Below are 144,179 nucleotides of genomic sequence, written 5' to 3' on the forward strand. Positions count from 1 at the left end.
AAGATAAATAATTAAAATATTAAGTGTTCTCCCTAGAGCAATTAAATTACAGTGGCCACAGTTAATTGTTTTATTTTGATATTACTATAGACATCCATTAAAATAAAAATTCCTATCGTTAGGCCTATAAGCTTACAAATTAGCGATTGTCCTAGGGAAAATTCCTAGGGAAAACAAGGAATAACCAGCATACAAATAAATCACAATTAATATTTCCAACAGCATCGATATAAAACGTACCGAGTATTATGTATGCAATTACATAGAGCGAAAAGATTCAATTTCTTGAGCAAAAAGCCCCATTTGTATCCACTGGATAGCATATCTCAAATGAACGTCTTTCCCCTAAGAATAAACCCCCTGTCGAACACTGTGTTTGCCTGAAATTTAACATAATATCATCTCCTACGTATCAGTAACTACAAATAAATATAAAAATTATAATTACCAATAGTTATAAGCGGCCATGGTCAAGCGTAGTTGACACAGTCGTTCAAATAACTGATAACCGCTACAATTTCAAACTCGTATGATGTCTTTGATGCCAGCCAATCACAGGGCAGAGATTGTGAGGTCACGCTGAATGACCCCAATCTTAGCATACGACTGTGATTGGATTGTTCGCGGCCGCCGAACTGGCAAATCTTATGCCGTTTTATCACATTTCCCTTCAAGTTTATGTTTTTCCGTGCCCAAATCCGTGTTTAGGTGATACCCATGCTTTAATCGGTAACATTTAGGTAAGTTTCTCTGGCGATTTCAGCATAAAAATGCCGTTTGATTAGTACAGTGTCGAGCAAGGCCCCGGTGAAGTTTCACACCTTTTCTTTATGTACATTTACAGGGGGCTTCGCAATCACTGGTTGATTTGAGCACCTGTGGTCAGTATCGACGCAGCATGGCCATGAGTCGATATCACAAAGTATGAGTTGTCTGCAGCGCTCACGTGAATAAAAAAACATTGACATAAAATTTGCATAACATTGCACAATTGGCATAAATTAACTACAACGTTCGATTTTGCGGTGACATCCATTTTACAACCCCCCCACATGTTTTCCGTCACCTTTGATTCTGAAAAGGGGGTTTTAGAATCGGAGGAATATGGTAGTGCTGAAAACCCTGAGTAGTGAAGAAAATGAACTGACAACAAAATATCTAAGTTTAAACAATTACAAAATCATTACCATCTGGGTTAATGTTATTATTCGTATTTAAGTACTGTTACAGAATGAACACAATCTTCCATGGTTAGTTGTGATAAGTTTTGAGAATGGTGTAATGAATGGTTGGTTTGCTTTTGTTGTTTTCAACTGTCTATACTGCTGACGTGATGGCAGTGATAACGCCGTCTTCAATGGTGGCAGTGACTGTCTCTGGCATTGCAATATCTGCAATATCCAGGATGTGGGGGTATACTTCGTTGTCGTCTGTTATATGATGTCACTGTGAATGTGGAAACAGAGCAAGTGGTTAGATTGTATTGTTGGGTAGTGTTGGTGTTGATTATGTCTGGATACGTGGGATGTTTGTGTATGGGGGGGAGTGAGGGGGTTGTGGGGGTAGTTTGGGTGGAGTTATGGTGTGTGGTTGTTGCATGTGTTGGTTGGTATGATGATGTGTAGTGTTTTTGTGGTTGAAAGTGGTGTGGGAGTGGAGTGATTGTTTTGATTGTAGTGTTTGTAGTTTGTGTGTGGCTGGGGGTTGTAATGATTGTGGGTATCGCATTGGTGGGTGCGACATGTTGTGTGCGGTTTGTGGTGAGTGGTTTACGTGTGTGTTGCTATTTTGGTGGTGGTTGCAGTTGGTATGTGCGCGTTCAGTGTTGGGAATTGCGGCTGACTCGCAGCGTGTTTGCAAGGTTATATCTGATTGGTCGATTGTCACTATTCACAGCCACTTAGGGAGTCTATTTGTATTGTTTTCATTATATTGGTAAGATTCAGCCACCCAATTGGATAACAGCTTCGAAATCGCTGCGAGTCGGCCCGGGAATTGTGATGTTGTAGTTGTCCACAGAGCTGGGGGGTTGTCCATAGTGCTTGGGGACAAGTGATTGGGAGGCATGCAATGTGTGTCCTAAGTGAAGTCCAGGTGTTGGCATTTTTGTGAAGGGTACACAGCTAAAAGTCTGCAGCCATGTAACATAACAGGCAGGTAACACTTATGCTGCATGAAGGTTTCATGTCTGTTATGACATTCGTGCTCCACCTTGGTTGCAGCTTTGTAGTAGCAATGTAACATACTAGAAACACTGCTGTGCCAGTTATTGTTGCATTGTTGTTCTGACATGGATGTTACCTGACTTTTCAATCAGTCATGTAACACTGCTTCTGGAACAGTGCTGTTACAGCACTGTTCCAACAGTCATATTACACTACTGGTGGAACAGTGCTGTTACAGCGCTGCTCTAACAGTCATGTTACACTACTGGTGGAACATTGCTGTTACAACACTGTTCTAGTGACACTGATGCTTGAAATTTGCTGTTACAGCACTGTTCTAACAGTCTTGTCTCACTACTAGAACAGTGCTGTTACAGCACTGTCCTACGAGTCATGTTACACTGTTGGAATAGTGTTGTTGTATGACTGTTCTGCTAGTCATGTTACACTGTTTTTGATACATGACTATTACAGAACTGTTTCACATGCCAGACTGTGCTGCTATTCAATATATTTTACATTTTTTCCCAGGAATAGCTACTTACCCGTTGTTTTAGATATAATTGATGATAATTGAATTTTGAAATTCACTTATTTGGTGAATGTGCAATGATCATATCTGTAGACCTCATAAGATGAAATTAATTTTATTTATTCATTTATTATTATTTACAATCAATCTATAAAAATCAGCATAGTTGTTAATGCTTGCTATTTCTGAATTAAACAAAAACTTTTAAAATCAACAATCGGAACACAACAAAATTTGCAATTAAGTTATTCTAAGTTTTCATAATATTCTCGTCTTCCGCAATGACATCATCAATGTTCAGTTTTTTCCCAGTGTAATGATACCACTGGACATACATTGTCCAGAAGCCACTTCTCTCTGGTGCCTCATCTCTGTTGTATTTTCTCTACATAAAAGAAAAAAAAATATTAAATACCCGATAATACACTAGTTAGCATGTGAATGGTTCAGTTGAAGTAATGTGGTACATTACAAATATGAATAAAGTAATATATCTCTGTATAATACAATGGCTTTGTCAAAGATCCTATTGTGTAAATATCACAAAGTCGCCATTTCAATGTATACAAGGGTATATGAATGTTCGTCTTCTTTTACATTCATGATAAACTCCACTTCAAGTATAAAAATTGTTGCTTTAAGGATGCCATTTTTACATACTATTCAAGACAACGGTACAGTTTTTAATTTTTTTTTCAAGTCCATTTGTTATATTTTTGCTTAATTTTATGTAAGGATTATAGTCTGGTAATAAAATAGTTTTTAATTTTTTTTTCAAGTCCATTTGTTATATTTTTGCTTAATTTTATGTAAGGATTATAGTCTGGTAATAAAATATTAGGGTTAAATTTCTAACATAGTGAAAACGCGCGAAAATCCTTTTTACTGTGAATCGAGTGATAAGATGTCCTAAACTATTTCTTACAAAATATGCAATGTGTCACAACATCAATCTGTGTGAGAAAACGAGAATCTACAACATTGAAACTCATAAATAATTGGGACTAAATTGCCCTGAGGAACAATATAAAAACAAAGGAGGTTAATTCTAATTACACGTTCATTCACTTGTGCTCTACGCCCTCAATGTAACTATAGTGAATTCTTTTGTTTTCACATGGCAGCAGCCACAGTTGAGGATGGTTACAGCCATGTATTCATAACAGCACTGAAGTCATCTATATACGAAATGTTCAAATGATTTTCAGCATCGTCAATAGTCTTGAATCTTCCTTGCAGAGTTTTACTCACACATGATTACTACATTCATTCCCTAAAACATTAAAAAAATTTAAAAGAAAAATTATATGTATGTCATGCAAGATAATGGAGCATTCATTCTGTTAAAAAATATTTTACTCATTTTTGTTCCAACTCCCCCACAAAAACACATTTCTACTTGTAAGGTACACATAAAATAAGGTACACATTTGCATAATTAATCATTTTAGAAAAAATGGATATAAAAAAACAGGGGCTCTTGATGTCTCCACCACGATGTCTCACCACCTTTTGTGCCACGTCATCAATGTAGGCGGGGGTGTTGTACTGCTGGTTGGGTCGTGGCATCAGACATGGCAAATCTGTCTCCAGGAGGATCCGGTCCAGGGGGACTTCTCTCAGGGCCTTCACCTGCTTGTCGTCAAAGTCTGCCGCCATTGCCGAGAAGCTGAAGTAACAATGGTGGAATGCCTGGCACCATTTTCTAAGGGTGTGTGGCTCCCCTATGAAATTGTGAATGTGGATGTGCTGGGATGAATCGCAAAGCTTCTTGATGGTCATTAGGGCCAGGGCATGCGTATTGCAGGCGTACTTGTCCCCTACCGCGTCTCTGATATGGAGGATCACTGGTTTGGCAGGGTCTGCCATTTCCAAGAGGTCTGTGAAGACTTCTTCCTGTTTGGCCCACTTGTCGCTGCCAACGGTTCTATCGAGACCAATTTCCCTTACAGCTGGGATGTGTGGACGGATGCAACCAGGCGTCTGATCTTCTGTAGCACCTGGTCGTCTACTCCAGCGGCTACTTTGAGGTGAAGGTCAATGGCGATCTTCCACCTTGCTCCCGGATAAGGTCATCAGCAAAGCTTTCTGGGTCGCAGTACACCTCCACTCCCCCTACCACTCTGACTGGTATTTGTGGTCTGATGCTAGGATTAGCAGAAACTAACTGAGATGATGTGGTCACTCGACTGCCTTTCCGAAGATGTCAAATGGTCCGATTGAGGTGGAAATGATAGTCCATTGCTTTTGGAAGTGAAGGTTCCTGGATAGGGTCCACTTCCCATCTGTACGTGCCTTGCCGTGAGCATCGCTGGGCTCTCTGGTACTCTTGCGGCAGCTGCTGCTGCTGCTGGGTGAGGTCATTCCTGAGCTCCCTCACCTGTCCAGTGCCAAAACTGATATGGTCATGCAGCAGAGCGGACATGACCCTCCAATGAACCATATATGACTTGCCAGAGTGTTTGGTTTGGGTCCAGGTCATGCAGCAGAGCGGACATGACCCTCCAATGAACCATATATGACTTGCAGAGTGTTGGGTGGCTGATGCGGAGCTTCTCTGTGACTGTCCAGCCCAGGCGATGACATAAGCCCTCTGTGGTTTTCCGGCAGGTGTCTGTGATTTTAGCACCATTAGAGTGCCACAATGGGCAAGAGTGCCATAATGGGCATGCTAGGCCAAACCAGCCTTCTGGTTAGAAATCCCAGACGGTCGACAATGACATATTGTAGTCGATGTGTCCTTGGTCGAGGCATCGGGGTAGGTGTTTCCTAAGGCAATTCTCCTTGATCCCAATGGATTTTTAGTGGCATCCGGGAAAGGGCAGGGGGATGGCCGACCAGCGTAGAAGCTCCCTGCTTGCTTCAGTGAGCTAGGACGAGGCGCCTTTTCCCTGCTTGCAGTGCCAGTGTTGTGATAGCCGGGGTTTTACTCATCGTTAGCAATACTCTGTAAACTCTCCTAGACAGGAATGGTCCTGCTGTCCGGACAGCGCATTGCTTCTTTGGTGAGCAGATCAATGTAGCTTGGTAGAAAGGTCGTACGAGTTCTGATGCGGCGTGGCGTGGTCCGTGACGATGATGCTGCTGGGGGTTGGCCGTATCCCTTAGTGACCAACAGGCACCGTTGGGGACGCTGCCATTCACACACTGCACTGGTGATGTCATGTCTACCTTGATGTGTCCAATTATATCCACTGCTGTACCTGCATCAGAATCAGATGATACAAATGTCAGTAAATAGCTTCACGTTTCTTACATAATTGTGTAACCATCTGCAGTATGCATTTATCAACAATAGATACTCAGACAAACTGTGTAGTGTAATAAAGGGAAAGTGGCTTCACACATCACTCATCTCGTCTTGTATGTGCTTTGGTGTGTTTAGTGTCTGAAATGTTTTGGCTGTTAGTGTGAAAATTAACAAACGAATCGTTAATTTTAAAATAAGCCATGGCGAGTGTAATAAAGGGAAAGTGGCTTCACACATCACTCATCTCGTCTTGTATGTGCTTTGGTGTGTTTAGTGTCTGAAATGTTTTGGCTGTTAGTGTGAAAATTAACAAACGAATCGTTAATTTTAAAATAAGCCATGGCGAGACGTGGGCGTAGTCAGATGTGTCTTTGACAACCTTGACTCTTTTTTTATCCCCACGTTTCGAAACCAGAGCGGTCTCTTCCTCAGTCGCCTAAGATATATGTGTATCTTTTTTGTTTTATGTCACGTCCATATTGTTGATGTCCGGTTCTTCTAGCATTATGCAGCCAGAATATTTATGTTTGGATCGTCATGTGTTCGTTCGTTCATTGACTTGTTCCTAATACAAAAATGCCGTGGACTTTGGCCTGTATCAGTATATTGCTAATGTTTGGATTTCTTTTGTATGCGATGATCAGATGTTGTGGAAATATTTCATTCAGGCTTAGTGTTTTGTCCTTGTCTATGTGTTGTTCCCAGTTTTCGCAGATTGCTGCTTTTTATAGCTTGTGTTCTTATATATATTGTTGCTATAGTTTTCGTAGTGAAGACTAGTGTTTTCTTTGTTTCTTCGTTTGTTCGCTTGTGTTCTAGTTGCGTAATTCGTGCAGCGAACTATGCTTGCGATGTGACTGGACATTTCCTGTTGTTTTAGCCACGTTAGATTAATCTTGCCTAAAGTGTATTGACCTTTGAAACAAAGTCATTTGTGAGTTGCAAGTTCTGATGTATCTTAGTGTTTCGCCTTTGATCAGGCTTTTAAAGCGTAGATTTCAGGTGGCCTGATGTTTTATGTAAGAATTCAAATCTTGATTTGTGTTCTCAGTTGTATGTGGAGTCCATCGAGACTTGTATTTGAATTTGTCTTTTTTGGTCAATTTGTGTCGCATAATGTATTGGATTTTCCTTCTTCTAATGTTTGCGTCTTGTATGAGATGAACTCTGTGAGGACGATTTGGTGTTGGGATGAATTTCAACCCTTACCCAGTGCATTGATTTTTGCTGTTGTTAACTTGTGTAATGATAGATTTTGATGAATCTAAGATTCGTGTTGTCATTTATGTTTATGCTATGTTCGGCATTTGTACGGAATTCCATTGTGTTTGAGATAATATGGTGTCTCCTCTTGTACCGTCTTTTTCTGGCAATTTTGTTGTTTTTCCTGTTTCTTTTTTTGGTGACACAGTATTGTGTAAATTTGTATTTTGCATTTGTGACCCCATTCTGTTCGTCCCTCTGGACGTTTGTGTTTTGGGTTGTGTATAGCCTTTCGTTTGGCCAATAAATAATATCGGCTCTGGAGGCATTTGGCTGTCTTTCGTGTTGTGGGATCTTGACAACTGTCAATCTCTGTTTATTGTTTGGCGATGAATGTCTTTCTTGTTTGGCTGTGCTGTGCTTGATGCAGCGGAATGTAGTCAAAGCACAAGGTGACAAATAATTTGTCACAGTGGTGCTCCGATGTTGTCACTTTTTGATGAGAACAGCACTAGGTAGTGGCCTGGTAAGTATGCTTTAAGGCGTACTTGTAGGCTCCTTGGTGTAGTTTATGTGTCGCAGAAGCGTTTTAATGCTTCGCTTTGTTTAGTTGTCGCCTCCTGTAACGAGTAGAGTGAAGCGAGCCGTATTGCAAGACTTCCTGATCTTACCTACTATGACAGGTTGCACTATGCTGGTAAATTTGTATTTTGCATTTGTGTGACGGGTTGTGAATCGGATGGCTGACAGACTGTTGACACATATATTAGCAGTTGGCAGGAATGATGACATAGCTTCAAATCAAATCTGATCAACTGTGCGTCCGTCATGTAGAGGACCGTTTCAGGTTTGACTCTGTCAGCTAAAAAAGGTTCTGCCAACGCTGACAAGATTTAACCTTTCAAGAATAGCTTCCATGTCTAATGAAAGTTGATTTTCAATGGCTGCATTTCTATCCAAGAAAAGGTGCCCTCTAGTGGTTGAAAAGTGCAAGCTAATAATAATAATAACGAATGGTCGTAAAGGTATTAACGTAAAGCCTTAACACCATAACCTTAACACCTTAAATCTCAATGTTTGCAAATAAAATAATACTATAGACACATAAAATCATAGTGTTTGAACGTAAAATAATAGTAAATTGACCTTAAATAATACTTGAAGCACAAAATATCTTAATGTTTGCAAATTAAATAATACTATAGACATGTAATATCATAGTGTTTGAACGTAAAAAATAATAGTGAATTGACTTAAGGTGGTTGGAAAGGCTAGAGCGTCAGTTATAAATTTCAACAAAACTATTAAAATATAAAAGTAGTCAACATTCTCTGTGGAATAAAAAAAACTAGACATTTGGGCACAAAGGCATTGCAGAGTTATAGCCTGTTAAAACTTCTGAAAAACTGACCAAATAAGAAGAAGCTGGGGAGTCCTTAGTGTATTAACTATGGTAGAGGTCCCCTAGCTTTTAATAATAAATGTTTGAAAAGGGAAAGTCATTATTTGCTGTTTTTCAGGAAAGTTTGACAAGGCGGTGCTGGCATTCAGAGTGAGTGACTGCTATTGTAAATGCATTTTTAGATTCTTTGAGTGTCAAAGAGATGTCAAAAGTGAGATTAACCAAAAAAACTGCTCTATGACTTCAAAAGAGGGGTGCAAATATGGCTTGTTTTCAACATTTTTGACAGAATAACAGTTTTCCTACATAATTGTATACCAATTTAATCCAACTTTGAAATGAGATATGGACATGGAATTTTTACAGCCTATTAACAAGGTTACAGATAAGATTTGTACGGCACAATTTTCCTGTATTTGAAGTACTTTTTGAAAAATCACATTTTGAAATTTCAAAGAATTTTTAATAATTTTTTGATATATAAACCCATGTAAAATTATAAAAACAAATTTTATTTACAAATCCTGCCGTACAAATCTTACAATAAATAGTGTCAACATATTTATAACTAATTTGGTAATAATAATACTATCCAATTATTATTAAATTCAAATATGTTAAAAAATATGAAAAATTAAATTTTAATATTTACTGTGTCATATTTCAAAATCATGGCTGCAAATATACAATTTTTATATTCTTTGGAGAAAATATTAACTAAGGGAGTTATCCTGAAAATTTGAACTAAATATCTTGATTCTAACACTTGAAATTTGACATTAACTCTGAGAAAAGAATTGGTGCAAAAATAGCCTTTCCAACCACCTTAAAATAATACTTGAAGCACATATCTTAATACTTGCAAATAGAATGCTACTGTAGACACATATTATAGTGTTTGAACATGAAATAAATAGTAAATAAACTTAAAATAAAATAAAAGCTGACTAAGATCTCAGTGTCCACCTGATAACTGTATGTGGGTAATTGTTATTTTTGTAGTTGAGTGGAATTGGGGCTGTGAGTTCGGATGCTATTGCTCTCCTGTATTTGCTTGCAATTGGATGTGTTGTCGTAAGTGAAAATTTGCCAAGAAGTGTTTTGATGCTTTCGGGAAGAGTGTCAGCATTTCAGTGGTTGTTGTTGTTGTCACCATTACATCTATGATGTAGCCTGTTTTATTCATAGGTGTTTTTCTTGTTCTTCAGAAGCGGCATCTGTTTAAAGAGATATACATGCAGTCTTGTAAGATAAAGATGAAGGTTGACATGTATACTAGTGACATATGTATACTAGTGGCATATACACATGGTTCATGTCACTAAATTTGTGAGCTGAGCTGATCTGCAAATGTTCCTGTTAAGTGTGCACAGGTCACATTCATTGTTACTAAGTCCAGACTAGTCTGGTCACAAATAATGTCTGGTGTGGACTCAACTCACACAATTTATAAAGTCTTTTACCTGCCAGCTCCAGTTCATACTTTTGTTCTCTAAACGTCTGGTTTTCTAATTTCAGTCTCTGGATCTCCTCCTGAGCTGCAATAAGGGATGTTTGCTCACAATCCAGCACATCCACATCCATTGATTGTCTGAATATTGTTGATAGTTGGTTCTTCATATGATTGTGTTGGTTCTCATATGATTGCATATGGGGGGGGGGGGGGGGGGGGGTTGGTGGTTGGTGTACTATAGCTGGTAAAATACTGATAGGTTGCTGACTCCACTTTTATGGGTGGGGAGGAGTTTGCAATCTTGGTGATGATGCATATGACCAAGTGTATACTAAAGATGTGATGTTGTGGCTGGTTGTCAATGCACGGTCCCTCGTGGTCCATTATTTGAGTCAAAGTCAGATTTATAGCGTTATAAACATTGATGAATATACGTAGAAGATCCGTTTGTCTGCTTTGTTCCTAAGCGTAAAGAAATGGTGGAACATGAACACCTTGTAGTTGAACTTTGTGAACATATTTTTAACTAGCTCACAGACTTTTTGCATGCAAAATCAGCTTTGGTAAGCAATGCGAATTACTGGTGAAAATAGCATTGTAATGAAAATAAATGTACAGTGCGATCATTTTCATGAACTGTGTATGAGATACTGGATCTAAAATGTGGCAGACATTGCTAATGAAAGCATCGAATTAGTAAGTTATTGTCACTGCTCGGTAATCCTTCCTGGTGGATGAAGCCAAGCCGCTGTCAAGTGTCGGGAGTATCCTGATATAATTGACAAAAGAGTGGATACTTACTGGGCTGAAACCTTGTGCCATGTCAGCTACCTGTGCTATGGTTGTAGTTGTTTTATCATGGCAAACGACAACTGTTTGACAACTTGGAAACCAGAACGTCTTGAGACTTGTATGTCCGAGACCGATGGATTCGCTCTGCTGGGGACAAAGTCGATGTTCGGCAGTTTGATTGGACTTTTTGACTTGACAAGCGATATGAAAACTTCCTGCTTCACCGGAGAGAAGCACATAATGTTTTGATATTTGGCATTCTTAGGTGAAGTCTTCACTGGCGAAACGTTGACTGTGAATCTTCAACATCATTGGAAGAGCGTGGAACACTGCTATGTGGATCCACTGTGATTGCGAGGAATATGTTGTACAGAGTGATGGCAGGCGTACAAGGTGGAAGGTGTTGACACTGCCACGAGATTTGGCAGGGAAGCGGCACAGAGGGAAAGTGGAAGTTGGAAAGCGTGACACAATTTTTTGACTTCAGAAAAACTTACTGAAGGGTTTTCGAGATACCTCGATCCACACCATACGCCGCGCCATATTAGATTATACTTTGGACCCTGTGTTGAATTGCTGAACAGACTGCATTGATATGTGGTACAGATGTTTAGACCAAGTTGACCCCCTTTTATGGGCGACAGAGGATAGCAGGAGAACTGCATGTTGAGGAAGCCAAAGTAGCAGCCTGTACTTAAAAGAGAGAAGAATTGCTCGATTGATGGAGACAGTCCCATGAATTTCACCAGTACCTTGATCACACACCCAGCAGCTACAGTACCCACATCTATTGTGAAGACTTTCGTCCAGAGCGGGGTGATGGCTGGCTGACTTGAGTTTCTTTGCTGAACGTTTCTTTTCTGACTGCTCAACGCACTCTAGAGCACTTCCACCGGAAGTGGCTCCAGAGCCGGAAAGGGTGGCAGATGTTGATGGCACTTGCTCTGACCTCTCACATAGTGAGAGGTCATCACCTCTCCATGGCATAGCTGTTACGGTCAGAGTGAGGGTTAACTGCGTCCCTGCTCTCAAGAGTGCTGCCTGGGTGCGTAACAGCAACATTAGGCGTAGAACAAGCAGGTAAATTTTCGTCCAGAGCAAGGTGATGGCTGGCTGACTTGAGTTTCTTTGCTGAACGTTTCTTTTCTGACTGCTCAACGCACTCTAGAGCACTTCCACCGGAAGTGGCTTTAGAGCCGGAAAGGGTGGCAGATGTTGATGGCATGGCTCTGACCTCTCACATAGTGAGAGGTCATCACCCTCTCCATGGCGTCTGGTACGGTCAAAGTGAGGGTTAACTGCGTCCCTGCTCTCAAGAGTGCTGCTGCCTGGGTGTGTAACAGCATCATTAGGCGCAGAACAAGCAGGTGAACTTTCGTCAACAGCAGGGTGATGGCTGGCTGACTTGAGTTTCTTCGCTGAAGGTTTCTTTTCTGACCGCTCAACGCACTCTAGAGCACTTCCACCGGAAGTGGCTCCAGAGCCGGAAAGGGTGGCAGATGTTGATGGCACTGGCTCTGACCTCTCACATAGTGAGAGGTCATCACCCTCTCCGTGGCATCTGTTACGGTCAGAGTGAGGGTTAACTGCATCCTGCTCTCAAGAGTGCTGCCGGGGTGCGTAACAGCAACATTAGGTGTAGAACAAGCAGGTGTTATTTGAATAACTGCTTCCATCAAATTCATCAATGGCCCTCTTCATGTCTATGGATGGAGCAACTGATGTGAAGTTTTATTAGCTCCGCTGTCAGCGACGCAGACGTCGTCCGTCGTCATCCGGCAACAATTGCCTTCTCTGAAACTGTCCAATTGCTTTGAAAGTTTATACGTAGTTCACTTAGGGTGACCTCACTTAAGTTTGTTCAAATCGTGGTGAAATTTGCATATTTGTATTTTTGGGGCATTTTTTGGTGTTTTTGGTAAAAAAAATCTTCGTCTCTGAAACCGCTTGTCCGATTGCTTTGAAATTTGATATGCAGTTTACTTAGGGTGACTTCAGTCAGATTTGTTCAAATGGTGGTGAAATTTGCATATTTGTATTTTTAAGGCAATTTTTGTCATTTTTGGTAAAAAAATCTTTAAAACTCTTCTTCAAAACTACCAGTCAGATAGCTTTGATATTTGGTACATATGTCCCTAGTGATGATCTATTTCAGATTTGTTCAAATTGTGCAGAAATATGCAAATTTGCATTTTAAGGCAATTTTTGCCATTTTGGTCAAAAAATATATTTCTCAAAAAGTACTGGTCTGATAGCTTTGAAATTTGGTATACAGGTTTCTATAGATGAACTAAGTAATATGTATTGATTTTCTGATGAAATCTGTAATTTGTATTTCCAAAACTACTCATCTGATAGCTTTGAAATTTGGTATACAGGTTTCTATAGATGAACTAAATGATATTTATTGAAATAATGATGAAATCTGGAATTTTGAATTTTTGGGGCGATTTTCACTAAACACTAAATAGTCCAGGATGGGAGCTACAGTGTCATTGATGCTATTGTTTTTGGGGCAATTGTTGCCATTTTTGGTCAGAAAATTTTATTCTCAAAAAACTACTCATCAGATAGCTTTGGTTGACATGTTCTTAGGGATGATCCGATGTGATATATTCAAAGTATGATGAAATCTTCAATTGTGTATTTTTGCAGCTTGTTTTAGCCACTTTTTTCTGGCCACTGCATTGAGCTATCAAAGATTTCCACCTTCTTTATCAACATGTGTCAAAAATAGTTATTCTCTACATAAACACAGCGGAGCTATATCGGCCGCTAGGTCGCTTGTATTTACAGAAGCCGTTCGGACCCCCGGCAACAACAGTCAAACCAATGGAAAATTACATACGAGTGTAGCGGCGACAACTGTTACACAAATTGGACAGTACAACTGGCAACAACAAAATAATTTTGACCAGCACCGACAACTCCAGAGCTGACAACTGTAGAATTTCACCCGACACCTACAACTTAAAAGCCAACACCTACAACTACCTGGCCCGGCAGTGGCAGCGCTGTTCATTTGGAAGTGCCTGCACACTTTGATTGTACTCGATGCCGCTGGCGACAACTCTAGTCAATTCAAGCGGCGCCTACAACAGTTGTTTGTTTGTTCATTAGTGGACGCATGTGCACTAATTTGTACCAAATGCTGCTGTCGACAACTCTGGGCACTGGTTGCAGCGACGGCGAGAGTGCTGCTCATTGGTAGGCGCATGTGCATTTACATTATACCGATACCACTGGCGACAACAAAGATGAACATGAAACGCTGTTCCTTACGAAAAATTTTTACGGTCCCTGAGCCGTAAGTACCAAATGCTGCGGCAACAACCTGAGTCTACAAGAAGGTGATAGTGGTTGCCTGCCCAAGGGATATGGTGTACCGCCCATGTACACCGCCATATTAATTAAAGTCGGGGTCAAAGATGTGTACTCGTTGCTGTATGAAACGTCAACGATTTCATTTTAATGTGAGAATACTTCAAAAAGCAGTATAAATGGCGGCCAAATATATACGGATGCGTGTGGAGCTGACACTATGGAGAATATAAGATGGTCGCTTTTACTGCCACGTAGCGTCGTTATGACGTTCACCGATGTAACCTTTGACCTAACACGAGACTCAGAGTGTAGAACTTGCAAGCTCGCTTGTGTAAATTCTATGGACAATGCCAACATTAGGTGAGTGCTTTGAGAAAGGAATATTCATTTCCGATGTTTTATAGTTTACACGTGAGCAGTGCGTTGAGATGTAGTAGAAATTTGCAGTTTAGAATGTCTATCTAGCAATGTAAATTCCAAACGTCAAACGTGATGCTGCCGGTCCACGTCCATCCTTCTGCAGGTCAAGCATGAGGGTCCATGTCCTGGCTAACAATAGTATGAATATGTTTTACTTTCGGTTTCATCATCTTGAGGGACATTTAAAATCTATTGTCCAATCTCCAAACTTTGAAGCCATCAAAATTTCTGAATAAGTGCTTAATTCTTTTTCAGCAGATTATTTCTAGGAGTGGACCATTTGATATCATTGGGGGGGGGGCTTAGCTTCACCATTTTTCCCCCTACATTGCTATAAATTATTGATTGCAGGGTTCTCCACAGGGGGTTTCTGAGGGGCGGCCCGCCCCCGTTTTTGGTGGCCGCCCCTCTAGCTAATGTGCAGCCCCTGCAATTGGAAACGCCGCCCCTTTGTTTTTGATGGAAATGAAGCTCGTAGTTGTCAATTGTTAGCGAGCAACTTTAGTACTTGCCGTAATTAAAATGTACAATACAAATGGTAGGTCGTTCAACTTCATAATCTTGACGGTGACACTTAGTCATGGCAAATGGAAATCGTTTCACTTTTTTTTTAAAGCGGAGTTTGTCAAAGTTCTGATCTAATCAAACACGTGTATCCAAAAAATCATGCTAATGTCCTGTTCTGGTACGCGTGAGCTTGGGGACTCCGCAAAGTCTACAGTAGTGCAATTTCAAAGGATTTGAACTTCGAAGGTGTTAATATAGACGCAATTTGCTGGTGCACAACAAAGTTTTTCTACACAAAACTCTCACAGCGAACTGCTATGCATGATCATCATAAATTAATACTGGGTCTCGCTTTGACTCTAGCAGTCCCTCCTAAATGGAATCTTCCAGTCTTAGCCAATCAGCAATCTTGTACTATACGGAAATATTTGTTTATGCTCATAATGCTAAGGCTTCGTTGCTGAGTGTACTTGCGCTATGAAATATACCTTTCTATTGGACAAAGGTACTCTCCCTGTAAGCTGTACAGAGATGTCAAAAATGGCGGCTGTTTCAAGTTAGCTGCCATCGCGGCTATCGATAGCGGTCCAATCTGTGCATATTGTTAGCACTAGAAGTTCACCTTTCACCGACTAGGTAGGAGACGGTGTGGTTTGAACTGCTAATGCTTGCAAAACTGAAATCGCGGTAGGCTTAAATTCTGAATAACCATGCATCGGGCGGGAGATATGGTTTCCGTGTCCGAAAGTTGTGCACAGCTCCGTATGAGCTTACTACATTTGCAATATAGTTCACCGGTACCACAATTCAACTCTTACTCGGTATAAGCTCCATGATACAGCGACCAGAATTGTATAAAGATGGTTTTAGCTCTACATTTAGCCCTTTCCATTACTCTTTCCAACTGTTTGCAAATCGGCCAACGCTGGGATACATGCCTGGGATACATGTGTCTACCCATGGACTGTTTATGGATGTCCATGGTCTACCGTACGTCCATGCTCAGACTTTGGAGTTCGGAAGGTTAATTCGCCTTTGAACATAAACAGTCAAGCGGAAGACTCATTTCTTTTAATGTTTCAAAGTGACATTTGTTAAAACTATAATCACTTGAAACGTAGGGTCAGCAAGTTGAGAGAAAGATAATAATTATGTCTTTGTTCAATTGTTTGAGAATACATTAAAAAATAGAGACGATTGTTTTCAAGTAATTATCATATACTTTAGGTATATGATAATTTTAAGTTTTCCGAAAAAAATGATACATTTAGAAGGCTCTGTCCAATTTTTATGTTCTTAAGTAAATTTTCAAGAATGATACGAAATATTATGCTAATTATATGTAAATGACATGCTAATTGTATGCAAATCAGCCGCCCTTATAAAATCACAAACCGCGGAGAACCCTGATTGATTGTACTCAGCAAAGGCTAGCAACGTTTTTTATTCCTACTTTGACCTACCCCATATCTCACTTTTTACATCACATTAGTTTGTTTTTTTTTAAATGTTTAGAGTTCAAAATGACACGAATGTACTGTGTTGCAAATGATATCACAAAAAAGGATCAATAACAAGTGTTAGCAAATGAGTGAATGAGAATTGACAAAGTGTTCAGGAGGAGAAGAGTTGTTCAAGTATGAGCGGAAAGGCATACTTGAGTGGGGTGTTCTGTTATGCAGTAGGATAAATAAATAAATTAAATAAATAATTTATATAGCGCCTAGTATCCATCAGCAATGTTCATTAGAAACCAAAATCTTCTAAAGTCCCCTCGATAAAAAATTGTCCATTCCAAATCCTAAACTTAAAGGGCCGCTTCATTCATTCAGTCTAATTTTATTGCCTGTAATATGAACTTGACCACTGTATATCCTTGTTAGGAGCCAAATTAGAAGTCTCAAAAGTGAGCTACACAGTATACTAAAAGTCAGTGTTCTTTATTACAGAAGAGGAAGAATTAATCTAGACATACACATGGCTTGATATATCATTTAATGGTAAAGAATCACGGATTTCCTTTACGGTAGGTATAGGCAATCCACAATTGGTGTGAGTTGGAGTAGGGTCACTCACTATTTATTATGCACTAGCTTTTCATTAAAAATTTTTGCTTATTTGAAATTATCATACATGCTGTGCCTGTATTGCCATTCTTCTATTGTTCAGACGGTACTGATATGAGCCCATATTTTAACTAGTGAAAATACGAATTATATTTTCACTGTAACCGAACTACTTACAGCGACGCGTACGCGTGACCTTCGCTGTATGCATGACCTCCGTTGATATATATAAAACAGCTGAGTGAATAAGACAAATGACAATCCGAAACGTCATTATGATTATGGTCAAAATTCTGTTGTTTGCAGTCACTTCATGGGCATTGCACTTAGGCACAAGTACAGTTGTACCAAAAACATACAAACAAACGTATTGAAAATTTGTATCATTTGCCGACACCTGTCAATTCACGGCCGGTCCCATGGCGGTGCACGGTGCAGTGTTTTCGTGTCGTCTAAGCTGCTGCTGAAGATTACACCATGGATGTATGATTACACGTAATGATATCGGTTGACAGAGCATCATGATAGAATCGCTTTACGACAAGTTTCCTATTGATGAGCTTAAAGTATCTGGGCGGTGAATTACATCGTTTACAGTCGTAAATGAGCCACGAAAATCCAACCGCACTGAAAATACTCGCGACAGACAAGGTTGAAGGTGCACATGATATTTCCGATTTGTACCTGTCAGTGCACAGGTCATGATCGTGTCTGGTGGCACCGATGCGGTGCGGGTTTCAGATACAATGTACCATCTAAGGAAAGTCAAACTTTCGCTTAGGTTGTTAAAGGAAGTTTAGTTCTATTTAGGCAAGCCAGGAACGAAAATATACGAGCAGACGACGGAAATACCTTTGAAATGTTTTATTCGTACAGCAACAAAATCACGAACGAGTTACGACACTACAGCTTACAGTGTACTCACTTCATGTTTTCACTAATCCACTTACTGAGATTGTAAATTCGGCATCTTTGACGTCCGGGGACATGTATAAGTCTTCGAGATAAACTGACTGGTACGCGTATTATATCCACTGTATGTGCATTCATAGATGTCGCAGAGCTGCTTGCTCTCTATACTCTCAGCTGTTCATAGTTCATACCAATAGAGTTTGAGCGTGGCGCGAGTATTTGACCCGATTTTGGCGGCCTCATAACTTTCACGCAGGGATGAGGTTATGTATCAAAACACGAAAACACACCCATTTTACAAACTCCCGCCTATGTTTTACATCCACCGTCATTTTAAACTAAAAATAAATCTTCTTAAAATTGTGAAAACCTGTGTCGACATCGTAATATCTAAATTGTTTGCTTTAAAAGTGCTCCATAAACCCTCCTTTGAAGTGGAATGGCCCAATAGCGGAATAATATCAAGAAGTGATACGGTTGTCATCACTCCTTAGCAACCAACTTTTTATAAGTACAGCCTGGAGGAAGCAAGGTCGATTTCAAGTTGATTTCATTGCTAAATTCGGAGCGTCTGTAGGAAAACAGTCATAACGAAAGCATGCATGTATGATAAAGGGGTTATTACACGAAGTTAGGGCGATATCGCGTCCTATTCGAGTGATGTGTCCGTATTTTGACTCGTTGCTGCACAACTCGTCAAAATACGGACACATCACTCAAATACGACGCGGTATCGCCCAAACTTCGTGTAATAACCTCTAAATACTGCACTGAGATTGGAATGTGCAATTTCTGTTAAATGTCTAATACACAAGAAAGTATTAAGATAGGGTCGTGTTATTTTGTTTGTTACTGTACCATCCTCTGATAACAGTTCATCTTCACTGTATACAGACTGAGGTTATTTTGACTGTGCATGTGCATTCAAAAACAGAGAATATTGAACAAATCCGTACATGTACAGGACGCGTCAAAATTATAAGCACACCAAAGATTTTGCCTGGCTTTTTCAATGCATTTAATTTTGAACAATACAAATGATTTTCAGAAAGAAAACTCACACAATAAAACAAAAGTTGTGCACAAAGAATCTTGAAACCTGTATGCAACTCCGCAACGTTCAATAATATTGGCTTACAAATTCAGATTTCAGTATCTGTGTACTCATGATTACTTTGCTACAAGAAAGGGCATTAATGATTGTTTTCCTGATTTTCTTTTAAAGTATAGTTTTTCATATAACGGAAAATTCTTGCAAGGCTTGGTCTTTACAGAAAGGGTCCAAAGGCTTTGTCTCCATTGGATGATATACTTGTAGCCTTACACTGGTATGTCAAAATTTATACAGACTGTTTCTTACAGATCATTACAGATCATTCATCCTAGCAGACAATTTGTGTGTATACCTTTCTTGCTTGTTTGCCATCTGTGTTGATAGGTAAAAATACCCTTACCTGTTCCTGATGTATCTCTTGAGGACTTATGAATCCATTTTCCTGTCTTAATTACTTCTATGGAGTAAAGACAAACGGCTTTTGATATTTCATGCAGTATAACTCTACTTTTTATGACAAAATAAAATGTTAGGCTCTATTATGCCTTTGTTCGATTACTTTTTTTAGTTTATCCATTTTATTTCTTGATAATGTGGAGAAATGCAAATTATCAAAGCGACATTTTTACTTGCATGATAGGTTATAGTACAGACATATATGCATGATCACTTTGTTCATATTTCTGTTGGTTATATCATTGGTTTCAGGCAGAGATGAATACAGGTCTCACCTCCTTTCTCTTCTTTTTCTTGCTTATTTGATTCTTGTTTTCCTTGAATTTAAAGTCAATATCTAATTACAATATTATAAAAGTGGGTCAACATAATCATTCTTATTCAAGACATTCCCTGTATAATTTTCATTCATAGTTGGATATCACAAAATGAGCAAATGGTTAATAATAATCACATGAATTAGATTTTTCCTGTTATTCACAAGATATAAAGCATTATAAATAATAATTAGCATACCTGAGAGGGACTTTCAGTAATGCTGTGGTCAGGCCCTTTATTAGCAGCAGCAATCCTTGGGGATGGCAGAGAATAATGTCATTCTCAGACCTGTTTGTTGCTACCTCTACTTTTACTACCGTAGGTGGGGTTTTAGCAGGTACAATGTTAACTAACATCCACATCAGCTGTTGAGGGGAGGCAGCTCTTGTATCATTAATATCAACTGCAACTATGTTCTGGAGATTCTTTTGAACATTTGAACTACTGGTCTGCATGCTCACTTGATGAACTAGAAGAACCCGGCTTACTAACCCTTACAAAAATTTAACCCTTGCGGCGAACACTTCTGGTAAAGTCTGCATAATTGCCTGGTAAGTTTACCACAAACTTGTACTTACGCATAGGTTGAGATTTTTGCATGATGATGAATTTTGCGGCCCACATATTGTGGCATGCTTAATTACCACGACACTCATGCATGTCCTGGTATATTTGCCACAAAATTTAGGCCTTGCAGAATTTTTTTCGGTATACTTGCCACAAACAGGATTTACTGTATACATACCGATATTGAAGCCGACCCTATGGGTAGCCCCACCCCCAGTAGCATACCCCTACCCTTCACACTTTGCCATAACCATTCACACTCTACCTACTCATTCTTGTGCTCATGTAAGTTTTCAGAATGTAACCACAGGTTCAAACACTCACACAAACGAAAATCTTACCAGGTTTTTCATTGAATTCCTACCTTACATTTATTGCAGATGGAAATGCAAACAAATGACACAAAACAAAAGAAATCAGAAGTTCATCAACAGTTCTTTCACTAGATATCTCCTTTAGTCCTTGACATCCTCATAACAGAGTGTTGGCATATCCAACCATAATATTGGGAACAGTTACTTTTGATCCTGTTGATTATTCAGTCTCTTGGTTTACTTTCTGTAGACTACAGAAAGGGCTAAAACAAATAAAAAGAAAAACAAGCAAAGAAACCTGTGAGTGTCTTTTACAAGATATTGTGCTGTACAAGGTAAAATCAGGTGTGGCCAAAACCTAGTATACATTGGAACATCGCTCCCCTCTAAGTCAGGCGCTTAATCTCCCTTCAAGCTTTATCAACCACGACATTCCCCTCCCTCTACGTCTTTTCCGTTACCAATTGTAAAAAATTTATTCCTCACCCACCCGCTTATTAGTTTTTAAATTTGCCCACCCGCTGAAAAACCGCGCACGATCACCTTTGGCGGCACTTGCAAAATTCATCTGGACTATTCAATCACGTCTCTGACGATCTCTGTAATTGTTGAATAGTCAATAAAGTGTATGAAAGGATATCACTGTAGACTCAGTTATACTCACATTGTTTGGTTATTATTTCTCGCATTGGTAGGTCCCGTTGTGTCCATGACGGAATGACTGTACAGTAATAAATAAAACCTAGCACTTTGTACATCCAATTTCAGAATCCATGCATGAAGACTCACGATGCACTAAATATTATGTGAATAGCAATTTCAAGTAATCACTTGTTCTTTCTAGATTTTTCTTTACACATTTGTGAATACACCACCGCTAAGTTGAGGGAAAGAGAGGAGGGTTTATTGCAAAAAGAAGAACGGAAACACTGACAAAGTATAGAATTAAAGCACAAAATGAAACGGCAATATATAAAGCAGTAAAGGGCGTAGAACTAGTGCCCTTAAATCTCAAACTAAGTACTATCAAAACTTACAATACAAAACAGTCAAAATAGAAGTAGCAAACTAACCTACAATAAAATATGAGCAAAATATATGGGAGAGGGTCCCTTCAGTCAAGCAACCGAGCAAAGGTCATTGGTGACCATGGGGTCAAGGTCTGAATGACCTTGATGATGAATCCATCCTGAGAGGCCGAAATGTGGTAAAGGAGTGGAATTCCCGAGAAATGGGGGTCAGGATGGCCCCCCTTACCAAACCTGCAGATCTGCATTTAGCTGCTCCAGCTCTGTGCAGCTCAACTTCAGATCTGTTTTGGTTGTCTTGAGCTGTAGTTTGTTGGCAGCAGACAAAACTGATAATTTGAGCTGTCTACTAAGTCAATGCAGACAACCGTCAGCTCTGTGCAGACCAAATTCAGCTTTCCCTAAGAACTTTGTTTACATTTGTATAAATGGATCATTCTGAAGACTGCTTGCAACTCAAAGAAGGATGCCATGACAAATTGTAATGTATATCACTGTTGGCCAACAATACATGCATAGCAGTCACGACCAATGTGATGTGCATGCCATCACAGTTTTGGTGTGATACGGTGCTTGCTGATCTGATTTATATGCACTGTACAATCCTACCATATATGCAGATATCCGAGATTCAATTTTAGACATTTACTTTCTGTTTGACATATCTGTGCATAATGGAGACATGCTCAAGTATCATGGAGTGTCTACAAATTTATTCAGATTTGGAAAGTGACGTACAAAACACTGACCTTGAACATGTGAAAACTGCATACCGGTTCAAATGCACTTTCCAGCACTCGCACTTTCCAGCACTACATGTACGTCAAAAATTGATCTCTGTCTTTCAGATTAAGAAAGTGACCTACATAACATTGTCCTTGAACATCAGAAAAATGCATACAAATGCACTTTCCGGCACTTGAAAATTTAGTCTCTCTCTTTCAAATTTGGAAAGTGACCTACATAACACTGACCTTGAACATCTGAAAACTGCATACAAATGCACTTTGCAGCAATGCTACGTACACTTATGCAATCTACTTCATCAGAAATACTAACAACTGACACATGGAAACCAGATGCACTTGTGACATCATCTTTGACGAGTGATACCTCTTTGTTCACTGGCAATTTGTTCACAATTGCCAAATTTTGGACACAACAGTTACAAGTTGCAGCATTTAACAAAAACAGTATGGTTTCAATTGGAAATAAAACTCAATCCAGACATACTCAAAATGACAGTTATTATTGTAAATAACTGTATAAGAGTTACGTTTATGTGATCTTTTGTATACTACAGAGTGATAAATGGTTGAACCTATCCCCGGCGAAATGTCAACCGTGATGTACCATGATCAACAGGGTATTTGATGGTTTTTGATGTTTGACCATGAACTACCATGGTCGGCTATGATATGAGACCACAGTAAGCAGTCAAATACCTTGGTCTATCACAGTTGACCACGGTCTATCATCGCTGATCTGTTCATGATTGTCGGCAACCATGGTCAACCATGCTATTTGATGACTGATTATATTTCTGACCATCGTTACCAATGATAAACTATGGTTGACCATCGTCCTAGAATGACCAATTTTCTTGATGACCATGACCACAGTTGACAATTTCAAGAAGTTAATTGCAATTGTTGGTGACCTACAGCTGACTAATTGTGATGATTATCTGATGGTTGATCACAAGCATTGTTGATGACCACAGTTAAATCAAAACTTACAATATAAGCATTACATCTTTGTGACAAATTTGATAAACACTCTAGTTGATCATTTTTAATCTGCACCAAGTTTGCTCTAGTTTGGTAAACACTAATGGGATTATCGCAATGATAATGGTGAAATTTGCACCCTGAACATGTAGATATATGTGAAATATATATCTTGTTTGGTACTAACCAGACTTTTTACTGTCCCAAGTGGCACTGTATAATGTACAGTATATTACAATGAAAGAAAGCTTAGAAACCCCAGTGTTCGTACAAAATGATACATGAATTTTTTTAGTTTTAAATTTTTATTTTGGTTAAATTGTAATATTGCAAAATTCTCTTCAACAAGTCATAAAGAATATTTTCAGGCAGAATTTAACACAGTCGTCCAATGATGAAAACAACAGGATACCAAACATCATAGTCACTCAATACATAAACAAAAATCTACATGGTAAGTTATATGTGGTATGTACTGTAAATACCACATAATCCTTAAGAAAAAGAAAAAGTCAAAGGATTAATGATTTGAGAAATGCTATTTTTTGAAAAAAAAATTAGATAGGTCAAATAGTGTGTGGAATGCGCAAATTTATCAAACCATGCAACAATTTTACCTTGGAATATGAAATAAATGTACTGAAAAACATCAATGCGTGAAGATTATTTCTCTGGACATTGTTTTTAAATGATAAGTTTCAAAAAAGCCCTGACGAATTTCAGGAAAAGAAACTACAATTTTTTTGTTTGGTTTACAAGTCATACCACTGAATAGCTGCAATGTAGCCCATGGGCCCTGTTCAAGGTTTTTCTGTGTTGCCGTGTAGCACCGTGCACTAAATATATAAGGCCATTACCTCAGTCATGTGTCGATCAGAAAGTGAGTCCTACGTTGATACATGCAAACACATTTAGAAAGGTAATTGGCTTAAAATCTGACTACTCACGATCGTTACTTGCATAATCATACATGTCGGAAGGCCATAGAGGTACACTGACTGATTTATAGTGTATAAAAGTTGGCGTAAAAGTAATTTACTCTCCCATTCTCGCAAAACTAATGTTTGAAAGGCAGTGGGCTGCAGCCAGGAGGTCACAGGTCAAACAGATCATCATGTATTCAAACTTTGACCTCACAACATCACATGTTGTAAAACAAGACTTTCGATTGGCCAATTTTGCCAAGGCTGCCATTTTGAATTCAAGCGAGAAATATGTGAGTCTGGAGTATCATTCACTCCATTAAGCCATGGTTTTTGGGAGAAATCGTCGATTACTTCTCTCAGTGGACAATGAAGGGAACACAAGAGGTTTAGGAGAACAACTGTAATGTTTGAAGGACGTTGCCTGCGTTAGACACTTAGAGTTTATGTAAATTAAACTTCAATGAGTGGATGTCCGTTATTTACAGTGTAATGGCCGTGGACATGTTGAATTTTCCAGCCTTTTAGTGAGGTTTCAACTGAGATTTGCTACTTCGACACTTTCCACACTGGAGGGGACTATTTCAAACCAACCACTGTTCTTTGAGAAGTTGAGAACATAAGGCGACAAGAAGTGATCTTTGTTCATTTCGATCATTATGGATTAGTACTTATGATAGCAACTCTACTGCATGCAGTGCATAGGAATAACATAGTATAAATCGGACATGATACAGTTTTATTCTCGTCTCAGTTGCCGATCATTCGATGTCTTAATGATGGAAGAAATGATTTCGGACTTGATAAATACAACTACTCTCTCCAAGTAGTGCCGGGGGTGGCTTGGTTTGTACTGTGATTCATTTCTTTTGCAAGTTTTATTGTTCATTATCGCTCTTATCATGAAGGACACCACAGACTCAGCCTTAATCCTGATTTTTACATGTAGCAATTGAACATTGTTTTACCATGATGCCTTGTTTATTTTGGCTGAAACTCAACATCTAATGATAAAACATTAAATCAAAGTTCTCATGTTTTCCATGTACACTTCATTTTAAGGAAAGGCATTTTGAAATATATAAAGTGAATTTTATTTGTCAACAAAGTACATGTAACAAAAATTACAAAGTTTTTGAATAAGTTTTTCATGGTTAAATTTCTTTATATATATGTGAATTTAACATAACATTCTTTAACTGATCAGTTTCTATTTGATACACATTTTAAATATTTAAATATTTATTTAAATATGCCTGTTGCATCGTGGGCAAGATGGCAGCCACCATGACAGCCTGAGCAGAGAGCTCTGGTGAGTACATATTTTGATAGATTTAATCGCTGAAAAACATTATTTTGAAAAAATAAAAACATCAGAGTATCCAGCAGTGTTTCAAGTATCTATTCACATAGTTCATTACATAACAGGCACTCAAACTACAAAGATTACTTCGCCACAAAAACCAAGTGGGGCAAATCATTGCAGCTGTGTAAACTTCCACACTGTGTGCTGTACTGTGTATCAGTGACGAAGGCGATGCATCTGGGTGTGTCAGTATTTCCATGGCTCTCAGTCAGGTGTGTCCTCCATACATTTAAAAACACTGCTTTACATGTAAGATAAAGGTCTTGAAGTGGAAAATATCAATTTTATTAGCTCACATTTGGTTATACCAATGTGAGTTTATCGTATAGGCTGAAGTCGATGGCGTCTGTATGTATGTGTGTATGTATGTATGTATGTATGTACGTACAGTATGTCCGTCAACATCAAAAACACACAAACCGCTGCACGTTTCAGCTTGGTATTTGGTTTGCGGATGCATCCTGGGCTATAGATGGGATTTTATTCAAATGAAGTCTGCATTGCCAAAATTATGCAAATGAGCTTACAAAATGTGAAAATGGTTAAGAATAAATAACTCAAGAACCGCTTTTTTGATTGCTTTGAAAATTTGTGTGCAAGTACCTTAGGTGAACCTTATACAGTTTTATGAATATTGTGAAGATATCCTTAATTTTGTATTTTTGCTGAATTTTTTTGTGATTTTTCTCATTTCCAGTAAAAATTCTTCTTCTCTGAAACCGCCAACCCAATCGCTCTCAAATTTGGGTTGTCTCTTTGCGAGGGTGTTACTCTTCTAATTTGTTGAAATTATGACAAAATTGGGAAAATTACTATTTTTGAGCAATTTTGTCATTTTTGGTCAAAAAATCTTAAACAGTATTTCCTTTTTAAAACCCCTGGACAGACAGCTTTCATATTTGGCACACAGACATACAGAAATGACAATAGTTAGATATGTGGAAATTGTCCTGAAATTATAAAAATACCGTCAAGGACACTATGTGCTCACATTCGGTCCATTCAAGAAATATTTAAACCAGAAAAACAAGAATGACAAAAGCAAATAAGGTCTCCAACTTAGGTACTGGAGGTCATCTTTAGGAACATGCATATCAACTTCTATAGCAATGGGAGAAGCAGATCCTAAATACATAAGCAAATGTCAACAACAAAAAACAGAGAAGGCTTGATAAAAAAAGAAAAGGTGGGAGTGGGCAAAATGCACAAGGGATCTGGTAAAAAAGTAATGCTGCATCATCGATCTTCTAGACCCTACCCCCTCCTGAATATCAAATGTTCCACCCCTTGGTATTACATAAGACCAAATGACAGGAAGTACATTTACAATCTTGGAGATTTTTAATTAATGCCCTGAGTGTTATCATTCTAATGTAAACAGCACTTAAGGTAGTTACAGATAGTGAAATGCCTTCCACTGTGGGCGGTGATTACAACATCTGGAATTATCCTGGATCCAAATTTCTCATCAGTTCTTGTATGTCTTACATAGAAAAGTTGCAAAAATTGGTCCAAAATGAAAAAAATCACCTCAGCTTTGTTTTCTGGATCAAATTTTCCTACAAATTGATACCAAATATGACAAAATTATGTTCACAGCCTTCAAAATTGTCTCACAACATATCCTGGGTTGGTGTAGGTCATTTAAGGTCACAAACTGAGAAAAGTACCTAAAATATACAAATTTTGGGGTTTCCCAACACTTTGAGCAGAAAATTAATCTAATAACATCTTTCGGGACTTTATACCAAATTACAAAGCTATCAAACAAGGGACTTTATACCAAATTACAAAGCTATCAAACAAGTAATTTTGAGATAAAGTTTTCTTGACCAAAAATGACAATATTGTCTTAAAAATACAATTTTTTATATTTCAGGACAATTTCCACATATCTAACTATTGTCATCTCTGTACGTCTGTGTACCAGATATGAAAGCTGTCTGTCCAGTGGTTTTAGAAAGGAAATAATAAGATTTTTTGACCAAAAAAGACAAATTGCACAAAAATAGTAATTTTCCCAATTTTGTCATAATTTCAACAAATTAGAAGAGTAACACCTTGCAAAGAGACAACCCAAATTTGAGAGCGATTTGGCTGGCGGTTTCAGAGAAGAAGAATTTTTACTGAAAATGAGAAAAATCACAAAAAAATTCAGCAAAAATACCAAAATTAAGGATATCTGCACAATATTTATAAAACTGTATTACGTTCACCTAAGGTACTTGCACACAAATTTTCAAAGCAATCAAAAAAGCAGTTCTTGAGTTATTAATTCTTAACCATTTTCACATTTTGTAAGCTCATTTGCATAATTTTGGCAATGCAGACTTCATTTGAACAAAATCCCATCTATAGCCCAGGATGCATCCACACGCCAAATACCAAGCTGAAACGTGCAGCGGTTTGTGTGTTTTTGATGTTGACGGACATACTGTACGTATAACATACATACATACATACATACATACATACACACATACATACAGACGCCATCGACTTCAGCCTATACGATAAACTCACATTGGTAAAACCAAATGTGAGCTAAAAATTGTATTTTTAAGACAATATTGTCATTTTTGGTCAAGAAAACTTTATCTCAACATTACTTGTTTGATAGCTTTGTAATTTGGTATAAAGTCCCTTGTTTGATAGCTTTGTAATTTGGTATAAAGTCCCGAAAGATGTTATTAGATAAATTTTCTGCTCAAAGTGTTGGGAAACCCCAAAATTTGTATATTTTAGGTAATTTTCTCAGTTTGTGACCTTAAATGACCTACACCAACCCAGGATATGTTGTGAGACAATTTTGGAGGCTGTGAACATAATTTGATCTTCATTTTGGACCAATTTTTGCAACTTTTCTATGTAAGACATACAAGAACTGATGAGAAATTTGGATCCAGGATAATTCCAGATGTTGTAATCACTGCCCACAGTTGAAGGCATTTCACTATCTGTAACTACCTTAAGTGCTGTTTACATTAGAATGATAACACTCATGACATTAATTAAAAAATCTCCAACTTCCTGTCATTTGGTCTTATGTAATACCAAAGGGTGGAACATTTGATATTCAGGAGGGGGTAGGGTCTAGAAGATTGCTGATGTAGCATTACTTTTTTACCAGATCCCTCGTGCATTTTTTGCCCACTCCCACCTTTTCTTTTTATCAAGCCTTGTCTGTTTTTTGTTGTTGACATTTGCTTATGTATTTAGGATCTGCTTGTCCCATTGCTATAGAAGTTGATATGCATGTTCCTAAAGATGACCTCCAGTACCTAAGTTGGATACCTTATTTGCTTTTGTCATTCTTGTTTTTCCTGGTTTAAATATTTCTTGAATGGACCAATTCAAACCGAATGTGAGCACATAGTGTCCTTGACGGTATTTTTATTTTCAATGTGTCCATCATCTTTGGTTAGTTGAATCATGGATCAAGAATAAAAGTGAGTTAGAAAATGAACAATTATTTTAAATAAAATTTTAGAATGTCAAGGCCTGAGAATGGCAGGGGTATTCTTAGTTGTTGGCAGGTAAGTACTGTGATTATTTAAGCTCCAGAGAAGTGGTGTAATAGTGACTTTAGTTGCAAGCTCAAGTCAGACTGTCCCCTGAAGGTCATTCAAATTCTACATGAAGCATGTCCTTACGGCTTAACTAACTGATCGATGCTGAACCTTTCTGCAAAATGTCAAAACTGGTAATATTGCCATGGTGGCGGTGAAAATGAAAACACGTTTTCTTCTTCATTCACAGCAGCTATTGACATTTTGCTCAGAATTGATGGAGCTGGACATAGGGATGGTAATGACGATGCCACTGAAAATGTCTCGATGGAAAGTGATGAAGATAGAGATGTTGATGAGAACGGCAATAAAAATATCGTGCAGGAAATTGATCGATGAAGGTGAAGAGGATGTGAATTCCACTAAAAATACATCTGATGATTGTGACAGGCAAAAGACTGATGAGGCTGAGCTGAAAGGATATGTATGTGAAATTGATAATTGTGGCAAGCATTACAAGAGCAAAACAGCACTCCGACGTCACTCTGTCAACCATACAGAACTGTATACGTACAAATGTAACATTTGTTCAAAAGGTTTTTGTGAAAGACGTAAACTGGAAGAGCACAATGTTTTGCACACAAATGAATACGAGAGTGTAGACTATGTGGCTTCAAGGCAAAAATTTACCAAAGCATATGAATGTAATGTGTGTTCAAAGACCTTAAACTGCAGGTACAGCCTACAGAAACACTGCAAGAATAATGAACAGAAGTTCCATTGAGAAGTTCCAGTGTGAATTCTGCTCTAAGTCTTTTGGGATTACAGACAGGTATAAATCACACTTGAAAGTTCATGACATCACAAAACCTTTCAAGTGTGAATTGTGTGAATATACATCCTCCAGAAAAAGTGATCTTAAGAGACATGCACAATCAAAACACAATGATTCTGTGTACATTTGTTCCACTTGTGGTAAAATTTTCAAGAGCAAGTTAGGTTTAGCCTCACATGAGAAAAAGCAAAAATGCATGTGTACGGGTATGCGCAAGAGTGTTTGGAAGTAAGATCATACCGCTATATTTCCTTGATTTGTACAATCAGTATATATTATATAGATTACAGAACAGCCATTTCCACACATTACATCCTACCTTAGTTTGCATACTAAAAAGGACATTGCTTTGGCTGAATTTTCATTCATGTGCTTTTGAAGTTATCCGAGACTCATTTTACTGTAAAACCCAGTCTTATTATCACAACTGGAAGTTGTGATATAGAGGTGGTTTCAACCGGTGTTTGATGTCGTCCATTTCCGTAAACGACAAAAAGTCAAAAACTGCTGAACAGACTGCGTTGATATTTGATACCGATACATAGACTGGTTCCAAGGTTCCAATTCCGAAAAATGGAGCCAAACGGAGCGCCGGTTAGATAGTTTTGGGAAATTTCTAACCCCCCTTTTTATCTAATTGATTTTAGGGGTCTTTCATATATGTAGTTTTGGAATGTACACCAATCCTGCATTGTGGACTGTTTTATGAGTTGTTGAACAGAAATGAGGTTTTGATGAATGTTAGAAATATGCAGGATGGCTGATTCGAAGTATAAGAGATTTCTATGGTTTTTTGGGCATCAAAAGCATTAAAAAAAACCATATTTCATAGTTTAGATTCTCACTTTTGAGATGACCCAAGGCATTTGTTAAGTAAACAATCCTTGAGTCAATATACAGACTTTGACATTCCAGAGATTAAGTATCCACAACCTCACATGTTACAGTCTTTCACTACAATGGTATGGCCCAAACCCATTGTTATCAATGGAGAGTGTGGACCTGTCTACAGAAAATTGGGGTGAACAGGTTAGACAAAGACGTTACAAGTTGTAGGTTAGTTATCAAGGTAGCACCAGCATAGAGTCCTGAGCATCTGTCAATGTGTTCTCACGGCAAATTACAGGGAAAAAAATTATTTGAGAAGTTTCTCTCCTTTAAATAGAAGTATATTACAATTTAAACCTGTCATGGATAGATTGCTCTCAAATGATCTTAAACACAGTTATTGCCCATTAGCAACAAATCTATAGCAAGATTTATGTAAAGTTCATGAACTTACACAAGGTATTAGACAAAAGATGACCATGACTTTGCTACTTTTCAACATTTATTTCAATCAGATTTCCCCAGCTTAGTGTATAATTTTGTAATCTTAATTACTGTCAACTTAGCTTTACTAACTTATTCATACCTCATTATTCTTACACTACTGTAGTTATACCTTATAAACACAAAATTTCAAGAGATGCATATATGATTGTCACTTAACAAACAATTTACAAATATGTCTTCTGCTTTTTCTCCATATACATATACATGTCTCTTTTCTCATAAAAATGAGCTTAAAATCGCAATGTGAAAATAGTCTTTCAGCTATATGTTGCTCATTGACTTCGTGGTCTGTCTAATTCACAGTGAGTGTGGTTGTTGATAAATGCTGTATGTTGGCACACAGTCCATGTAGCCGACAATGAGATGCAAATGATATGCGGTTAAGGTCTCCTCAACTAACTTTCAGCTGGTTGTTCACTTTCTACTATTTTTATAGTATTTTATACACAGGCACAGACTTATTCTACCTGCAACTTAAAACTGATAGTGATTTTGTAGCTGATTCTTGACTATTTTTCATAGTTTTTGGTAGCCGGTAACAGACACTTCGTGTTCGTGTCGGCTACATGGACGATCTGCCGATAATACTAGGCGGTCATTATGTCCAAGCGCCATTGGCGGTATTTTTTAACATAATGACCATAGGTCATTATCACATCTGGAAGTTGTGATATAGGGTTAGCTTCAACCGGTGGTGGACAGTGTCCATTTTCCGTAAACAACAAAAAGTCAAAAACCGCTGAACAGACTGCATTGATATTTGGTAGAAATATTCAGACTAATTCCAAGGTTCCGATTCCGAAAAATGGAGCCAAACGGAGCAGCGGTTAGATAGTTTTGGGAAATTTCTAACCCCCCTTTAACTAATTGATTTTAGGGGTCTTTCATATATGTAGTTTGGAATGTACACCAATCCTGCATTGTGGACTATTTAATGAGTTGTGGAATAGAAATGAGGTTTGATGAATGTTACAAATATGCAGGATGGCTGATTCAAGTATCAGAGATTTTCATGCACTTTTGGTAATAAAATTGATAAAAAACAACATATTTAATGTTTTAGATTTCTCACATTTGTTATGACCCTTAACATTACAGACTTGATGACATAACTAGCTGCTGGACCTGTTTACTGGCGCATTGATTTAAAGACAAAGATCGTTTTATTTTGTAATAAGGACGTGTGATTTCGTAAAACATAGTCTATTAGCCTGGAAATGTGATTTTTGCGAATATTGCTTACCCCACTGACAAACAGTGTGGTTTGAAAATGGCTGGAATTCGCTACTTCGGGACTTTGTTTTCTGTGTGCATTTACAGACAAACTCCAAACCCACAGCACCTACCCATTCAGTATTTCATGTACAGGTGTACCCAGAGATAGAGTAGTTTCACAATGTGCCAGTTGTGATCAAGTGCCATTGGCTCTATTTTTGAATTTATCAAAAAACAAGATTTAAAATCTGTATTGCATAGCCTTCATGAATTCTTTATTTACTTATTCACCCATCAGTCTCATCCAGCAAAAACTTTCAAAACATTTGTCAAAGCCACCTTGCAGTAGCAACACTTAAAATATTTGATTTGTATGCTGGTATGCACATGATTTTATTTACAGATGTTATTTATGTACAGAATTGTTATGAAACTATGATGGTGTCACCAAGATAGGGCTGGTTATCGGAACAGCACAATTTTTTGTTAGAGCTTATAAAAATGAAAATTAAACATCTCTACAATCTTGGACTTTGGTATGCCCGAGAAGGCAAAATAAACTTGAATTCAACACCCGAGGTCTCAGCGAGGCTGATGGGAATGTGTATATGTTGCATGGAAAATTTTGAGAAATTGATGTATCCCTTGGCCCCAATTGATGAAAACCCCGGTGCAGTGGTTGCATATGAAAGTTTGGAAAATGAAACCCCGCAGTCCTCAAAATGGGGTGTTAGTACAATGGACCGGTAAGTACGGTCCTCAAAGAACCCGAAAGGAGAAAAAGCGCTTAGTGAAAGTCGAGAAAGCAAGTTAATCCTCGTCCCCTGAGTTTGTAAGGGTTGCCATTGAGCAGTACGGTACGCCTCCTTAACTCAAGAAATCATGAATTGATGTATGCTGGGGTGGCGGTATAGTTAAATAAGTTTGGTATTACGCTGACGTCATACTTATCACAGTAGCAAGTTGGATGTGTATGTTATTCGTATTTACTCAAAGTACTATGTAACCTGTGTTTGGTATTCAACGATATGTCTTGTAATATATTTCCATCTTGTTCTCTTTCCTTTTTTTACAGACTATGCTATGTATATTTTTCTTAATTTTCCAATTTCAATAAGTAAGCACCAGAAAGTGTTTTCCCGCGGGGTGGAACTAAAATACTCTGCATAGTAGTTGCTACTTTTCTCTGATTCTAATAACTTTTCTGTTCAGTAATTTCCATTTTTGTCCCAATGCGGGACGCATTGCTTTTAAGTGGGAAGTGTTACAAGGCAAGAATTACATAGTCACTATATTCATATTTATTTACTCTTATGCATCGAATGACTACGGAATCTTATTAGTCATTGTTATAGGTCAATCACCTTGCACCCAATGTACTTCAATATGAGCAGAGTTTAAGGAGTATCAGTGATTCAGCAAAACTTTTATCTTGTTGAGATATATTGCTTTAAATAGAAAGTTTATCTTAAGGAACAATCAAGGACTGTTACAAAACCGGCTTTAATTTAGTGCGAACCAATCACTTGATGTAAACTTGAGACCTTAACATTGTATGAATTTCAAAATATATTTCAATCTGTGCCCAATGGAAAAAATTCATTACGATTAGATTGTAATATCCCTCTTTTAAGGGAGAATTATATGAGAAAGAGCAGAAAACGATCCTGCTGGGCACGTTACTGTATGGTGAAATCTAGCCAATAAACCCTCCACATACCAGTCTAACTCCTTGTGAGCCTCTGCTTTGTTGATCGTCCAGTACCTCACCGCACAAGTTCCCCGAGTAGACGATACGTCAGTATCACACACTTGTGCAGTCTGGGGCAATCTTAGGTGTTTGTAATTTGCTTTTGTACTAAGTAAAACTGTTCGTACACCCCTCTGGCATTGTAAACTTTGAGAAATTGATGTGTGTAATGGTGCTATCTGAGAGGTTTATTAATTTATTTTGCACTCGGTAAAATTGATTGGAAATATCATTGAATACTGTATTTTATGACATTTTTGCATGATCAGTGTTTGAGTCACAATATTCAACTAACAAACAATGACAATACATTTTTGTACAAGCGACCTAGCGGCCGATATAGCTCCGCTGTGTTTATGTACAGAATAACTATTTTTGACACATGTTGATGAAGAAGGTGGAAATCTTGATAACTCAATGCAGTGGCCAGAAAAAAGTGGCTAAAATAAGCTGCAAAAATACAAAATTGAAGATTTCATCATACTTTGAATATATCACATTCGATCATCCCTAAGAACATGTCAACCAAAGCTATCTGATGAGTAGTTTTTTGAGAATAAAATATTCTGACCAAAAATGGCAACAATTGCCCCCAAAAATAAAAATTGCAGATTTCATCATAATTTCAAAATATCACACTTAGTTCATATATAGAAACCTGTATACCAAATTTCAAAGCTGTTAGACCAGTACTTTTTGAGAAACGCATTTTTGACCAAAAATGAGAAAAATTGCCCTAAAATTCAAAATTGCATATGTCATCATTATTTCAATAAATATCATTTACTTCATCTATGGAAACCTGTATACCAAATTCAAAGCTATCAGATAAGTAGTTTTGGAAATACACATTTTTGACCAAAAATGGCAAAAATTGCCCCAAAAATACAAAATTACAGATTTCATCAGAAATTCAATATGTATTACTAAGCTTATCTGTAGAAACCTGTATACCAAATTTCAAAGCTATCAGACCAATACTTTTTGAGGAAACACATTTTTGGACCAAAAATGGCAAAAATTGCCCCAAAATTACAAAATTGCAGATTCATCATTGTTTCCATAAATATCATTTAGTTCATCTGTAGGAGCCTGTATACCGAATTTCAAAGCTATCAGGTGAGTAGTTTTGAAAATACACATTTTTTGACCAAAAATGGCAAAAATTGCCCCCAAATACAAAATTACACATTTCATCAGAAATTCAATATGTATTACTTAGTTCATCTATAGAAACCTGTATACCAAATTTCAAAACTGTCAGACCAGCACTTTTTGAGAAATACATTTTTTGACCAAAAATGGCAAAAATTGCCTTAAAAATGCAAATTTGCATATTTCTGCACAATTTGAACAAATCTGAAATAGATCATCCCTAGGGACATATGTACCAAATATAAAAGCTATCTGACTGGTAGTTTTGAAGAAGAAAATTTTTAAGATTTTTTTACCAGAAATGACAAAAATTGCCTTAAAAATACAAATATGCAAAATTTCACCACCATTTTAACAAATCTGATTTAAGTCACCCTAAGCAAACTGCATATCAAATTTCAAAGCAATCGGACGAGCGGTTTCAGAGAAGATTTTTTTACCAAAAACACCAAAAAATGCCCCAAAAATACAAATATGCAAATTTCACCATGATTTGAACAAACTGAAGTGAGGTCACCCAAGTGAACTGCATATAAAATTTCAAAGCAATAGGACTTGTGGTTTCAGAGGAGAAGGCAATTGTTGACGGACGCCGGACGCCGACGCCGGACGACGACAATCAACCTATTTGATAAGCTCCGCGTCGCTGACAGCGGAGTAAAAAAAGTTCTCAGTTTGCCATAGTTTGAAAACCAAAGAATATGCAGGAATGGACATTATGTGACCATCTTGTGTCATTTCTCCAGCTGCCAGCTTCCAATTAAAAGCCTTAAGTCTATTAAAATATAGGTTTTCTGTGATAATAAATGATAAATTCACAATTGCAATAGTTCAGTTTTGTTATATATCCTGTGTAAAATTTGAGTAATTGTGTGCAATGGTGCAATCTGGTGCAATCTGAACCCCTCAGATTCCTCCGAACCCCAGGCTGTAAATAATGACGGCTCACTAATCCAGGAGAAATTTCATTGCGTCGATTCATCGACGTAGGTTCATCACTAAAATCAAGAATCTGGACCTGGGGACGCGACATAACATGGTATGTTTTGTCTGGTGTGTACAAAAGAATGTCGGCCCATCAAAATGACGTTGCGTCACTCGACTCGCACAGAGAACAGACAAAATTCTGATGACACACGAACAGCAGATATTTAAAGCAAAGTTTAATTTATTGCCCAAACTGTAAAAGTGACAGTTTAATTGAACGTCAGCTTGCTTTAATTGAAACAGCAAAACATCTCTCCATAACGTTGCAACTGATAGGGTCTCCTTTCCCAGTTCGATTGTGAAGTGGCAACAAATCTTGAACAGAATCGTTTGCAAACATTTGGTCAACGTTGACGATTTTGCGCTTCAGCCGGTTCAACCAGTTGTGCATATGTCCTGCAAAAGAAAACATAAACGTCGTAATAATAGTTCAATTGTAGCATTGTAGCTGAGTTTGATGTCTTGTAGATGCTAAGCAATGTTTGCTGATTCCAGAATGGTCCTATCTGGACTTCGTCAGAGGGGACTAAAAGTACAACTCTTGTCCGAATTGCATTTTTTGAGTGAATTTGTTTTGCTTTTTTTGCTTTTTGATATGTTTTTGCCACACCGGGTGTACTTAAAATGTATTAAAAGAATTGCAGTTGTATTGAGCGATGTTTGTTGTTGCCACTGGTCGACTTCTAGTCTGGTGACTAGTACAGTGTCATCCACTGGGTGATGCGGTGTTCTGTGACTTTTTCATTTCAGAGTTTGATGGATATCGTTTGGTCATAGTGGTCGGCTAGTGTTATTTGTTGGCGTTTGTAGTGCTCCTCCTGTTTAACATCCGAGATCTGTTGGGGAAGAGGAAGATATTGGGTTGTTTATATGTGGTTGGTCAAAGTGCTTGTGGTGTTGTGATTGGGTGGCAGTGATTTTGTGATAAGGATGGTAACATTGATGGGTTGGAATCCATGTGCCCTCTTGTGTTGTGACAGTGGTGGAATTTTTAGAGTGAATGTCAAAAGTTGGGAGTCAGTATGTATTATTTTCTAATGAACTGAAAGAGTTGTTGCATGATAGTGAGTATTTGTGAGACATGCGTGGGGTTTACACAGATGTATGTAAGCCACTTCTGAACTGGCTCAGGTGGTCTCACACTGGCCTTAAAAAATCATGTGTGATTGGTGTAGAACTGCTTTATATTTATGGTGGTATTGCCAGCTAACCAATAGTTGGACTTAACTAAAGGAAGTGTCAGGCCACACACACACTTAATCGCTGGCTTGGTTTGACCAGGGATCCAGCTTATTGTAAATGCTGTGTTCTCAATACACCAATGAACTTCTTCGTATTTATGGAAGCGATAAGTAAGGCGGTTGAAAAATGGCAACTAACAATTTCCATGCATAGTGGAAAATGGGTGTGGCCAGTTTTTCAAATAGGTTGATTTTCCGTCGTCGTCTGTCAACAATTGTCTCTCCGCAAGTCCAATTGCTTTTAATTTTATATGCTGCTCACTTGGGGTGACCTCACTGAAGTTTGTTCAAATTGTGGTGAAATTTGCCTATGTTTTTTGGGGGGGCATTTTTTGCTGTTTTTGGTAAAATAATCTTGTTCTCTGAAACTGCTTGTCCCATTGCTTTGAAATTTAATATGCAGTTTACTTAGGGTGACTTCAGTTAGATTTGTTCAAATCGTAGTGAAATTTGCATATTTGTATTTTTAAGGCAATATTTGTCATTTTTGTTAAAAAAATCTTTAAAAATCTTCTAGCTTTGATGTTTGGTACATATGTCCCTAGGGATGATCTATTTCAGATTTGTTCAAATTGTGCAGAAATATGCAAATTTGCATTTTTAAGGCAAGTTTTCTCTAAAAGTACTGGTCTGATAGTTTTGACATTTGGTATACAGGTTCCTATAGACGAACTTAGTAAGATATATTGAATTTCTGATGATATCTGTAATTTTGTATTTGTGGAGCAATTTTTGCCATTTTTGGTAAAAAAATGAGTATTCCAAAACTACTCATCTGATAGCTTTGAAATTTGGTATATAGGTTTCTATAGATGAACTCAATAATATTTATTGAAATTATGATGAAATCTGCAATTTTGAATTTTTGGGTCAATTTTTTCCATTTTTGGTTAAAAAATGTGTTTCTCAAAAAGTACTGGTCTAACAGCTTTGAAATTTCGTATACAGGTTTCTATAGATGAACTAAATTTGATCTTTTGAAATTAAGATGAAATCTGCAATTTTTAGCTCACATTTGGTTTTACCAATGTGAGTTTATCGTATAGGCTGAAGTCGATGGCGTCTGTATGTACATGTACAGTCTGAACGCTAGGGGTGCAATTTGCATATGCAAATGCCATTTCCTTTCGAACGGCACTCAGCAACTCAGTCTACACTGTGACCGTTGGCTGGCTAACACAGTTTTTCAGTCGCTCCCAAATCCTCATTTTTTCGCCGATAATTATCATTGGAGACCAACTTCATCTCTTCAATTGGATTTTCTGAGAAGGTAAGTGACTTTTCGGGGCTCTGTTTGAAAAATTAAAGTGAATTTTGCGATTTCAGCGATTTTTCATAGTACGATGTTATATGTCGAGCGCGGACTTGTGTTGCTGTACCAACTACGGTAGCATGAAATTAAGGCCCAAAATCAAGCATAGTTCGTGGAATTATACTATAAATTAGCTTTTTACTGCAGAATTTTGTCTGTTCATGCCAGGAATTTGATGTTGGGCGGCAAAGTTCGCCGCTGTGTTTTGCCGCTAAAATCCAATATGGCGCCAAATCAACATTAGTGTACTGTACGTTTACACGTACACTGTGTACTCGCATACGCTCATAGTGAAATAAATCCCCAAAATGTGCGTATTTTTAGGTCAAATGTTACTTTTTTTAGGGAAACTATCATCAAGTGACACTTTTAGGTGTAATACGTAAAATTTGTGTCACAGTTGTTTTTAATTATTTTCCTCTTTTTTTTCAGGGTCATCACAGTCCGAGGATGGCTTCTCGAAGCTTCCAGCCGGGGCTTCCCATAGAAAAACTTGTGCATGTGACCTCATGGTTGTTCACTTTTAACTTTTTTGACGTAATTTTCGTGTCTGATTTGTCTCAGTTTGTTGCAGTCAAGTCTCTGAGGCTTAAGTATTGATCAAACTTCAGGTTTATTTAGAATAAAGCTGTTGTCTTTGCAGTATATTGAATTCAGAACTTATTAATTTCTTTTTAATTTAACCAACACAAAACCAACCGACACGTTCCAATATTTATTGAGAAATTCGTGTCACCCGAGCGGCACTTTCACAGGCTTCATTAACCCCTTGACTACCAAGGCCAATGTATTCCTATATACCAGGCCCCTTATGTAAATATTGATAAAATCTTGGGTGTGGTCATTGCATGAACACTGCTTATAGTAAACATTAAGTAAGTACCAATAAACCATATATTTTCTGAATCAGCATGAAATTTCCCACTTTTTCATACATAAGTTTTGTATTTCCAGGTCACGTGACTGATCACATGACACGTCATGTGACCAGAGTTGGCAAAGAATATGAATATTTGAAGCATCAGTACGTGTTTTGAATCCATAAAATGATGCAAATTTGAATGCAGTTGCAATTTTCATGGCATTGTCTTTACATATATGTAATAATAACTACCCTTTACTTCATTTATAGATGTACCTATTTAAGATTTTTCTCACAAAAGGCAGAGTAAATGAACCATAAACATCAGCATCTGACATGATTCTGTATTTGAAAATCAACACATTTTATATTTGTAAACACCTGCTTTATTGTCTTCCTTGCAGGAACATGCATCTAAAATGGTTATGATTTATCAAAAAATAATTCACAATATTTAAAAATACATTTTAGGGAACAACATATCACATGACCAAACACATGACCAGTCATGTGACCAGTCATATTGATAATATGGCTGCTATAAAATTTCACTGGCTTATAGTAAACAATTGTATTTCCTCTAGTTTCATTTACGAATATTGCTGTTAATAGAACATATTTACATATAAATCATTTGTTTTCAATAAATAAACATTAATTTCATTAAAAAAAAACCCCATAAACATCTTCGCGATCGTCCGTACTTCTGAAACTGTAAACAATCAGCACGACACTTCACTGATCAGCCTGACCTTTCAGGGTCGAGGTCATGGGTCACGACATTTGCTTCCGGACTTTGGCCATACTCGGACGTACGGGGGCGCAATCACATTCAGGCCAGTTCGGAATACATCAATCTTAGTTGCGCTGCGTGCCGGCGCCGAAACTACGGGATTTTTAGCGACAAAAACGAAGCAAATACGCCTATTTAACTGTGCCGGATATTTCCGGCACTCTAGGTATATGGTAATTCAATATGGCGCCGGAAATATCCGGCGCCATAGGTAGTCAAGGGGTTAAAGGTGAACTTCCCCGATATGCTTGCACATGCAACAACGACATGGACTTCATTCAAAGGTCAACTTTCTCACACGCAAACTTCAACAACGAGATTATAGAAAAAAAAGATATATCTCGTATAAAGAAAGATGTTAATCTCACCAACCGTCAACGATACCTCACCGATAAAGATAAGGGGAATGACATAAGAACAAAACTGGTTTACACAATGACCTTCAGTCCATTCATCAAAACCAGTCAAATCAAACAATGTCTAACAAAAAATTGGAAAATAATAGAAGCCGATCAAACACTGGCCAAAGTTTTTCCAGAAAAACCTATCATAGCATACAAAAGGAATAAAAACTTAAGAGACATCCTCGTTCAGGCACAAATCAAGCACGAGGATAAAATAAACACGAACGGTCTGACCAACAAACCACTCAAAGTTCAGACCACAACATATCCATACTAGCATCTCTAGTTGATGAACAATCGCTACTATCAAATTAACATGTGGGATAAATAGCTCCAACACATAACCGGTTCTTTCCCGGGGACCCAGATCACATGACCAGGGTCAAAGCACTATCGATTCACCGGTGTCTCGCCATATTTCACATTGATCGAATCAATATACCGCATCACTATCAAAGGTAGAAAACGATGTGTAAAGTTGCTCTCATTTTCCTATATATAGAAACAGACTTCAAGATACATAAAACAATTTATAAATTCTAAAATTCTGAGAAAAAAATATACTAAAGAACTGTAGTTGTAGTTAACATAAATTATTCTCGTTTGTAGAGGCCATCTAATCTGTGGTGAATGTATAATGCCCACTGTATCAAGTACTAGAAAACGGCATTCATAGGTGAAATTTTTAGACGAAGTTTCGCCAAGGGTCTATTGAAAAGTGTACCATTTCCAGTAAAATAGCTCTGTGAAGTTAAAAATTGGTATACACAATCAATTGTTACTGAAAAAGACACTGCTGAAATTTGATTGGTGTTCAAGACCCGGAAGACCATTTACTAGCCCCGTTTCTCCTTCATAGACAGACCCAAATCGTGTTATGCAACAGAAACTACTCCGTATACACATCGCCAATCTTTTGAAGGTAGGTTATTTTTACATGACAAACTGTTTATATCAGAAACAAATTCCTAAAAAACACATATTACCTATAACATTCACTCAGGTCCGCGGTATAGCGTGAATATAGGCATGTTTAGGCGACCCATGCTTGTGTGACCCCCGCGTACTACTGCGACCTTTGTTTTGAAATGAAAACGAGGCTATTTTTCTGAGGGCGCTGTTCAAATTACACCCCCAGCATTCAGACTGTGTATGTGTGTATGTATGTATGTATGTACAGTACTGCTGCACGTTTCAGCTTGGTATTTGGGTGTGGGATGCATCCTGGGCTATAGATGGGATTTTGTTCAAATGAAGTCTGCATTGCCGAAATTATGCAAATGAGCTTACAAAATGTGAAAATGGTTGAGAATTAATAACTCAAGAACCGCTATTTTGATTGCTTTGAACATTTGTGTGCAAGTACCTTAGATTAACCTTATACAGTTTTATGAATATTGTGAAGATATCCTTAATTTTGTATTTTTGCTGAATTTTTTGTGATTTTTCTCCAAATTTTTAGCTACTATAGACTATAGTCTATAGAAGCTATTGGGATGGGTATCCGTCCGCCGTCAGTCTGTATGTATGTATGTATGTATGTATGGTATGTATGGCCGTTTGTGAGGCGTCCGTCCACTCAAATATCTTGAGAACCGCAGTACTTACTGATTTGATATTTGTTGTGTAGATGAAAAATATGATTTTGAGAAACTATTTTTTTTAATTTTTTGATATTGTTGAAAATAGGCAAATTAATGCCAAAAAGGTGTTTTTGGTAAAAAATCTTCTTCATAACCGCTGGTCAGACAGCTTTGTTATTTGGTATACAGGTCCCTAGGGATAACCCAACTTAGATTTGTTCAAATTGTGATAAAATATGCAAATGTGTATTTTTAAGGAATTTTTTTGTCATTTTTGGTCAAAGTTTGACTTACATTGTATGTAATTCTTGTACTGTACAAACTCTATCAATTCACCCAGAAAAAATAATTAATATGATTTTAAATAATTGAATTAATTAGGAAATCATCAAAGCCAAAATAATTTTAGTGTGGAATTAACAGAAAGTTCAACTTTTTTTGACAGTTCATAGTGAATTGAGGATTAGAACATGTAAAGGCAACTTTCCTGAATCCCAACGTTGATATATTCTGAACCACCATTTATGTTATCTAAAAGAAATTGCTCATAATAGTTTGTCATGATAGGGTGGTCAAATAAATAGAGATAGAGAAAGTTCTAATTTCCATTTATGGTTGACTTGGTAAGGATAAAATAAGATTACTTTTTGAGGAAAAAAATAGAGTGGTCAATTAAAAGAGTGGTCAAAGTGATAGGGTTTTTATGGTAAAGCTGGGCTGTAAGATTCCTCATGTGCTATTTATAGCAATTATGCAATCTGTGTAAACAGTGCAATGAAAGTGTAACATGATTCCTTATAATGCTTTTGATGACCTTGAACTTCTTAAGTTTCAAACATTTGTCTCTTCAGTGTGCTTTCTCTTAGAGCATACAGTCTCAACTTATTCAACAGAACTTACTTACAATGTTAATTTGAAAGTTAAAATTTGCTTGGTTAATAGGATGAAAATCCTGATGTTAAAAGATAACCAGCTCAAGATTCTGACAGATATGCTGTTTTTTTATGACGTAAATCTTGATTTAAGCAAGTCTTGTTTACTTTAATTAGAATGTAATTAACTCTCGTTTATTTGCTATTATAGACTAATATAGTCTGATGAAATATGTAAATCTGTATTTTTACAGAATTTTTTTCCATTTTTGGTCAGGCCATCCTGAAATGAGCTATCAAAGATATCCACCTTCTTCATCAATACATGTGTCACAAAAGGTTATTCTCTACATAACACAGCAGAGCTCTGTCAACTGTTGAGTCGCTTGTTTTTTCAAAACCGCTGGTCAGACAGCTTTAATATTTGGTTTACATGTCTCTAGGATGACCTTCGTGAGATAATTTCATAGAGTCAGGAAATACTTAATTTTGTATCCATGTCTATAGTAGCTTCAGGGACTTTGGCCCTATGTTCAGTAAAATTCTTCTTCTCTGAAACCGGCGGCCCAATCGCTCTCAAATTTGGGTTGTCTCTTTGCAAGGGTGTTACTCTTCTAATTTGTTAAAATTATGACAAAATTGGGAAAATTACTATTTTTGTGCAATTTTGTCGGTTTTGGTCAAAATATCTTAGACAGTGTTTCCTTTTTAAAACCCCTGGACAGACAGCTTTCATATTTGGTACACAGACGTACAGAGATGACAATAGTTAGATATGTGGAAATTGTCCTGAAATATAAAAAATTGTATTTTTAAGACAATATTGTCATTTTTGGTCAAGAAAACTTTATCTCAACATTACTTGTTTGATAGCTTTGTAATTTGGTATAAAGTCCCTTGTTTGATAGCTTTGTAATTTGGTATAAAGTCCCGAAAGATGTTATTAGATAAATTTTCTGCTCAAAGTGTTGGGAAACCCCAAAATTTGTATATTTTAGGTACTTTTCTCAGTTTTGACCTTAAATGACCTATACTAACCCAGGATATGTTGTGAGACAATTTTGAAGGCTGTGAACATAATTTTGTCATATTTGATACCAATTTGTAGGAAAATTTGATCCAGAAAACAAAGCTGAGGTGTTTTTTTTTCATTTTGGACCAATTTTTGCAACTTTCCTATGTAAGACATACAAACACTGATGAGAAATTTGGATCCAGGATAATTCCAGATGTTGTAATCACCACCCACAGTGGAAGGCATTTCACTATCTGTAACTAACTTAAGTGCTGTTTACATTTGAATAAAAGCACTCATAGCATTAATTAAAACATCCCCAAAGTTGTAAATATACTGCCAGCTGGTTTTATGTAAACATGGTCAACCAAGGGGTGGAACATTTGATATTCAGGACGGGGTAGGGGATAGAAGATTGATGAGGTAGCATTCCTTTTTAAAAGATCCCTTTTAAATTTTTTCCTACTCTTTTTTCCCCACTCTCCCACCTTTTCTTTTTGTCAAGCTTCTCTGGCTAATTTTTGTTGACATTTGCTTATGTATGTAGGATCTGCTTGTCCCATTGCTATAGAATTGATATGCATGTTCCTAAAGATTACCTCCCCCTTACCTAAGTTGCAGACCTTACTTGCTTTTGTCATTCTTGTTTTTCTGGTTGATCTTTGGTACCATACTGGTATGTACCAGTTCTGATAAAATGTGAGCGACACCGTATAATTGTGGTATTTTTTTGAAACTCTCAGAAAAATCACATTTTGATTCTTCATCGGATATTTTGTCAATAGATTTTTTGATCAGATCCATTAACTGCGCCTTTGTTTTATTCTCAATTGATTCACCCTTCATGCGATCTTCAGCAGAGACATAAATGGGGGTCAACCTATGACGAATACTGGCTTTTGCAGCACCACCTAGTACTACCTCTTCAAGAACCAGTTTTCTGTTGCCTTCACAAGTTGCCGTAAGATCTTTTAGCGCATCATCAAGCTGATTACCACTCAGACTGACATGTTGTTTTTCCTCTGTTGGTGTCGTAAGGTACCTATAAAAACATGAGATTTAGGCATCATCAGAAAAGTTTGATACCGATAAGGTTGATATGTACACAAAGTGATGGCCTGCATGCATTAGGGGATGTTTCCATCTAAAAAACAATGCATACTCAATGCACATTTACCCCTTGAAATAGGGGTTTCAGGGGTATGGAGCTCCTAATTAAAGTTATTTGCCATCTCGTAAGCTGTTTGCAATATGTGATTAGAGATAGCGATTAAGTGGGTGTACAGGGAAGATATCTCTGCCTTACACACTTCACTCATATAGATAATCGTTCGCCTTGAACTTTTTTGAACATTGTACCCTAATTTTCACAGAATAGGACCTATAAATATACTACAAGCCATATGTTAGTTCAAATTAATAAAGGTACGAACAAATTCCGATGTCCTGAAATGATAATACTGTTGTCAAGGTTTACACAAGAGATGAGTTTGTGCCGCTTCACTGTACAATACACTTGGCATAAAAGTAGTACCGGCCAAGCTATTGGTATCTGAAGTTGTTGACTAAGCGTTATGTAATGTCTGATTATATCTGATATAACTACTTTAGATTGCATATTATCAGTGCAGAAAGAGCCCAAAAAAGTGCACAGTTTTGCAGGCATCCCGTCATGGATGCAGGCAATTTACACATGATGGTGGATACAATTCTCTTGAATACATTGATTAATTGTCATGACTTACAACAGTTTGATACCAAAAAAGTAGCTTATTCTCAAATTTGTGTAGAGTATAAAGTAATGTACACAACAGCTTGCTGAAGTATGGAAATATATGTGCAGGTGTTTTCTAAATAGAAATTTACATGATGCAGAAAAATACCCTGGGAACACAATTTTCAGTACTTGCCTGCTAGTGACACTCTAAACATATCACTTCTGAAGTTCCATTGTGAAACAGACTTACTCTTCTTTTCGAAGTTTAATGCGCCAAGCAGCAACTTCTTCCTGTTTTTTTAATCTGGAGGGATTACTTGAACTTGATTTTTCTTCTACTTTAAGTATTTCTTCTATTTTCTTTCTAAGCTGTAAGATAAAAAAAAAATGTGTGTTAATCAACAAAAGTCCTGTATCTAATCATAGTGTACAAATCATGAATAATCAATTTATACTAGTATTACAATTAATCCAGCTCCCAGCATCATGTTAAGCGTGAAAACTACTCTATATATGCATGGACAAAAATAAACATAGGGCCAAAGTCCCTGAAGCTACTATAGACATGGATACAAAATTAAGTATTTAATGACTGTATGAAATTATCTCACTAAGGTCATCCTAGGGACATGTACACCAAATATTAAAGCTGTCTGACCAGCAGTTTTGAAAAAACAAGCGACTCAACAGTTGACAGAGCTCTGCTGTGTTATGTAGAGAATAACCTTTTGTGACACATGTATTGATGAAGAAGTGGATATCTTTGATAGCTCATTTCAGGATGGCCTGACCAAAAATGGAAAAAATTCCGTAAAAATACAGATTTGCATATTTCATCAGACTATATTAGTCTATAATAGCAAATAAACGAGAGTTAATTACATTCTAATTAAAGTAAACAAGACTTGCTTAAATCAAGATTTATGTCATAAAAAACCAGCATATCTGTCAAGTTATAAAGAATCTTGAGCTGGTTATCTTTTAATATATTATTTTCATCCTATTAACCAAGCAAATTTTAACTTTCAAATTAACATTGTAAGTAAGTTCTGTTGAATAAGTTGAGACTGTATGCTCTAAGAGAAAGCACACTGAAGAGACAAATGTTTGAAACTTAAGAAGTTCAAGGTCATCAAAAGCATTATAAGGAATCATGTTACACTTTCATTGCACTGTTTACACAGATTGCATAAGTGCTATAAATAGCACATGAGGAATCTTACAGCCCAGCTTTACCATAAAAACCCCATCACTTTGACCACTCTTTTAATTGACCACTCTGTTTTTTTCCTCAAAAAGTAATCTTATTTTATCCTTACCAAGTCAACCATAAATGGAAATTAGAACTTTCTCTATCTCTATTTATTTGACCACCCTATCATGACAAACTATTATGAGCAATTTCTTTAGATAACATAAATGGTGGTTCAGAATATATCAAAGTTGGGATTCAAGAAAAGTTGCCTTTACATGTTTTCATCCTCCAAGATGGTAAGCATGGTAAGCAAACTGGCTTTGATGATTTCCTAATTAATTCAATTATTTAAAATCATATTAATTATTTTTTTCTGGGTGAATTGATAGGGTTTATACAGTACAAGAATTCCATACAATGTAAGTCAAACTTTGACCAAAAATGACAAAAAAATTCCTTAAAAATACACATTTGCATATTTCATCACAATTTGAACAAATCTACGTTGGGTTACCCCTAGGGACCTGTATACCAAATAACAAAGCTGTCTGACCAGCGGTTATGAAGAAGAAGATTTTTTACCAAAAACACCTTTTTTGGCATAAATTTCCCTTTTTCAACAATATCACAAAATTAAAAAAAAAACTTATTTCTCATAATCATATTTTTTTTTCTACACAAAAAATATCAAATCAGTAAGTACTATGGTTCTCAAGATATTTGAGTGGTTGGACGCCTCACAAACAGACAGACATACATACATACATACATTGTACAGACTGATAACGGACGCCGGACGGATTCCAATCCCAATAGCTTCTATAGACTATAGTCTATAGTAGCTAAAAATGGTGAAAAATGACCACTTATGACAAACAAGGAAATCAAATGACCTCTGTAAGGTTGTCCAAATTTCTGAAGGTTCTTATCCATTCATCTGCAAACATAGCTCCTGCAGACCATCTCTTTAAGGCTTTGTTGACCTCCTCAAGACGTGCATCCATATCTTCTCTAGTGGTCAAATTGCCAGACACTGATACACTCTCCAAAAAAGACAATAATTCTGGTGGCATCATCATTCTGTAAGCTCTGGAAATAATAGTACACAAGCTTACACAAAAGTCATAGCAAACATGAAGTTCTCCTTTTGAAATGAAGTAAAATTATGGCCACATACATTAAAATATGACTTCTGGGGCAATTTGAGAAGTTATGACCTGAAAGCATTGTCAGTAAATAATGGCAGCTTCTGGTGTAAAAGGTAGGTAATTCATTTGTAGTGACCGCATATTTTACAGTGTTACATAACTAGTGAATAATTAATAATATTGCTGTGTTGATCTTCAATACAGTATGAATTCAGGTTTTGTAGCACTCTGAGATCAACTAATTGAAACTACAGCATGAGCTTTCGGGAACATGCAGTCTCCTTCATCAGATACACACTAGGTCCGTATAACATATAAAAGCACGTATGTATGTATGTATGTATGTATGTATGTATGTATGTATGTATGTATGTATGTACACGTATGTATGTATGTAATGTGCATCTGATGAAGGAGACTGCATGTCCCCGAAAACTCATGCTGTAGTTTCAATTAGTTGATCTCACAGTGCTACAAAACCTGAATTTATAACTAGTGAAAGTACATGTAATGTGTATGTTATATTTAAAAGCTATATTTCAAATACTGAACAAAAATATAGAGGTAAGTAAACATACCGATCAAAAAGGTCTATGAGTTGATACTTGGAATCCCTTGACTTACTCCACATAGGAGAAAACACCAGGGAGGCTGCAGTTATAAGATCTGCTCTGTTAAGACGTACACCCATCCTGTATACAAGTATAGCACCAGCATACCTATAGGTTTGCTCAAACATATAGGTGTAGTTAGAATTTGTAGCTCCCGCAGCAAAGTCAATGAAGTTATTTACAGAAGTTGACTGTTTCTTTGCTAGGCAACAACGTACATAGGGCAAGAGTAATTCTCTGATGTTCCCCTGAACAGCTACATTTAGTAACTGCCATGCAATGTGGTGATCTGCACCACTCTTGGCATACTGCTGTGCTCTTTCTGTTGTGAAACCCATTTCAAAGGCCAAATCTGACATGAAGACATCCCAGTTGAGAGCAAAGAAATTCCTCACCATGTTCATTTCTATATGGAGTTTGCCTGGGCTAAGAATAACCCAACCAAATGTTAGTTCTGGCTTGGGAAGTGGACAGAATGGATGATGTTTCAGAAAATGCCTTTCATACTGTTGCATGCCCCACACTTTTTCAGTACACAGGCCACAGTAGAATGATTCTGCAATCAATGTCCTTGCAATCATATAAGGAAGCCCATCCATAGTTACTTTCAGCCAGCGACGTTTCCCATCAATGTCAGAGTCACTTGATCCAGCAGTGTAAACATTACCTGCTTCACCAATCTTGTGCAAAACCTCAGTCACTGTTTTGTGAGAGTTTGGATTAACAAATATCGGTTCACTGCATGATATTTTGACTGGTTTTCCTGAATGTCCTGACTCTAGGTGACTGTACATGGAGGCAACATCATCATCTGCTTCAACCACCCTTGCTTCCTCTCCACTTTCAGATATTGTTACAATGAATGCTTTCATTTTGGCATTTTCCTTTGGTGTTCTGACGAGCATTGTCCCAAGAGACTCCTTTCCTACAATCAATGATATTGTAAAGAGATGTCACAAACCATAAATTATGTGCTTGCAAAGACTTTTTTAACCAAATAGATGACAAGGTTACCACACTGCTTGCATACATGTTCAACATCTTATAAATTATTTTAACAACCACTCATACCTGTAAGTCTTTCTGTAGACTCCTTGAAATTAGCTCTGCATCTTTCATTTGGACATATTCTTGCCGTCTTCTTCATGGATGTGTCGCATACTGGACATATCTTTGTGTGCTTTGCTTTTCTGATTTCCTCAACACGCTTGTCTATATCATCCACTACCTTGTCTGGCTCCACAAACTGCTGCATTACAACTTCTTCAAGAGCACTTTGGGTCATTCGTTTTAGCTGCAATGGTAAAGGCATTTTATTCATATATTTGCACTACAAACACTACCATGAAATTTTCCCGAGGAGTTGACTTGAGCACAACTCAACATAAATGTTACAAACAAGAAAATATCCCTGTGAAGTAGTATACATGTACTTACTTCTTTCCTAACTAGCTGAAATGCATGTAACAGTCTGGTTCGATCTAAGATCTTAATAGAAAGCATCTTCTTTGTATCTTCACTGTTGTGGGCTTCCAAATATTTCATCCAGCTTCTACAGGGAAACAATACTAGTGTGAGTAAAGAAACATTTGGCTTTTGACTTTTTTCTGTACAGAATCACATATTGCCATCAAACATTAACTGTAACAATAATACATGGTTAGACCCAATCAAGCAATTCTTGCTACTTTCAGTGCTTTTGCTGCCTAGGTGAGTGATAAAAATCTAACACAATGATAACAATGTCATATCCTACTTTTAAACTAGAGCATTTAAAATTGCTTTTGTTCAATTTGTTTGATTAGTGAATTATTGTACAGGATCGGTCAATGATGTGTTTACCACTTCAAGGGCTATGCCACCATGTGTTATGGCATTTAGTCAACCAGACTCATTCATTATCTGTAAAATAGGTTTCAAAATAAAATAAAATGCTTATCTTATAATCCTGGTAGAACACATGTGCAGCACTGGAGACCACAGTGGAATTACAATGCAAATCTTACCTGGGTGCCAAACTTGGTTTCAGTTGAAGTCCACCACTTCCCATCACTGTGTAACACACACTGGTGAGGATAGACACCCTTGGTTTTCCTCCAGTTTTGACCTCATATTGCTTCTGTACTATTTGATCATTGTCAAATGCGATGGATAGATCACCAGCAGGTAGCTTAATTGGGTCACTACACATTGAACCAAGCCAATTCCTAAAGGTAGACCAGCTACCACTTGGACTGACCTTACTTATTACAGTTAGAACCATAGCACTTCCAGTGGCAGCATACAACAATAATGCCACCAGAAATGAGAATGGTGCAATGAGACCAGGGCACACAATCCTATACAACTGCTCAATAATCATCATCTTTGCTGCCATGGTAACCGCTACACCAGCACCAGTTTCAAGTCCTTCTAACACATTTCTGATCATCGGGTTTCTCAACTTGTAGTACACTTCTGGATCAAAATGTACACAGTTTGAAAGGTCTCTGTAGGTCTGATCAAATGAGTGGAAATCTTTTGCAATATTCTTGGCTTCAAGCTGAAATATGTTTTTAGTGATCTTCTGCTTTATTTCGGATTCAAGGTGGCTTGTGTCACATGTGTCTGTGTGTACAGTTACTGATGGTGGAGTCTGAGTCCCTATGCTTGTATGCAAAACAGAACATCTGTCACACTGACATGCTGGTTCATCAGTATTACTCAATTCGGCATAACTGTGGTCTTGGGCTGAAGTCTCAGTGAAGCACAGTTCACATGTGTCATTATGAGGAGTGTAAGTTTTCATGACTTTATCAGTTTTGTATCTTTTGTTGTTTTCCATACACGATTTATGGTAATCTAATAATCTCCTGCATGTGTGACAGACATAAATAGGATGCACTTCTTCTGCGTCCTTTCTGATATCCACATTCCATGTATTCTCAATGACAGATGTGTAATCACAGACGGGGCGGGCCCTTGCAAAATCTGTTATTTCTGAGGTACATATCCTGCACAAAGTTGACAACATGAAGATGTGGTTGGTAGCTTCTTCATCTAAATCTGGTTTCAAGGAAACGAATTCAGACAGTCAGATCACACAGATAATTTCAATCACAAAATAATACTTTAATGTTATATATAAATATATATATGTACTACAAATGACATAAATACTTGAGTTAAATAATACATGTATCAAGAAAACTAACAAAAATAAATGCTTTATAGAATAACCTTTGTTGCTTTGTACTGTTCAAAGTTTCAGAACATTTGTCTTTTCTTTCTGGAATGTAATGTTGCGACACATACTTGTATACAGATGTACTCAAAATGACGAAAATTGAACTGTAGTACTGGTTTCCACTTCTTGCTACACAGAAAATACACTTAAACCTGACTGTGATAAGGTAAACTACCCTAATTTAAAATAGTAAAATAATAACACTAGCTAAAAGAACACAAACTGATCCTAAACTAAGTTCCAGTAAATGTCATAAATGTCAGCAAATCTTGTCAGTGGCCAAGAAATCTACTCTAAACGGTGTGCCATACCAGCCATATCCTTCAATGTTTCATCAAGTGAATTGATAACGGCTTCCGTGCTACTGGGTGCAGTATACACATGGTAAATGCAGGATACAATGGCCCCACCACCAGGCTGATCCTTCCCCTTGGTCTTCTTGGTAAATCGCTGATGCTGAGGAGGTGCTCTACTTGGACCAACATATTCACCGGTGTACTGACTGCTTGAAAAGTGAAAAAATACAGCGACATAATAGCGACATAATGTTACATGAATATCAAAGTCATATCTTCTGCAACAATAAGAATTTATGTTAGACATTTAAATTCAGGCAACCTTTCCTTAATTTTTCAAAACATATATATTTAGTAAGGCAATAACCAAATACACCTAGGAAAATAAAGTTCATTATTTTTAAATGACACCATAGAAATATGTTCAATACCGCCTCCTTTTTGTATAGATAAGGTTTCATATTAGGAGGGAATGAAACACATACCACTGAATTTTAGTTATTAACTCCTTTTCCAGTAGTTCCTTAAATTTTCCACACAGGTTGGCAGGTACTCTTCCAACTTGTTTTCCTGCGTTGTCCTTTACCAACTGTACAGGACCTCTTCTGTTACCTTCTCTTGCAATCAAGGAGTGTTTTTCAGCAGGAATTGTATCCAAGGGAGGAAACCACACTCCTACAGCTGAAGCATCATATTGGTTATTCTCTTCCAACTTCACTTCTAACCAGACGTCAGGGTGTGGTTTGATGCGGAAAACATGATATCTAGGTTGAAAACAATGTGAAATTTTACTCAAGAGAGGAGTAGTGTTTATATGTATTAGTATTGGTACTGGGATGTCATTGTGTTTTTCATAATTGTTCATTTCAAGTATTTTAAACTGACATCTAGTAGATAACAAAATATTTGTTTACAAACATCACAGGCCTTGCCCCTCGTAAGAAACATTTTTGGAAAACAAATCGGATATTGCCATTGGTCAAAATCAACATGAAGCGTGTTAATATTTTAGCATTGTCCGTAACTTACCCTCTGATGCTACTTTCAATTCTTACGTCACCCTGTCTTGGAACGTCAGATTCTGTCAAATAAAGAAAAATAGAGTAATAAACCCAAACGGTTCTGTTAAAATCATTGTCTGCTCGCACGGGTTATTGGATACGTATTCCGGCCCCGTACTGCCATATGAAACAAAGGGTCATGATGACCACGTTATGCAATGATGAAACAGGGCAGTGGGTCAAGAAAATCTGCAATGAACATGATGAAATCGATAAAATTCGGATTTAACGGCACCAATATCAAAATGAGCAATCACACTCGCAGCCGATTGTCTCGTGTACGCTCCACATATAAGATATCAACACAACATGACACATTACAAGGCTTTCACGTATTTTCACCCTCGCTCCATCTCGACGTGCCGTACATCACAGAAAAGCTGAGTTTTTATTGCGTCTGATTATGTAATTTCCCGTTTTTAGCGCGAACACGTCCCAAGAAAACCAAGGATGAACAAATGGTCTCTCTACTAGGGGTTCACATGTAAAAATGGGCCGCCATTTTCCATCTATAGCCTGTGATTTACGATCGATTGTCACTAGCATAAATTAAACTTACCTCTCTCAGCAGTCGCCATTGTGTTGACTGACCTTTCCACTCATAGACGATGCACGAACATATCCGAATGATTGGGTTGTAGGCATTTAAACCAGACCGAAAAGTCCCGAACCAAAATCTTTTGGCCATACTGTCGCATTGACAATTAATATTCATGAGGCGATGCCCTCGGTTATGAGCATGCGCAATATGTGTTTTTTGCTCTCTTATTTTAGAGAGAACACGAACTGATACACACAGATGCCATTTTGCCACCTTATAAGAATACCTCCCATTTGCATATATACATATGCATATATGGGAGCTAAAAATCAATGTCCGAGGTGGTTTTAGGCCCCCCAAAAAATTGTTTGTTTCTGGTCATTGACACTTGACAAAAATGACGAAATTTTTTTTTTTTAGGGTCCTTTTATTATGTATTTGAAAACTTTAAAGTTCACACAATACAGAGATCAACAGTTAATGTTTTCACTGCCTGGAAAGTAGTCCTCTTTCACATTTTTCAAATTGTTAGCACAATAGTTAAAACAGATAATGTATTCCTCTGTCTGAAAAGTAGTTCTTTCTGACAACTTTCAAGTTCGCACAATAGTTCAACAGTTTTATGTTCGAAAAGTACTTCCTCTTCCTTTTTATAATTTTTTGAAGAGTCTCAAAACAGGTAGTACATGTTGGATATATTTCTTCAGCTTTTTTCCCTGATACTTTATCTGGACTGGCACAGCGGCAGCACATTGCTGGAAAAATCGCTGAAGAATAAGTATGGAATTTCCACAGGATGATTGCACTGCAGGTCAGCTCGAATAAACACCCTGGCAAAGATGTGGTTTTCCTGTCCTTCAGGAATAAAGGCACCCTGGGTTGAACCATAGGCTCGCCATTCCTCCTTATTGATCCAACTCTACAAAAAATTGAGAAATATAATGAGTTTCAATAGACAAAGAAAAATATCGACAAATTTTCCTAGCTGCTAAAATAATTAATATACATCACAGTACAGACTCATGTTCAGCCCTATCCATTCTTGCATCAATCAAAGCACAAAATTATTTTGTCAATAAAAAAGCATTACTATCACAATGCACAGGAAAAAAACACAATTTACTACATTTGTAAATACACACATTTAAATATTGAGCCCTACCTGCTCCAGAATGTTGAAAAGTAGCTGTGCTAGGTTCCTGAGTTCATCCCCTTCCAAGCTTTTCATCACATGTCTATGAGAGGCTGGTATGTAATTGTATCCTTGAAACATATCATACTAAGAGGGAATATAAACACTGCTGCACACTGTTTCACATGATGAGGGTCAATTAACCACAGTGCATCACACTTTACTTTAACAAACTGGTCCCAAGGCTTTTAGTTACTGCTGACATCCCGTCTGAGATTGTTCTCTATTAGCCAATTGACCATATCGTTATGAAGTTTAAATCTAGCATTTTGTCTGTCCAATTGCCTCAGCAACAGCCAAACTTTCGAGCTGACCCCATAGCACTTTAAATGCGTTCTGTACTGGCGTCTTGGTTACATCATCAGTCTTATCAAAACTGTCTCTCAGATTGAATGTCATGTACACTTTCCAAATTCTGACACGTCTCCAACTTGCGCTGTCATTGGAGCCAACTGGGACTGACCTCATATATCCTGGCAACTTTCGCTTCCACTGAACAGTCACGATGCTCGTCGGTCAAAACAAATCCCTTATGAAAATTTTCTGTAGAAATTCTATTGAAATTGATGACAAAATTCAATTAAAGTGATACAGAATTTCTACAGAAATTCTACTGAACCTTTATGGAAATTAACGGAGTTTAATGGAGTTTTGGCCCCCTTTTTCTGTAGAAATTCAACAGAATTTCTGTATCATTTATGTAGAATTTACAGAATTTCGATACACGTTCTACAGAATATCTGTAGCACTATATTGAATTTATACCACATTCTACAGAATTTTTATGTAGAATTTCTGTAGAACTATATTTAATTTCTGCACTCTTTTACAGAAGTTTGTTTGTCTTATACGAGTTCAATCTCTTAGAAAGTATGACAACAATATGTGTTAAACTTTTATTAAGGAAGGAGTACCACCTTATGATATTGCCATAGATACCAATGCAATGAATTACTGCAAAACTCACAAAAAATCAGGCACCAAGTAAATTATAAACATGTAGTTTATTTCTAAAAGAATTATGATTAACAATCGTTCGAAACTTGATGAAACATACAGGGACTACAAAATATAAAGCAACCTACACATATGAATGCAAGGCCTACCTCTCCAGTCTAGCAGTTTTGAGTTGTCAACTCAGCCAAGTGCATAATTAAAGTGTTGTGTATCTTAACTCACGTAATTTTCAGTTGATGCTGCAATGTGGATCCTTACAGTTGTGACATATTAGTGAGCTCCCTTCTCCATAACACTGTTAGAATCTGCTAATGGACCTTGGATCCTAATGTTCCATGCAATTTGGAGTTGAACTTTAGTACTTTTCATAAGAGCCATGTGCACTGTGGACTGCCTCAAGTTCAAATGAATAATGCGTGGCTACACTATTATGTAATCAGCCCATTGTAAAGGCAGGAAACTATTTGCATAACAAAGCAAAGGCACAGGTCAGCTCACTTGACCTAGGATCTAACAAAGAGAGTCAGGTTGGTCTGTGTACAGTCATGAAATGTACAATGGCAAAAGGAATGGTACAATTGAAACTGTATACATTTTCCTGGCACGTGTGTGTAAATGAAAATAACTTTTCAGAATTAAAGGGTACACGAGAATGTGCTTAGAACTCTCCATAGGTATATGTCACTACCTTTTCCATATTGAAACCAGCTATATATATGTCACTGAGTTCTTATCAAAGCTCATGCCAACATGCAAAAACATGAACTTAAGTCTGAAACAGTGTAAACTGTGGGAAAAAAAAAACAGAAAAAAAATTTCCACAAAAGCTATGGAACTGAAAAATTCCATAAAAAATATGTTTATTTCTGCAGATTTTCTACAGAAATTATCAGCAAACTTTCTATAGAATATCAGAGTTCAATAGAATATCTACAGACTATTTTCGTAAGGGATAGGTCGCCAGAATTTACGATACCACGAGACAGATCCTCGAACAGTTTTATGCAGCGTCAATGATACAGAAACATCGACACACGGTCCCTCTGGACCATGGTTGACGAGACCAAAGGGCTTCAGGATCTTTAACCCCTGGGTTATAACATATCAATGCCTTGAATAGGAATTGACATGCTATGTAAACGGAGGTCGTCCAATCTTGTTTCTGGAACGCACCTCCGTTATAGGATGTCTTATGGGAGAAACTACCCAAACCCCCTGCTCGGTACCTGCTAATTAAACCTGCCTGAAGTGCAATGGGGTTTGGGAAAAGTACATGTTTTGGAACAAAAAAGGCCTAAAATGTGGTTATCATTTGACCTCGGAGCACGCCACCACACGGCGAATGAGAACTGCTTCAAGAGACTTGAAGATTCAAAAAAAAAGTCTCGACGCGCACACTTTGAAGTGACGCGCGCGCTGACCAGAAACAAACCAAATTTTTTTTTTGCCTTAATATACCTTCATATTTCCAAATAATGTTCGGAGTAATAGAATGTGCAAAACAGTATTATTTTTCAGATTTCCAAATAATGTCCGGAGTAATAGAATGTGCAAAACGGTATTATTTTTCAGCATAGGACATCATATGTACTGAAATATGTCCCCCTGTAGGGCTTCCTTGGGGCTGTCAATTAGGCACAAGACCAGTAATTTATTTCCGATAGGCACAGTAGCGTTGAGCTCAATTTTCCTATTTTAAAATATTCAGCGGCAAGAATCCTCTTAATAGGTGATAGGTCAGTGTCAGCTTGACTGCTGATGAATTTTTCATGTGGGCAAGTCCACAGAAATTTTGAGATAGCGATGAAAATAGCGCCCTCAGTGGTGTTTTTGACAAAATTCAGGCTTATTGTTATGATTTCTATGGGCCCTAGAACTCCTCATATTACCAATCAAATGCTTCAGCCATTATTCACAACAGTCTGCATTTTCATTCAGGCAGAACAATATCTTTACAAAAATACTTGACATCAAAGTTCAAACTAAACAAACATCCATGCAGGTACCGGTATCAAAACTTCATGATCTGCACTATTTTTCTTCCGAACTATCTTCGTGGGTAACGAACCCAGAAGTGAATTAGTGGTCTTGTGCCAATATGATGACATTTATAAGGAGAACCTAGAGCAGCCTGATGGGTCACTGACTGCAGCAGCACAAGAAAACGAACCTGTTTCTACGGAGAAGCCAAATATCAAAGACAATACACCATTGTACCCAGGGGCACCCATAACAGTAGGTGTTAGCATACTCCTGTTATTATCATTTTCAATGCTCCATGGGTTAACCGCGTCTGCCCTTGCCGATTTGTTAACACTTATTGAACTGCATTGCATTGTACCAAATTTGTGCTGCCAGAGTCTGAAATTATCCAAGCGGTTCTTTAGAAACCTAAAATCACCAATCGAACATCTCTACTATTGCATGAAAAGATATATAGGAAATATAGTAACAGAACGGTGTGACTTTTGTTCAACGGATACAACAAAATCAAATTCAACCAGCTATTTTACTGTCCTACCAGTTGTTTGTCAACTGCAGATTATCCTGCAAAGTAGCTGTGGTGCTGTACGTGGCATCTATCAATCGTGCTCAGATGAAGGGTTATCGCCAAGGAACCACTGCGAGTCACCCCATAGACTTTTTCGGTGGTTTAGTATGACACCAATCGGTGCAGTGATTTAGCTCGCAAAACAATGGAATATATTAGTCTTTTAATAAATGAACCTGTGTTATATGTATTATTGTCTATTTGAAGTCATATTTATACAGAACTCATTCCTGGGTTTGGTACTTAAATTTCAGTGGTTGTGTGGTGCCTTAGAGTGTCCAAAGGCTGATTAAGTAATACCCTACCGACAAAAGTTTCTTTCCATGTACTCGCAAGTTTTTAAGGTGTGAAATGCATGTAACGTGTAATGGTACACGCAATTGCCGTAGTGTCACACGCAGTACTTTTAACACGCACGTGTTTTATTGCCGAGGGAGATATACCCACCGCCCAGTTGTGGTGCGCCACCAACGGTGGGAAACTAGGCTCGTAAACGTCAGTCCCTGTGTTCATTTGGTGCATGCAGTGTGGTTCTACATTTTGTGAACACTGAATTAAATACGGTATGCTTGTTTACATAAAAGTCGTAAAATACTCATCTTTGTCTGTTATTTTGTCTCAAAATTACACAGAACTCTTCCTGTAGCTTGAATTCTTACAATGTCCCATCGATCGTCCGCAGTTTATATTCCGACCTTGTAATACAACGACAGTAAGGTATCAGAGTTTACATATTCTTTCCTGGTGGGACTCAAAGTGAACACTGAATTAAATACTGTATGATTGTTTACATAAAACCTTGTTAAATACTTATCTTTTGTCTGTTATTTTGTCTCAAAATTACACAGAAACTCTTCCTGTAGCTTGAATTCTTACAATGTCCCATCGATCGTCCGCAGTTTATATTCCGACCTTCTAATACAACAACAGTTAGGTATCAAACATTTCATATTTTTTCTCGTGTTACTCAAAGTGAACAGAGAATTAATTGTCAACATAAAAATCTCGTTGAATACTCTTGTTTTGTCCGTTATTTTGTCTCCAAATTACACGGCTATCTCCTACCGTAGCTTGAATTCTTACAATGTCCCATCGTCGGCAGTTAAAAATCCGACCTTGTAAAACATCCACAGTACGGTATCAACAATTACACTTTGTTTCCTCGCGGGACTCGAAATGAACACTGAATTAAATACTGTATGTTTGTTTACATAATAACCTCATTAAATACTCATCTTTTGTTTGTCATTTTGTCTCAAAATTACACAGATATCTCTACCGTAGATTGAATTCTTACAATGCCCGATCGTCGGCAGTTTATATTCCGACCATGTAATACAAGGACAGTAAGTTATCAAAGTTTTCATATTCTTTCCTCGCGGGACTCAAAGTGAACACTGCATTAAATACTGTATGATTGTTTACATAAAAATCTTGTTAAAAACTTGTTTTGTCCGTTATTTTGTCTCAAAATTACACAGACATCTCCTCCCGTAGTTTGAATTTTTATATTGTCCGATCAGGTTTCTTCAGCCAAGGCAACAGATTTTGTTTTGTGTAATTATTTTTCTATATTTCAAAATATTTTTTTACATCAATAAACAAGTGACAATCATCTGAACTTGTATAATATAATACTTGGAATTTGGACACTGATGCAAATCCTCATATTTACATGACAGGAAGTGGATTTTGGCAGCAGTAAATGTTGGAAGACACTGCGTCTACACGGACAGGAGTCTTCGAGACTAGACATTGTGTGCGACATTTTAAGTGCAGTGATGGACATTGACGCCGATGAATGAAGACCATCTTGTACAGCGATGAATATCCATTGGTCGGACATTATATGATCCAATATGGCCGTCTTGTCATGGTTTTTTCATGTTGACAGCCATAACTCTGGCAATTCACAAGTCTCAACCGATTTTATTCAAAGCTCCCTTACCAAATTCTCGCCACAAAAGGTATAGCTTAGGTATCTCTTTGGTATACCCGAGGTATACCAAACCACTTCTGGTATACTCCTGGTATACCAGATGAGTACCTATTTTCAAGGTTGATTTTTGATACAGTGTACCAAAGCTGTACCTCAGTAATCAGGTATATATCAGGTATACCTAACATGTACCAGTTCATTTTAGGTAGGAAACAGGTAGTACCTATTATGTACCTTATCTACTGTGCAAAGTAAAGTTCAACTCTGGTACACTATTGGTATACCAGAAATGTACCAATCTGTGACTTAGTATTTTTTTAGCTCCCATAGCCATATGTATATATGGCAATGGAAGCTATTCTTATAGGCTAGGGAAATGTCTGTATGTCTGTATGTCTGTATGTCTGTGTGTCTGTATGTCTGTATGTCTGTCCGTCAACATCAAAAACTCCAAAACCGCTGTACATTTCATCTTGATATTTGGTGTGTACATGGATGATGGGCTGTAGATGAGATTTTGTTCAAATGAAGTTGTCATTGCCAAAAATATGCAAATTAAGTGAAAAATGTAAAAACAGTCAAAATTGAAAAAACTCAATAACCACTGAGCAGATTACATGAAAAATTAGCATGTAAGTACTTTGGCTGACATGAAATGATTGTGCACATCTTGGGTCAGTATCTTGGACTTGCTATTTTTCATGAATTTTTTTGTAATTTTTCTCCCATTTTTGGTCAAAAAATCTCCTGCTCCGAAACCACAAGTCCGATTGATTTGAAACTTGGTATGGAAGTGCATAGGAGTGACCTTTCCCAAATTTGGGCAAATCGAGGTGACATTTGCATATTTTTAGTTTACACGTCCATAGACTCCCATGTATAAGGCAGATCTCCATAGACTCCCATGTATAAGGCCACGAAAAATAAAAATTTAGTTTCTCATCGTATTCATATTGCAAAAAGGATGCAGTGACACAATTTTTAGTCCCCACGGATGAAGTCCAGTGAGCTTATAGATTGGGTCATGTCCGTCTGTTCGTCCATCCGTGAGTCCATCCGTTCACGCAGATATCTCGGATATTTTGACAAAATGTCATGAGACCTTGATGACCTTTGATCTCAAATATACATATTTGTCCATAACTCAGTAACCACAAGTGCTACCACCCTTCATATATGGTTGATGGGACAGCTTATGACGCCACATATTGTACCTCATTAATTATGCACATATCTAATTTTGAGCGAGCCAATAGAGCTAGAGGTCTGATTTTTGGTATATAGGGATAACTTAGCAAAACAATTTTTTTGATAAAATGTCACGTGACCTCGGTGACCTTTGACCTCAAATATACATATTTGTCCATAACTCAGTAACCACAAGTGCTACACCCTTCATGTATGGTATGATGGGACAGCTTATGACGCCACATATTGTACCTCATTAATTATGCGCATATCTAATTTTGAGCGAGCCAATAGAGCTAGAGGTCTGATTTTTGGTATATGGGGATAACTTAGCAAAACAATTTTTTTGACAAAATGTCACGTGACCTCGGTGACCTTTGACCTCAATATACATATTTGTCCATAACTCAGTAACCACAAGTGCTACAGCCTTCATGTATGGTATGATGGGACACCTTATGACGCCACATATTGTACCTCATTAATTATGTGCATATCTAATTTTGAGCGAGCCAATAGAGCTAGAGGTCTGATTTTTGGTATAAAGGGATAACTTATCGATACAATTTTTTTGACAAAATGTCACGTGACCTCGGTGACCTTTGACCTCAAATATACATATTTGTCCATAACTCAGTAACCACAAGTGCTACAGCCTTCGTGTATGGTATGATGGGACAGCTTATGACGCCACATATTGTACCTCATTAATTATGTGCATATCTAATTTTGAGCGAGCCAATAGAGCTAGAGGTCTGATTTTTGGTATATAGGGATAACTTAGCAATACAATTTTTTTGACAAAATGTCACGTGACCTCGGTGACCTTTGACCTCAAATATACATATTTGTCCATAACTCAGGAACCACAAGTGCTACACCCTTCATGTATGGTATGATGGGACAGCTTATGACACCACATATTGTACCTCATTAATTATGCACATATCTAATTTTGAGCGAGCCAATAGAGCTTAGAGGTCTGATTTTTGGTATATAGGGATAACTTAGCAAAACAATTTTTTTGACAAAATGTCACGTAACCTCGGTGACCTTTGACCTCAAATATACATATTTTTCCATAACTCGGTAACCACAAGTGCTACACCCTTCATGTATGGTATGATGGGACACCTTATGACACCACATACTGTACCTCAATAATTATGCGCATATATCATTCTGAACGAGCCAATAGAGCTGGATGTCTGATTTTTGGTATATAGGGATAACTATAGGAGAGAAATTTTTTGACGAAATGCCATGTGACCTCGATGACCTTTTACCTAAAATATATGTTTATGTCAATAAATAAGTAACCACAAGTGCTATGTCCTTTGTATTTAGTAGGATGGGAGACCTTATGACAACACACGCTTTACCTCATTAATTATGTACACATCTGATTCTGGGCAAGCAAATAGAGCTAGAGATCTGATTTTTTGGCATATAGGGATTAATTAGCAATATATATTTTTTTTTTCAAAATGTCATGTGACCTCGATGACCTTTGACCTTGATTATACATATGCATATTTCAGTAACCACAAGTTCTATACCCTCCAATTTTGATAGGATATTAGACCTTAAGATGTCACATCTTGTACCTCATTTATAATGCGCATATGTATTTCTTGGCTGGCCAATACTGCTAGAGGTCTGATCTTTTTTCCCGATTTAGAACCATAACTTAGACATGCCTCATGTGTTTCAAATTGGGAACAACGACATAGACCTATGTGCCCATAGATCTCAACATATACACTCCAGTGATACTTCTTAATGACCACATTTTCCTGCCCCATCAAGACTAATACTCCTATTACAAGTGGGGACTATGTCATTGTAAATGACTTGTTGAGTTAATGGTTGTATCACAGTATTCGATATATCTAATTCTGTATTTTTTCCATTTTATATTCTGAATAATTACATTAAACATATTTCACTGTACATTTCATTTAAGTATTTTCACTTCATGCACTTTATCCCTTTCACACATGTTCAAATATCTGACCAGAGAACAACACTAAATAGTCCAGGATGGGAGCTACAGTGTCATTGACTATATTTTTGTAATCTTTGATACTGAGAATAGGTACTTTTCTGGTATACCAGAATCATACCAATTATTTCGACTGTATTTTGATGTGAATCAAGTGTATATTGTCTTGCTAAATACTGCTATACCATTAGTTCGAGTTTAATTGGCTCATTTCTGATAGCAACAGGTGTAACACACGCATTCATAAATGGCTTGAGTTCCAATGGTAGTTCATTCCTGGCAAAAATGTGTAGCTTTTGCACAAGTGATCTATATGTTATCTTGCATGGATCTTTAGAGCTTATCACAATATGTATGTTGTCTGCATTGACTTGCAAAATTAAAGGCCAATGAGCCGCAATTTTTTTCATTATTTAAGGAACAAGTCATTGACAATGACATAGTCCCTACTTGTAAAAGGAGTATTAGTTTGATGGGGCAGGGAAATGTGGTCATTAAGAAGTATCACTGGAGTGTATATGTTGAGATCTATGGGCACATAGGTCTATGTCGTTGTTCCCAATGTGAAACACATGAGGCATATATGTTGAGATCTATGGGCACATAGGTCTATGTCGTTGTTCCCAATTTGAAACACATGAGGCATGTCTACGTTATGGTTCTAAATCCGGAAAAAAGATCAGACCTCTAGCTGTATTGGCCAGCCAAGAAATACATATGCGCACAATAAATGAGGTACAAGATGTGACATCTTAAGGTCAATATCCTATCAAAATTAAAGGGTATATAACTTGTGGTTACTGAGTTATGCATATATATGTATAATCAAGGTCAAAGGTCATCGAGGTCAAGTGACATTTTGAAAAAAAGTTGTATTGCTAATTATTCCCTATATGCCAAAAATCAGACCTCTAGCTCTATTCGCTTGCCCAGAATTAGATATGTGCAAAATCAAAAAAATTTAAATTAGATATGCACATAATTAATGAGGTACAGTATGTGGCGTCATAAGGTCTCCCATCATACTAAATATGAAGGTTGTACCACTTGTGGTTACTGAGTTATGGACAAATATGTATATTTTAGGTCAAAGGTCATCGAGGTCACGTGACATGTTGTCAAAAAAATTGTATTGCTAAGTTATCCCTATATACCAAAAATCAGACCTCTAGCTCTGTAGGCTCGCTCAAAATTAGACATGCGCATAATCAATGAGGTACAATATGTGGCGTCATAAGGTGTCCCATCATACCATACATGAAGGGTGTACCACTTGTGGTTACTGAGTTATGGACAAATATGTATATTTGAGGTCAAAGGTCACCGAGGTCATGTGACATTTTGTCATGGACACACGAATGGACGAACGAACAGACATGACCCAATCTATAAGCCTCCTGAACTTCATATGTGGGGACTAAAAACTCTGTCACTGCATCCTTTTTGCAATATGAATACGATGAGAAACTAAATTTTTATTTTTCTTGGCCTTATACATGGGAGTCTATGGAGTTGCCCTATACATGGGAGTCTATGGAGTTGCCCTATACATGGGAGTCTATGGAGGTGTAAACTAAAAAGTCCTTTAACACGGCCAAATTTGATCACATTGTGAAACAAATCGACGTGCACCTGTATGGGGTAGGGTACTATCCTTGTGCAAAGTTTGAAAGAAATTGACCGGGGCATATCTGCGGGAACGGACGGACAGACCGACCGACATGACCCAATCTATAAGTCCCCCCCCGGACTTCGTCCGTAGGGACTAAAACAGGTTACACAGAAAATACTGCCATTTACGGACAAAGACCTAGTGATTGACATATTGCCCTCACATACGGCTCATTCAATTCATCACTCACTGAGCCCTCATTCAAACAGGGCCATATGTGTCCAGGTGGCAATGATGCATTTCCTGTCCGGGATGTAGACACTAAAACTCTCTGCCTGTATCAGACAGTTTTCCATTGTCAAATAAACAACGACGTGATAATCACTCATGGAACGAATTACACCCTGCAGCCCATTCACTATATCATGGCTCAAATTCCGAAGGAGTATCACGGGCGATCCGACTTTCAAATGCAGCATTTTCTGCACTTACATGTTCCGTAAGTAGGCCGGATCACCTAAAACAATAAATAATAAAAACATAACAGAATTGTTACTCATCACACAAGTTATGAATCGAACAAGTTTACCGAAGAAAAGTGTTATTTTCCAATTTCCTTGTTTGTGATAGCAAAAACATGTAATCTTGCAAAATACATCATCCAAGCTTCAAATTTATTTCCAAACACATCCACTGAAGCGCTTCTCACTAGTTTTCCAAATCAACAGTAGTCAGACTGTTTCAGAACATCATATTCATTAAATTGTTTGTTCGTTATTGGCAGGGGCTTTAACAATCTGCTACAATCCCTTAGAGGGACCGAACTGGAAGGGGCAGCACGTACGGACTTCATCAAAGTGACAAAGTAACACAACAACAGCACTGACCACTAATATATTATGAATGAACATACCTTCATCTTTTGAAGCATAATTTTCATATTTCCTTCCATTTCGAATAGTCGGTCGGAGTTGTACATTTCAACTTATAAATTCGTTGCAAAGATATGTGTGCTTTTGCAGCCCTTGTCTGCTACCGGTAAAGGCCTAGAGAGACCTTTGAGGAACGATCTGTATCATCGCTTATGTTCCTCTGGCGGTTTGTTTAACAGCTTTTATTAATACAGGATCGCTTTGTCTACATACTTTTGTCTAAGTTTATATGGTGTAAGTTATCTACCAATCGTGACATAAAGCAAAGTGCCATTTTCGAGATATAGAGGATTTGCTACTGGCAGCAACTGGAGAAAATCTCCACAAGCAATAATTTGGACTCCGCCGTAGTAATCTTCCTTCTTCCGTATCTTTCAACACACCTCTTCCATCTGTTCGAACACCTTCTTGCTTATCTGTCGAGTGAGATAAATGATAGTATGTCAAATGAAATAAATGAAAGTATGCAAACTTTTTTGACGCCGCGGCATTTATAACAAATCGGCGCGAAAAAATTAACACCATATGAGAAAAACTGTACTGTATCACTGATGAGTTATGTACTAAACTAAATGGAGACTCAAGTAAATAAACACTCCGACATAGACAACTACATTACTAGTTCAGAGAATTTGACAAATGGGTTGATTTTTGCATGTGTAGTACTAGTAGGAAGGTGTACACGTACGTTCAATCGATACACAAGTGAACGATTTTTCTCACATGATAACGAAACATATGAGTAGCGACAGTGCAGACGTTGGGCATCGTCGTAATCTTTGAGCCTTTTTACATTAACAGCTACGTATACCAAAGATACTAGTTTTTTTGCGTGCATGCAGCATTGTGGAGCGGAAATAAGGCTCTTGCTTGAAGGAATTACTAGGATTAGTTAGGGGATGACAAGTCACATTTCAGTTTAAATTCTAGTATTTCTTTTGTTTATACTCAATTTGGGCTATCAGTCTTGAAATTCAATCGTACAGTATAGCTTGCGATAAAGTGGAACACATCAACTTAAATGTTCAATTTCAGTAATCACTTCAACAGAGACATATATAAATTTTTCGTTAAAAAATACAGTATACCGGTATATACCTCGGACATTGGGAAAGATAACTCAAGCTCATCGTGTCGCTGTGTTTTACTTTGAAAATTCCAATCGTTGTGGGAAGCACGCATCTTCGATGGGTCTCTATTTTTCTAAGACCTCCCACTTTAGCCATGTTTCAGACTCTCTGTTCCACCATGTATATTTTGCAAAGATTTTAGTGACGAAATAGGGAATCTGTTTTCAACAAGAGGGACGCCCAAGAGAGCGACAACTTCCGCAAGACCCTGTTCATTCCTCATTCAAGCAACCCCACTGCTGTCAGGCGTTGTATGCATAACCACGGTCCCTCTATCAGATAGAAAACTTACATTGTCAATCATTTCTTAGCCGTGAGCTTGACCAAGGGATGGATTCGAGACTAATCGTCTGTAGTCAGACACAGTGATTCTGGGACTTTCTCCGGGATTACTCTCGAAATACTGTCGTTGAGTAAACTTGTGTGTTAATTTACATAATCGCGTGTTTTCTTAGTCATTGAATAAATCAACTTGTACCACATTTGTTATTGACTATCTATGACTCATCCTCTACTCCTGGTTACTACCTGGACAATACATGTAGGAACACGTATTTTCAACTGTTTAACTGTGAGCAGTCAACAGTTTCTGCTCAAATTTAAAGTTTTCACCTCCAATGAATTCAGTGCCTAGTAGAGGAAGGCAGACAAACGTTACAGAAACTGTCAACAGCTCACAAGAAAATGGTTGAAAATACATGTGCTTAATGTTAGCAGCAGTTTATCAGTCTTACAGTAGATAGTCAATGATAAAGATTATACAAATGTATTTATTAAAAGACTAAATATAATTCATTTTTTGCGATCAAAATCAGTGTCACCATTCAGTGTTGTACTAAAGTACGAAAAAGTCTGCGGGGTGACTCGCAGTGGTTCTGTGGTGATGACCCTTCATCTGAGCATGATTGATAGATGCCACAGCACCACTGCGACATCACAGCTACATGTAAGCAGCAATGTCGATTTTCAACAATTTAACTGTATCACATTGTTGGTATTGTTGGTCATTTATGCAACCACACTAGAAATATATTATTTGAAACTGGCAAGGACTGGAGGATTACGATGCCATATTGTACGTTTGCATATATTCTCAGCACCTTGGACGTTGTTTGAAATTGAGAGGAAAAGTGTATCATCGTTCGTCGTAATTATGATTGAAACTACAATCATAAACAATCACAATAAACTAACCGCAACAAGAAACATTTAACTTTTGTCATGTAATGTTCATTCGATCTCGATTTTACTAGTGTCGTATGAAAACACTTCATTGTGGCCGCGGCTCCTATCGAGCTGTCGACGAAGTGGCACAAGCTTCTGAAAACCATGTTTGCCGTACGTTACTACAGTAAACATTCTCGCTTTAGTACAGCCTACCGCAGAAGTTCAACAGCAACACAATACTATTACTTTGCCGATGCTAAGAATTAAACCCGTCACCTGACAGGATGATGTGTTGATTTTGATACATCATATTCTTAATATATATTGGATTCTTGTTCGGTGATAAATTTGTTGATTTTGAGCAATGACTCAACTGTTTATGGCTCGTGACGAGATAGCACAGTACAGTGGCAGTAGCAAACGTAGGGAGCAGATGACAGTGAACGCTTTCGTTTTCCCCAGTTGAAAAAAAAAGACAAACTTTCACAATCATCGCTACCGAAAGCCTTGACGTTTTCGCTATTTATTACCTTTACCGCTTTTTTCAGTAAACTTCCACTCAATTTTCATCTGCACGAGAATGCTTACAGTTTGCAGTATTGTTTTTTTAGAAACATACAAAATTCGTCTAAGTTTTAAGAAACAATTAATTTCTCTACGCGAGGACTATTCAAGCTCGTTGTATCCTTGCATTAAATTTACCGATTTTCTGTAATACAGTTATTTATCTGATTAAGGGAAATCTTTGCGACAGCTTCAGGTAAAAAGTTGAATTAGACGACAACATTTCATTTATTTCAGCAAATCATAGCACGTACGTCTTGTACAGGTTAACTCTACGGAATTTTCTGATATCAAAGATGTTTGCTAATTTACAATGATACCCATACTTACGAGATTTCCTGTCTAAATTCCCGCAAATCACCAAGAAAATCTAAAAATTAATACACATACTTAAGACTACGTGTAGAAGTGTCGTTTGATGACGTTCCGAACGTCTGTGCCATATGTACATGACGTCTTGTATGACGTGACAAAGATCTATGTGTACTGATGGAACGTAATTACGTGTAACCAAACTTCTATTTAAATCGCAGTCCGAACGTTCAGTATTGCTGTCATGCTGTTGATTTGCATCGCGGTCCCGACCTTCTGTATTGCAGTTCATTTTAATCATGGTCTCAACGTTGCGTGTTGCTGTCGATTTGCATCACGGTCCAGAATCAAGCAATTTCTAGTGTTAAAATGAAGTCTCAATTGGATACAAGGTTTATGTGTTGATAGTTTATTCTTGAGCATGCAACCGACATTGGAGATTATAGCATTATAGAAAGCATTGTTTTCGTAAAAATGTGTGGCTAATAAAATTTGTCTGTGGGTAATAAAAATCTGAAACTATTTTTATGTGCGTCAAAATCGCATAAGGATTTTCGTCTATGGTTTTCAAGGTGCGACTTTGCAGCGAGAATGCAATACTACCTTCGCGTTCATCAAGAACAAAATGAACACAAAATACACAGAAAGAAAAGACAACAAAAAGACATTAATGTGAAATAAAACTTGTATGATTTTTCAACATGAAACATGTACATGGAAAGATTTTCCTACGATCAAAAAACATTAAAATGTTCTGTGTCTTAAAAAATGTTTCGCGTACAGTGGAGGTTTATTAATTAGTGTGCACTTCCGGTATTTTTCATGGAGATAGGAGAGGTGCGAGTGGGTTTGTCAGAAATGTCATCATAATACAAAATTGATTTCGCATAAGAACTTTTGTTTTAAGGGGGACGGGGTTTCAGGTAAAATGAAGGAATTATGTTTCTTGTGCGTCAGCTTTATCGACAACCCCTTAGCCAGTAGATATCAATCAAATAAAGTCAAAATGTAGCTTCACAATCACAAGGTGAGGGAAGTGTCCACTTTGTGTCAGAGCAATAGAAAGACTTACATGATACGCGTGTAAATCCGTCTTGACTTTTGTTGATGACCTTTGCTATTGAGCTATACCGGTAGTAGTTAGACATGATTTTTATTTAGCAGAGATAAAGTGTCATTAACAGTGACATCAGAAATAACAAGATTTCTTTTGTTCTTTTTGTTTGTGTGAAGTTCATCCAGTAATAAGCCCATTGAGTCTGAATCAGACCCTGAGCCCATGGACATTTCTGAATCGGAAGACGAATCTCTGAAATGGTCGGATGATCAAAATGAGTCACCAGCAATCAAAACCAGCAGTGGTGCTGCTTCATATGCAAACCAAGATCGTTCAAAGTCCTCAGCCAAAGAACAAGCTAAGATTAAGGTACATATATTCATTTAAATCCCCTTTCACCACCATGGTTTGTCCCAAATCCATTGTTTTCTATGGTAAATTGGACCTGTATACAGGGAACTGGGGGTGAAAGGGTTAAATCCACTTTTCTCATCACATTGATCTTTGTGACCCTATCATTATATTACATATGCACCTGCAAATGATGAAACAAGTGACTCATTTCACAAGCAAATTCTTGGCTTTAAACAGGAAAAGAAAGCTATTCATTAGTGAGTATCTGTTGTTTTGACTACAAAGTCTGGTCACTACAGGCTTTGATTTCATGAATTTTTGGTCTAGTCCTAAGCAAACCGTTCAAATCATGTATGTAGCAATAAGTATAAAATGGAATAAAATCAATTGGACTAAACTTAACAATTACGGTAGACTTCTTTTTTAAGTAACATAAACTGATAATGGCCTTGCGATACAATGGATAATCAATCCACTTAAAGTCAAAATGAATATAATTTCAGAAAGTGACCAAGCACTATGTTAGTGATACCGGTAGTACAGAACGCCCAACTGAAGGCATGAAGAGGCCAAAGCAACATTGCATACCATGTTCTGGGTGTAGAGTATTTGAGAAGAAGGTCATACAACTTAAAGAGGAGAATGTTTCATTGAAAAGTGAAATTTCATCTCTTAAAGTTGAACTAGCCAAGAAGACCATGACAGGTAAACCTTTTGTTTTTGTTTTTGTATTTTTAAGTTATAATTGAAGTATATTACATGAAGTTTGATCACTTGGTATTGCATTTGAGTGATGTGGTAATATTTAGAGGAGTTGCATAATAATAGTCAAGACGTTACCACATAACAAGAATACAATATCATATCAATCAAATTTTGTGTAATTACGCATTTCTCATGCATGCATTTCATAAATCAAACATACATTGCTGTAGTACTTAGGGTCAAATGGTTTGGTTACTACCCACAGGGTGTTAGTATAATTCTATGAAGGAGTTGCTATTTATATTTATGGAAATGTTCTCATTGCGTATTGCTTTGCCACGTTGTAAAGAATATCCCAAGGGTCAAGTGAACTACACAGTGTCAAGAGCCTAAAGAGTAAAAAGACCAGAAAAACTTGGTGTTGCTGCATGAAAATCCATGATAGATGTGTAAGATGTACAAGCGTTTTTACAAAACACAGCAAGGTATACACAAAAACATTATTGCCATACAATTCCCCCTTCATTACATATCGTGTGTTATACTGCACCAATGTCTTTATACTTAAAAAACAATATACTTGACTGCACCTTGGATCTGCATATACAACATGGTTGGAATTTTGCCAAGCTATTGTCCTTGATTCCTTTACATGCAGGGCTCGAAATTAGCGGTAGTCCCGCGTCCACAGACTACCAACTTTTCCCTGGGGCTACCAAAACCCATGAAATGGTAGTCCACACGGACTACCAAAGCCTGGGATGTGAAATTACTTAGTGCGATATGTTGATCGCTGTGAGATGACGACAGACGCTCATACAGTCAACTCAGCTACACACAGAAAAACCAGTCTGTAACTTTGTTATGCAAATCTAAAGGCGACAGTGCAGTCGAATTGGTTGCAACAAACTTTCAATAAAATATCATTATCTGAACTGATGTACTTGGATGACAGGCTCGGGAAATGATGGCCAATGAAAATTCATTTTCGTAGTTTTTTAATCACAATGTATCAATCACAATTAAACACAAATTTATAAACCGCGTCCGTAGTACTAAACCCAACACTCGACTTGACCGACTTCATGTGTCAACATGAGTATTATGAATTATTCCGACGAAAAGTGCCAGGCGATGAAACATCGTCAAATGGGGACACCCACTCTGTCAAAGACTCTACTAAACCTGTACGAGTAAAGAAATTTCAACGGTCGTTGATGGTCGGCAGGGAAGGTTGGCTAGAATATCGGGCAGAGAAAGATGCTATGTTCTGCAAGATATGTCGGGGTGGTACGTCGGCATTTTCAAGTGAAATAGGCTGCAGTAACCTGCGGATTGAGGCACTTCGGAAACACGAAACTAGTGCTCATCATCGAAGGGCAGTCGAAAAAAAGTCATTGAAGAAAGTCAAAATCCTCGCCCACTTGTAACGTGCGTATTGGACATTGATCGTTTACAGTATGAGCGGCTTGAAGTTTTGTTCCGCACAGCCTATGTCCGCTAAAAATGAAAAATCTTTTACTGATTTCGAAGACCTGTGCACACTCAAGGAAAGCAACAAAATCAAAATAGGTAGCACCTACAGAAATGATAAGCAGGCAGCGACCTTTATACATTTCATCGGCGAGGTAGTGCGTGACCAAGTTCACGATTGCATCAAAGAAAGCGGACTGTATTCTGTATTGATAGACTCATCAACTGATGCCATCGATAGAGGTTTCCGTGTAGAAATGGGTATGCGCGAAAATCAGTGGAAAAAGAAGCTCGTTTGAATGGCGTCAGACGGTGCTGCCGTCATGGTCGGCGCACGACGTGGTGTTATGACCAACGTGCGAAGAGACGTGCCTCATCTGATAAGTGTGCATTGCACAGCTCATCGTCTCGAATTCTGCCTGAAGGTGGCCCTGAAACAGTCCCCAGTCTATTCCCAAATTGAAGACTTTTTAGTTAACATCTTCAAATTTTACAACAATTCGCCACGTTACCTTGCTGCCCTGAGGGAAGCTGCCGTTGAACTTGGCATCGTGGTATTTAAACCAACTAACGTTTTAGGAACTCGTTGGGTGGACCACCACTAACGCGCATTGGAAGCAATTGACCGTGACTGGAGAGCAATTGTTGCCCACTTGCAGGACATCTCAACGCTCGGTTCGGATCATACTGAAGACTCCAAAATGAAAGGACGAGGGTTTTAGGAGAAAATCACGCAAATCGATTTCATGCGTAACCTGTATATCCAACTTGACATTTATCGCGTACTGAGCCGCATGTCTCTCCTGTTTCAACATAACGACACATCCGTTGAAAGTGTCAAGTTTGGACTACAACAGACAGTAGATAACTTGGAGTTGCTAACAAGAGAACCCGGCCCATCAGAAAGATTCATCAAGGAAACACTTGAACGAGGAGTGATATTTCATGGCGTAGACTTGCATCGACCAGCCAGACGTCGCGGTGAACAAATCTACGGAGAAGACATGAAAACTGAGCTCATCAACTCATGTTTACACGAAATAAATATTCGTTTCCGCTCCTTTGCCGAGGATCCAATAATGGTCGCACCAAATGTTTTGGATTCCGCTAACTGGCCGTAAAACCCCAAAGAGCTACGAAACTATGGTCGGGATGAAATATTTATCATATCTCAGCACTTCCCTGATTTGTTGCGACGTCACACCGAGTTCCAACCCGAGGAAGTTTTAGCCGAATGGACAGGCCTGAAAACGGTCGTTAGTGCTGTGTTGACAACAATCCCAGCACTGCATTTTCTGGATATTTGGCAACGTCTTCTGCTGCAAAACCCCGTGCAGTTTAGTAACGTACTATGGCTGGTAAAAATCACATTACTGATACCGATCCACACCATTGAATGTGAAAGAGGATTTTCCCTCATGGCCCGCGTAAAATCAGATTGGCGTGCAGCCCTAAACACCGCCACGCTCAGTGATTTCATGTGAATTGTCCTACATGGTGATGCGTTAGATGAATTCAACCCAAGCAATGCAATTCAGCGTTGGTTTAACAACGGTGAGCGAAGACGTCGGCCTGATATTTTACCATACGGACCAAGGCAGCGAGGGAGTGATTGCGATCCCGAACTAAATGATAACACTGACTGAAGCAATAACGTACTGTTTCCACGCGTTCCCTTTCCCTTTTTCACTTCGTGAGATCAGATCAGAACTTTTTTGTGTGTAATTACCAGTCTTAAATGTTATGAAGGAAATTTTCGTGATTGCGATCCCGAACTAAATGATAACACTGACTGAAGCAATAACGTACTGTTTCCACGCGTTCCCTTTCCCTTTTTCACTTCGTGAGATCAGATCAGAACTTTTTTGTGTGTAATTACCAGTCTTAAATGTTGTGAACGAAATTATCAAACTCCAACATTCAACTGCACCGACAGCCACATTTGTCATGTTACTGAATCAAGCAATAAAAACCCATTCAATACTAAGTGATATTTTTCTTTTTATTATTTCCAAAATTGATTACAATCTGCAAAGAAAAAGCTGTCGGGCCATCCACAAATCACACTTTCCGAAGTTTACGAGATGATCCCATGATAGTGCATGATAGTGTACTATGGTGGAGAAATATAGCAAAAATTGCCACGAAAGTATTAGGAATATGACTGTACCAAGCTGTCGTCCTGAAATTCATAGCCAATCTATTTTCAGCCATGTAGGCCTATGTCTACACGTGCTGAGTGAAAAGTTGTTGTCATGGCGAACATCAAAATTTGCATAGAAGCTCTGTGTGAATAGGTCGTCAAACTTTTAGGCGTAATTGTTGTCCACTACACAGGTATTGATGTAAACTGACTGTAAAATCAACTTCATCGATAGAATCATGAAAAAATAAATCTTTCATTGCCTAGATATAAATAAAAATATCCTTTACAAAAAAACTCTTCATTCATGCATGGACTACCAGACCTTGTCACTGGGCTACCAACTTCAGAAAATGGTAGCCCAATGGGACTACCAGGGAAAAAAGTTAATTTCGAGCCCTGTACATGGTGTAGGTTCATTTTAAACAAAACCATTGCAATAATGTGGAAATTTACTGGTACTGTGGTTTGAAGGAACATCTGCACTCATTCATTATTCCCAAATCATCAATGCTTCAGAAAAACATAGGACCATTGTCCCTGAAGCTACTATAGACATGGATACAAAATTAAGTATTTCCTGACTGTATGAAATTATCTCACTAAGGGACGGACCATTAGATCTTGGGAGGGGGGGGTGGTCAAAAATAGAAAAAAAAAATTTCAGAGCAGAAAGTTAGGAAAAAAAAATCTTCAAAGTAGTTTGCAAAATAAAAAAAAATAAATAAGAAGAGAAAGGCGTAAAAAAAATCTGCAAAAGTCTTTAAAATTTTGAATTTTTTTTAGATTTTACCGACAGTAAGCAACTTTCTGTATTTTTAATACATCCTCCCGGCACATTTTTAATTTTAATTTATATACTTAGAGTGACTGTATCCCTTATACTTGAAGTTGTGATTATCTTATCTTTTCAGGACTTTTGTATTCTGATCACTTGAACATTATGAAATTATAGAGCCTGTTTTCTACTTGTTTCCTGCGTACAAACCAAGCAGGTACACTAGGTAAAACATTGAAACTATGGTATGGTTGTCAAGACAGAAAGTTGTATTTGCCTTTTAAGATCAATGTAAACAGATGCAGGCCACATCAGTTTCATTTTTTTCACAGCATTTTATTACAATGATGAATGCAAGAATGGGTGAACTAGTGGAAACACGTCAATAATGATAAAACAACATATCAAGTCATTATGTATTATTTTGCTTTTAAAAAGGCATTTTCAATTCTTTTTCTCAAAAAACCGCCTCAAATAACAACAGCAACACATGTTTTAACATTCAACAATACACTACGTAGAATGCCATCTATCCAACAAATCCCAACACAAAAACACATAAAAGGGTTGAACTTTGAAAGTTTCTCGATAGCAAATACTGAATAAATCTGCATGGTTAATCGTTTTTGTGTAGCAAATTTCAAAGAAATTGGACAAGCCCTTTGAGAGATACAGATTTTTTGACGATGAATGGCATAAATTGCCCAAAAAGACAAATATTGGAATTTCAACACATCTATACACATCCAATCAATTTGGACATGCTGCTACAGAGAAATAGATGTGTTGATCAAAAAAGGGCGACAATTGCTCTAAAAACACAAATATGCAAATTTCACTATATTATTTAGCTTATTTTAGCTTCTCAGCTTGTCAAAATCAATTGTAAATCATGAGATATGCATGATGTTTGGTGGGGTGAATGTAGGCATTTCACCACGCAGTAGGAAGGGAAGCCAGGAAACCAAAATAGTCAATTTTCAAAACTATACGAAGCCACTGAGGAGCAAGATGACCATGTTTCAGAGGAAGATGTGTAATCCGAAAAACATAGGGCCAAAGTCCCTGAAGCTACTATAGACATGGATACAAAATTAAGCATTTCCTGACTGTATGAAATTATCTCACTAAGGTCATCCTAGGGACATGTAAACCAAATATTAAAGCTGTCTGACCAGCGGTTTTGAAAAAACAAGGGACTCAACAGTTGACAGAGCTCTGCTGTGTTATGTAGAGAATAACCTTTTGTGACACATGTATTGATGAAGAAGGTGGATATCTTTGATAGCTAATTTCAGGATGGCCTGACCAAAAATGGAAAAAAATTCCGTAAAAATACAGATTTGCATATTTCATCAGACTATATTAGTCTATAATAGCAAATAAACGAGAGTTAATTACATTCTAATTAAAGTAAACAAGACTTGCTCAAATCAAGATTTACGTCATAAAAAACAGCATATCTGTCAGGTTATAAAGAATCTTGAGCTGGTTATCTTTTAATATCAGTAGTTTCATCCTATTAACCAAGCACATTTTAACTTTCAAATTAACATTGTAAGTAAGTTCTGTTGAATAAGTTGAGACTGTAGGTAATCAGAGAAAGCACACAGAAGAGACAAATGTTTGAAACTTAAGAAGTTCAAGGTCATCAAAAGCATTATAAGGAATCATGTTACACTTTCATTGCACTGTTTACACAGATTGCATAATTGCTATAAATAGCACATGAGGAATCTTACAGCCCAGCTTTACCATAAAAACCCTATCACTTTGACCACTCTTTTAATTGACCACTCTATTTTTTTCCTCCAAAAGTAATCTTATTTTATCCTTACCAAGTCAACCATAAATGGAAATTAGAACTTTCTCTATCTATTTATTTGACCACCCTATCATGACAAACTATTATGAGCAATTTCTTTTCAATAACATAAATGGTGGTTCAGAATATATCAAAGTTGGGATTCAGGAAAGTTGCCTTTACACGTTTTAATCCTCAATTCACTATGAACTGTCAAAAAAGTTGAACTTTCTGATAATTCCACACTAAAATTATTTTGGCTTTGATGATTTCCTAATTAATTCAATTATTTAAAATCATATTAATTATTTTTTTCTGGGTGAATTGATAGGGTTTATACAGTACAAGAATTACATACAATGTAAGTCAAACTTTGACCAAAAATGACAAAAAAATTCCTTAAAAATACACATTTGCATATTTCATCACAATTTGAACAAATCTAAGTTGGGTTATCCCTAGGGACCTGTATACCAAATAACAAAGCTGTCTGACCAGCGGTTATGAAGAAGAAGAGTTTTTACCAAAAACACCTTTTTTGGCATTAATTTGCCTATTTTCAACAGTATCAAAAAATTAAAAAAAATAGTTTCTCAAAATCATATTTTTCATCTACACAACAAATATCAAATCAGTAAGTACTGCGGTTCTCAAGATATTTGAGTGGACGGACGCCTCACAAACGGACATACATACATACAGACTGACGCCGGACGGATACCCATCCCAATAGCTTCTATAGACTATAGTCTATAGTAGCTAAAAACAGTATGGTACACCAATACCATAAAAAAACATTTACATTTTCTATATTTATGCACAGTGTTAGAGGACGACGATTTAGACGAATTAGAGAAAGATAGCTGGCCCAGAATGGGTAAAGTTGAGAGAAGGATTGCCCGCATTTTTAGAGTAAGTATTTTGGGTCACTTTTCTTTCTACCGGCAAAGCATCTTGATAATGTTGCTGGTAAGTCTGAAAAAAATAAAGAATTACAAACTCAAATTCTTGTAGTATAAAAAAATTCATTTTAATACAAATAGTTTATGTTTCTAATATGGATTTCACTAAAATAAAATCCATATTTAATGCAAAACTAGACATAACACAAAAATTAGATCCAGCGTGTCAGCTTCAACAAAAACTTAATGAAGATTCAATTTTATTGTCAAAAGTGTAAACCAAATATTTTAGATTTGCCCAGTGTACTTAAGGTATGTTTCTATTCCGCTAGTAGGAAGACAACCCAATGTGTCCTGACATCTAGCTGGACTCTAGCTGTGATATCGCAGCGATACTTGTTGCGTATATCAAACACGCTCGGGTCATCGCCACAGTCCCGCTGCGAGCCAAACTATAGGCTTCTTTGACAGTTTACTACGACACCGACTGGTGTCATAGATTTAGAGCTTGTATTGGGACTGAGTGGTAGCGGTTCATTTCCAGCTGTAAAAAGTCTTGAATTGTTGTCCTCTCATATGTGCTGCTTCCAAGTTGGTGTGGTGCTTAGTGTTTTTGTTGGTGGTATCGTTGAAGTCACGGACGTCCAAGTTCAACTTCAGATTGGTTTTCATGTCTATTAATAAAAGTTATATGTATGATGAAAAGTATTTCGCCCCAAAATGCGTTCGAAGAAGAGTGAAGCGTGAATCGTGCCAAATTGTACTTGTCAGAAAGTAATTGTCAGATTTGTGTGCAGTGAAGTTTTGGCCCGATAATGTTATTGATGCTGCCCTGTTATCAAACGGAGCAACTGTCGTGAGAGTATGTATTGCATCGTCAATGTGTCTGGTAATGTCACAGACGGCATGATGTGGAAAGTGAGAAACTATACTATTGTAATAAATATACAGGATTGCAGTAGAGTAATGCACTGCAGAATGACTCAGAAATATATCGCTGTGTTTAAGAATATCAATAACGTTGTCATCCTTTAATGAAGGGTTCCGGGGGATAGGCTAGTGATATGTTTTGTATCGTGTGTATTCTGGTGAAAGTTGTGACGTTCTTGTAACCTTGTCTGTAACCTTGTTAATAGGCTGTAAAAATTCCATGTCCATAGCTCATTTCATAGGTTGGATTCAATTGGCATAAAATTATGTAGGAAAACTGTTAATCTGTCAAAAATGTTGAAAACAAGCCATATTTGCACCCCTCATTTGAAGTCACAGAGCAGTTGTTTTGGTTAATCTCATTTTTGACACCTCTTTGACACTCAAAGAATCTAAAAATGCATTACAATTAAATAGCAGTCACTCACTCTGAATGCATGTCAAATTTTCCTGAAAAACAGCAAACAATGACTTTCCCTTTTCAAACATTTATTAAAAACTTCAGCTTCAAATATTTAATACACATTATTCCTCACAGACACTTAGCGTTTTTTTTAGCATTATTATTATGATTTCACTTTCTAACTAAATAAGTTTCTAGCATGTACAAATTTATGTTTGTGTACACGCTTACTGAAGTATAAACCACCCACTAGGACTGAATGCGCAATTTTGAACAAGACAAAGACTACACAGTGATTTAATATATGTCCACTTATTAAATTACAGTGCCATGTGGAAAAGCAAAAACAAGGGACACTGTGCATATCTTTGAATTCACTGATATTTTCACATTAACTACAGTAACCAACCCAATGTAATGTTTTCAACTATGACATTTAATTTTCTGTTTCCTTTGTATTACCTATTTTTGAAAATGGCCAGAAATCATAATGACCATTAAAATTTGAATTTACTTGACCATTGTATCACAAAGGGATAGTCTCCCAATGCAGTGAAACCCATCTCCCTTCTAAGGGTAGAAGGGTAGAGTTCAAAGACAATAGAAAGGTATTTTGAGGTCAAGAGTTCCAGCCAGTGGGGCTTTATGAACACACAGCTTCCTGTGTTGATTTCTAAAACAACAATTGCCATGCACATTGTCAGTTTAATATTTTGGAGTTATTCATTTCACTTGGTCACCATTTTTATTTCTCATTTATGAAATTTTATACTCTCCTAATTTACAGGTGTTACCTCTGCAATGAAAAATTCAAGCCGTATTGCAAACCTGGTTGCAATATCACGCTAAAGATCAACGACAATGACAATATTGAACAGTATCGTCTTTACTCCAAGCTTGCCCTGCAGTTACTCAGCCAGTAATCAATTGATGTACATATACTAACACTGACGTACAACTATATGAAAAAATGCTAGAAAAGTTAGAGGAACCCCAGTCATTACAATTCCAAGCAAATCACAAAATCATCATCACTGCTCTCTTGTTCAAATAATTTGACACACATCTGTCCATTCTCTTGAGTTTACCGATGTCAGATTGGCAGCTGTCGCTACGGTGGTCGGTGCAGTTGGAGCGGTCTGACCTTGTTCGGCAGCGAGGAGGTCAGGAGTGGACGACGCCCCTCGCGTCCCTGATCATGCACTGGTCACTGGACGAACGTACGGCGTAACGTACTGCATTACGCGCGGCGTAGACTTCTTGGTTCGTTTTCAAGGAGGCATTGTCGGCGCTTTGGTCCGGTAGATACGGCAGTGAAAGGAGGCAGGGAGTGTTGTAATAGCTTGGCAGACGGCCTGATGGCCTAGAATGAATGAACTTTGACCAGAAGCTTGCAGAAAGGCTTAGGTCATGTGCCGTGTGCAAGAAAGATTGGTAGCCATCTGTCAGTCTGGATTTTGTTCCACTAATAACTTAAGAATCGTTGAGTCTAATGTCATCTAATTTGATATGTAGCATTATCATGATAAAGATCTACATCTGCTTAGATTTTGGTGGGTGTGGCTAATTAATCAAAAGTGCAGATGAAGACAACCTAAGTGTACAATTATACACAGTGTACCCTCACGCTATCATTTATACTCGGGTTAAATCACAATGATGCTATAAATCATGGTGATGGAGAGTGTATCCTTTGGTTGAACAAATACTTTTATCTGTATTACAAAGTCTCAAATTGCCCGAAATATGCATATGCAACATTAGAGTTGCTAGCTCAAGTACAGTGCTTATTACTGTCGCCACGGTTAGCCCATAGGTTGACATGGAACAGATCTGTAAACTGGTAGGGAAAAATAGATACCAACCATCCTATGGATTTAGACATAGAACATGATAACAAAGTGTTCAAAGATGATGTCACAAGTTACCGTGGGGAAATAACAGAGCGCACAATCAACAGAGTCAGCAGAAGTATCAATACAACAGAAGCGATATTGAATCATTATGACAAGGTAGCTACAATCAGAAAAGCCAGTGGAAAACACACGACACAAGATACAACTGATGATGTTTACACATTAGTTGCACAATTTACCGATGCCAGATTGTTTCAGTCGACAACAGGGAGATATCATTCAGCTTTCCCACGTCATCTAATTTGATATGTAGCATTATCCACTCAGTAAATTAGATATGGTAGCGTTTAAAACATGGTTGAGCAAATCTCTGATATTTTTTTCCAATAAGCACTACTACAAAACAGTGTGACAGTACACTACAAATCGTTCTGTGAAGACCAATATTCACCTTACCTGATGGGAGCATGTGGTTATAGGGATATGACCCTGTGTAGTAAAGGTACCCATACACAGTACATTGTTGTCATATACCATAGGATTGTGTGTAAAAATGCTAATAACCATTTGCAGAATATTGTAATTTTCTTGAAAATTTTCAGAAATTACTTAGAACGATGTACTGATTCAAACTAATTCATATAAACACTAGGTGAGTGTGCTTGATTTTCGATGAGATCTCAAAATATTCCTACCATAATTATCCATATGAGCTCAATTGCTGACTTGGCATTTTTTCCTGTGATGTTTTCAGAAAAGCCCCTAAAATTATCAGTACTGTTTCAACAATAGCCAATTTTTTCATTTGCCGCACAATTATTTCACAGAAAAATAAAAAACAAAACAACCCTTCTTTAGACAAGCGACCTAGCGGCCGATATAGCTCTGCTGTGTTTATGTACAGAATAACTATTTTTGACACATGTTGATGAAGAAGGTGGAAATCTTTGATAACTCAATGCAGTGGCCAGAAAAAAGTGGCTAAAATAAGCTGCAAAAATACAAAATTGAAGATTTCATCATACTTTGAATATATCACATCCGATCATCCCTAAGAACATGTCAACCAAAGCTATCTGATGAGTAGTTTTTGAGAATAAAATATTCTGACCAAAAATGGCAACAATTGCCCCCAAAAATAAAAATTGCAGATTTCATCATAATTTCAAAATATCACACTTAGTTCATAAATAGAAACCTGTATACCAAATTTCAAAGCTGTTAGACCAGTACTTTTTGAGAAACGCATTTTTTGACCAAAAATGGGAAAAATTGACCCAAAAATTCAAAATTGCAGATGTCATCATAATTTCAATAAATATCATTTAGTTCATCTATGGAAACCTGTATACAAAATTTCAAAGCTATCAGATAAGTAGTTTTGGAAATACACATTTTTTGAACCAAAAATGGCAAAAATTGCCAAAAAATACAAAATTACAGATTTCATCAGAAATTCAACATATATTACTAAGCTTATCTGTAGAAACCTGTATACCAAATTTCAAAGCTATCAGACCAGTACTTTATGAGAAAAACATTTTTTGACCAAAAATGGCAAAAATTGCCAAAAAAAATTGCAGATTTCATCATAATTTCAATAAATAACATTTAGTTCATCTGTAGAAACCTGTATACCAAATTTCAAAGCTATCAGATGAGTAGTTTTGGAAATACACATTTTTTGACCAAAAATGGCAAAAATTGCCCCAAAAATACAAAATTACAGATTTCATCAGAAATTCAATATATATTACTTAGTTCATCTATAGAAACCTGTATACCAAATTTCAAAACTATCAGACCAGTACTTTTTGAGAAATACATTTTTTGACCAAAAATGGCAAAAATTGCCTTAAAAATGCAAATTTGCATATTTCTGCACAATTTGAACAAATCTGAAATAGATCATCCCAAGGGACATATGTACCAAATATAAAAGCTATCTGACCAATAGTATTGAAGAAGAAGATTTTTAAAGATTTTTTGACCAAAAATGACAAAAATTGCCTTAAAAATACAAATTTCACCACCATTTGAACAAATCTGATTTAAGTCACCCTAAGCAAACTGCACATAAAATTTCAAAGCAATCGACGAGCCGTTTCAGAGAAGAAAATTTTTTTACCAAAAACACCAAAAAATGCCCCAAAAATACAAATATGCAAATTTCACCATGATTTGAACAAACTTAAGTGAGGTCACCCCAAGTGAACTGCATATAAAATTTTAAAGCAATTGGACTTGTGGTTTCAGAGGAGAAGGCAATTGTTGACGGACGACGACGACGGACGACAACGGAAAATCAACCTATTTGATAAGCTCCGCATCGCTGACAGCGGAGCTAAAAAAGTGCACTGAAATTCAACTATTCAAGCCCTCAGTTTTGTTTTACCAGCTGAACGTTTGTCATGGCTTCATTAAATGTACACAGCCATGGGTAGACTGTTGATAGTCCCTCGTGCCTTCTTTTGACCAGAGTCACATTGTTACATAACAATCCAATGCAGATAATCGCCAAAGGCGCGAAGCCGAGGGCCCAGTACTTTTATATCTAGACCTCAAAAACTTCAAAGAGAACATCCCTTTTTCTACTCATATTTCTACTTCGTTTCCATAGGGCAACATTATATTTACAAGCCTGACACCTGACCAGTGTTCCCTCTAAGGTTTTGAGAGGGTGGTCCGTAGGGGGGGTGCCCCCCCTTCCGGCCGAAGCCGGAAGAAAAAATCTATATTTGTGTGGTTTGATTTAAACCCTGTTTAGTGGCTCTTAGAGAAAGGAAAGGACATTTTTCACAACCTTCAGTTTATGACTGATATCACTATAAAGAGTATCTATAACTTTTTTATTATATTTTCAATATGTTTGTTCTGTGTATGAACTATAACTAATTTCAAAACCATGTTGAAATGCACAATATTCAGTTTGCCAACATTATTTTAAACACAGTTGAAAAATGATTAAATTACATGTATTAACAATAATAGAACAAAGATAGAGCTGTCCTTTTAATATCATTTTATTTTCGATTTTCTGCTACAGAGGCAGACAAACACAATAACAGTGCACTCTCATATGCAGGCTAATTAACAGTCCACATCTGACTCTGAGTCACTGGAATGTGGATTATCAAAAATCAGTCTTCTCCTTTTGGCTTGTAGCCAGTTGTTGTACACTTTAGTAGCATCGAGTGATTGGAGCCCTGTATAGCAAAGTTTCACACGGAGAAGCATGTCTAGGTGTTGAGCAGAAAGTCTATTTCTTTGCTTAGTTTTAATCAAGTTAGTTTGGCTGAACCCTCTCTCCACCTCAGCACTGCTGGCAGCCATAACAAGACACATTTCAGCTAGGATAGCCATATTAGGATACTGCTGTCTCTTTACTGGATCCACTGTTAAATCCAAACAAAACTGTAAGGTAAGAAAATGATAAGAGAGAGAGAGAGCAATTAATTACTCTTACATGGACAAATATGAAGAGGACTAATACCAATTTATTTTAGTGATCACTTACTTCTTCTTGAGAGCAGTTCAGATAGGATTCCTTCAGGCAGTATTTCAGGTCATCCCACTCATCAGAAATGGTTTCCAAATCTTCTGCTGGTAGGAGTGTTCTATACCTCCGATACAGTTCCTCTATCTGGTCCACTCCATACAGGACTGACCTCTCTTCAGGAAACAGTGCAGGAACAAATATGTCAAAGTTGTTAACAAATGCAGTATCAGGAAATCTATGCTGCAAATTAATGTTCAGTTCACTGACATTAAAGATAAAACAGGAAGAGAAAGAAGATATAATTTTGAAGTCAAATCAATGCACGATACATATTTCACTGGTAGAAAAATATACAATACATACCAAATGTTTCACATCAGACGTGAACAATTTCTGACTTTCTTCCTTGTTGCCATGTAGTTCTGTCATATCAGGAAGCCTGGACAAAAGTTACTGCATAGAGGGGCCCCAGGTGATGGCATCATCAGCAGCAGTTAGGTAGCGTTCCCTTAAACTATCAATGGTACGCTTCACACTTCTTCCAGCATCAGATGGCCTGATATTTCGTTCCTGAAGAGCCTTGTTGAGGCTGTTAAGTTTGCCTAACAAGTCTCTAAGAAAGAAAAGTGTCAAGCAAAACCTAGAGAGAAATAGTGAATAGTACAAGTTGTAATCAAAGCAACACTTACTATGCAAATGTATGCAGTGATGTACCCGGTAGATTAGTGATGTGGGTATTTTCAACAATTTTCCATAAAAGTTTTTGGCTATTCAAAAAGGTAAGCCGCATTCTTGGTTTGAATACACTGTACTTTACATGTTTACAAGATGACAAGCAGTATTTTACTTGTAGGTAGTTATAGCCGAAAGGATTCCCATTGCAGTTGGGTCTTTCCCAGATTTGGATTCACCAGAAAAATACCAACCAGGACATCATAGGATCTGACAATAGCAGTAACAGCCTCGCCAAGACTCAACCCATCTTATATCATGCACCCTCTTCATCCGAATCTCTTTCTGGTCCAATACACAGAAAATGTCTTTCAGGTTTTCTTGCCTGGTACTGGATCTAAAAAATGTTTAATAAAGTCATTATTAATATTATACCATGGTACAACAAAAAGGTGCCCATGCACTTTAAAAAATTCATATAAATTGGAAATGAAACTGGAAAATGTGTAAGAAAACCAACAAAAGATAATATTACCATACACTTAAAACACATGTCATGGAGATTGGAAGAAGAACACAAACAAAATAAAAAATACTGCTGTTAAAAATCATAGCCATGCTTTAATGTAGTCACTAACCTACTGAAGTGGTTATAGATAGCTTTTACTATCCCTTCAACCTTACTCATATATGACACTTTAGCAAAAGCCTGCTTTGTAGCCAGTGCTTCCCTGTGGGTGACACAGTGTTGCTCAAGAAGAAATGGAGAATCCACCTAAGAAGCGAGTGAAAGCACAGGAAGGTTGCATTTGATATTAAAGTAGATGTGACAACAGTGACAAGTAGATTACAGTTGATAATGAGATTGCATGAGATAAGCAGATTGCAGGTAAAGACTTTGTAGCTGATAGATTTCAGGTAGTAAGGGGTAAGTGGGAAAGCAGGAAAGCACAGTGTAAAACATTTGCAGTAAATTAGAAAATTAGCAGATAGATTATTTGTAGCTGTACTTTTCATACCTTTAGCCTTGCCTGTACACCGTTATACTTGCCCAGCATCACCTCAGCTCCATCACTTGTCCACATTATCATCCTTTCAAGTCTTACATTATTATCATTGAAGTACTGTTTGATGATATTATACAATGAGAGAGCAGTGCATGAGACAACATCAAGGTTTTTCAGGAATTTTACTTTCACTGTGTCCTGAAAAAAAAATAATATTTGTTAATTTCATTCAGAATAATGTGCTCAGTTATTAGGGAAAAAGAGAACAAAAGTATAGGACAACTTTTGACAGGAAAAGAAAAGAGTTGCCCCTTTTTACTGGAAATGTTTACAGGAAAATTGGTCTGATATGTTACCTGATATCTGTACTTCACATACAGCATAAGATTTTTGGTGGTTGAGATGTTCCTTCACATCACTCAATGAACCAAACTCCAAGGCATAGTTCTTTCCCCTGTGGTTTTGATCAATTTCTATGCCTTGTATCTTTAGTAATCTGTGTGAAAATATCAATCAAACAATGCTTAGAATCCTTGGTAAATACATAATTTGACACTTATTTACTACAGTTGACTGCCATCAAAAGAACTCACCTGTGTAATTTCTTTGCCTTGAAAACACTGATATTTTCTTGACATAAGAATGACACGTTTTTGATGAGGGGGATAACTTTAGCCCCACCAACTCTTTGTGCATTTCTGACACTGGCTCCTGCTTCATTGATAAGTGTTGGTTGTCGAGTAGCAGCAATGTGTGTAGCTCTCGTATTATGTCGCTGGAGATACTCTTTTTTCCATCCTTTGTCTGGACATTTTTTCCCGACAGCAAAATTATCTTTGGCACTTGCCCTTCTACAGATTCTACAACGAAACAGATCAATCAGAAATGAATGACATTCCCAAAATAAGATGAAGAGAGTAAAAAACACAAACAGCAATACAATAAAACAGCCACTCAAACGCTAGTTACTCTATGCAACAAAAAAACAAAATCTTTGGGTGCGAAAATTGATATGCAGCATGCAACCGAAATTCATCACAAGCCAGCGGCCTCTCGAGCTGATAGACTACATGTACATGTATGCCCAACTCACAGTGACTTCACTTATTATGTATGTCCGATAGCTGCTTGGGCAGATCGTCCATGTGGCTGCTTGACTGAATTCTAGCCGATGATGTGCCACTATATGCTACGAAAGGTGCAAATCAAATACTACGGAACGATCTCAAACGCGCAAATTTTGCAAGAATACATCTCACAAATCTTTAGAAAATGCCGTGAATATTTCGATACTCACTCGCAAGTTACCGTGTTGCTGACGTCGTCGTAAGTGAAATGTCAAAAAACGTCCCCTAACAGCTCTTCGTTTAGCAGTAGGTTCGGGACCCAAAACTTCGGGATCACTCACATTATCTCCAGTATCTCCCACGACACTTTGAACTTCTTGATCGTTTGAAGGCCTCTTTAGATACGCCAGTATTCCTGATTGCCTCACAGGTGCAGCCATGTCCGTCCATATGCTAATATTTATCGAATGAGTGACGTAGTCACAACGTACACTGAACGTTGGTAACAATTGCGCCGCCAACGAGCGCTGAGCTCAAAACCAGGAAGTACAGTCGGCGCTGATATCGCACATTTCGCCTGAGTTATCGTTACCAAAACTATTATACAGATCGAAATGACTGAAACTGATGAAACTGAAGTTGCGCAAATAATCAAATTTCACTGCGAAAGCAGTCGGAGGCACTGCGCAAATAGCGCGCAAATAAGCCTTAGCGGGAACACTGCACCTGACAATATTTTTGACTTAGGTAGTCTCCACCTTAAGTAATAAGAGTTTGCCAAACCCTTTTTTTCTTTTTTCATATTAAGAAGAATGTAAGTTATATGCTGTACAATGTAATGTACCCAATCTGATTAAAATCCAGCTGTAGTAATGTGCTCGGGATATTTTCGCCCAATACCGTTGTGGTCGTTTACTTTGGCATGGCCTAGCCTCACTACATCTTAACCTGTGTCATAGCAAATCTCGTTGAACTCACGCACTCACGGCTATCCAATCAGAGCGTCTGTTACGTTAGTGTTACTGGAGAAAAGCAAAACAAACGAACGAGAGCAATATGGCGTCGTGTGGTATCGCGCTCGAGTCTGAGTCGAAGCACTTGATGGCCACATTGAGCTGATCAATAGAGAGGTGAAGAGACTGAGTTTGGGAAATCAAAACAAACAATCATGTATAAATCAAGCAGCGTTATACAAAGTACAGATGTCCTTGGTTAGTCATCTCCATAAGGCCAATACTTTATTAAAAGAATTCGGGCATTCATCGAACTCCACGCAGAGAGACAGACTTGAGAAAGGTTTTGTCAGAAATGAGTGAGAGGAAAGTGTTGGAATACATTCCTGGTAGGAAAATGAAATATTGTAAAGTGAGGCCTGTTGCAGACAATTAAGTGCATTGAAGGATATGATGGTTAGACACCAACTAGACTTGTTTGCATGGATGTAGGTTATGTCTAGACTTTTCGGTACAGATACTGTATTCATCACATTGTAAGACCCCATTAACATTTAAGACCCCAAGAATTATTTGATTTGGTTGTAAATCAGAATATTAATTTATAAGACCACTTAATATACACCTACATGCTGTTCTGGAATGATCTGATTTATTGCGAAGAAAATTACATTGGGGCAGGTCATGGACATGTCAGACTTTGTCAAATCTTCTTTGCCACTACAATAAAACAATACAAGTTTAGCAATGTTACGCCCCTTTAACGTGAGTCAACTTTTCTATCTGACACAAAAGTTACAGCTGTGTTGGGTTGCCTGTAATGGAACAATTCTTCTTGAATAATTCACATTAAATTTGTACTAAGGTTCCATGACAAGATTAACCATTTTAATGTAACATTAATGCTCTGTTGCTTAATAGGCTATGTGGAGGTAGACACTAAGCAAAGAATTTACTGACTTTGGCCTATAATCAGTAATTTACTGCCTGATTTCACTGAAGGCTAAAATAAAGAGAATTAATCTGCAGGAAATCAAGTTACTGAAACAAACCAGATATGAACTGAAAATGCTCACGTGTTTCATTATATATTGCAGTTATATGTAAATTTGAACCTCTGCCACATGTTTGCAACTTCATTGAAAATAATATGATCAGTATAATGACGATATTCACTGCCGATTCATTTTAAAGTTCATGAAGTATACAAATATGTAATTAGCTGAAATAAAAATATTAAAGTTCTTAAATTCTGTCATTGTATCACCATTTTATATAGCAAGTGTAATTACCTTTGGCCAAGCTATATATGCCGAACTGTGAAAGCTCATTAGATATGCAAATTATAATTAGCTGACATGAAAATGTGAAATGACTTTCGATATTGTTTTAACCAGGTATAATCATCAATGTACATAGCATGTTTTACCAACTTTGATCAAGTAAATCCAAGTATATATCCGTAATTAGAAAAGATCATTAAATATGTAAATTAGAAATTGGCTGAAGTAAAAATGTTGATGACTTTCAATAATGTTGTATCATAGGATCTTCAATATATGTAGCAAGTTTTGTCAACTTTGTCAAGTCAATTGGGATACACATCCCTAATTAGGAAAGTTCATTAAATATGCAAACTACGAATTAACTGAAAAGAAAATGCTTAAAGCCGCACTTTTCAATCCCAGGTTCTCGCATTAGTGGAGTTCTCCTCCCAGTCAAACACCTGGCCAGTATTATGTTTGATTTCTATAACATTAATTACACAAACTGATCTCAACCTTTTGTCACATTTTGCTAATCCTGCAAACAGAGTTTATGCAAGCCTTTGATTGACGGTCGGTTCAAATCGCCAACGGTCATTGATTCCCCACCACAAACGCTGGAATTTCCTAAAAATTGTCTTCCAGTCGAGTTAGACTTTGAATATAACCACAGAGTTCGATCGGCAGCAAAATGACCGCTTAGCAGTCTGTCTGTGTTTTTGCGGCCAGGGAAAACTAAAAAGTGGCATTTTCTGGAGCGTGTGCCCCCATGTTGCCTGTTTGGTGTCCACTTACACAATGAGTGCCGCCATACCTTGGCCTCCTTTTAAAGGGAGGCTCCGCCTTTAATGACTTTCAATAATATTGTATTATTATACACCTACTGCCGTAACCTATGGGAGTTTGACCGTCCAATAACTTTCCGTATTTTGTATAGTACGCAGAGTCCCGAATACGGGAGACGCGCGACGCGCCTGTTTGACCTTTGACCTAGCGATTATCGGATGTAAACAAACTATTTTACGGTGAGTTATAGACATAATAACAACTTCCACCAAAATGTATTCGTAGTATAAGGTTTGAAACACGCTAAACACAAAACTGAGTCTAAATGCAATTGATTTTTATTTTAAAAAACTAATAAAATTGAAAACATTCAGCGAAGTTTGCTTGTACTGCACTGAAAATTAATTGGCTTCGTGCCAACGCAAGGGACCGTACGGCGCGGAGCAATAATCGCGCGCGTTCCACTCATATCGCGCATGCCGCATCCCTCAAATTACCATATAATTAGTTTATACGGACGATTAATGAAGGGAGGTGTATAATAATAGGGTTATACACAAAATACGGCCCTGTATGGACTCGGGCTCAGTGAGTGACGTATTGGACTCGCCTTCGGCTCGTCCAATACGTCACTCACTGAGCCCTCGTCCATACAGGGCCGTATTTGTGAATAACCCTATATTATAGTGTCATTAATGTACATAGCAAGTTACATCAATTTTGAACAAGTCAGTTCAGATATCTATCCCTAATTATGAAAATTCATTTAATATGCAAATTAGAATTGGCTGAAGTAAAAATGTCTTTTGACTTTCAATAATGATATATGAAAGTATCTTTGATGTACAGAGCAAGTTTCAACATCTACAATCAAGTTCATTCAGATATATATCCCTAATTAGGAAAGTTCATTCAATATGCAAATTCGGAATTGGCTGCAGTAAAAACGCTTATGACTTTCAAGAATGTTGAATCATAGTAGCTTCAATACATGTAGCACTTTTCATCAACTTTAGTCCAGTCAATTGAAATATATATATCCCTTATTAGCAGAGTTCATTAATCAATCAATATGCAAATTAGGAATTGGGTGAAGTTAAAATGCTTGATGACTTTCAAGAATGTTAAATTATAGTATCTTCAATATACATACCAAGTTTGGTCAATTTTTATCGAGTCAAATCAGGTATACATCCCTAATTAGGAAAGTTCATTAAATATGCAAACTAGCAGCTATCTTTCATGTCACCCCTTAATGGTTCCCACTACTGATATATTTTGGTGTGATCAACATTTGTAGCAAATCTCGTCAAATTGTGTGCAAAGTTTTTAATGTATATCCGTTTTTTTTTCTAAAATCATTAATTATTCAATGAGCAAAAAGTATGCAAGCCACACCCACCAAAAACTAATCAGTTCTTGCCGTTTGCTAATTGAATCTATTTACCAGATTTGATTCTGATCTGATTGGCCGTTTTTGAAATATCGGACCAACAGACAGACAGACAGACAGACAGACATCGCTGCGACATACAAAAAAGCTTTATTGACATCTGCTTGTAAAATGAAAGCTTAGTTTGTATACAATGAATAAAGTTTTGTGTATAAAATATGCGAAGTTCATGGTCATTGGCTCTACCCCACAGACTTTGATGTTATGTGACGAGACAGCAATGTGATTAAAATCTGCTGTAGTGATGTGCTCGGTATTTTCGCCCTTACCGTTGTGGTCGGGATAAGGGCGAAAATACTGAAGACATCACAACAGCTGACTCTAATCAGATTGACGAGTCAGTAGCTGCTACTGTAATGAGAGACAGTAGCTGCTACTGTAATTTTTTCAAATGTTTTGTTCTCTATCAACAGTCAGTACGTCGTCTCATTGAAACCTTTTGTGTAAGGTTTCAATATTAGCATTATTAACACTGCTGATCATCCTTTACATGGTCAAAATGAGTTTAGCCATTAGAGCTAGAGGAGCAAGAATTATCAATTACAGCATCAGATTCTAATGAGGAACTGGAACTTAAAATGTCACAGTCTGTATAAGTAAGAGTAGTGGTACAAGGTGTTTCTCTACAAAATTTGCCTGTTGCACACTCTGACCACTTGAACATTTGCACTCACACACATCACAACAACTCTGGTGGTGCTCAATCCTTCTGCATATTGAGATGCTCAGAATATGTTTTCTCAGTTTTGGACAAATATCTGTCAGCATCCACTGTAAACTGCATGTGAAGGATTTCCATGATCCCTGCCCACCCTGCCTGGTTCTTGAATATAGCTTTCTAGGTCAAAACATGGTCCATAATGTATAACGTAGATCTGCAAGTTTGATTCAGTGTCTTTTGTCATTTCCTGCAAATGCAATTCTTGCACCACTGAGTCTGTCTCACTATGGTTGATGCCTATATAGTCAAAGGTGACAGGATACTCTACTTAAAATAGTGATATAGTTTTGCTGTCAGATCTATCGATGAACAGTAAATAATTGTCCTTGGAAGTCCTCTTTTTCTTCTCTTAATTTATAGAACATCCACTATAGGGTAGATGGGATGTCTGTGGGAATTTTTAACACAGAATATCTGATGTTGTCCTTGTTTGGACAGACGTTGATTACTTGGCAGTCATGTTGGCAAAGAATGTCTTTTATCTGAGACTGGACCTCCTTTGAAGCTGTGGCTGTCAATGCCAGTACTTTCACATCTGGAAAATATGAACGAAGCTCTCCAACATGCGCAGAGTATTCCCTAAATTCCCCCTCCTGGGCTTTCCGTCTTCCTTTATTACTCAGGTTTGGTTTTTCACCCCTGTTGAAAGGACAGAGACTTGAAATAGTCAAAAACTCCAAACAATTCAATGATTCAAGTAACTTTTACATCTGTCCCCAGAAAATAATTCATCCCTAAAAGAGATCATGATGATCGTAATTACATTTATAGGCGCAATCAAAATGCTCTCCAAGGGAGGATTCATAGGGGTGGGCCACCCCTGTATTTTTGGAGAAATCTATTCACATGTTAATAGACCAACAAAAGAATACATTATCACAGCGAAAGAATATGTAAATACTGTATTGTTATAACCGTTTCTAGTAATTTCTGAGGTGTAGGACACTGCATATTTTTCAAATGGGCAAGTAAATTTTTTGGCAAAAAAAGGACTTTGTGCCTGTGATGAAAAATGAAAGATTTGCACAAAATTTAAAGGTGAATTATTTTACATGACATGTATGAATCATTACTCACCATTTATGAATTGTGTGCACTTCTATCAATTACTAATAACGATATCACATCTGAATGGTTTGCTTTCAGCATATCAAGGGTGTGGTGTTTTGACTTAAGATAGTCTTCTGGTGAACCAAATACGTATGTCGCAAGCTCTCCTCCATAATCCACTGCATCTTGCAACATTGCCAACTTAAATCCAAATGTTGACAATGTGGATATCTGGGGAAGATGGTTAAATTCATTTATGAAGATACACTTAAGTCATACTTTAAAAGGAACTTTAACAAACATGCAACTGTATTTGAGATTTATGATTTTTATCATGGGGACTGAACTGAAGCTATGTATCTCTAACTACATTTTTTTTTGCAATTTGCTGTGCAAAATTAAAAGATACATTCTGTGTAACTAATAACATTAGAATCTTAAGCATATTATTTATAGGGTTATTGCAGTACAAGGAAAGTACTCTCTAACACATTGTCATCATAATGAGGCTGGAAAACCAACGTCAGCAGATTACAGACTCTTGAAAACAAGCTTATGTTTAAAAGTGAGAAATGAAATCATAATAGTGGACATGTCAACCTTAAAAAAAAACCAAGATGTTGAACTTCTCAACTCCTCTCAGTATGAATCATTTCTCCTGAAAAGCAATGGCTGTGATAAGTATATTGATTGACACAGATGTGATGAAATAATAAAAGGTGCTGATTGTGGGGGTGTTCCAGCAATTCTATCACTGTGTTTCTGCTTATCCCGACCTGTAACCGTATACAGGGAGAGTGATGGTCAGTACTTTGAGCAAATATGGGGCTGATTTACTACTGAGGCGAAGAACTCTCTGAGGAAGTTCCTTATCAACTCATGAAGTTTCAAAGGAATTTAAACACACTGATGAATTCATGAGATATCACATTCACATGAAGTTTAAAAGAGGTACTTCCATACATGTATCGTAGCTCTTGTATCAGTGTTTCTCATATGCAGAAAAGTGTAAATGTCTCAATTTTTACCTGGATGTCAGTTGATTTTTTACATTAGAGTACTGTTATGACTTGTTCACAATATTATGAAACATAATGTTGGTTTTCATGGCACAAATGGAACATTATGTACAGCAATTAAATTAAAAAAAAAATGATCAAAAGTTTCTACAAGGAGTCAAATGCAATTATAGTGAACAACCTTGATACTCATTTGATTTTGAAATATGTCATATTTGACAATGTATTTCTCCTCTTCTTAGATACTTCTGGGAAGTTAAATATCAGTGATTTTGGTATTAGCAAACATCTCAACTTTGGGAGAACAACACTAACAACAGCAATTGCAGGGACTTGTGCATGGATGGCTCCTGAAACATGCTAATCACATATTAAATTAACAACTTGCTGATTCAAATGCTCACAGACTGGACCTCAAATAATAGTAGTAAATATTGAATGCTTTTGATATATTCTAAGTATAGTGTCACATTAAAACTTTTTAAATGCATCACATGTACCTGAAAAAATTAGTTTGGTTTATGTTTCTGAATTCATCCGTCTTGTACACTTACAAAAGTTAATCCTGCTAATTATCTGTAATAATAACTAAGAGCAGCTAAGATAACTCACCTATTAGAAGATTCTCTGGCTTTATATCTCGGTGTATGATTCCCATCTTATGAAGTTCATGGAGACCAGTCAAGAAGTCCTTACATAAAGACAGCAACCGGCTGGTGTCTAGGTCAGTGACTGGCAAATCACTTGAAATCTTGTAATTAAATAGTTCAGCCAGATTACCTTCACAAAGTGGGGTAATTAAGTAGGTGAAATCGTCATCCTCCTCTTCTCCTATCTGAGGCAGGATATTACCATAGGTAGGTTTGGGTACAGTTTTGTTAGATAGAAATCTGAATAACTTCAATTCATCATCTTGTAAAACATGACTTTCAATGCGTTTTATGGCCACTGCATGTTCTTTCTTATGCAGTCCGATGAAGACTTTCCCTCTTTCACTTGCGATTAAACCAGTTTTACTATTAGCATATTTAATCGTATTAATAACTTTTAAATTTGATGTATTTTGAAGCATTCTTATTTTTTCACTCCATCTTCCACCCTGAAATAAAGTAGAAAGAGCAAACACAATTATATTGATAACCGTGTATGCATGCATGCAATAGAGTTTAATAAACTTCAGTACACTTGTAAATTTAGGATATTGTCATTGAGTGTGCAAGACTGAGAAACCAGGATGGGTATATTGGACACTTTCACATGAAAGTTCAAAATTGCCAAAATAATATATTTTCCAAAAGCCTTGAAAATACTGATATCACATGTACCTGAAAAAATTAGTTTGGTTTATGTTTCTGAATTCATCCGTCTTGTACACTTACAAAAGTTAATCCTGCTAAATTACCTGTAATAATACCTAAGAGCAGATAAGATAACTCACCTATTAGAAGATTCTCTGGCTTTATATCTCGGTGTATGATTCCCATCTTATGAAGTTCATGGAGACCAGTCAAGAAGTCCTTACATAAAGACAGCAACCGGCTTGTGTCTAGGTCAGTGACTGGCAAATCACTTGAAATCTTGTGATTAACAAGTTCAGCCAGATTACCTTCACAAAGTGGGGTAATTAAGTAGGTGAAATCATCATCCTCCTCTTCTCCTATCTGAGGCAGGATATTACCATAGGTAGGTTTGGGTTCAGTTTTTTCAGATAGAAATCTGAATACCTTCAATTCATCATCTTGTAAAACATGACTTTCAATGCGTTTTATGGCCACTGCATGTTCTTTCTTATGCAGTCCGATGAAGACTTTCTCCCTTCCACTTGCGATTAAACCAGTTTTACTATTAGCATATTAATAGTATTAACAACTTTTAAAATTTGATGTATTTTGAAGCATTCTCATTTTTTCACTCCATCTTCCACCCTGAAATAAAGTAGAAAGAGCAAACACAATTATATTGATAACCGTGTATGCATGCATGCAATAGAGTTTAATAAACTTCAGTACACTTGTAAATTTAGGATATTGTCATTGAGTGTGCAAGACTGAGAAACCAGGATGGGTATATTGGACACTTTCAAATAAAGTACCTCTACTGTAAATCAAATACAAAAGTTCAAAACTGCCAAAATTATATATTTTCCAAAAGCCTTGAAAATACCGATATGGGGAAAACAATCATATCTTTGCATATGATCAAATATCAGACAGTTTGACAGGCAATCAATGACAGAGATCTGCAAATCAGTTTTCCCATCCTCTGCGAACACAGTGGACCTTGCCATCCTACCCCTGTATGATAAACACCTACTGTAGCATTTTAGAAACATAGGGCCAAAGTCCCTGAAGCTACTATAGACATGGATACAAAATTAAGTATTTCCTGACTGTATGAAATGATCTCACTAAGGTCATCCTAGGGACATGTAAACCAAATATTAAAGCGGTCTGACCAGCGGTTTTGAAAAAAACAAGCAACCCAACAGTTGACAGAGCTCTGCTGTGTTATGTAGAGAATAACCTTTTGTGACACATGTATTGATGAAGAAGGTGGATATCTTTGATAGCTCATTTCAGGATGGCCTGACCAAAAAGGGAAAAAAATTCCGTAAAAATACAGATTTGCATATTTCATGAGACTATATTAGTCTATAATAGCAAATAACGAGAGTTAATTACATTCTAATTAAAGTAAACAAGACTTGCTTAAATCAAGATTTACGTCATAAAAAAACAGCGTATCTGTCAGGTTATAAAGAATCTTGAGCAGGTTATCTTTTAATATCAGTATTTTCATCCTATTAACCAAGCATATTTTAACTTTCAAATTAACATTGTAAGTAAGTTCTGTTGAATAAGTTGAGACAGTACGTACTCAGAGAAAGCACACTGAAGAGACAAATGTTTGTAACTTAAGAAGTTCAAGGTCATCAAAAGCATTATAAGGAATCATGTTACACTTTCATTGCACTGTTTACACAGATTGCATAATTGCTATAAATAGCACGAGGAATCTTACAGCTCAGCTTTACCATAAAAACCCTATCACTTTGACCAGTCTTTTAATTGACCACTCTATTTTTTTCCTCAAAAAGTAATCTTATTTATCCTTACCAAGTCAACCATAAATGGAAATTAGAACTTTCTCTATCTCTATTTATTTGACCACCCTATCATGACAAACTATTATGAGCAATTTCTTTTAGATAACATAAATGGTGGTTCAGAATATATCAAAGTTGGGATTCAGGAAAGTTGCCTTTATATGTTTTAATCCTCCAAGATGGTAAGCATTTCACTATGAACTGTCAAAAAAGTTAAACTTTCTGATAATTCCACACTAAAATTATTTTGGCTTTGATGATTTCCTAATTAATTCAATTATTTAAAATCATATTAATTATTATTTTCTGGGTGAATTGATAGGGTTTATACAGTACAAGAATTACATACAATGTAAGTCAAATTTTGACCAAAAATGACAAAAAAATTCCTTAAAAATACACATTTGCATATTTCATCACAATTTGAACAAATCTAAGTTGGGTTATCCCTAGGGACCTGTATACCAAATAACAAAGCTGTCTGACCAGCGGTTATGAAGAAGAAGATTTTTTACCAAAAACACCTTTTTTGGCATTAATTTGCCTATTTTCAACAATATCAAAAAATTAAAAAAAAGAGTTTCTCAAAATCATATTTTTCATCTACACAACAAATATCAAATCAGTAAGTACTGCGGTTCTCAAGATATTTGAGTGGACGGACGCCTCACAAACGGACATACATACATACATACATACATACATACAGACTGACGACGGACGCCGGACGGATACCCATCCCAATAGCTTCTATAGACTATAGTCTATAGTAGCTAAAAAACAAGTCATCGTTGATGACACAGTCCCCGCCAATTCAATGTTTTTTAAATCTTTGGAACTTTGACATTTAATAGGTCTGTGCTAAAAATACTTTGATACAGATGGCGCTCAATGGCCAAGAATGAGTTCCATGGTGATGAAAACATAAAACCAATGTAGGCCGCCATCCTAATTACAAAAGGTCATTAAATGAGTCAACTAGGAATTAATCGACAGGATGTTGCCAAACATTTTTGCATACTATCCTAACACTAACAGATTATCACCAGTACCATATTTCATAAAGTTTGATGCAGTATTTACAACACTATAAGATCAACATCTGTATCAAGTTTCATCAAATTTGACGCAGTATTTGTGGATATATCACTCTAATTAGGAAAGTTCATTACATATGCAATTACAAATTAATTAAAATGACACTGATAAATGTCTTTTTCACTGTTAAGGCAATGTGAGCTTAACATCTGTACCAAGTTTCATGAAATTTGATGCAGTATTTCTCGAAAAATCGGTATCAGCCTAATTACGAAACATCAATAATTAACATCATACTGCTACATGAGGTGAAACAAATTGACGTGCATACATGTATGTATGAAACAGGTCAATGTCCTTGTACCAACTTTGAATGATACGAATGGAAATATGTCTGAGTTATGGCTCTGTACATGAGAAATCGAAACAAAATCGCCGCCCACGCAGCCATATTTGATCTTGATGTCTAAAAAATCAAAATGCATTCATTATGTATGATATAAGTCAATGTCTATGTACCAACTTGAATAAAATCAGTTGAGACTTACCAGAGTTATGGCTCTTGACATCAAAAAACCATAACAAGCGACCTAGCGGCCGATGTAGCTCCGCTGTGTTTATGTAGAGAATAACTATTTTTGACACATGTTGACGAAGAAGGTGGAAATCTTTGATAGCTCAATGCAGTGGCCAGAGAAAGTGGCTAAAATAGCTGCAAAAATACACAATTGAAGATTTCATCATACTTATCGGACTTTTTTTCCAGGCGAGGCAAGTGGTAGGTGTGCAGGAAATTTTCGTAGATATTTAAATAACTTAATTTGCATCTCATAAATATTTCGCTGGAATTACTACTTATCGCCTATGATAGACCTACCTGTTAGCTTGTAGTTTTGTGATAGGTGTAGGTAGATTTTCAAGTAGATATCCATTGTTTCAGTTGGAAATAAAGCTCTGTACACAAAGCTTCCACCTCTTTGTCACCTATTTGTCACCTCTGTAAAATAGCGCTATCACCTACTAAAAATAGCCCTATGTTTTTGGTAAGGGAACTGTGCACATGTGCTACGGGAAAGGATTTGAACAGGATCTGTGTAGAAGTTACCGGATCAAGAAATTGTATGTTCGACTGGACAGTGAACACAGCAGACGGACACTTAATTAACCCGGGCAACTGTAGAGCTCATAGACTGTACTTCACGTTACTCCCCTACCCCCTTTTTACGCATAGGAGTCAGATAAGTTTTTCTTATTATTGTAACTTAATATATATTTTATATTTATAATTAGAACAAATAAGAGAATTACTATATTTTCTGTGTGTGCCTTGATTACTGTTGTGATTCGCATAGGGAAAGCGTTCACTTTTGACTTTGCATTTTTCGTAGCTTAGTTTACAGTCGTAGAAGTTTGTTTCATCAAAAAAAAAGTATATAATAATTTTGTATATTTTCAAAGGATGGCTGAATCAATGAGTTTCGATGGTGAGAGGCATGATGACGCTAGAAGTGTGGGCGAGTCTAGTGAGGGTGATTACTATTACGAGCCTTTGACTTTAGTTGATGCGATAGGTGAAACAGATCAAATTCCAAGTACGGTGTTTTGTGGTAGAGATGGCAGACTTCTGACTGATGGTTTGAGTACAAGTGTGCCAGCAAACCAGAGATTGCGTGAGAACGATAGAGGTTACAATGAACGTAGAAATGTGAGTGGCAGTGTTCATGAAGGAGATGTAGGCCAGAGGTTGAGTAATGGTGCTGATGTCGGCATGAGGACAGATGACAGAGAATGTGTCAGGAGTAATAAATAGTGTTGATTATGAAAGGGAGGCGAGAGAAGTCAGGAGATGCAAGAACTAATGCGTAATGAGATCAGGCAAATGCAGGAGGTAATGCGTGATCAAGTGCATGAAATTAATAGGCGGACCAGTCAACAGAGAGTACATGTATCTGAGGAAAGGTTGATAGAGTTAATTAATATTCCCGAGCTAGGTAACGACCCTGCTCCCACTGACAGAACACCCACAAAACAGGCACCTACAGATAACAGTCGACCAGAGAATGTAACTGTTAATACTAACGCATCCCAGCCAGGCCACACCTGACACAGTCAAAGTTGATGAAACAGCCATATGCACTAACCAAAGTGTCCCCGAACAGAAAACACCGGTAAACAGTGGCAATACGGTCTCCACCCAGCTACAGTTAGTGCTTGATAGGTATGATGGTAGCACCCCATGGGAGGATTACAAAATTTATTTCGTAGAAATGGCCACCATAAATGGATGGTCAGATCAGATGATGGCCATGCAACTGCTTATTCACCTGAAAGATAGGGCGAAAAGTACTGTGATTGATGAGCGTAGAGTGGGCCCAGCTAGCTTTAAACGTATGTGCGAACTTCTTGAAAAGAGGTTCGGAACTAGCAAGCTTGCAGCTACTCATAAGTCTGAGTTACAATCACGCAGACGTAAGCGGAATGAATCCCTTACAGATTTTGGATACACCATACGTAGACTGTGTAGGCTTGCATATGCTGATTTCTCTGCTGACGTCATCGATAGGATTGCGCCAGAACAATTGACAACGCAATCGAAATAGGGCAATAACTTATAAGAGATGCGCTACATAGGGTTAAGCCAAAAACTTTGGAAGATGCTATAGCAGTGGCTGTCGAGGAAGAGAATTATTTGCTAAAATACGAGGTTGGCAAGAAAGATTAGCATGCAAAGAAATTTGTGAGAAATTGTGATAAAGAGGATGCTGACACTGATAGTCCAAACAATCTGACAGAGATCATTGAAACTCTCCTCAGGAAACATCTCAATGAGTTAAAAGGCAATTTGAAACCCAACATCAAGGCAAGCCAAACAGTTAGTGAGAGTACAGTGTGTTTTAATTGTGGCGAGAAAGGTCATGTGAGGACACGCTGTACCAGTAGAAAGAATGTACAGAAAGAGTTGACAGGAGAAGGTCGTTTCTCTTGTTACAAGTGTGATGGGCTAGGCCATATGACAAAGAACTGTCCATCACCAAGGAAACCAAGGACGCAGCAGGGAAACAGGGATCAGCTTACTTCAGGGGCTGCAAGTGGGCTGGCAAATCAGGAAGGCCCACAATACAGGCATAAGAGAGACTATACCCACTCTGACAGAGGCAAGTGGAACGATTGTGGTTTCTGCACAACCAAAGTCAGTGCATATAGATGTAGGAACCTATGGAATTAAGGGGTGTTTTTTGCTTAGATACAGAGGCACAATGTTAGCTTTTAATTGGGTTATTTCGTTTGATTACATAGGCCGACAGCTCAGCAAAGAACTCGGAACGACAGACAATACCAGGCGCAAAGGTACGCTTTCAGATATTATAGATTACGTCTGCTTCCGACTGTGATGTCTATTTGACCAAACAAATTCAAACGAAAACATTCAAAAGTGTACAGTAGAGTGGAATGGCATAATTGTAATTTTATTCCCTTTCCTTGAGCAGCTAATGGATGAATTTGACCAATATTAAGATCATATGTAAGTATTGTGAACAGTACACTTCTTGCATTTGACACCTTCCCTTAAAAAATTATCAACTTATTATAATAAGTAATGTTCCTTTGTTTTACAGGGATGCTCGTAGGACGACAAAGTACCGTTAAAGTCATTTTATAAGACGCGTCTTTTATTATGATGTTGCAAATTTTGAGCCCGAATTATTTCTCAAAAGATGGGGTGCGACTTATAATATGTACTTTTTGCATTTTTAAAGAGGGCGTTACCACTAATAACATGGAAATTCTCAGATTATTTTTTTTCGAGGAGTGGGGGGCCTACTGATAGAAGTTCACCTTTATTGAATAAATAACTTTAAAAGATAATTACAAGAAGAGTTTGCTTATGGTAGCTCTCTTTTGGAGGATGTGGTTGCCCATGGTTGAGAAACATGTTTCAATTTTATTGAACCCCAAGGAACAACAAAGTTTCAACTTTTGATGAATAGAGCCAACCTCAATGGTGGCTGGTAGTGTGACAGCTGTGCTGGAAAAGGGGTGCGACTTATAATGCATACGTTTTCCATTTTTGAAAATTTAAGGATTTCATCCTACTCAAGTCAATCAAAGGAGGGTGCGACTTATAATGCAGATGCGTCTCATCAAATGACTTTAACGGTAATTCTTGACAATATCCCGGAAAGTCACCAAGTCATGAACGGATCTCAACGTTTGCCGGTGAATGGGAACTTTGAGTACGTGATATCTCTGTATCAATCAGCGAGTGGTGATTTCTTACCGCTTGAAAAGGCGTGCATTATTCCCGTAGAGATTATGATGCAAAGAGACGCGCTAATAACTTCCCTATGTTAGCATTAGTGGAAGATGATTTTTAATGTAATATCGACAAAGGTGATATGGAATATGATATCTGTTCGGTGTAATGCCGACACTTACTCCCTATCATCAAGTCAACTTCAAGATCGTGAGACCTTCGACGCTATCTTCTGTAAACGTGACATGAGATACTGTAAACGTTTTACGCACTCGATTTGTGATTTCTTGGATTAAAATTCGGTACCCCGTTTGAAATTGATGGAGGACAGAACTAACAATGAGCCTGGGAAACGTTGGTTGGCAGTAAAATTGGGGATTCCAGTTTTATTCAATAAGAATGTGCCATTCCCATCAAACCTAGAAGACAAGATTTGTCAATTTCAATACGGTGATCAATGCTATTCACTGTCCAAATGACCGATTTGATCTCCTATCCCGGGTTGGGCAAAGCACCGTGAAATTTTGGGGGCAAACTTTGACTAGGTTAGAATATCAGTGAATTTCTCTATTCTTCCTCATTGGTGTCATGCTGAAAGCGACAACTTTACAGCAATTTGTGTTCATTAATACGCAGCAGCAGATGCAACTGCAACCCCCTTTTCCATGTGCACACAGTAGGCAAATTCCCACCTTTGTTTATGATATCACTGGTGTGCATTCATAGACAAAAGATTCAGTTTGACCTTTGGGAACAAGCTTGTGATTTTTACATTGTTTATCGGTAAAATGTTGAATAGGTGAACCTTTCCTGTTGTAATAAAACACTTTTATTTGTGTACATGTTCACCATGGAGTGTTTGAAAGTCACATACAGTCATGTTTCTGTTGTCAAAATGATCTTATGTTCATAGTGTTTTCACGGTAGTCATAGGTGTGCATACATCGGTAAGCTTATCCTGGTGATAAACATACACGTTACCCCATCATAAATGTATGCTAGAAGACAATGGTAGATCAGAGGTGCGTCTGTTACACAAGGAACCAATGACAGCTTTGACGTTCTCTGTTGCGGCTGGTAAAGCACGGTGAAATGTTGTGCCAACTTTGACTGGGTGTAGAACAGTAGTGAATACTTTGAGCCTTCGACTGCAGTAACATGTGTAAATGGGCTGTTAGTAGCAAAGAATGGTTGACTTAGCATATTTATGGAAGCATTACTGCGTGGATGTATAGGGAATGACACATATTGTTGCCACTTACTGAGCTTTGCCATTAAGTCATTATTGACTGATTTCATGTGATGCTGATTTCTTTCTAGCTGAAGTACTTTTGCTTGAAGAGCTTTATTTTCTCTCTCTTTTACATGGCATACAGCGCAATCATCTGCAAGCATTGCAAGGCAGGAGGAGGTGGTGTCGAATGAAACTGGGGGCTGAGATGTTTGACTTGCTTTAGAAGGGGATGGCTGCATGTGATTGAAATTATTGGGGAGTTGGCTGGATACTTCAGTAGATGAAGAGTCCATGTCAAAATACGTATATGAACTGTGCTCATGAGAATGTGATTTACTGGATGACTGGTCAGGCATACAGAAAGTATGAGATGAGTTTATATTGTCACTGTATGGAATGGTATGTGGTTTAGTGGCATGCTGGGAGGACTCATTGCTATCTAGGTCAAACTTCTGAGAATGGCCTCGGTTGGTATAGGTACTTTGAAAGGACTGATCACTATGGGAAAGGTGACCAGGGCCCGTTTTATTATGGGGATCATTACCATGACAAGATGATTGGCTATCAGGGGAAATGCTAATGACATGTGATTGATTTGATTGTTTGAATGAGTTTGAACGAGCACTGGGCTGGGAGGGCAGGGGTAGCTGGTTCTTTAACTTGCATATCACATATATTACTAGGAGATGGGCTGGAAGCCACAATATGGGATATAGTGCTGTTAGGGGGAGTGTTATGTGAAGGCAAATCAGGGTCTTTTGTACTGGGTGTAGTGCAATTAGGAACTACAGTAACAGATTTATCATGAGGGATGACATCATGCCTTAGAGTTTTCTCTGCATCCATTCTGCCGAACAACAGTCTGGCTTGATGGTGTGTTGCCATTCTCTTTGCCTTTTCAGCCAATTGCTTCTGTTCCTTTGCAGCTTTAGGCCTCGGTCATTCATACAGAAATAAATAAAAAAAATAGGTGACTAAAGTTGTTTTGAGCCACAGAAACTTGCCTTGTCAAAAATTGTAACAGTTAAAAGGTACATGTATGGTCATGACATAGGTTATATACAACCCATATCCTGCACATATACCTGTATGTACATCAATCAATAAACAGCAATTTATCCATCAGGCCCCCCCCCCAGTGCAGCAACAAATCAAAATGACTAAGACGCAAGAACTCTTGGAATAACAAGTTTTTGCCCTATTGTTTCTCCAAATCACTTTAGACAATCCTTACCCCGTATACATTGAAGCAAAACTTTTTTGTACTCAAAAGATGTGTGGCATTATAATGGGACAGAATAATATAAGAAGAGCAACGGTCAATAGTTTACCTTTCTTACGCTCTTCTTCTTCTACAGTTAAATTACTCTTGGATGCATTTTGTTTGATTACTCTTTTTGTTGATTTTGTGCTTCCCCCAGTATTCTTCTTTTCCGCAAGCCTGACAGAAAAGAAATGAGAGACAAGTCATCACAGGTTGTCAATTAATCTTGACTTTTGGATAACATGCATTAACATTTTCCACTGAATAACTGTAATCATATAAACTTGTCCTTACCTCTTGGTCTTATTGGTAGCCTCTACACTTTTTTATTATTCTTCTTTACTGGCCTCAACCTTTCTTGATTTCGTAGGGCTTACTGGAGAAATAACCGAAAGTTTCATTACATATATTTAATAGACATGTAAGATAAGCCTATTTCTACATGTCTTGCAAATGAGTGACTTTGCAGTAATGCATGAACAACACTCCCAGGAGCGTACACAAATTATGTCAAGTGCCTAGATAATGTGAAAAAATAAATAGTTATTTACATTGTGCATTTACAATAAAATTTGCATTCAATAAAGAAAGTACTTACCATCTCTTTCTGTGTCCTGTTCAAAGAAATCATCAAATGTCTTTTTCTTTGGTTTTCTTTTATCTGAAGCCATCCTATCTCGACACTTCCTTTTCCACATTGAGAACAAATCCTTTGCCAAGTCTGATAATTCATCTTCACTGGCACCTAAATATACATTAATATTACATGAATGCATTGAAAATAAAAATCAAAGTATGTGTACAACCTTACACATGGGCCTCTGTATGTAAATTTTGGAAATTCTCAGTATTTTTTCGGTGGTTGACTACAACAGTACGTTTCTTATTATGCTCTGCATACACCACCATGGAATCCTGTTATGCGCATTGTACAGTTGGAAAATAAATTTTAGTCCAAATATATATATATATATATATATATATATATATATATACATATATACATATATAGACTCTGAAATACAAACCACATTACATTCTGCTTGCTTATTGCAGTATTATTTCATAGCATAAAACACCTCTTAGATATCCATAGTAATCTACTACCATGTAGGTAGTACTACCACGAGTTGGTCAGTGAAAAAGTTCTAAAGAAGACAGGCCAAATTACGTCATTGTTGATCCAATGAGATTGCATTCTTGCAAATGATAACGTTTTTGCAGAGATGTTTGTTGTTACTCTACTCCAATTAAGTTGCTTAACAAACTGTATCACAATCAATTACGAAGACTTTAGCGAACATAGATTGTAAAAACATAGAAACGTGATTTAAATACACTCACCTTGAGTAATGTAGATAGCATCATAGTGTTTTTTGTCGTATTCTGCTACTATCACATCGCCATATTTGAATTCGTGTGGATCGCCAGTTTTCTTCTTGAGTACATCATCCTCCGGAATAGTTCCAAACTGTTGGTCTTCCCAGAATACGCATAAGAATCCGCTACCACGGTACTTTAAAGTATCAAGCCGTTTTCTGACGTCTGGGTCATTGGCATCCAGTATCAAATCCATAGTTTATTGTTTACGAGTATAACTGGAACGGCGATCGTCACGTACGATGTATATGGTTCAGGCTTACCGCCAAAACTGCCAGAGCCTCATTCTCGTATGACTGCACACGGCACTAAGAAGTCAAATGCGCAAGCGCGGCGTTGTCTTCCAATGCTGATGAGATTGTGGAAGTTACACGGCGACGCGCGACGCCGGTTTTACAGTCAGAAGAGTTAATTTATCCGACTTATAGGTAACCTATTGCAGTTTCTGTGCACATAGCTTTTGCACAATTTATGGTTACGATTGTATCTTGGAACTTCAAGCTGTTTTCTTGTGTTCGCTCGTCTTAGGGCCGGCCATTTCCATTGCCAGCCAACTTTGTGCACGCCGTGGCCGATCACCACCTCGATCACTACGAGGTAAGTACCAACGGAAATATTCCTCGTTTGTGTTCTTCCATGTGCGATTTTGTAATAATTACTAAGAAATATGTTATTAACAAACCAGAAAGTTCGTACGTTGGTAAGGGAATTGAATGTAAGCAAAGTTTTGCAGTTTGGCAGAGTTGTATAACCCGGAAGTGATGCCCATTGCACACAGCGTTCTTTGCCACATCGTATGCATGCATGCAGTTCAGTTCAGTAGGGATTGAATATCTTCGGTAATAACTTCCCATGTGCTGTTAAAACTAAGAATATTGTCTTCGCTTGTGAAACTTAATTTATTTTTATCATGGGGCTAATGATAGTATTACCTGAACGGTAACTGTTTTAAGGTAAAGTACGGTTGGAGACTGTCCAGATTTCTTGCTCATGTCGCAGATATTCAAATATTAGCTTGCAAGCAGCAACTATTTTAGAATTATCTGACCATACACCAAGATGAAATCGTTTTTCATGTTGTGAAATTCTCCACTCTCAAATTATCACAGTGAAATGCGATGTAATTTTAAACTAAAATTAAAATACATGTTCATGTTTTAAGCTTAGCATTTACTGTAAGGTAAAACCACATTTGCCTCATCCAGCAACAACATGTATTCACTACTTCCGTCATTATTATTCTACTCTTTGGCTGAGGTTATTTATGTATTTCTCCTTTTTTGTAGGGTGACCCTGATGGAGCAAAACGTGTGAACAGTTTGGGTTATGTAAGACCAGCCAAGTACAAGAAACATGACTTCTTGCCAAGACTGCGGTTTGAAGCTATCAGTAATGTACATCCATTGACTGAAACTCTAATTGAGAATAGTCGGGATAGTTCAGCATTGTTGCACGAGTCAAATATTATTGAGAATGGAGTAGATGGTTTAGCTCATACAATACATGAGGAAAACACCATTTCGTCCAGGCAACAGACTTCCACCAGTTCCAGTAGTCATCATGGTGAATGTCAACATACTCCGATAGATACGTCTGCCGAATATATACCTACCACTACACATCCTAATGACAATAATCACACTATTGAGTGTGGCAATGATGCGAGTGTGTGGAATGATAGGAATAACCACTGTTTGGTGGAGCAAGATGGGAGCCAGCACAGGCAACAATATCAGTCAAACAAAGGACTACATGATGACTATGTCTCAATTTCTCACAGTTCCTTTGCATTTGAACAGGAAAATCACAGCAACAACATTGAATCCATGATGGAGACAGAGGATGAAAATAATTCATGTGATCAGAATGTTACTAATGGGCTTCATGACTGTGCCAATAACTATTTTGATAGCCCTGTCCATTGTGAAATTCAACAGAATGACAGTGACGATGATAATGAAAGTACCAGTAGCGGTGATGAACAGTTTGATAATGAGGGTGATGACAAACCACATGAAAGCAGTGACAAGCCAATTTATAGAGGACACACCATGTCGGTTTCAGTTAGTATGCTTCTGATTTTAATGTACACTGTGACACATTCTGTTAGTGGAACACAACTGCAAGACCTACTGACTCTGATAAGTTTACACTGCCTTGAACAACATCCAGGCTTGAAAAGTCTCTTTCATTTTAAAAAATATTTTTCAGAGCTGGAATCACCTTTAATTAAGCATTACTATTGTTCCCGCTGTCTAACTCCGGTCAAAAGCAATCAAACTATTTGCACCAATACTTTTTGCCTTTATGACTTAACTTCTTTAAAATCAAAATCATATTTTCTAGAAATTCCTATAGAGAGTCAACTGCAAAATTTATTCAGTCGTCAGTCCTTTGTCAAATTACTGAAACACAGATTTACTAGATTCAAAAACAGGCCATGGTATTGAAGATATATATGATGGTGACTTGTACAAGAAACTCTCAGGCAGTGATGGTCCATTATCGAGTAAATATCCATTTAATTTGTCCTTTACCTGGAATACAGATGGTGTTCCAGTATTTAAAAGTTCTAAATATTCCATTTGGCCCATGTATTTAGCAATAAATGAATTACCCCCCAAAGTCAGAAGGTTGAAAGAAAATATCATTTTCTCTGGGTTAATGGTTTGGTGAAAGTAAACCTGCCATGTTAAATTTCACAGCCCCTCTTCACCAAAGTCTTAAGCGTCTAGAATCTTCAGGTATTGAAGTCATTATTAATGATAAGGCTGTAAATGTAAAGCTTTCCTTCTATGTGGAACAGCTGATCTCCCTGCCAAAAGCTTAGTCTTGAATTGTATACAATTCAATGGTCATTATGGATGTCCAAAATGTCTGCAGCCAGGAAAAACACACACTACTACCAAAAAGGGACATGTACATATCTTTCCATATGATACAGAAAATCCTCTTGGGGTTCTAAGGACAGCAGATGAGTCTTTTGAAAGTGCAATTCAAGCTGAGGCTACTGGACAGACTGTAAAGGGCATCAAAGGCCCTTCATTCTTAATGGCCTGTAAGTATTATGATTATGTGAAAAGTACATCTATTGACTACATGCATATGGCACTGATGGGTATCGCAAAACGTTTGCATACTTTATGGTTCTCTCCACAATATTCTTCAGAAGAATATTCGCTGATTAAATTTCTTGATCTGATTGACGAACGTCTTCTAAAAATTAAACCACCTTCAATAATTACTCGCATTCCTAGAACAATCAGCAATCATTTCAAATATTGGAAGGCATCAGAAATGAGATCCTGGCTGTTCTTCTATTCTCTTCCTATTTTAGCTGACCTCCTTCCACCATTGTATCTGTATCACTATTCCAGCTTTGTCGAAGGCATTTTCCACCTCTGCAAAGACTCAATTGCCAGTGATGATATTGTTAAGAGTGAACGTTTACTGAGATATTTTGTTTAGTACATGTTTGAAAGTCTATATGGACCACAGCATTACACTCTAAATTTGCATTCCCTTCTGCATTTGCTACAGTGTGTCCATGAACTTGGGCCACTAGGGCATATTCATGCTTTCCATTTGAAGACATGAATGGCAATCTACTAAAGCTGTTTCATGGCACACAACACGTGGATTTACAAATTGTTGGCGCCGTGAACATTATGCAAACTATCCCTAAAATGATTGAAGCAGTGTCAGGCCATACAGAATCAGTGTTTCTCAGAAAGATGTGTAGACATATATCTTTCACATGCAATGCAAGACAACATGATGAGTTGGTCAGACCTTTGGGCAGAGGATATTCAAAACAGTTTCTGACACCATTTTGAATGGAGTTGTACATTTTTCTTGGTTGGAGACCAAAAAAGATGCTTTTCTATAAACGAATGGCTGTCAATGGACAGACTGTACACTCATTAGAGTATTCAAGGGTTACTGTTAGAAATTCTTTCACTGTTAAATATTTCGATAATGTAAATAACCTCGTTCATTTTGGTGTTGTGTGCTTCTTTGGTGTACCACAATGCTGGTGTGGAGAACATCAGCGTTGTCAGTGCAGAGTGAGTTTAGCATTTATACAAAGACTAGAAAATATTGAAGAACCTTCAGATATTTATGCAAATACTGGAACAGAGAATTTTCTGAACATTTCTCTTGGTCATGTGCATCCTCGTAGAGGCATACAAACTAACCATGATGCTTTAGAAGCATTAAAGGCAGACCAAATTCTAGGTTTGTGTGTAAATGTTGTTGTAAAAGACATTTCCTATGTATGTGAATTTCCAAATACAGTAGAGTGTGATTAACTTGATGATTTCAATTGTACATTACACATGTACAGTTCAGAAAGAATGTACTAAAAACGCTGGTTTACAGGTCCACTACACATGCAAATACAAGTGAATGGGTTAAAGACTGCCCAGGCTTTATAATGATGACCTTGTATTTACATCATAAGTGTTAGCTTAGCATGTTCCTTTGGCAGATATTGAAAATCATAAATTGTATCAATACCTTCGTTTTCACTGATTTCCTTCATCAAATGTACTGTCACTGGAGTAGTAATAATTCAGCTAATTTACTTAGAAATTGGCCTTTACAATGAGTGCATAGACACTGTACAAAAGTTTTTTGCTATATCCAGGAGAAACACTGTATGCATTATGAATCCATTAACTGGCAGAGTATTTGTTAATAAATACTGACACTTGATTTCTTAAGGTTTATGTCTTTGTTTGGTTTTTTGTACACAATGATTATTCAGAAAACTGTAAAGCCCATGGAAAAATTTATCGCGTACAATCAACATGGACACGTAGGACTTCTGCAGGCAGATTAGACTACATGTATATGTATCAACATAAAAGTGCTTGCAGCTATACCCCAACAAAGTTTGCATGTATGTAATCTGAATGAGCCCAGCCATTTTTTGTGCCGAGAAGCTGTTCCACTCCTGTAATATTTTCTGTATCTCTGCTTGACAGATTTGTTGTAGAATACTGGCAGCTACAATTTTAGTAAACCAATAATTTTCCTGCAGGGATGCCGCACCACTCAAGTCATTTGCTGTAGGTCTGCTGGACAGATTTGTTGTAAGATTGTCTGGTATTGTACAATTTTACTGAGTCAAAATTTTCTTGCAGAGATGCTGCACCAGTCAAGTCATTTGCTGTCGCTCTGCTGGACAGATTTGTAGCAAAGTGATCTGCCCGGCTAGCCAGGCAGATTCTGTCGGTCAGAAATCTGCCCCAAAACTCTGCAGCTTTAGACCAAGAACTTTCCTGTCGCTCTCCGGCAGCTATCCTGTCGCTCTCCGACCAAGACCCCATTTTTATAAGGCCACTGTCATCATCGATATCAGAAAAAAACTGCAATGGATGGATTAAAATTATAATGGAGGTTAGAGGGAAGACAGGACGGGGAGTACCAGTCTTGTTCACAGAAAACACATGTGATAATAACATACCACAGAATGGAAAATACCGGTACAAAAGTGATCAGTACATATTTGCCAGAGTCATTCAGGGTGCCACTACTCCCCTCTGAGCCTAAACAGTCATCAAGGAGTTGCCAGTCTTTTCAAAAATCTTTTCCGGAGGAACAAGAGTTCATAGCATTCTGGGATGTGGTATACATGCTCACCTAACATATGTCTACCAAGATTGCTCAAGGCATTACAATTGGACAAGCCATATCTCAGCCATATTGTCCCCATATATGCCGAAAAATTTTCAAATCGTCTCCAAAACCACATTGCCGTTTGAGCTGTAACTTTGTGCCCTGTTTCATGTCGTGACTAATACAATGATTGTCAATGTAGTTTAGAAATGTTGACAAATATTGCTGCATAGAGTGATTTCTGTCAAGCTTATAAATTATGCACAATTCTATTTTTAAAGGGAATATTAATTGCAGGCTAGAAATTTTTTGTGATGATAGGACATTACTTTATCGGAATTAGTTTTAAATGTTTTGGTCATTTTCCAATGACCTTTGACCTTGTTTTTCCTCCATGCCTCATTTATTATGTAGGTTTTACATCCTAGCCTTTTGTGCTCGTGCAACATAAATGTTCTTTTATAGGTCCATGTAGGTTATAAAAGGACCAAATTTTTAGCCAGATTATTTTGGATGACCATTGACCTACCTTTGCATATCTCACCCTGCATAGCCTACGGGGCCTCCAATTTGGAGATCTTTAACACAATATTGAGCTGTTTTCTTAGCACTGTATACACATCATTAATTATGTACATACCTGATTATAGGCTACCTAGTAGTACTAAACACGTGTGGATGGACCATGTACTGAAGAAATGGTTTTTGGTGCATATTTGTTACAGTAGGACCAGATTTCGGAAGACCTCTGACCTATTTTTGCATATCTCAGCCTGTACATATAGCATGTATGGGCCTCATTTGAATATCTATGACACTATAAAGACTATATCCACTATAAAGACATCATGTAATGTGTGCAATGCATACTTTACGGTTGGTTACTCATTGAAGCTAAAACAATGGTTTTCGGTGAATGGGGATATCTGTTGGACAACAAACTTTCGTAAGATTTTGGAAGACCCTTGACCTACTTTGAAGTATCTCATGTGATTATTTGCTGACATACACTACCTTATGAGGCAATTCATATCTAGCCTTCTTCAGAATATGATCAACACCTCACTGATAATGTAATCGCTTTGGCCCCATCAATGTTGCTTGATTGCAACTGCAGCTTAATTTTCTTCTAAATTAGAATCATCAAAATATATGCCCATCGGATACCAAGTGATCATAACTGCAGAACTGCAGCAATACAAAGACACACCATGCTGGTTCTGAGACAGGCAGTACCTATTTCTCTGACATTTCAAAGACAGGCAGTATTTTTTTTGCAATTGCAAAGACAGCCTCTTTTGAGGTTATCAAAAATGAAAATGTACGCGCTGAATTCTGGGATTGTTTGGAGTCATTAAAGATGGCCGATTGTCTGTTGCCAGCGTGCCAATTTGAGACCTGGAAAGTAAATGAACTGTGGCAGTTTTTGATTGCTTGAGCTGGGTGTTCCAGTCGGCGACCACTTAAACCATGAACTCGTAGAGAACTTATGCGAGGGAGTGGTTAGGGTTACAGTGAAAACCTTCCATCAGTGAACAGCTTTGACACATTAGTAATGTCGAAGCTAAGAAATTGATTTTAAATGAGAGTGTGATCCATCTCCTAGACCCTGATGGCATCCAATTTGGATGGGAGGATTCACCCTGCTTGCCTCCCAAATGTTGTGCAGGGTGGAGTTGAAAACTACTTTGACAAAAATATTTACAATTTACTTCAATTTGACATTCAGCTAACTGGTATTTACCGTATTACCATGATAATTAATTTTTTTCAGTCATAATATCCTTTACCTGTTACAGTCATGTCAATATTATATCATGCATGCATCTAAGTCCTGTCCTTTTACTATCATTTTCTATTTTATTTTATATCAGTTACAAGCTTTAAGGATCATGTAGTACTGTCATTTGAATCTTTACAGCTGTGATATATCTAATTAATAAAGATTATGAAATAGAATTTGGTACTACTTAATAAGTAGTACCAAATTCTATTTCATTATCAGTCTGTGTACTCATGATACATTTGTGATTTTAGGAGTTATCTTGTTAACATGTAGTAATTTAAAGTTATTGTCAGTGACATGTAGATTGGTAGCTTAAATTTCAAAGTAACTTCTATGCACAGCAGTAAACTGACATGTGCAAGAAATAAGCATGTACTGACATTAGTGAGAAAGATTGAGGATATAAAGGTGCTAAAACCCCCCGCTACAACCATTAGTAAGCGACCCCAGAAAGAGACAAAGAGATCGAGGCGCGACCAGACCCACTTGTTACACTTTATACATCACAGGAACGCACTGCAACAGTCAACGCAGATAAAAGAGGTCACCCAGGCCAACAACAACATGAGCAGCTCCTTTACTGATTCCCTTGGATGGGCCTGAATGTTTTGACCCACACAGCTTATACATACAGTCAATCAGACCCCAGCGGCAGTAAACCAGTTACTCAATGACGGACTCATGGTATTGTCATCGGAAACTGTCAACACAGTGGTTGAAACCCTAGCCAGTACAAGCTGGGACACAACGGTCAAGTCAGAAGTAGTCACAAACCATATCTACTACCTGAAAGGCCACTTGCAACTTCTTAAATTTGTTAAACCCAGTTTTTTATTATAAAAGAAACTGTTCAAACTTGCTTATTTTACCCGCTTATTTTAATCAAATCATTCACAAACACCAATGTCTGTTATATTATTTCAGATATGAGAGCTGTATGAAAAGTCATTATGTTGGAATTGCTACTGGCGACAGAAACTGTCTTTATAACAGTGTCAGCAGCTATCTGTCTGGGAAAGAAACATTGACTCCACTTTTGAGGTTATTAAGCGGGCTGTATGGTGCAATTCATATGCCTCATTTTGTAGATAAGGTAAGCTAAATTGTTAAGGGAACAGTTTATCAAGCATATAACTATAGGTTGGCACCAATATATTGCAGTACAGTGTTATGCAGAGGTGGCATTAACTTTTTGCTCCATTCTGGCAATAAAATAGAAATTGATGGAAGAATGTTGTTGGTTCCAGGCTGCACTGGCACAAACAGAAACATAGGGCCAATGTCCCAGAAGCTACTATAGATGGCACAGAGGACGTACAGAGCATAGTATAGAAGATATATAGTGTATTCTTATGTTTCAGAGCCCCCTACATACACAGACATTCATCAAAAGCCAGCATAGAAAAATGCCATCTATGCTAATAAAAATGGCGAAAATTGCCCAAAAAATACAAAATTGCAGATTTCATCATTATTTCAAAGCAACAAATTTTTTGACAAAAAAATCGCAAAAATTGCCCCCAAAAATACAAAATTGTACATTTCATCATATTTTGAATATATCACATTTTGATCATCTCTATAAAGCTGTATACCAAATATCTAAGCTATCAGACAAGCGGTTTTGGTGAAATATGTCCTTGACCAAAAATGACAAAAATTGCCTTAAAAATACAAATTTGCATATTGGTCATCTCTAGGGGACTTGCATCCCAAATATCAAAGCTATATGACCTCCAGTTTTGAAGAAAATTTTTAAAGATTTTTTAACCAACAAGTCATCGTTGATGACTCAGTCCCCACTTGTTATTTGGTAATTTGATTACAGGTCCTCGGAGAGTGAGGATAGAGTCCTGTTCATTAACTGGGTCTGTGATTAAAAATACTGGGCTGCAATACAAATGAGGCTTAATGACCGAGAATGTGCTCCATGGTGGTGAAAATGTAAAGACCGAGAATGTGCTCCATGGTGGTGAAAATGTAAAACCAATCTGGGCTGCCACCCTAATTACAAAAATCATTCAAGTAATAATTAATAAACAGGATGTTGCAAATCATTTTTCATTCAATTATAACACTGACAGATTATACAATGACTTAAGAGTCAAAATGACAAGGATGGCAAAGAAATTTTTAAGTTACTTACAGCAATTAAGCTCTACTTTTGACAATGGATATAAGAAAGTTGCTGACGGATTTTCTAATTCACAAACACAGAACATGATTTTGCCATTCATACTTGATCACATAAACACATCATCCAACGGAAACAACACGGTTTATTGTTACAAAAATGCAATATTTCATATAATTTTGAAGTTTGCTGCAATGCAGCTGATTGGAATCTGAGGGCCTAGCCACAGGAATTGATATAATTAACAAAACATTGGGGACTAATAAAACATTCGAGTGAGTGTGTACACCATGGCCATGGCAAACATTAGTTATCTCTGGTGACCATTTTCGAGTGTCTCGCCTGCTACCTGGGCATGGTGGCTTCGCATCAAATACACACAATGGAAAATTCATTGACAATGACATAGTCCCCACTTGAAATAGGGGAGTATTAGTCTTGATGGGGCAGGTAAATGTGGTCTTTAAGAAGTATCACTGGAGTGTATATGTTAAGATCTATGGGCACATAGGTCTATGTTGTTTTTCCCAATTTGAAACACACATGAGGCATGTCTAAGTTATGGTTCTAAATCGGGAAAATAGATCAGACCTCTAGCTGTATTGGCCAGCCAAGAAATACATATGTGGATAATAAATGATGTCCAAGATGTGACATCTTAAGGTCTAATATCCTATCAAAATTGAAGGGTATAGAACTTGTGGTTACTGAGTTATGCATATATATGTATAATCAAGGTAAAAAGTCATCGAGGTCACGTGACATTTTGAAAAAAAATATATTGCTAATTAATCCCTATATGCCAAAAATCAGACATCTAGCTCGATTCGCTTGCCCAGAATTAGATATGTGCATAATCAATGAGGTAAAGCGCGTGTTGTCATAAGGTCGCCCATCCTACTAAATATAAAGGACATAGCACTTGTGGTTACTTATTTTATTGACAAAAACGTATATTTTAGGTAAAAGGTCATAGAGGTCACATGACATTTGATCAAAAAATTTCTATTCTATAGTTATCCCTATATACAAAAAATCAGACATCCAGCTCTATTGGCTTGCTCAGAATTAGATATGTGCATAATTAATGAGGTACAGTATGTGACATCATAAGGTCTTCCATCATACAAAATATGAAGGTGTACCACTTGTGGTTACTGAGTTATGGACTAATATGTATATTTCAGGTCAAAGGTCATTGAGGTCACATGACATCTTGTCAAAAAAATTGTATTGCTAAGTTATCCCTATATACCAAAAATCAGACCTCTAGCTCTATTGGCTTGCTCAAAATTAGATATGCGTATAATTAATGAGGTACAATATGTAGTGTCATAAGGTGTCCCATCATACCATACATGAAGGCTGTAGCACTTGTGGTTACTGAGTTATGGACAAATATGTATATTTGAGGTCAAAGGTCACCAAGGTCACGTGACTTTTTGTCAAAAAAATTGTATTGCTAAGTTATCCCTATATACCAAAAATCAGACCTCTAGCTCTATTGGCTTGCTCAAAATTAGATATGCGCATAATTAATGAGGTACAATATGTGGCGTCATAAGGTGTCCCATCATACCATATATGAAGGGTGTAGCACTTGTGGTTACTGAGTAATGGACAAATATGTATATTTGAGGTCAAAGGTCACCGAGGTCACGTGACATCTTGTGAAAATAACTGAGATATCATCGTGAATGGAGGGACATGACCCAATCTATAAGCCCCCTGGACTTCATCCGTGGGGCTAAAAACTGTGTCACCGCATCCTTTTTGCTATATGAATATGATGAGAAACTAATTTTTATTTTACTTGGCCTTATACATGGCATTCTATGCAGAGCTGACTTATACATGGGAGTCTATGGACTGCCTTATACATGGAGTCTATGGACTGCCTTATACATGGGAGTCTATGGACTGCCTTATACATGGGAGTCTATGGACTGCCTTATACATGGGAGTCTATGGACAGCTGCCTTATACATGAGAGTCTATGGAAGTGGAAACTAAAAGTCCTCTAACACGGCCAAATTTGATCGCATTGTGAAACAAATCGACGTGCATCTGTATGGGGTAGGGTACTATCCCTGTGCAAAGTTTGAAAGAAATTGACCCGGGCATGTCTGAGATATCTGCGTGAACGAACGGACGGACGGACGGACGGACGGACATGACCCAATCTATAAGTCCCCCCGGACTTCGTCCGTGGGGACTAAAAATCAGATGTTGAATGGTAAAGCTGGATTTAGTTCCTGGAGCTATTCCATGATTCTATGATCGAAATGCCTTACTAGTACAACCAATGTCACAAATGTCACCGGTACCACTATCAACTGTCGACAAGTTTTTTAAAAGTTTTAAAAAGGAACACTTTTTGATAGTATCATCATGATTTTCTCCCATTAATGAGACTGAATCAATTTCTTTCATTAATGACATTTCTTTCTCTTTTTCTTCATCAGTGTGTAGTTTAAGAAAGTTTGCTGAACATTGGCGTGGGCTCTACAGTTTATTAAGTGTAAGAGGATAGAGTTTTACATGAGATCTCAAACAGGTTTGGAGAACTGTCTTTAGAAGAGCTGATCGACTTTGCAGTTAGGGAAGAATCTCTGCTATGTTTGAAGAACTTAGAGTACTCTGGTATAGTAACAATGGATTTTAGTTTTGGTATTTTCCTACAGCCATACCATAGTACTCACTTTCTGTGCCAATAAGTAATATATATAATTTGTTAACTGACAAATTATTGTTAAGCATTATACATTAGGAGTGCATCCTTGATTTCGCATTATAAAGTTTGTAATACTGCCAACATTCAAAGTTAAATTGTACTTTTTATGGTTTTATGGTATTTATGAATATGTTATTGCTTACGTGGTGTGGCATGGAGGTGGCACCAATCATTTTTTTCAAAATAAGTTTTCTAGGGAAGCACCAAAGCAAGAATAAGAGATTGCAAAAGACTGTATTAGGACTTTTGTGTTGTCTCAATTACTGTGGATGGTAATCATCTTCCCCAAAAAAACAAACAAACAAATAAAACAAATGAAGACAAAACTATATTAGGTTGTAATGGCTAGGAAGGATTTTTTTTCAATTTTTCCTCAACAATTAACAAAAAGAAATTTTCCAACATTTCAATACTGTTAAATTTTTTCCTGATCTGGCAGGTTTTGATTTGAGCAAAGAAAAACACGATGGAGAGGTGGGTCTAATTAGGGAAGGCTGGGTAAATTTAACCAATAACATAATATTTTGGCCTTGGCTACATGCATCCATTCCATGTGTATTGGAATTGTATGATCATAATTACAAAACGGACAAAATAGAATGAATAGAAACTTGAATTGTAATAAAAACGCTTTTTTAACAATCTTTTGACAACCAAAACTCATTTATGTGATCTGTCACTATTTGTAACTATTTTCGTCTTTCAAACAAATCTCCTTCATTCAAATCATGCTTCTTAGCAGTGCTGTCGGCAGAACAATCATACAGCACTGCTCCTATCCGGGGTACAGGCGATGATATATGATGGGCCAGTAAGCCTGTGCCCCTGCATTGAACCAGATCAGGCTGAGAGTGCATTGATGCACATTATATGGGTGTGTTCCATTGACAGGCCATCGAATCACATTGTGCGCCTCATTCCAAAAGGGGTGCACATCATAAAGGTTAGCAATTATATCTCAAAATTGACAGCACATTTTAATGTAGTAAATCCTACCTTTATTCTTTATTGTGAAGTGAGTATTTATCCTTGTTAGCTGATTTGTAGTAGTTTTCATTATTTCAAATACATGTATGTGTAAAACATCATGGCGCCACCGCATGTCTATTCGTATGCATGAGTACATGACCATTCTTTAGGGCCATTTTTACTCTACCAGTGTCTTATTTTATTGATGTTCCAATATGTATCCAATTTCTTTGTTTTTAGTCAAGGCATCCATCAAAGACTAAGTCCATTACAATTTTTTTCCAACCAAAATGAAATGAACTACAATGTCAAGCATGGGTAAGAGGGTTGGCGTATTATTGGTAGGTATTATTGACAGAAACTAAAATCCTCTTATAGTCCCGGAAAATTCTAGCAGGACTATTGTCAAAAAATATAACAACTGTCAGGAAATATCGATATTTGGGATCAAGTGTTTGACTGTTTTCAGAAACTGGATATGAATTGCTTTGCACTTTTGTTTGCGGGTTCTAAGGATTTGCTCAGAAGATTTATTCATACACCATATTGTGATAATGAGGCACCGCTTCCTATCACTGTTTATTTTACCAACCAGAGATTCCATCTGCTACGATAATATGTCTAATCTATCATGTGCCTTTCTCGTGACTCATAGAAACTTTTCACGCCAAATAATAGTGCTTTATCTACGGTAAACCTCACCTTCCCAATTGGCAGAAAATTTCCACCCTCACAGAGACACTTCACATCACTGGACACTATGCACAGTCTCTCACCCAAGTGTTATGCTTCACTGTATTAGCCACTATCTAATATTAGTATAGAATAAAGTAGTCATATATAGTAGTAGACAACTTCATCTCCCGACTGCTTTCCTCAGACCTGGTCATATTCCACACGTAATTTCTGTTGCCAAGACCATACATCTGATATAATATTATTTCTTCTAATGTAAATATCAAATGCTACGTATACATTTTTTAAGGATATTGCTGTATTTTATATGACTAATATTTAATTGCATGAAATTTTTCCAACACTAGTTCATTTTATTAAAACTCTTTTTATACTGACCTTTATTTTTTTGCTGGTTCTTCAATATTTTTATTCAGAATATCAAGAACAGTTTCTCTCTATATACTAACTACACCATGCTTAAATAGTCAGTATTCTCCTTGCAACATAAAGTGTAGCTGTATATATGTGCATTGACCACAGTTATTGTTTACAATGTTGAATTTCAATAATGTTGCCTTAAACATTAAAATTTGTTCATAGATGAAATACTTGGCATTTCACCTGACAGGGATTGAAAAGGAAACTGCAATTGATACACTGTTAATTGAAAACAAAAGTTACAAATAATTGAACATCAACATGACAACATTTTCATGTTATATTTTCAACTCTAGTGTTGCTACCCTCACATCAAAAGAAAGTACGTGTGCCATTTACTTAACCCAAGTCGATGTATCAACTATATATATCCACACCAGGAAGTGTGCGGAGCCATTGTTGATTTCGTCCTTTCAGTAAGCAATAGTCTAAGATATAAATTGCAAATAAATTGATTAATTATTGCTGATCAGTAAGTGCAAATGCAAATTTAGTATGATGGCAGATTGTATCACTGCTTATGATGTACCAGGTGGCATGGTATTGACATAACAAAAGCCATAACAGACAAGTGCAAGTCGTGTGAAAGAGCTCATGGACGTGACAATATGTAGTTATGGACTTCATGAACACTTGACCATTTTTTCAACATTATTGTTGATCATGTTTAGTGGCTGAAAAAATTGAGTGGACTGAATCTTTTTTCTTACTAAATTTTAAGCCGCAGTAGTAAATATGATTGCCGAATGATTGACTGGGTTTAACAGGTAAGCTAAAAAATATTTTTAAACAAGGTGTGGAAAATACCGAAGATGATGGCTTTCAGGTTTTTGGAGTAACTGTCATTCAGAGCGGCAGCTAAAACCCGCATGGCAGAGTGGCAGCTCACCTGCCCAGCAGAGCGAAAGCTAGTCTACCCTGCAGAGTGACATTAATCTTTCCAGGAGGGATCCAGCAAACCTAACTTACTTAGCAATGCTGGGCTGACCCGGAAAGATGGTCCAGGAGAGCTCTTGGACCGTTGCGGGACCTTTTCTGGAGAGCTCCAGAAATCTTGTCCCGAAGGCTAAAATTTTCATAAAAGAAAAACGTACTACTCCTTTAGCATACCATCAAACATTTCATGATATATGTGTCCTTTCTATGCAGAAGATGGGTGAAGCCATAATTTTCTTAACTCAATGCAAGCAAGGTGCATATTGTGTTTGATCATCCTCACAGACATGGTGTAAGTCCAAAGGATATTGAAAGAACAAGGTGTGACACAGGGAAAGAAGAGACAGTAATGTTTGATATCCTAACTGTAAATCATAGCGTATCAACAAATTGGAGAAAACTTCTAGGAGTTTGGCAACATAAACAACTTCTTGTCGATCTTCTATGTGAAACCATGTTGACATATTCTAACTTGTTACTGCAGGTGGCTTGATGGTGAGCAAAGTGACACAGCAAAACAGGTTAGTGCTCAAATTGATAAAATAAATTTTTTGTTTTTTAATCAGTCCATCATCCAACAGGCGTTAGCCCAATTACAGGATGAGGTATGCATAAACCCACTAGCCCCCAATGAGCACTGAGGAGTAAAGTGCCTTGCTCAAGGGCACAACACCGTGCTAGAGTCGTGAACTCACCGTCCTCCGATAGTGAGTCCGTTGTTCTGGACCTACTGGTCTTGAACCGGTATGTATAAATTCAATCACAGAGAGACTGACTTAAGGGTTTGATTCCATGCTCTGAAATCAGCCTATCAAAACATCTATTAAGATTATTAATCTTATCTATTCTCTAGTCACAGACATTAACCAAAGAGGTCTACCTTTACTCACGGGATATGAGAAAATGTTTTCATACAGCTACATATCAAGCAGTACCATTTGATAATGTCTTTGGACACAAAGAAAGTTTTTTTGACTTGCCAGTAACATACTGATAGGAAGTCCAGTCACACTATAACTACCCTATTAAAATCTCTTTTTAGATAGCTACCAATATTGTTACACTTGCTATACTTTGGAAATTATTAATGACTACACAACTCTAAAACAAGTTGAGATTTTTGAAAAAAAACATGAAAAACATTCACAAGACATCAAAGTCATGACCCCGGCCCCCTTCTTCCTCTCCACATTTTGAGTAACGCCCCCCTGAAGTTTTCATTATATTCAAGGCAACAAAGAAGATGTGCTAAGATTCATGATGGAAATGAATCAAGATAGTACCTTAGAAAGGTGGAAAGCTGAAAAGGCTGCAAAGGTAACGCCATACGAAGCAAGTATGGGCCCCATGACAAAGGAAAAAGTTGAAATATTAGCACCGACAGCTTCTGTGACTGAAGGGCCTTATGAGTTTGTATCTTGTGATGTCATGATACAACTCTCAAAGCTTTTTGAGGAATGCAGGTCTCTCCAAGGAGTAGGACTGGGAAGCAGGTTATGTGCACGTGTCATTCAAGAATTTGCTGGTAATTATATGCAGCATGTACATAGTACTTCTAGCATCGTCATTGTTTTTTAGGGTGATTATGGCTTTGCTATAATCATTGTTAACGTCTGGAGGGACACGGGGAAAAGGGTTTAGACCTTGCCATGTATGGGTCATCATGCGTCACTACTCCTACTACTTGCTGGATGCATTTGAGACGTAACCTTATCTACCAACCGCCTTCAAATTTACCGTTATCTAAACAACTTGCGTCACCCTTGCCACGTCATTATCCATGCGCATATCAGTGTGATCAAAGCTACAGATCGCCATTTCAACTTCTGCCACGCTCAAGTTTATGTTTTATTCCTTTTCTATGCTATGATAAATTTTTTCGGAAATACTGTGGCCCGTGTTTGATCGCCCGTAATTATTTTCAGTTTCTTATTAAATATTTTGATGGGAATGGTTTTGATGAATGGACTACAGGTCGTTGTGTGTTGGTTTTGAAACAAAATATTTCTGTTTGTCCATTTTTAAAACCCATACAAAACCAACTGACACGTTCAAATATTTATTAAGAAGTTCCTGCCACCCAAACAACATTTTCAAAGAATTTGTTGAAGGTGAATTCTTTAGATATGTTCAAACATCCAACAACAATGTGGACTTCATAAAAAGGGTCAATTTCTGCACACGAAAACTTCAACAACAAGATTACACAAACACAATATATATAAAATTATTCAAAATATATTCAAAGGATAATACTATAAACAAATCTGTGAAGGCAGAATGTCTCAGGTTTTTTGTGTTTTTTTTGACATTGTTTGTGTTGGGTGGTGCTATTTTAGAGTTCATTGCCAAGATCACTGCACTTATGGCGTCCTTTTGTGGCGTGTTTGTGTACATTGAATACCACGTCTATTGTTATCAAAATAGGGTTTTCTAGGGTTTTTTATTCCAGTTTGTGCCTTTTGTGTTCTTTGCATTTTTTTAAAATTTTCTTTGGACTATTGTTTTTATGAAATAGTCTAGAAATTCCGAGATTTTTTGGCTGGAAACTGCCACTTATAATGACATATCATATGAAGATTGTTCCTTCCATTGTGGTTTTGTGTATTTTGTTAGAAGATACCATCAAGGTGTGCTTATTTCTTTGGTTGATTTTCTGTTGCACATGTTTCATGACCACCTTATGGTTAATGTCACCCCTGTGTTGCTTTACAATTAGGGACTGGACACAATTACGGGGGTGGTGGGCGGTGTTTTTTGGGTGGGTCGCCATTTTTCGCGCAAGCATTTTTGAAGGGTCATAAAATTTTGTGCAAGCCTATGGGGGAGGGTCACCTTTTTTCATGCATCAAAGCTGAAATTGCATGTGCACGTTATGGAATACTGAAAAAAGAAAAAAATACCTCCTGGCACTTTCATTTTCTGCCATTACCATTTTCGGTGCGCCCTTCGAGCGCAAATTTCAGGTATAATAAACAATGTATTGATGATCCAAGCAGCCACATTGATTTAAGTTGTCATTATTTCTACTTATTCAACACTATTGTGCATAAACTGTCCCCTCTAATGACTCTTTCAATAACAATTTGGGAGATTACTTATTTGACATCATTCTCCCATTGACAATACATTGGGTATAGGTCGGTGTCAAACGTTCATGTCGCTGTATGTACATTTTTTAATTTTTTGAGGACATTGACAGAATACAAACTGTTCAGAATAGTGCATAGTGTCATCAATAACAACTGGAAGCTTCAGGTCGAACAACTTTTGAATAACAATTTAGGATCAGATAACCTATGAGTTATTTGTAGTTTCCTCATAGCCTACAATGTATAGTGAATCAACATTTTGGTGAATTCCAAAATCAAATTTCTTGCACAACCATTGACTTGAAACCACTCTAGTCTAATCATGAATATTAATACTAATAATTAGGTGTACAAAAATGCACAGGTTTACCAAGTTTTGTATTGGAAAAAAATTATTCATAGTTTCATCATAGACTGCCATGTATAGTGAATGGACATTTCAGTGAAATTCCAAAATCAAATTTCTTGCACACCCATTGACTTGAAACTACTCTAGTCTAATCATGAACATTAATACCAATAATCAAGTATACATAAATGCACAGATTTTCCTATTTTTGTATTGGAAAAAAATTATTCATAGTTTCATCATAGACTGCCATGTATAGTAAATCGACATTTAAGTGATATGCCAAAATCAAATTTCTTGCACAACCATTGACTTGAAACCACTCTAGTCTAATCATGAACATTAATACCAATAATCAAGTGTACATAAATGCACAGATTTACCTATTTTTGTATTGGAAAAAATTATTCATAGGGTTTCACCATAGACTGCCATGTATAGTGAATCAACATTTCGGTTAAATTCCAAAATCAAATTTCTTGCACACACATGGACTTGTAACCACTCTAGTCTAATCAAGAACATAAATATCAATAATCGAGCATACACAAATACACAGATTTGTCAAGTTTTGTATTTAAAAAAAATTATTCATAGTTTCTTCATAGACTCCCATGTATAGTGGATCAACATTTTATGCGAAATTCCAAAAACAAAGTTATTGTACACAGATGCTTATTTTACCACCCTCTTCTAATCAAGCACAATTATGTCAATTATTCAGGGTCCATATATGCACAAATAGTGCAAATTTTTAATTCTGAAAATTTTTTGACAGTTTTGTCATAGACTCCCATGTATAGTTTTGTCATAGACTCCCATGTATAGTGGATCAACATTTTGACAGAAATTCCAAAATCAAATATCTTGTTCACATGTGCACTTGTAAACAACCCATGCTAATCAAGTATATCTATATCAGTTATTAAACATCTGTATATGAACAGATATAGCTAGTTTTATACTGGAAATACACGTTCGTAGTTTTCTTCTAGTCGACTACATGTATAGTGAATCAACATTATCGATAAAATCTAAAAATTACATTTTTTGTACAGGCATGCACTTTTTACCTGCCACTTCAAGCAAAGTACATTTACATGAATAACACATATGATTTGATATTTTTGGACAACGCGTTATATCGGCCACATTTTGCCTTCCTTTCGGGAGGGCGACTTAAAAAGTATAGCAAGTCAGAAGGGGTCTTTAACACATTGCGGGGTTTTTTTTGGGGGTATTGAGTAACAGGGGAGGGTCACTTATTTTCATGCACGGATAAGGGGGAGGGTCACTATTTTTTGTGCATGAACTTTTGAAGGGTCACTATTTTTTACGCAGCGGTTTTTCGAAAAACACCGGCCCCCCCCCCCTGTAATTTATGTCCAGTCCCCTTACAGTAATAGTTTGTATTTTGAAGCTCTCTTTTACTTTCTTTAAAGTTGCCTATTGTATTCACAATTTCTACGCCTCTTCCTTTATCAAGAGCTTAATTCTGATTTGTTTGTTTTGGGAGAGATTCTTCAGAGCAGTCTTTTCTACCCAAGTCATATTGTTTCTGATGTGGGTACAAAAATGAATTTATGCAATATAATGATCTTAGCTACTTCCTGCTAGTTTTCCTCTTTCGGGTTACCAATTGTCAGTAGTGACCACGTGGACTTATCTATGAAAAGGTGTCTGATTGATTGATTCTCATGATATAACACAATTTCATGATGTGCATTAATAAGTTGATATCTTGTACGAGTACAACGGTGGAAAATCAGCCTATTTGATAAGCTCCATGTCACTGACTGACTGACATCGTTAGTTCAGCAAGCCAGCCTTTCAGCAGTTCCTAAAATTAAACAACTATGGGTGCCACTACTTTGATTTCCAACAGGTAGCGGGGTCCTTGTGTACTATGTTTTGTCTGATGGACATCTCCCTCACAATATGTCATATCCATACCACAGAGACCCCCTTGGTTAGTCACGTGGTGATGACATCATAGACTACAACCAATCTAAGAGGCATCGCATTAGAGGGCCTAGAATCAGTTGCGCAACACCAAGAGCAACGCCGAGCAACACATCAATCATGATGTTTAAAACTGCGTCAAGGAACGCAGCTTCGATATCAACGGACATACCACCTGTTTGTGCTAACAGTACAAGTGGGTATTTATGGCGCTACTATTAGCACAAGTTGTGCTGATAGCTGTGGTTTTTCCACTGGTGATAACAGCATTGACATTTCGCTAAGAGGAAGAGATATATTGGAACGAACCGACATAGCCGTACAGAAATTACATGGAAAGCCACCCACACCAGTTCGAATGGATTGCACACAGTCGCACTCATACAGGTGTCAGGAAGCCAGGTGTCGGTGGTTGAAACCCTAGCCAGTATGGTGGTACAAGGACACAACGATCAAGTCAGGAGTAGTCACAAACCATATCTACTACCTGAAAGGCCACTTTCAACTTCTTAAATTTGTTAAACCCAGTTTTTATTATAAAAGAAACTGTTCAAACTCGCTTATTTTACCCACTTATTTAATCAAATCATTCTCAAACACCAATGTCTGTTATATTATTTCAGATATGAGAGCTGTATGAAAAGTCATTATGTTGGAATGGCTAGTGGCGACAGAAACTGTCTTTATAACAGTGTCAGCAGCCATCTGTCTGGGAGAGAAACATTGACTCCACTTTTGAGGTTATTAAGCGGGCTGTATGGTGCAATGCATATGCACTCATTTTGTAGATAAGGTAAGCTAAATTGTTAAGGGAACAGTTTATCAAGCTGTTTTTCTATTATGGTTCTCATGGATATAACTATATGTTGGCACCAATATTATTCCAGTTTGTGCCTTTTCAGTGTTTTCTCCAGGGCGCGCGATTGCGCGATTCCCGCTCCCCGCCTACTGCACCTGATGCGCCCCTTGGAATCGGATCAAGGGGCGAAAGTCGCCCCTTCGTGATGCCCGCCCTTCGACAAACCACGCACATCCCCTTCCCACAGTCACGTCAGTCAAAACATTGGGGTATAGAACGTATTTGGAACAGCTGAGCTGATGAGACAAACTTTCACTTCCCCTCCGTTGGCGGATGTTGCTAATTACGTTCACGTTCAATTTCTGTACATTCGATTACTGTTCAATTAGCTCCAAGGCTATAGTGTGCAACTGATGGAACAGCCAAAAGCGTCGCGTCACAGGCGTTGCATCAGACTGTCTACCTCAGCACGTACTTCTCTGTTCAGCTGTCGATGCATGAATAGACAACGCTGTCTTATCACGTCGTTTTTCGCTCGTGAACCGAGCGAAATTTCTGAAAATGCTGCCACTGTCAAGACGAATGTTACCAATGAACGTAGGTCTTCCACCTCATCGGAAGTTCTCGCTGCAGATGCTGATCATGCCGATTGCGCAACAACCTCAACCGTTGCCAGTCATCGGACTGATTCAGCCACTGGTACTGTGTACACTGATGGTAACCCCACGGAAGCGAAAAAAAAGAAAGTTGATGTTTGGAAAGACAGTATGCTAGCCACTTATTCTTGGCTAGAAAAGCCACAAAGTGACTGTGGAATGTTTTGGAAGGTTTGTCGAAGGGCTGGTAAAGTTATTCCGTTTTCCTGCGACAAAGATTGTACCAATTACAAAAGGTCCACACTCATGCGGCACACTGCTAGTACGAAAACCTACCTATCGAAGTTGATAAACATTAACCATAAGCACGCAGTACCAAATTTAATCACTTTGGCCAAAGCAGCTGTTGTATTACCTGTTAATACTGCAATTTGTGAACGGGGGTTTTCAGCACAAAATAGAGTCAAAACCTCCCTCAAAAATCTTTTGGAAGAGAGTTCCTTAAATCGCTTACTAACCATTCTAGTAGAGGGCCCACCACTTTTGGAATTTGATGGTAATGGTGCTCTTGTGGGACACCAGAAAGTCTACACGGATTTTTCAAAGTGAACGACAGTAAGTCAAATAGCACTTGAAATAGTATTCAATGTTGTCAAAATGAACAAGGTTGTTAATAAAGGAAAAATAATGACTGAATATACTGTGAATTGTCATTCATTTGATTGTTATTTTGACCTTTATTAAATATCACAAAGTCCAGGTAAGTGCACAAGTATTGGTTGAGGGAAAAAATACATCATGCTGTTACAGAAGGGGATAAGGCAGTAATTATTTGGGGGAAAAATAGGTGCCCCCTTGAAAAAAAAATCCCCCCCTGATTTCTGCTGAGGGGGCGACAATCCCCCCTAAAAGTGAAAAGCTGGAGAAAACACTGCCTAATTTGTATTCTTCGCATTTTTTAAAATTTTCTTTGGAATATTGTTTTTATGAAATAGTCTAGAAATTCGAGATTTTTTGGCTGGAAACTGCCACTTATAATGACATATCATATGAAGATTGTTCCTTCCATTGTGGTTTTGTGTATTTTGTTAGAAGATACCATCAAGGTGTGCTTATTTCTTTGGTTGATTTTCCTGTTGCACATGTTTTCATGACCACCTTATGGTTAATGTCACCCTGTTTGCTTTACAGTTACTGTAATAGTTTGTATTTTGAAGCTCTCTTTATACTTTCTTTAATGTTATCTATCGTATTCACAATTACTATGCCTCGATCTTCCTTTATCAAGAGCTTTATTGTGGTTTGTTTGTTTGAGAATAGATTGTTCAGAGCATTCTTTTCTGCCCGAGTCATGTTGTTTCTGATGTGGGTTTCAAAAGAAATTTCCATTATATACCGGTAATGATCTTGGTTGCTTCCAGATAGTTTTTTCTGTTTCCGCGTCCATTGTCAGAAGTGACAAAGTGGACTTATCTATGAAAAGGTGTCTGATTGAATGATTCTCATGATATAACACAATGTCATGATGAGCATTAATATGTTGATATCTTGTACAAGTACAACGGTGGAAAATCAGCCTATTTGATAAGCTCCATGTCACTGACTGACTGACATCGTTAGTTCAGCAAGCCAGCCTTTCAGCAGTTCCTAAAATTAAACAACTATGGGTGCCACTACTTTGATTTCCAACAGGTAGCGGGGTCCTTGTGTACTATGTTTTGTCTGATGGACATCTCCCTCACAATATGTCATATCCATACAACAGAGATCCCCTTGGTTAGTCACGTGGTGATGACATCATAGACTACAACCGCACTAGAGGGCCTAGAATCAGTTGCGCAACACCAAGAGCAACGCCGAGCAACACATCAAGCATGATGTTTAAAACTGCGTCAAGGAACGCAGCTTCGATATCAACGGACATACCACCTGTTTGTGCAGACAGTACAAGTGGGTATTTATGGCCCTACTATTAGCACAAGTTGTGCTGATAGCTGTGGTTTTTCCACTGGTGATAACGGCATTGACATTTCGCTAAGAGGAAGAGATATTGCAACGAACAGACATAGCCGTACAGAAATTACATGAAAAGCCACCGCACACCAGTTTGTATGGATTGCCCGAAGCCGCAACTCATTCAGGTGTCAGAAAGCTGATCTTGATTACTAGACAGCACTTGGATAAGAATGATGGGAGCCACGGACAGTTAACAGCAAGGAGTGTGAAGGGCATAGCAGAAAACGTGTTTGCAAATAAACTTCTTAAGTATGGCAACGTTAGTCAGGCCATCGTGACATGCGATTATCCAGACACGGCTAATTTACCCAACAAACTTCTGTATGCACTGATCATAGCTTCAATGATAAGCATGCAGGAGGAGGAGAGACCATCATTCAGTGTTGTCCTTAGAAGCCGGGTGCCGGGTAAATAACCCGGCTGTTTTGCATTTTTTCCCTGCTACTTTTAACGTAATAATAGTTCAGCAAGCCAGCCTTTCAGCAGTTCCTAAAAATTAAACAACTATGGGTGCCACTACTTCTAGGCCCTCTAGATTTCAACTGTGAAACAGTAAAGATAATTCAAATGTTGGAGATTCTTTCATTGCAGATAACGGCTTCATCATATCTGACATACTAAAACCTGAGGAGTTCCTTTAAATATTCTTCCATTTCTAGAAAAGCGCAATCACTTTAATCCAGGTGAGGTTATTGAATTGCAAGAGATAACATAAGAAAGAATATATGTAGAGAGAGAAATCAGTCTGAAACACAATTACCAAATTATGGATGGTATGCACATTTCTGTGCAATGTTCAGATTCTATAATTGGTGTTGGATGCCCAGTAAATCAGCTATCCCAGTAGGCTAAAGTATTCACTCTGTACGACTATTAATGATCTCTGTAATACTTGACTATCTGGTCATGCAAATGAAATACTGAAGTTGAAAATGAAGTATTGACAATTGACTGCTGATGACTTCATTATCGCTGTTATTTGTAAGACACAATCACTAGTACAGAAATTTGCGAGAAATTTGTGAGAAAATTGACACTTTCTCGCTTTTTGCGAGTAAGCTAGAATACATACTTTCTTGCAATAACTTGGCAAGAATTTAATTTTCTCGCAATCAGCTGGCAAGAACTGTGTTTTGTCGCTCAGCATCTGCGAGAAACTGAATTCTTGCTATTAGTCAGCGAGAAATTTGTATTCTTCTGTGTAAGCATTTCACAAAAATTTCACAAATTCTCGCAGATGCAGAGCTAGAAAACATAGTTCTCACTGATTGATTGTGAGAATTTAATTTCACGAGGATGCAGAGCGAGAAAGCACAGTTCTCGAAGCTTGATCGCAAATTTCTGTACTAGTGAATGGAAATATGATATGGGACTTAAATTATAGTTTGAGGTGAACCACGCCTATGTTGGGGGCGTAATGAACAGAAAGTTCGAACCAAAACCTCAGTTCTCATTTATTTTAGGATGTGTACTTTCATGATTGGCCAAAACTTAGAAAACATGCATTGACCTGCAGGCAAGAACAAAAGGAGGACAAGTCACAGGTGATGCATGGAATGTGACAATTTAGGCAACTCAATGGATGAGTCAGAAGGACCTGGATGAGCATCGTTATGCCCCTGGCAGCAGAAAGTCAAGGAACACAGTGAGTCATACTGGTAGCAGAGAAGTATTGAACAGTGGCAGGCATTCTACAGAGTTAGCAGAGCTAACTTAGCAGTTAGCAGAGTTAGCAGAGCTTTAACTCAATAAGACAGCGGCCAGATATGACAGGGCTAATGTACTCATTTGACCATAAACTCCTTTGAAGAGACTACCAGTGTAAGAATACAAACCGAAGGAAGAAACTCCTTGTTGCAAATTTCATTTTCTAATTTTATTTTATCATTACAGCACATGATATACGACAATGCATGCAATCTGCATTCATATTTCCTCAACAGAGATCAAAGATTCATTCACGAGTCAAAATCTTATGTTAATGGTCTTCATCGGAAAAACCATACAGGTGAGATAAATGGATAGCACATTCCGTTTGTGAAGCTTATTAATAACATGTCAGTTGAATATTTTTATTTTTGACACAATGTAAACTTTTCATGCTCTAAACTATGCATATCAAGACTTGCTATGAAAAAACTACGACATTACATTTTAATTACACTTCAGTGTGTCATGGATTGAACAATTTCTTTCATACTTAATTAGCACATTCAAGTTTACCTGAATAAGCATGTTTTTGAATCTCACAAACATTAAAAGCTTCCAAAATATATCACAAGAGAAAATTAAATGGGTAAGTTATTGTGATTATATGTTCTTCCCATCAAAGGAGAGACTAACTGTGCAGAGAACAGCAATGCTACATTCCAAAGTGCTGTAGCTAAAATATGAAAAGACCTGACATGGAAGATGCACATAAGGAGGATGATGATTGCATATATATCTGTTCTACCAAAACATTTCGTAAACCAGAAAACTTCCAGTAATTCATGCTGCAAGTTGTCACTATTCATCATAACAAATCAAACAACAACTTGCTAGAGATGTACCTGGTTGAATGATGAAATTATTGATCATGCTCAATACCTTCTTAGCAGCCAATTTAAAGAAGAGATGGGTTCAGCAGCAACATTTGTCGGAACTCCACAAAAGCATTTTGTGCAAATTATGAACCAGTTTGAAAGCCACAGAATTACTGTTTCCAACTGGCTGTAAATGTGGGTTACAGTGACGGTCCATGATTCCAAGTACAAGTGTCAACGTAGTGAAGCAATGCAGTCGGCATTTGCATGGAAGGTTCACAGTATACCACTATCATAGTTAAATGGATATTAAAAATCCTCTAGGGCAGACATCATAAAGAATGCAAGAATTGAGGAGACTATGAAAACTCTACGAATTTTGACACTGGGAAATGGAAAAAAAAAACCATGCATCACAAAGACCATGATGCAAAATGGGTCATTATGCAACATGATGATCCTTATAGAGTCAGCTGAAAGGACTTCCACTTCCGTCAACATAGCTCCAGTAAATATGGTAGCTCCTATTGGCCATCAATTAAAGCACAGCAAATATATAGTCTGAAATCCTGGTATGCAAACCTCACTGAATATCTACCTAAACCAACAAATACTGTTCAGTCATGTTATATTTAAATTATAACCACAGAGGCAAGAAGATTCTTTTCCAAATCCTTCATTTTGTGTTCAGATAGGTTTTTGAACAGATACGTTTTTGGCCTGATAAGGTAAGCATTTGTAGCCTTGAATACATCATGTTTAAAACCATAATGCATCCCGGGTAGAGAAACTGTAGTAGAAGTTACAATACTTTAACGTATATTATATGTAGGTTAGTTTTATAGTTGCCATCTTTCTTCATGGTACTGATGGTGATATCGATCATAATAATTGCGAAAGGCCAATTGATGTCCAAGGTTACAATAGCTCCTGTGAGTACCTAAAATGGTGGTTATCACGCTGTTGTGTTAGAGCATTTTGTCTTCAATATAAGCAAAGTCTTAATAGACATGTTTGGCTACACCTTTTACGTGAACGTGTAACAACACAAATTTTTGCGATGACATCATTGACTTGTGTGTATGTCCTCGAAGTACAAGGAGCTGACGTTACATATTTACATCGAGACAGCTGATTTCACATAGGTTGAATACGTGTAAATTTAATCTCATCTTTAGGTAGCAAAACATGATATAGACTGTGAATTATGGGTGTTGAAATACTTCTTTTGATACTTACATGTCAATAATTCATTGTTTTTCTTTTTATAGAAATGTCACTAAAAAAAAAAACCCTTGACATTTTAATGTTAAGGGATGTTGTGGCTGAAAACCCATTCACAAATAGGTGACATAATACGTAGCCAAAGGAATTTAATTTTAGCAGGTAAATGTGTACGCCAACCCCAACATGCCTTCACGATGACGTAAAACATGTAGCTTAACCTGTCTGATATCATGTATGCTAGCAAAGAACCTATTATTAATTCATTTGAAGGGTTTCTAACTCAAGTTTTTAGCACATGCCCTCACGCTTTTACAACTAATTTTATTCAATTCCTCAAGGAAGATTCAATATTTCCGGTGTAAATATTTATTATACTACATGCAAATGTTGCAGCATGTTATACATTGAATTTTATGCCAGATACTCAGCCAGCAATTTTTCTTTCAGGTCAGCGCACAAGTTATTCCAAAGAATGTCATGTAAACTTCTCGTTAAAACTATTTTGACATTTAGATGTATGTTTTAAAAGATAAATATTTGCACTGTAGAAAAAGCTGACGTGAATGAAACATAACATTTTTTACCTATTAAAGCTGTACACAGTAATAAAGAATGTTAAAGAATGAATTTTGTGTTCATGTCTCTGTACTTATCCAGTGAGAGACAAGAAGAGGAACCTCCAGGAACACCACTTGAAAAAGATGACGAATACCAGTGCCCAATTTGCAGCACCTCACAATGGCATGCATGGGTTGCATGTGATGTATAGTCCGGGGTCACTTGTCGTGATTTTGGCTTCCGTGTGCATTTCGTGAAGACTCTTGTCAACATATATCACTTTGTTCCTTAATACCCGGACAGTCCAAAAAACATTGTTGGCATTTTTTCTTTCCACTTTGTCAAGGTCAAATTCAAGGTCATTCGTTACTCAGCAAATTCCATTGATTAAGCATTGTAGTGCATACTAATTGGCTATAATCACTGACCAAACTACTTCATAGTGCCTTCAGTGGTGTAAGGGAACGTAACAGCTCATAATAGATTTAAAATACCTTGTTTGTGGCATTATTGTTTCTGTTTTTTACCGTTTTATGTGGATTTATATGCAATTACAAGGATTTGCTTGTGTTGCAGTTGTACATCGTTACTCATACACTGTGTTAAATAATGACATGGATCAGTTTCTGACATGCACTGCGCTTGACAACTACATCATAGACTTTATTTTATCAATTTCCGTGCATTTCAGCATAAGCCATCCACAGTATTATCAGCTCTTATAGGTTGTAAAAGCCAGACCTCTGCGCAGAATTTAACTAGTGTTGACTGGATTACTGTGCAGCTAGCAGTGTACTCTTTGCTTGTAATATGACACAGTGCGGAGTTTGTTCACCAGAGAGGTGAATTTGGTGATGGTGTCTTTCCAGAAATAAGTTCAAGATGATCTTTTTCCCTTCGAGATTATGATGCTAGCTGGCATAGGAATGCTATGCAAATACTTGCCACAGAGGTCTACTCCAGAGAGCAACATTGCGCTATGAAAAAGCATTAGAGCAAGGTGAAAGCTCTGTATTATTAGGTAAAGCAACTTTAATAAACCTCATCTACCATGGAAAGTGCTGGTTTATCTGAACCTAAAGTTGCTTTCACTAGACCATCAGCTATAGCTAGTACATATGACAAAAGCATGTGTTTTTTTCTGTCAACAATATAGTTTTTCTTGCGGTCCTCTCCATTCAATGCTGGGGAAAACTACAAAGAGCAGTAAACAAAGGAAAATCAGACTTGTTAAAAGTCAGACTTAGTGGTGCAATAGATCCAAAGGATGCTACAGCCATTGATATTATATATCACAAAAGATGTTTGACCAAAAACATAGAAAATATCTTCAGAAATTTAAACACAAATGCAGACTTACACCCATTGTGTGAGTGCATCTGCAAATGTCGGTAATGACAATACCACCATGCTTGCTGCAGATATCGAATTTTTTTCCTTGTTGGAAAATGCTTTCGCTGAAGGAGCGGTTTTAACCTGGGAGAAGTACATGACTCACATTTGGCAATACGTAAGGAACATGGAATTGTGTGATCGTATTACTTTTAAAGCTAAACTTTCTTCAGATTAGAGTTATGGCATTAAAAGTCATTGACTTTTGACAGGAAATGTAAGGGACCGGTCAGTTTCTTCGGCCTGGGGGAGGGGGCGGCGGTGGATTATTTTTGCCGATGTCAAAAAGTGGCTGACCTCCCTATTCCAACTTTTGAAAACATGGTGACCCCCCTCTGTGCACGACAAAGGTAAAATAAAAGGTGGTTGTCATGTTAGTTGTCAGATAGGACCTTAAAAGTGTCAATTCTAAAGTTTGAATACAGTATTTTGAATGATCTGTGAATGTATTCCACACTTTTTATGCATAACCACATCTCCAGAACTGTTATAAGACAAATTTAAAATTTGTGAAATTTTAGTGCATGTTGCTTTCTATAACTGAATTCTCATAGAGGAAACAGAAAAGTATCAGGAAGTTGTCATGCTATTCATATGAACTGCAGATTTCATAATGATTAGTACACTTTGCAAAACTGACTTTCAATTTAAAGACATCAAGATATTTCTGACATATATCTCTGATATATTAAAATACTGCGCCCTAGGGGCGCGCCAAAAATGTTAAACATCCAGATATCTCTGATATATGTATGTGATATATGAAAGTCATGCGGATGAAGGACGTGATGAAAAATATGTTTGATATTTTTAAAGTAACGCGCCTGAAGGGCGCGCCGAAAATCTTTAAACATAAAGATATCTCTGACATATATGTCTGATATATTTAAGTTTCGCACTTGTGGGGGGAGCTCTCAAAAATATGTCTTATTACTATTAAAGTTACACGCCCGAAGCGCACTCCCAAAATGCAACTCAATGATGAACTTTGTGGCTGGCATGATGCATTTTAGGCAAGTATGAGCCCGTGTCGACCCCCTATTTAGCATTTCAAAACACAGTGACCCCCTCTATCACCAACAGGGTGACCCTCTGAATCCATCGCCCCCCAAGGCCAAAGAATCTGACCAGTCCCTTGGACATGTGATTTCCTGAAACTGTTGTATAAGTTTTATGAATCTGAAATTGTATACAAGATAATCCATGTGAAATCAATGTTATATTTAAAATATGGAAAAATTAGAAAGAAATTTCATACTGACCTTTAATTGACCTTTGGTAAAGTAGTTCTATATATTCTTAATGCAATAGCCTTTTTTTACCCAACAAACCTAAATGTTAATGATTGTAAGGAATAATCCACAACAAAATGTATGTTTCCAAAAAATATTTTGTTGCAAACTGGGCATAAAAATCTTTTTATAGCTAAGAATAACTGATTTTTGTTGATTTTAAGAAAATGACCTTGAAATTGACCTTCATAGTTGTCAGAAAAAATGCCAACAATGTTTTTTGAAAATCTTGGCCATTAAGTAAATCGATGAGCTAGGTTGGCAAAAATCTTCACTCAAAACACACGGAATGACAATTGACCCCGGACTAGTAAAAACACACGGAATGACAATTGACCCCGGACTAGTATGTGGCACATGGAAACACATAAAATGTGTACCAGGATTAACTGTCACGATAGCACGGAAAAAATCACACCATCACATGCGAAAGAATTGCAAAGAGAACTCTTAGAGTGGCAGTCTGCCAGATATGACTTATGGACAACAAGTCATCGTTGATGACACAGTCCCCACTTGTTAATGGGTACTTTGATTATCGGTCCTCAGAGAGGATAGAGTCCTCTTCATTAGGTCTGTGATAAAAATACTTTTGAATAAATTCGCTTAATACATGTCTGAATTGTACTTCAGGACATGTAAAAATCGTAAAATGGCCACATGATGGCCATATTGGGTCGTATCACAAAACAAATAAATGTGCATATGTATGACATAGGTCAATGTCCTTGTACCAACTTTGATTAAAATCGGTTGAGATATGCCTGAGTTATGGCTCTGTACATGAAAAAATCGTAACAAAATGGCCGCACAGCGGCCATATTGGACCGTATCACAAAACAAATCGAGGTGCATATGTATGACATTGGTTAAAGTCCTTGTACTAACTTTGAATAAAATCGGTTGAAACATGCCTGAGTAATGGCTCTGTACATGAAAAGATCGTAATAAAATGGCCACCTGGTGGCCATATTGGATCGTATCAGAAACGAATTGACGTGCATATGTATGACATAAGTCAATGTCCTTGTACCAAGTTTGAATAAAATCGGTTGAGATATGCCTGAGTTATGGCTCTGTACATGAAAAAATCGTAACAAAATGGCTGCACGGCGGCCATATTGGACCGTATCACAAAACAAATCGAGGTGCATACTATGACATTGGTCAATGTCCTTGTACCAACTTTGAATAAAATCAGTTGAAACATGCCTGAGTTATGGCTCTGTATATGAAAAAATCGTAATAAAATGGCCGCCTGGCAGCCATATTGGATCGTATCACAAAACAAATCGACGTGCATCTGTATGACATATGAAGTAATCCTTGTACCAAGTTTGAATGAAATCGCTCCAGGCATCTCTGAGATATCTGCGTGAACGGACGGACGCACGGACATGACCAAACCTATAAGTCCCCCCGGACGGTGTCCGTGGGGACTAAAAAGATGCGTGTGAGAAACGTAAATGATAGACCCTATCTTGCTCTTTTTGCCATATGGAATATAAAGAGGAGGAGGAAATTTTATACGACCATGGACATAAGAACAGATGGAAACCTGGTATATGCTGTTGAGAGGCAGTGAAGAGCTACGAGATTTTCTACTCATCAATATTATTGTACATTGGGTAAATTCATATCCATATGATAATTTATTTTATTTATATTAAATATTTGCACTGTAGAACAAGCTGAGTGAATGAAACATAACATTACTTAAATTATTAAAGCTGTACACAGTATTAAAGAATGTTAAAGAATGAATTTTAAGTTCATTTCTTTATACTTATATAGTGAGAGACAAGAAGGAGAGGAATGATTTGCAACGCCATTGGGAAAAGTCCTTTAAAAAAGGAGATTTCCTATTGATATACGATGGCGAACTTATCACGGAAAGGGAAGCTGAAGATAGAGAGATATGCCCCAGTGCATTTCGTTACTTTTTACATACTAAGGCAAAAATACTGGTTAGTGATGCATTATTTCACATTCCATTTAGAAAATGTTGATTAAAAATGTATGAACTTATTATTATTAAGGTTGTAGTTCTCCTCTTAAACTTTAATTTTCAATGATAGAACGAAAATCCAACTTTTATGAAATGCTTGCAAACATACATGGACCTATGTTACTTCTAATATGTGCTTATATCACTGACTGTAGAAAGTATTCATTTTGACAGTAGAATGAACAAGACGTGGCAACTTTAAATATGATTTTTACTGCTTGATTTCTATCATAGACTTAATATCTTGACCAGGTAGTGATGATGGTGTGGTGTATGGCAGCTAGTAAATCATAACAGAAAAAATAGTGACAATGTCACTGGTCGCTCCCATATAGTTATCAAAACAAGCTAAAATCAAGCTAAAAGATTTTTTTATCACAAATAGAAACAATTACCCCAATAAAATAAAATTATACAAATTTCACCAGAATTTGATCAAATCTTACTGACGTTACCCGTAAAAACCTCTACACTAAGTTTCAACTCAATCGGACGTGTGGTTTCAGAGTTAAAAAAAATTTTTGATCAAAAATGAAAAAAATAGCCAAAAAATGCAAATTTCACCACGATTTGCCTAGATTTGAGAAAGGTCACTTCTATGCACTTCCATACCAAGTTTCAAATCAATCAGACTTGTGTTTCAGAGAAGAAGATTTTTTGACCAAAAAGGGAGAAAATTACAAAAAATTCATGAAAAATAGCAAGTCCAAGATACTGACCCAAGATGTGCACAATCATTTCAGGTCAGCCCAAAGTACTTACATGCTAATTTTTCATCTAATCTGCTCAGTGGCTATTGAGATTTTCAATAAAATGTAAACTTGTAAACATATATACATATGGCTATGGAGCTAACAAACGACCCAATGGTCGACAGAGCTCTGCTGTGTTATGAAGAGAGCAACGTTTTGTGACATATGTATTGATGAAGAAGTAAGGTTGAGATCTTTGATAGCTCATTTCAGGATGGCCTGACCTAAAATGGCAAAATTAGCTGCAAAAAAAAAATTGATGATTTCATCATAATTATGTATAAAAATGTATACCAAATATCAAAGCTATCACATGAGTAACTTTTGAGAAACAAATATTTTGACCAAAAACGGCAAAAACTGACCCAAAAATACAAATTGAAGATTTCATCAAATTTCACTATATCACACTAAGAGAACCCCCAGGAACCTGTATACCAAATATCAAAGGCATCAGACAAGTAGTTTTTGAGAAACACATTTTTTGACCAAAATGGCAAAAATTGCACCAAAAATACAAAATTGCAGATTTCATCATATATTCTGTATATCATATTTAGTTTATCTGTAGGAACCTGTATACCAAATATCAAAGCTGTCAGACGAGCGTTTTTGATGAAATAAATTTTTGACCAAAAATGACAAAAAAATTCCTTAAAAATACAGATTTGCTTATTTCATCACAATTTGAACAAATCCAAGTTGGGCTATCCCTAGGGACCTGTATACCAAATATCAAAGCTGTCAGACAAGCGGTTTTGATGAAATAAATTTTTGACCAAAAATGACAAAAAAATTCCTTAAAAATACAGATTTGCATATTTCATCACAATTTGAACAAATCCAAGTTGGGTTATCCCTAGGGACCTGTATACCAAATATCAAAGCTGTCTGACCAGCGGTTATGAAGAAGGAGATTTTTTACCAAAAACGCCTTTTTTGGCACCAAATGACAAAAAAATTCCTTAAAAATACAGATTGGCTTATTTCATTACAATTTAAACAATTCCAAGTTGGGCTATCCCTAGGGACCTGTATACCAAATATCAAAGCTGTCAGACGAGCGGTTTTGATGAAATAAATTTTTGACCAAAAATGACAAAAAAATTCCTTAAAAATACAGATTTGCTTATTTCATCACAATTTGAACAAATCCAAGTTGGGCTATCCCTAGGGACCTGTATACCAAATATCAAAGCTGTCAGACAAGCGGTTTTGATGAAATAAATTTTTGACCAAAAATGACAAAAAAATTCCTTAAAAATACAGATTTGCATATTTCATCACAATTTGAACAAATCCAAGTTGGGTTACCCCTAGGGACCTGTATACCAAATATCAAAGCTGTCTGACCAGCGCTTATGAAGAAGGAGATTTTTTACCAAAAACGCCTTTTTTGGCACTAATTTGCATATTTTTGGCAATGACAACTTCATTTGAACAAAATCTCATCTACAGCCCATCATCCATGTACACACCAAATATCAAGATGAAATGTGCAGCGGTTTTTGAGTTTTTGATGTTGACGGACAGACATACAGACATACAGACATACAGACATACATACATACAGACATTTTCCTAGCCTATAAGAATAGCTTCCATTGCCATATATACATATGGCTATGGGAGCTAAAAACCCAAACTCGAAGATGCTGTGATAACATAAACGATAGACCCTATGTTGCTCTTTTTGCCATACAGGATGTAAAGGAGGACAAGGAAATTTTATACTACCATGGACATAACAACAACAGGTGGAACCTAGAATATGTTATTGACAGGCAGAAAACAGCTACCAGATCTTCTACTCTTCAATATTCTTGTACATGGGGTAAATTCATATGTATGTGATATTTTAATTTATTTATTTATGTTAAATATTTGAACTGCAGAACAAGCTGGCGTGAATGAAACATAACATTATTTAAATTATTAAAGCTGTACACAGTAATAATGTTAAAGAATGAATTTTTGTGTTCATTCCCCGTACTTACACAGTGAGAGACAAGAAGAGGAACCTCTAGAAACACCACTTGAAAAAGATGACGAATACCAGTGCCCAATTTGCAACACCTCGCAATCGCATGCATGGGTTGCATGTGATGTATGTGGTACATGGGAACACATAAAATATGTACCA

The 144,179-nt window shown here is 37.2% G+C and overlaps 1 protein-coding gene and 2 long non-coding RNA genes across 11 annotated transcripts; 1 reads left to right on the plus strand and 2 right to left on the minus strand.

Moving 5' to 3' along the window:
- Nucleotides 1-2,978: 2,978 nt before the first annotated feature.
- Nucleotides 2,979-108,468, minus strand: LOC139125805 (uncharacterized). Of its 8 annotated transcripts, none has more exons than XM_070691895.1 (7): nucleotides 108,133-108,468; nucleotides 107,387-107,533; nucleotides 107,083-107,164; nucleotides 106,856-106,965; nucleotides 97,330-97,816; nucleotides 96,504-96,990; nucleotides 94,885-95,103 (listed from the first exon to the last, which is right to left on the minus strand). In XM_070691895.1, the coding sequence occupies exons 1-3, from the start codon at nucleotides 108,362-108,364 to the stop codon at nucleotides 107,118-107,120; spliced, it is 426 nt and encodes a 141-aa protein (XP_070547996.1). In that variant the 5' UTR covers nucleotides 108,365-108,468; the 3' UTR covers nucleotides 94,885-95,103; nucleotides 96,504-96,990; nucleotides 97,330-97,816; nucleotides 106,856-106,965; nucleotides 107,083-107,117. The 8 variants fall into 8 exon arrangements, 3 of the variants coding, with proteins under 3 accessions (XP_070547998.1, XP_070547997.1, XP_070547996.1); XR_011550353.1 differs by lacking the exon at nucleotides 94,885-95,103 and adding an exon at nucleotides 95,473-95,530 and having other exon boundaries at nucleotides 108,133-108,466; XR_011550357.1 differs by lacking the exon at nucleotides 97,330-97,816 and having other exon boundaries at nucleotides 108,133-108,466.
- Nucleotides 86,261-90,180, minus strand: LOC139125925 (uncharacterized). Of its 2 annotated transcripts, XR_011550411.1 has the most exons (5): nucleotides 88,875-90,180; nucleotides 88,171-88,437; nucleotides 87,934-88,073; nucleotides 87,590-87,775; nucleotides 86,261-86,967 (listed from the first exon to the last, which is right to left on the minus strand). It is a non-coding gene; the product is annotated as an uncharacterized lncRNA (long non-coding RNA). The 2 variants fall into 2 exon arrangements; XR_011550410.1 differs by having other exon boundaries at nucleotides 88,171-90,180.
- Nucleotides 108,261-112,895, plus strand: LOC139125807 (uncharacterized). Its single transcript, XR_011550358.1, has 2 exons — nucleotides 108,261-108,765; nucleotides 109,455-112,895. It is a non-coding gene; the product is annotated as an uncharacterized lncRNA (long non-coding RNA).
- Nucleotides 112,896-144,179: the final 31,284 nt, after the last annotated feature.

This window comes from Ptychodera flava (assembly GCF_041260155.1).
Source record: "Ptychodera flava strain L36383 chromosome 3 unlocalized genomic scaffold, AS_Pfla_20210202 Scaffold_26__1_contigs__length_13983176_pilon, whole genome shotgun sequence".
Lineage (NCBI taxonomy): Eukaryota > Metazoa > Hemichordata > Enteropneusta > Ptychoderidae > Ptychodera > Ptychodera flava.

Excerpts from the sequence above, each read along its gene's own strand:
- LOC139125805 (XM_070691897.1), bottom strand. The coding sequence starts at position 108,364 with ATGGATTTGATACTGGATGCCAATGACCCAGACGTCAGAAAACGGCTT. Across the intron at positions 107,534-108,132 it reads TGCTATCTACATTACTCAAG|GTGCCAGTGAAGATGAATTA; the intron begins GTGAGTGTATTT and ends ATGTATATTTAG. Across the intron at positions 107,165-107,386 it reads ACAGGACACAGAAAGAGATG|TAAGCCCTACGAAATCAAGA; the intron begins GTAAGTACTTTC and ends TTATTTCTCCAG.